At 55.7% G+C, this 140,615-nt stretch overlaps 2 protein-coding genes across 2 annotated transcripts in view; both read left to right on the plus strand.

Moving 5' to 3' along the window:
* Window positions 1–19,750: 19,750 nt before the first annotated feature.
* On the plus strand, window positions 19,751–116,702 carry SRRM3 (serine/arginine repetitive matrix 3). Its single transcript, XM_075013992.1, has 14 exons — window positions 19,751–19,974; window positions 53,101–53,202; window positions 67,675–67,809; window positions 73,447–73,527; window positions 80,010–80,039; window positions 81,228–81,296; window positions 82,886–82,921; window positions 86,865–86,915; window positions 87,228–87,332; window positions 89,869–90,046; window positions 107,471–107,814; window positions 109,324–109,536; window positions 110,662–110,799; window positions 116,495–116,702. The coding sequence occupies exons 1-14, from the start codon at window positions 19,751–19,753 to the stop codon at window positions 116,700–116,702; spliced, it is 1,914 nt and encodes a 637-aa protein (XP_074870093.1).
* A 21,081-nt stretch (window positions 116,703–137,783) lies between these two features.
* The window catches only part of HSPB1 (heat shock protein family B (small) member 1), a 6,539-nt gene continuing 3,707 nt past the window's right edge, over window positions 137,784–140,615 (plus strand). Inside the window, exon 1 of the mRNA XM_075013464.1 lies at window positions 137,784–138,261. Coding sequence (XP_074869565.1) covers window positions 137,868–138,261 — 394 coding nt within the window. The 5' untranslated portion in view covers window positions 137,784–137,867. The remainder of the gene's footprint in view (window positions 138,262–140,615) is intronic.

Here is a 140,615-nt window from a genome sequence, read left to right on the forward strand (position 1 = left end):
GAATTTTCAGACACACCCAAGGGTCACGGAGGAATCTTTGGCCATGTCCCACATAGAATCCATATCTCCTGACTCCCCGTCCAGTGCCCAGAATACAGGACTACCTCTCCTGCTTGCTGGGCAGACACCTTGCATCAGAAAATGCCAATTTCTTAATTGTATGGGTAAGCAATGATCTCAAATTTCACAGGAAACTGGTGGAGTGTTTGGAACAATAAGTGAGGAATAGGGATTCCCGTGGAGGCCTGGCCAGAGTCTTTTGAACAAGTCGCTTACAGTAAGGTATTCAAAAACTCCTACATGCCTTAGGAGCCTACATCCCATTTTCCAAAGATTTCACTGGCAGTTAGGTGCTACAAGGCTTTTGAAACTCCATTAGGCATATATCTGGCTCTTTATAATATACCTAAACCTCAGAATAAACCCTATTCCCTGCCTGTGGCACACAGCAGTTTCGCGTCTGGGGGGGCTCTAGTACTTAATCCAGTGTAGGGAGACTTGGCAGTTTGATTTTTATTTACCTTTTTGTTTAGACAGAGACTGTTAATGATTATTTTGAACACTTGTTTTTATTTTTATTCACTTTACATTTTCCCAGTTTTAGGAATTTGTGGGGAGCCGATAATGGGGAGCGTGGGGGCAGGAATGCATTGCCAGAAACAGATGCTGAGATTCAGAATGCTGAAGCTCTATATTCATCAAACAGAAACTGTTACCATCACTTGTCAAAAGAGGCAAACTAAATCTTTAACTCAGACTGGAATAAGTTTTCTAGCCGCATTTTTCTTTACTTTGTAAGTTCTGATGATTATCGATGGAAATATTTGGTCGTGGGTTTGTGCATATATGGCAAAATTGACATTTGCAGGCATTTGTTGATAACATTGAATCATTCCAAGCCTAAGTGCAGACTTTAGGGTTGAATTGGCTGGGTTTAGTGGGCTACAATACACAGGAGGTCAGGCCAGAGGATCTGATGGATCTTTCTGGCCTTAAACTCGAGGACTCGATGATAAGATGAAAACAAAATATTTGGGGAATGTTTCCTTTTGCAAAAAATTCTGGCATTTTGACATTGCCCTGCTCAGGGACACAAGGAAACTGAAATCTCAGAACGTTCTTCGCATGGAAATTCTGAATTTTGGCTGGCTCGGCTGCCTCCACCCGGCCAGTTGCATGGAGGGGCTGCCGCAGAGAGCCCCTTCTGCGCCTGGTGTGAAGAAATGCAGTAGTGAAGGAGGAGGGGTAGGCAATGCGTCAAATTCTGTGGGTGGGCTCGTGGTAGAACCAGGAGCGAAAGTCACTTAAAATTTCTTACGGGTATCGTCCTATTGCAATCAAGGTCCCTGCCGGCTCTTTAAATAGCTCCCTGCTGGCTTTGCCGCAACTCAGCCCGCTCTTGCTTGAGCTGCGCACCAGGGTGCACTCGCTTCCTTTCACCTGTGGGTATGACAGATCTTCAGGGCATTTCCGAGCTCATTTTGAGAGAGCTCTCAGATAACGGGTAATAAATAACTACAGCTGCCTCCCCTCCGTGGTCTCTGTGGCTGCAGAGGCTGCCAGCTGATAGCTGTGCAATAAAGAAACCCCTTGTAATTAAGCAATCAGACAGGGCCGGGAAGGCAGAGTTATCAGGAGACAAGCGCTTGCCTGGGGCAGCCCATGGCAGAGGGAGGGCAGTGTGGGTGTCTGCGAGGGGCCTGGCTGGGCTGCAGTAGACAGCCCTGTTTCCATGGTGCAGGAGGCCGGCAGCTGCAGAGCTAAGCTTCTCTGGGCTGTGACGGAAGAGGCTATCTGGGGATCGGGACTGTTGCCGGGTGGCTGCCTTTGAGCCCGGTGCAGCTGTGCATGGCCGCTTCCATCCACGTGGCACTGGCCTGCCCTGGGGGTGGTGCCGAGCTGCATTGCCCTGGGGCAGTTCTGGAAGGTGGTGTGCCCCTGGGCTGCCCGATGGGGCCGTGGAATGCCGCCTGCTCCCTTTGGGGTAGCTGGCATCGCCAGGAGCACTCACGCAAGCCCAGGGACTGCGATTACCTGTACCCTTCCTCAGACCTGCCTCTGCCTCTGAGCTGTCCCCCCATCCCACACCCCGTTTGGGGCCAGGTTCTGCTCTCCCTGGCGGGGAGTTTAAAGTTCAAGCCTGCCCTGCGGGTGCTCAGACCTCGGCAGATGTCCCAGCTTTGTTTGCAGTCCTGTCGCTGAGCTGGGCAAAGCCAGAAGCTGGGAGTTGTTGGGGTCCACATGAGGTTCCCTTTCAGTTTCCAGTCCAGGGGGTTGGTTCCCTCCATGCTGCTTTGCAGGTGCTGAACAGACTCCAAAACATGAAGGCAAAACCACCTCTTGCTGCGCCTGCAGGTCCATCGACGGGGGCGGGCGGGCTGCATAGGGCCCCTTTGAAACACCACAGGAGTGTCACTCCGCCACCACACCATGTGGCTTCTGAGGCACTGGGGACGGCCCAGCACGATCATCCAGGTGGTACTAAGGGCTGACTGCCCTTGGCCCTGCCCCTTCTGCCCCCGGCTCCACTCTTCTCGGGGGCATGGAGCTGCCCCCCACCCCACCACGCACACACACTGGCCTTGGACCAATGGTGGCTGTCAGCCAGACGTGGCAGGTACGATGAAATGGCCATTTGGATCTTCCCCATGCACACAAGGCAAGGACAAGTCAGTCTGTCCTGCCAGTTTCATGAGCCCTGTGAAGTTTGGGGTTCTCCAGTACCAGACTTGTCTTCCCGCCTTAGCAAAAGAAAAGCCCTGGCTGATTCGCAAGGCCCTTCAGCTCAGCATACAGAGCCGGGTTGGGGTGATCCCTGAAGCCGCCACAGCTTAGGAGGGGTTCACCCACTAAATGATGTTCTGAGCATATGGGCCAAATCCAGACCATCTACATTCCCTAGGGACACTACGGGGGTGCTCAGCACCTTCAGGATTTGGCCCAGCATTCTCTGTCATGGCCTGTCTGTCTTGGAGGTGAACCCTCAGGGTTTGCACTGCTGCAGATATGCCCACATGAGACAGGGCCGAGCATTCCTCCCTGGCTTACCTCCTGCACGCCTTCAGCACAAGGACACTGCTGCCTGAGCAAGCCAAATCTTTCATTTCAGCAGAACTCAGAGGTCCCAGCTGAGATCAGGGCCTGATTGCGGTAGGAGGTGCAGGACAGACATGGAGCCGGAGACAGTGTCCACCCTGAAGACAGATGAGATGGATGAAGAGGAAACTGTGGTCTGAGAGGGGGGGTGCCACGGCAAAGGACACCCAGCAGGCCTGTGACCGAGCTGGGAATAAAACCAGCATCTCCTGACTCCCATTCTACTGTCCTGGCCCTCTCACACGCTGGCGAGTGGAGCTCCCTCAATGGAGTGCCGCTCGGACATCTCAGCACCAGCTGCCCTGTCGAACACCTGTAGGTGTGGAATGGCTGGTTTGACGTGTGCAGGCTGTCTGGAGCTGGGCTAAGTCGAGGGAGTGCTTGGAGTGGAGGAAGGCAGAGATGATGAGCAGAGCTGGCTGTGGAGTTTCCCAGCATTCCCGTTGATTCCCAGAACTGGGGCACATGGACATCACGGCGGGTGCAGAGGATTTTGCCAGAAGTGTCAGTCCCTGGCTAGCGAGGGGTTTGGAGGTTCTGTACAGACGCTGTCTATGGAGCAGTGTCCCCTGTACAATGAGCACTCAGGCGGCCACCCAGGAGAGATTCAGATGCTGCCCATCTGACAAGCAGAGCGCCCACAGCCCTCCCCCGTGTTCTTAGGGTGGTGCACACCCACAATGCCATGGTGCATGGAACAAAATTTATTCCACCGTTCGATGACACGCATTAGCGGCACCTCTGCTGCGGAGTCCACCCCATACAGCTCTGTTCACCAACCCCAGCGGTCTCACCCCAGTGCTGAAGTGAGAGTGAGGGGAGATAGAGCACGTATATTCGTCAGGGGTCCATGCCTGATGCACCCAATCTCCAGGGACTAGCTAGGAGACAGGTGAAGCTCCCCTGTGTCCCCTGCCAGCGGAGTAATGGCTGTCTGTGGTGGTTTCCATGCTGGGAGGCGTTGGGGGAAGCATTTCTTTCAGAAAGATAACAAGACTCGGGAGCAGAGCGACACGATGGCAGGAAACCAAAAGGATCCGGGCTGTAGGTGGTGGCAGCATTGCCAGCCCTCTCCCCATCAGTGCTCACCCCGATTTCAGCCTCCTGCCCTGTCCCAGAAGGAGGGGGACCAAACAGCAAGTGTGAAACATCGGGGTGGGGGAGGGGAGTCACATGCACCGATATAAGATAAAGCCCTAAAATATCAGCCCTGTCCTTATAAAATCAGGACATCTGGTCCCCCTGTCCAGAGGTGAATTGGCCTAGCCCTCAGCCAGCCTGGGCGTCGGGGATATGAACACCAGAGGAGGAAGCACCAGTGCAATCTGAACCTCAGACCTGCCCTGGAGCAGTGGTGAACCTATACAGGTCTCAGGCTTCATACAGGGCAAAGTGGCTGAGCTTCTGGGCCTGTGTATGCAGGAGCTTGGACTGTGCGAGCATGTGATCCCTTCTGGCCTTACAGCCCACGCGTTCACCTGCCGGGTGGAGCGGCCTCGACAGTAACACCCAGGGCTGGTTTGTGCAGGTTTTGTCCAAGCTGGGACCTTTGCTGGAAAGCTCGGCTGGCTGGGACACGAGGCCCCAGGCACAAAGCAGCCATTACGCCCCTGGCGTCAAGGGGTGGTGCTAAATAAAGGGCAACCCAAAGAGTAGTAGGTCATTCTTGCTCAGCGTATGGCTGGAACGTTTGTCCCCGACTCACCTCCTCCCTCTCTTAAAGGAGGCGTCTGAGCTGAGGTGATAGTAGAAACATCTGCCCTTTCTGCAGGACCTCATGGGCCCGGGGAGGCTGGGTCTGTGCCTCAGAGCATCCCCCCGTAGTAATCTCATCCCTGTTCAGCAAAAAACACTTCAACAAGTGCAGGGCCCTTGTGTCTCCGGCTCCAGAATCTCATCAAAATTCAAGTCGAAGCTCTCCCGATTCTTGCTGTTTGAGGACAGATCATCTGGGGAAGCCACATAGCTGGGGCGGGTGATTTCATCCATCTGTGAAAGGGTTTGGTGATGCTTGTCCAAGTAACATTTTGCAGCCTTTCGGGAGGGCTGGCTGTACCAATGGCTGCTAGGAGAGGCATGAAAAAATCCAGATGGCTGCACTGCAGCTGTGCATGGGCGAGGTATTCCCACATCACAGGCGCAGAGCCAAACGTGGGGGGGACTTGGTGGTCGGGATCCCAGCGCCGGTTCCGCAATGAGAGGGATTTGGGCAGCCTGGGAAGTTTCAGAGCCTCAGGGAGGCAAACAGGAGCCGCCGGGGACTGCACTGGGGCCACGTACAGCTCTGGTCCGGTTGGTGCAGTGGGGAAAGTGGGCGGCTGCAGGGAATTAGAAACACGCACAGCAGGACATGGCGGCGAGTGACTGATCTGTGACTGGGCATCCTGTCCTTCTCAACACAGTCTGAATGCGTCTAAGTGTGGCCTCGGAATGGGGACTCCATGGGAGAGTGTGTGTTTGGGAGTAGGGGGCCCTTTCTCTCTTGGTCCCCCTTTCACCTTCCCTTGCTGTGTTCTCTCCATCATACGCCCTTGTCTCTGTTCCCATCGTGCGTCTGCTCCTTTTCCTTGTCTCACTTGCTCTCTTTCTGTCTCTGTTAATGCCTCCCCTCTCTCCCCAAATCCTGATCTCCTCACGAGTGCGCTGGTTCCCCCTCGCTCCCTAGCAGCTCTTCCCTGGCCATGCCCTGGCATCACTCCACCTACCCCATCCCACCAAGGCTTGACTCTTCCCTTGAATTCAAGGAAGCAAACTGAGGACAAGAGGTTCCCATTAATGTAGAAAGGGGCCTGGTGCTGCTGTCCCTGGCCCTGGTTTTACAGCTCCAGTGCAACTGCATTGGTTTGGTGGGCTCACTTCTGTGGAAAGAAATTTAACTGAGATCTGACCGAAGCTCCTGGAGAGCTGTCTTAAGAGGGAGGAAAAGCCTAGCAGTGTCTGGCAGCTCTACCAAAACTCTGCAGTGACAAAAGCCGTTGATTTCACTTGCACTGCTAATATTCTCTCTCTCTCTCCATATCTATCTATCCATCCCCATACTCCCTATCTATCTATCTATCTCTGAACAGGGGTGTGTGCCAAAATTGCAGGGGCGGGGCATGAGGTGACTCAGCCCCGCCCTCCCGTCATTCTCCCCACCCGAAGAAAGAGCCGGCCTTTGCTTCTGGCTCTCAGCCCCTGCCATTTCACATGGGTGACCCGGCACGGCCGCTATAAAAAGGAGGCAGCTGGCGAAGACCCACACGGAGCTAGCTGCCTCCTGCAAAGGGGAGTGAGTGTGGGTTGGGGAGGGGAAGACGGAGAAGGATGGGGTTAGATGGAGGCTGGGGGTGCCTTGCCTGGGGGGAGGGGGATGAAGTGAGAGGGGGACTGGGGGTACCTGGTTTTGAGGGAGGGGAGGGGAGAGGCTTGGGCAGTGGGGATCACAGGGCTCAGGCAGCCGGCTTGCAGGGCTCGTGGGGCTTGGGCAGCTTGGGCTGGCAGGTGAGCGGGCGACTGGCCCCAGCAGTGTGGGGCTTGGTCAGCTTGGATGGGCGGCTCTGGCAGCACAAGGCTCGGGTGAGGGGGTAGCTGGCGCAGGCAGCTCTGGCGGCTGGCACGGTGATCAGGCACTGGCCAACTGGGGCTGCCCCAGGCACCCTCCAGGGGCCAAGAAAAACAATTTGTGCTTATTTTTTATTTCAAATAACATTTTTATGTCAAGTTTTTGTGTTTATTTTAATTACAAATGAAATGTTTTGTTAAAGGGGGGTTGGATGATGATAAAGAAGAGGCGGGAAGGGCTTGAGGGTTTCTCAAAATTCAAAAGGGGGGCGTGATGCCAAAAAGTTTGGGACCTCGATCTACCTCCTCCATTCACCACGGTGGGTCAGCGAGCTGGCAGGCCAGGCTGCTGGGTCACCAATGTGCTCTGAGAAGAATTTTCTGTCACAAAATCCTGCAGAGGCAAAGTGCTGTTGGTTTTTGTGCAGCCTCAAGCACTGTGGAGCCCCACTCCTGAGTGCAGCCTCTGGATCCTATGGTCCTAATAATAAGTGACAGATCAGACGCCTGAGGGAGGGGATAATGACTCTAACCTCCTTTGTAAAAGACTGTGATCTCCTGGCAGAGGAGTGATGGTCCGCCGGGAGAGCGGATTGAGAAGAGAAGAGCAGGGCAGGGCGTTCTGATGATGGTTATTTCCTGTGTGGAGAACCACTATCCTGAAATCAGAGCTCAGGTCTGATTACGGCCAATCCAGGGAAAATTACCTTGCCACTAGCGCATGCCCTGACTGCCAGCCCCCTAATTTTCTAGGAGGAGCTCGTCTCCAACTGCCTCTGCTCTTGAGTATCGAGATCATAGACCTGGTGCTTGAACTGTACGTGGACTGAGTGGCTTGTACCAGATGGTGCTCAGGGAAGCAGAGCCAAGGAGCTCCTGTTAGAGGACGAATTATTTTTTCAAGTGCTCTCTTTTCTCTCCTCGCTTATCACTAGCTCTTTAAAAATATATATCTACAGAGACAGAGAGAGAGAGAGAGTGTGTGTGTGCGCGCGCGCGCACGCTTGGCTGCATACCCAGTCCATAAGCAATACCATTAAGATGACTTTAGTGTTGGAGGGAATGTTTTTGCTATTGTGGGCCACTGAGCCACAAAAAAAGAATGGTCGTGGGCTCCCCACAGCACCGTGGGGGAGCAGGGAGGCTCACGGCTTTCCCTAGGTTCTGGGTGAGGCCAGAAGTGGCGGGTCTGGGGACAGAGGGGGCTCCAGACTGGGAGCTGGGTGTTGGAGTGCGGGAGGGGGTTGTGACCTGGGGCTGGGGTGCAGTGCAGGTGTGCGGTCTGGGAGGGAGTCAGGGTGCGGGAGGGGGTCCTGACCTAGGACAGCATTTTAGGGTGGGGCTGAGGGCTCTGGGAGTGGACTGGGGTGCAGGAGGGGGCTCGGAGCTGGGGCCGGGGGTTGGGATGCAGGCTCTGGCAGGGCAGTGCTTATCTCAGGTGGTTCGCAGTTGGTGACAGGCGGGGGAGCTAAGGCAGGCTTCCTCTCTGCCCTGGCTCACACAGCTCCTGGATGCTGCCACGATGTGGCCAGGCCTCTGTGCAGGGCATACTGCCTGTGCCTGCAGGCACCACCCCCACAGCCCTCATTGGCTGTGGCTCCCAGCCAACGGGAGCTGCGGGGGCGGTCCTGTGAGGCAGCACTGAGGCTCAGGTCTTCCAGCCCATGGCCTGGAGACTTGGCGTGGACCAGATGAAATTAAGCCGTGGCTGGATCTGGCCTATGAGCTGGAGTTCCTCACCCCGGTTCAGCTGCATTGTGCTGGAATATTGAAGGACAGGCCAGTGCAATACAAAGGCTTTAGAATCGACCTTTTACCGGAAGGTTTAGTGCTGTGTAAGCGGCCAGCTGTGGTATGCTATTTTCACTTGAAGCATGTCTTTGATCTCTGTATTGCAGTGCAGGGATCAAGCCCCACTGTACTTGGCACGATAAAAAACCCCATAACAACGCGATGATCCCTCCACCGAAGAGTTTCATCTCCCGTGATGCACCACGCAGCTCAGTCAGTGGGGAGCCTGCATTGCATCTTGGGAGCTATAGTCCAGTCAGACAGCCTGTCCCACAGTGGAGAAGGGGGCGCCAGGCTCCTAAACTGCAATTCCCATGAGGCAATGCAGCATCACAGAGCAATGCAATGAAACACCTTGCGTCGGCTGAACAAACTTGAAGGGCTCCTCGTAATCCCCCTGCTCTGCAGGTGGAAGAACTATCACACCTAGAGGCACGTGCTTAATTTTCCTCATGTGAGTAAGTCCCATTGATTTCCATGGCAGTTCCCAGGTGAGGAAGTGGAACACGTGCCCAGTGGCAGCAGAATCAGGGGCTCAGGGGCTTCCTCTGTCCTGTTCTCCGCTTGGCACTTTCAGCACTGCAGCTCTGCAGCCAGCGCTCGCCACACAGCTCTGCTGCCTTCTCGGGCCACCCCAGCCCAACTGGAGGGAAGAGCAGTCCTAGCAGAGCACGTGGCAAGTCAGGCAAGGCCATCAAGCCACAAACTGGCCACTGAGCTACTTTTGCATGTGGGGAAAAAAGTCAGTATTTGTTCTCCTTTAAAATCCCCCAGAACGTTATAGCGTCAGATCCCCGGTGGCAGGCGGTGCCATGAGGGGTTGGAGCTGTGTCTCTCAACATTCCCACAGCTCTGCAGCCCACTCAGGAGCCCGATTTGTCTGGCCTATGCCTGCCCACTTACATCACCCGTTAAAACAACTTGCTTACAAAACTAGGCATAAGAATGCAGCTGTGTCCCAGCACACGAGTACTGAGAAACTGCTGACTCGCTCATTTGCATCATGTAATCCTAAAAAATGGCCCGGAATATAAATCTTGCGCTTACGTTTTAGTGTGCGGTATACAGGGCGGTATAAACCAATGAGTGTGTGAAAGTGCAGCTTGTGCCAATTGCACTAGTGCTTTTTATGTTGGTTGTAAAGTTAGGACAACCTTGAAATGAGTTGCTGCACCCCGAGAAGATCGCTGCATACCCCAGGGGTACATGTCCCCTTGGCTGAGAGCCACTGGAGATTAGATTTTATTGGGATGCCTGGATGGATGGATAGATTTGCAGGGGGACAGAGAGAGGAAATCCTGTATTTTTCCCCAGCACTCATCTCTTGCTGGTTTCTGTTGTGTGTTCTTTTCACGGACCTGACTGCCTAATTGAAATGTGCTCCGAGGTTCTGAGGGGACACCCGTGGGTGTATTTACACTGCAGCCTGGAAAGACAGACACGACTCAGCAGGACTCAAGCGAGTGCACTAGTGTGAATAGTGTTGCCGGCCAAAGACTCAGACTTCCTGTAAGGAGCTGTGCCTGCACAGCTGCCCTGTGGGGATCACCCAAAATGAGCTGGCAGCCCTCCCAAGGGATTACAGAGGCTTTCAGGCGAGATTGGTGAGAGTCATTGCTGAGGCCTGAAAGGGCCCTTGATGAGCGGGAAGCTCTGAGCACCTGGCCTCTGAGAATCATGGTGATTACCTGCTGTACCAGATCTTCTGTGCTTCGAGACCCTGGGGCAGCAGCAGGACTCGTGGAGCATCAAAGGCAAATACTCCCCGTTCCTGGATTGGATTTTATGCTTAGGAAGAACGATTCATCCCGTGAACATGAAGTGCTCAGATAGAGCTTTTCAGCCAGGAATCCCAGAGCGTGTTACAGAAGGTGGGTAAGTGTGATTATCCCCGTTGAACAGGGGGGAAACTGAGGCACGGAGCAGGGCAGTGGTTTGCTCAAGGTCGCTCCTAGAATACAGGGTAGGGATCTGCAGAACCAGACGTCCCAAGCTGACAGCCTGAAATCCATCGTCGGGCCCTCAGTGAACATTAGCAGTACCTACTGCCTACCCAGCTGTACCTGCCCCTCTGTGCAGCTCGCTCCAGTGACTAGGTCCAGGAGTTTTGCAGCCTGATTTTCAGAAGTGCATCACGCCCAGGCCCTCCCACGGGCACGGTGAGGCCCCTCAGCTCTGCTCCCCGGGACCGGCTGGGATTGCGGTAGAAAAACCCGGGCAGCGCTGCTCCCCAGAAGACAAGGGCCGAGGCAGCAGAATCCCACCGCCTGCCCAGGTGCAGAGGCTGAGCCTCTCCTCCTCCTCCCGGATCTGGGCCTGCTGGATCCAATCGCAGCAGCGTCTCTTCTCCTGCCAGGGCTGCGGGAACGTGAGCTGAGAGCCAGGAGTCTCCTGCTGGCTGAGGGCGCCGCTGGCTGGTTTTGGAGCATGGAAGAGAGAATGGGATGTGATTGCTGAGGAAGGAGGCAGGGACGTGGGAAGGTGAGAGCCAGGGGAAAAGCGATGCGGAGAAGGAGCCTGATGAACAAGAGGCGTCATTCTCCTCTCCGGGGAGAAGGGCGGGGCCACTGGGGACCCAGTGATCGGCAACGCGGACAGTTCGTGGATTAGATCCTAGCCAGCTGTGTGACCAGCTAGAATCGCTGCTGCCTGCACTTATGTGCATGGCTTTTTCAGCTCTGCTGGAGCGTTGGCCTTCTCTGCTCTCCTCTCCCTGGCATGGGCCAGCAGTCCATACCGGGCTCTTGCTGGGATGGCACCTTGCCGGTGTGCTGGGCAAGCTAGCACGGGGGCTGAGCGGGCACTGGGTGGTTGGCCAGGCCTTGGGCTGGGATTCGGGAGCTGTGGGGTCCAGACCCTGGATGTGGCTGTTGTGTGACGCAGGCAGGAGGCTGCTCCCGGTCCGTTTGCCAGCCCTCGTGCATGCTGACTGTAAGCTGTGCTGGGTGAGGGTGGTGCATATCCACTGAGCAGAGCAGTGCCCTCTGATCTCAGCTGAGGCTGCTAGGGGCTGCTGCCGTTCAGCCGACACCAATGGCCTGGTGCACTTCAGAGCGGTCGCCACAGCTGACGTTGGACAGCACATGGTGAGGCTGTAGCACAGGAAGCGAAGGGCAAACACGGGCAGGTGGAGAGACGCTGCCAGGGCTGGGATTTGGCAGGGTGCTGTCTGGGAGGCAGAGCAGAGAAGCGTGCGAGAGAGGCCAGCCCCGAAGGCGCTGTGGAAAGAGGGATTCCACTCCCCTCTCCCATCGGAGCAGCACTCCCCCAGCGGCAGGGAGGGAGAAGCAGGGGCGCGGGAAGGCAGGCTCAGGATTCCCTGGGGAAAGGAGAAATATCAGGGGTGGGGTGTTGCTGCGGGCACCTACAGCTGACCCCACTGGGCCTTTAACCCCCACCCCGCCACCCACACACAAGACTTGCCATTGCAATTCCGTGTCCTCAGGAGATCAGGGTCACTCCCCAGGAGACAGCCCTGCCCTCAGCACTGACCCCTAGTGCTGGCCAAGGCCCTGGGTGAGCGTTGGAGCTGAGGGAAGGGCACCTCCGGCTGTGTCTTCTGCTCTCCTGGGCTGTCCGTGGAGGAGGAGGACCTGAGTGAAAGCAGCTAGCAGGCCTGGCCCCACTGGGCCAAGCGGTAATGGGTGGAGCTGTGGTGCAGCCTTGCCAGTGCCTACACGTGAGAGCATCCCAGGGCGGGTGTGTCTCTGGGGTTGAAAATGAGCTGGTGGAGAAGGGATGGGCTGTCAGGCACTTGACATTACAACCTAAGGGGCAGAGGTTCCAGCTGCACCAGGCACTTTCCACAGGGTCCTGGAGGGTCAGATGCAGCTGAGCCATTAAACTTTGGGTCCCCAGGATCAGGGCCCCAGTGCTGGGAAGAAAGGCAACCTCCTCTAATGGTGCTCGCCCTGGGATGGGAAACGAGACCAGCCAACCGCCTGCAGAGTTCGCTAGGGATGTGGGATCAGCCAGGTGCTGTGTGGAGGATCAGGGCCTGCACAGCTTGCCCTCTGCTGGTGGTCCTGCCTGCTGCTGAAGGCCTGGTGTGAGGAGCTGTTCCTTCCTCTGGCCCTGAAGGTATGCAGTAAGCCATGGCTGTGTGCCTGAGAGCGCCCTGGAGGGGACAGGGAGTCAAGCCAGGCAGCGCCTGGAGCTGTCACTCAGTAGCAGGAAGCTGTTGACACTGGAAGAACATGGGCTCACACGTCCTAATCCCTTTCCCAGTACTAGCATGGGGCTGGAGGTGTCTCGCAGAGCTGCCTCTGCATGGGCTCACCAGCAGCTCGGAAATGTCTGTGAACCCAGATCAGGGACTGCAGGGTAAGTGAACTCGGAGTAGGCACTTTCCGGGTGCATGTCTAGTGGTTAGAGACAAGGAACCTTTATTCTAGTCTCGGCTTGGCCACTGCCTCTCTTTGTGACCTTGGGCGAATCAGTTAACCATTTTGTGCCTCGGTTTCCCCATGTGCAAAGTGAGGCCAGTGTCTCTAAGGGCAGCGTGAGACGGAATGACTGAAAGCTTGTGAAGCCAGTACATATTTCTGGGCATTAACTGGCAGGCCACACCAATGTGCTTTCCGCTTGGGCAGCCAGCAACTAGGGACCACGCTGCATTTGCACCGTACGGTGCCTGAGCCTTACAACTTGGGGTGGGGTCTGTAGGGTGTGAAAATATTTCTGAGGAGGTGGCTGGCTCCAAGCCCCAGAAAAGCACCACTGTCCTGCAGGCTAGTGTCTTCTCAGTCGTCCTGAGACTGCCATGGTTGGTGAGCTGTTCCCCTGTGAGCGATTAGCTCATTAATGTAACAGATTTCCCCTGCTGTCGGTGACAGTTTGGAAGCAGACCGGGAGCCGCCTTACAGCTGGGCCATTTTACCTGCCATTAATCTTCATCAGAGCAGCCTTGCCAAGAGTGCCCCAGTCTCCCATAGGGGGGTGACTCTTGCCCATCTTCTTGGCCCAGCCGAGGGCCGCGGCTTCAGGGCTGAGCCTGGGATGGGTGGGGTGAAGAGCAGAGGAGCTGGGGTTGTGCACAAGAGGAGGGTGTGAACCGGGGCCGGGCGTTCAGCCCGTCTGTTCCTCTGCAGTTCATTTCAGCCGTCTTGGAATCAAGGCGTGATCCACGAGTCAGTGCGTAGCTCAGCTGCTGCTCCAGAGGAGCTTGTGTCGTCCATCCAATGCTGTTGCCTGTGGATGTGGGTCTCTGGAGGGTGCTAGTGTGAGTGCCAAGAGGGGAGGAGATGAGCTGCACCCTGAGGTTTGGAGCTGAACGCACGGCTGCTTTGGAGGAGCAGAATCGTGGGGCTGGAAGGGACCTCAGGGTTCCGTGACACGTCACACGACTTCGGGTGTCGATGCCCGTCTCTGCTGGACACCAGCGGGGCAGATTTTTCAGAGCCATGCGGCCAACATGTGGAGCTGCTGGCAAAATCCAGCCATTAATTCTCACCGCGTGTCGCATAAGAACCAATGAATTTTCAGCTACCTGGTGGGCTTCTCCTCTCTGTTTTAACTCTCCAGAGCCAACATCGGCTGCACCACACAGGAGTTAAAGTTTGATGATAAAATGAATTGATAAAGCTTTTCTTGAGACAAGAATCTCGCGTCGGAGAGAAGCTGGAGCAGAAAACGGCTTGTTCCAGCTAGTTGAGTTAGAACAAGCCAGGGTGGTGCTTGCGCACCGAAGGGGATGTGTACTCGGGCCACGTTGCCTGAGCGCCAACCGAAAGAGGAAGGTGGCCTGCCCCGTGATGCCGGTGGAAAGTGGTGTGGGGAAACTGAATTGTCTGCCCCAGAGCTGGGATGTGATGCGTCAGCTTGGCCTTGCCGGGCTACTTTTTGCTGGTCAATGCAGGTCAAGCCCCAAAGGCAAATTGCCCCCACAGCAAAGGACTAACTGAAAAGGCTTCCTGAATATATGGAAGGGGAATAGTCCTGGGCCACATCCTCAGCTGGTGTGATCAGCCCAGCCCCATTGACTGCAGTGGAACTATGCTGCTTCACCTCAGCTGTGGGTCTGGCTCAGTCGTCCTTATGACTCCGCGTGTGCGACAGCCATAGTACAGGGCAGCCCAGCAGAGCAGCGATCAGAGACACCGGGCCCACCGGCAGGGGGAGGGAAGGAGCAGTGGCCCCTGGCAGCCAGGAGAGCCGTGCTCCAGCCTTGAGCCTGGCACTTACCTCCTGTGTGAACTTAGTCAAGTCACTTCTCCCATCTGGGTCTGTGCTTCCCCTCCAGCCCTGGCAGCCAGTGTCTGTGAGCCTGAGGCCCTGGTGCTGCCCCATGGGAAGGAGTGGGGGCAGCTGATTGGTCTCCAGGGCATTTTGTGCACAAAGTGAGAGCTGATTTCTCATGTCCCCCCACCCCCAACATCCCCTGTTCCACCTCCAACAACAACCACCTCCTTGAAAGCTTCGGCACAAGCGGCAACAGACGGCTGCGTTGCCTGGCAACCATCAGTACATGGGATCAAGCGAATGAAAATAGCTCTGGGTGTTGACCCTTTGCAAATAAAGTTGGAACAGTTAAGGAGCCCTGTGGCTGCCACTTACCCCCGTGCCCCTCAGTGGCTCAGAGCCTCACCGCCAGGTGGCAGCGTGCTGGGACCAGGGGGCCTAACCTGGTCTTTCCTCAGCCCAGACCCAGGGGTCTGACCCAGGACCTGCTCCTGGGCTGAGTTACACCCCCAGTCTCCGTTCTGTCAGCTGCCCCACCACTCCTCACCAACGCGCAAGAGCCTTGAAAAGGGGGGGGCAACTCCAGGGAATCCCTCCCCACCATGAAACACACCAGCTGTGCCTACACCCATCCTGCACCCAGGCGCTGATAACATCCATGGGAGCCATTGACTTTAGAGGGCTTCAGACCAGGCCCTGTCTAGATCCATCAGATACGGCCCCATTTCGCAGAGAGTGAAACTGAGGCACAGAAAACAGAGTGGCACCCTGAGCTCCCCCGCTCAGTCCTGCCCTGCAGGGCTACAGAAGTCCCTCTCCGTTAGCCTTCCCACCCGGATGGAGGTGGAGCCACAGGCTGGCTGCCACACCCCATTATCTGAGACACGACATGGCCCCCAGTGCCCCACCTGATGGCTCTCACATGTCAATTAGTGCCCTGATCGCCTTTCTGAGTGGGGTTTATTGTCCACCTTGTCCCCGCTTGTGATCTCCACCTAACTGCGTTTTTTTATTTATGCTCAGAACTGCCAGTTCCCTGCCCTGTCTGTCTGCTTCCTTTGCTGATCCCTTCTCCAGCAAAGATTCGGTGGGGAAGTAGCTTCTTTGCTGCTCAGGGCAGAATGCACCAAAAGCGATGCAGCTAATCTCCCGGGCTGCTGTAACTACAAAGGCCGGAGGACCGTTTGCGACCCAGTTGTCAACCGGTGACCACACAAGTTCCGAGCTTGGGGGCGAACAGACCAAGAGGATCAGCCCCAGTAAGCACAAGCTGTTCTTAACTGGCACACGTGTGGGGCTAACTTGGGTCTGAGCATGACTGCCGAGGAGGAGTGGTCAAGCAGCATGTTCCTTTGGTGGGGAAGGGAGCTGGAAATGAGCACTGGTGTGATGGGGTTCAGGGGTCCCCCTGCACTGCACCCCGTCCGCTGGCAGGAGTGACTCTCACTCAGCAGGTACAACAGAAGGTTTATTAGGCAACAGATGCCCAGTTTCTCACAGAAGCGACAGCATAGCAGCCAGAGACAGTCCTTCCAACCTGTCCTGGGGAGAAGACCCCGAGGGGTGCCCCTCTGGGGTGTAGCTTTCCCCCTCCTCAGGCTGGCTGCCTTCCAGCTCTCCCTTTTCCTAGCCTCTAACTGCTGCCCCCGATTCAAAACCCAGCTCAGCTCCTCCCTGCTCTTTGTTCAGGCAGAGGTGTTACCTGCCAGTTGTAGCCCCAGGGTCATCCTTAGCCACTGGGAGCTGCTGCTTGCCTCAGACATCCAGCCTGACTCACACATGCACTCCCCCCACTCCATCACAACTGGCATCTCGTGCACCTGTGGAGGGGCTCAGGGAATGGGACCAGGCCTGGCTTCCCCCGCTATGCCAGCTGTGAGACGCAGAGCCCCACAGCCTCACTAGGCAAGCCCCCATCACGCTCCGAGCTGGGTAGCTGGATGGTTTTGGCCATTTCCAGCCAGGAGCTGTTGATCATTGACCACACTCACAGTGAGGCAGTCCCAGTCTGCCCAAGGCACCCAAACCTGGAGGTACATTCATTCCCAGCGGAGGCAGTGGCTGGCCAAGGCTGTTTGGAGAAGTTGTGCTCTGGAGCCTTCATGGGGTGGTTTCCCTTGTGCCAGGGGGTGGAAGGAAATGAGGGAGCGCAGGTGCCTGGCCAGTGCCATGTGCTCCTAATTACACAAACGTAGGCCGGGAAGGGACCTCAGGAGGTCACTGAGTGCAGCCCTCTGTCCGAAACAGGACCAACCCCAGCTAAATCATCCCAGCCAGGACCTTGTCAAGCTGGGACTTAAAAACCTCTAGGGATGGAGACTCCACCACCTCTCTAGGTAACACATTCCAGTGCTTCACCTCCCTCCTGGGGAAATAGTTTTTCTTAATATCTGGTGTAGACTTCCCCCCTCCACTGTGACCTGAGACCATCCTGCCATTGTCACCACTGAGCAGCTTGTCTTCACCCTCTTTGGAATCTCCCTTCTGGTCGCTGATGTCTGCTCGCTATCAACACCCCCTGTCCCGCCACACACACACTCTTCTCTTCTGCAGACTAAATAGGCCCAACTCCCTCAGCCTCTCCTCATGAGCCATAATTCAGCCATAGGTCAGCGTGGTGGCTGGGGTCTGGAGAAGAGCCACTTGCCTTAAGGGTCGGAGATGCTCAGTCATGCATCTGATGAAGTGAGTCTGTGCTCACGAGAGCTCATGCTCAAAACTTTTCTGTTAGTCTATAAGGTGCCACAGGACCCTTCGTTCCTGTTGCCTTAAGGGGAGATTCTCCCTGGCCTGTGAAGACCTTGTGGGTTTCCAGGCTGGAGGGGAGTTTATCCCTGATGTCCATGGGGACAGGGTAGACAGCTGAGGGGGTGCTGATGAAACTCCACCTCCCCAACAGCTCCCTCCAGATGCGGCGAAGGGGAGTCAGGCTTGCAGAGCAACTCCCTGGCAGGCGGGCGCCAGTTGTGACTGCCCTCTCAGCGCTGGCCGTGTGTCTGCGCATTGGCAAAGGGGGCCACAAGCCTGGTCTTGTGCTGGACTCTTCTTGGCTTCTGGGTGCTCAGGGTGCAGGAACAAGAGGCACTGATGTCTCTGGCTGGGTGGGCCAGAGGCTCCTTGGAAGTCCGGATGAGCTCCGTCGATTTCCCCACAGCGCATTGTGGCAAAGCTGCAGCAACACACACTGGGCTGACGCACTCTAGGGCCATAGGGGAGCCTCTTTGTCCAGCTTTTTCACAAAGTGCTGGCTGTGGAATGCATGTGGTGAGATACCCAGGCAGGTTTCCTTGTCTTTGTGCTCTAAATGTGGGGCAGATGCAGGCATGAGGGGACACTGGGGGGGTTCTTGCCCTTGTTCTAACCTGTGCAAACTGCACCCCAAGACTTTTACAATGGGCCCCTGCTAATAACAATTAAATCTTGTGTTTAATTTCCTAACCTCCTTTCCAAGAGCCATGCAGTGGCCAGATTTCGCCTGCAGGCGGTTGGGCTGTGGGAGCCTGCCTTGTGTGCCTGCTGATTTGCAATCGGTTCGGAATCACTGTCTCAGCTTGCAGGTGACTGTGCCTTTCCTCCCAGCATGTCCAGCTCTCTCAGCCTTTTATCATTAGCTGAGGGACCCCGCTGGCATTTTCGTGCGGTGAGGATTCAAAGTAGCCACCACAGAACCTCTCAGAGTTGTGCAAAGTGCTCAGTTTGATCTTGTGTTTAATGAAATAATCCGGTTAAACAAGATTACCCAAGGACTGATGGTGCTTTGCTGCAGCCAGGAAATCAAAAGGAATGACTTGGTTAGCAACACCGTGAGAGCTCTTCTCAAGCTGAATGTCTCGGGCAGGGATGGGCTGGGGGATAGAATTGTTTTATGGAAGCTCTGGTAGAAGGCTGAGTCTGGCTTCCCTTGAAGCCCAAAACTCCTTTCACAAGAGGATGGATCAAACTGAGATGCGGGGAAGCGGTTTTGAAGGGGGTCGAATGCTGCCACTACCAGCAGGGATGACTTAGCGGTGTGTCACCGACTCTGAGCACTGAACCTGGAATTAATGGCTTTCAAAGCATAAGCCGCTCCTGGGAGATCTTAATAGCCAGCTCTATGCATGGTCCAGTCTCTGCAGGGAGACAAAGGAGCCAGGCTGTCAGCCTGGCTACAGAGGAGAGCACATGGGTTGCCTGAACCTTCCTCTCCTGTGCATACAGATTTGAACCCCAGTGGGGTCAGCTCAGCTCGCTTTCAGTTTTCCAGGTGCAGGCAACTGTGGTTTTGCGCTGTTTGAAATGCGGCTCTCGTCTGACACCTCCTATTCCACTGACCTGCTCCCTCCTGTGTGTCAGTCAGACCCGCTGGCTTTAGCACTAGCGTATCGTTTCTGATGGCCCCGGGAAGCCAGCCCTCCTGGCGTATCGGCAGCAGATTTGTGTGCGACGTCTGAGTCAGGGAAGGGGTCGGGGGGCTGCATAGTGGTCACCCAGGGCAAAGAGCCAGGATATGGCCTCGCAGGGATACCACTGAGTGCTGGTGATGATGTGTGAGAAGGAACAGAGCCCAGCGGGACTGTCCGAGCCCAGGCGTTTGCTAGCAAACTGATTCAGTTTGAGCTGGAAAACCTGTTGACACAACAAATCCAGAGGCTGTTTCTGGTCTCGTTGCTGAGTAGGGCCTCACTTGGCTTGACACAGTCCTGGCTGGGATGACTTAGTTGGGGTTGAAGCAGGGGGCTGGACTCGATGACCTTCTGAGATCCCTTCCAGCCCTGTGATTCTATGAGTAACACAGTGGACAAAGCCAAGCTGGATCTGGCTACAGCCGGTCCAGGGATGGGGGCACCTTCTCAGGGAGGGCCTTTCACGTGATGCTTTGTGTGCTGGATTGCATGGGGGCGCTTCCCATTGTTTACCGTCCTTTCCATTCCCTCCCCGGATCAGAATCATCTGCTCTCTCTGATGGGACGGCAGGGACCCCGTGTGCCAGGAAGCAGATTAGAACAGCTCAACCCCATTAAGATGTCAGTATCCATTTAGCAGAGTGGCTTAGAGCTCTGCAGGTTTCTCATCCCACCTGGTTGGGAAGAGGTGATGATGATTTACTGGGAATCTGTTTCTATCCCTCGCAGGGACTGTGGGGTCTGTGGCACACGCTGGGATGGCTGTCTACAACAACGGGGCCAAGATGTCTTCCCCCCAAGAGGCTGCCAATGGCTTTGCCCAACCTTGCGCCTCCAGCACCTGGCACAAGCCGGAGGATGAGGCGCGGCTGGTGGAGCCCAGCCTGGTGAAGAAGGCTCACCGGGAGATTTTGGATCACGAGCGAAAGCGGCGGGTGGAACTGAAGTGCATGGAGCTGCAGGAGATGATGGAGGAACAAGGGTAAGTGATGTTCCTGTGGAGGAGGCAGCACTCCTGGCTGTGGCATGGGGAACCCATTTCTCACCTAGCAAAGCCCATGCCATACAGTACCAGCTAGACACTGGGCATGGTCCTAAGAGGCCACCCGCCTCAGGCAACCACCAGCCTCGTACATCACCCTCTCCCCAAAGCAGGCCATTAGCCATCCTCATCTACAGCAGGGCAGTGTCTGGGAATCCTGGTCCCAGCCCCATATTCAAAGTACAGACCATGCTGTATCTCTCCACCGCTTGCCCCACTGCATTCTAGGCCAGGCCTGCTCATGGGAGCAGGTGGTCTTGGCAATAAAGACTTAGCATCAGTCTAGGGCTTTATACCTCCCTGGTGCTTGACAGACACTGGCTAGAAGGTTCAAACAGAGGAGCTTCACAGGAGGCCCTTGTGACTGAATTTAGCTGCCAACGGGTGAGTTTTACAAAAGTGCTGAGGTGAGTTAGAGTAAAGGTCCCATTGACTCCAGTGGGCCTGATGCACCTACATCCTAGAAGCATTTCTGAAATCGGTGGCGAGAAACAGACTTTGGAGACTAAGCTGAGGCCCTCCTGGTTGGAAACACTGAAGATCATTCCACCCATGTTATCTGCCCCAGGAAAAGGCTCAGAGGTACCCAACACCTGGTGTTTTCAGTGGACATTAGGAACCTCACTCCCTTTATATCTGGGCCAAAGTGACTGAGCCCGAGACCACAGGTGGTTGGTGTCAGAGCCCAGGTTAGCCCTCAGGCTCCCCGTGCCAATTCCTGCAGACCACACTGCCTTGCCAGTGGACTGTCTGCTGCTCATTCAGCGGAAGCACTGGGAGGCTGGAGTGGCAGAGAGGCTGGGGTGCAGGGTGCCTCATGGGGCCGCTTCTCTCCCTGATGTGGTGGTTTGCCATGTAAGGCTTGGAAAGCACCAAGGTCCGGCTGCTGCTGCCAAACCAGAGCTACTGACACATCCACGTTGCACCCTCCTGCTCCCGCATTCTGCTTGTGCCCACCTCAGAACACATCGCCTTCTCCTGGGGCCACTGGGATCAGGCCCATGGCCCAGAATCCTGCTGCCAATATGAGTAGCAAGTGGGTCTCTTCTCCATTCCCTTTTACTCCATCCAGGCTGCTGTGCAGGTTTACGCTTGCAGGGAACTGCCCCAAGGCATTCCAGGGCCAAATCCAACCCTGGCTGGGGAATGTGCTTCAGAGTCTGGTCAGAGAGAGGCAGGAAAAAGGAGGGGCGGTGGGAGTATCGTGAGCCCAAAGGTAACATGTCCGTGTTTTTCTGTCCTGCTCAGAAAGTACAAGATGGCTCAGCAGCTGCCTCAGGCTTTTAACGGCCTCTCTCTGATCACAGGGCAACCGTCTGCCTTTTCCACACATGACCCTTCTTCTCCATTGCTGTCATTTTCTTCTGGCCTTTCTTGACAGCTTCCCACCGTAGGCCTTTCTCCAGCTGGGTAGGCAGGCAGGTCGTCATCTGCACTGACAACACCCAGAGCTGTCTGGCACTGCCAGTCTGGGAGATTCACAGATGGAGAGAGACTGTCTCTGTCCTTCCATCTCTCAAGGCGGCCCAGAGAGCCCTGCGGCAAGCCCAGCCCCAGCCAGGTTCACTGGCTGGCAGCACGATGGAGCAGGGTGTATCTTTTAACGGGGTCTAGATGGGACTGGAGAAACCTGGCACAGCTCAGGAATGAATGCAGAGAAAATGCCCAGCAGATTGAGGGTAGGACAGTGTCCCAATTAAAGTAGAGCGTGTGGGGGTATCTAATTGTTAGAGCTCTGGGCAAGTCAGAGGGTTGGTTTGCCTTGGGAAAGGACTTGGATGATCCCATTTCAATCAGGGACATAGGAAACACCAGACTGGATCACACCCAGGGTCCATTTCACCCACAATCTTGTCTCAGACAGTGTCCAGCACCAGATGCCTCAGAGGAGGGTTCAAGAAACCCCACAGAAGTAGAGAATCTGCCTCCATGAAGGTCTCATCCCAGTTAGAGATTGGTCTAAAGCCTCATGCAGCCCCCTTTCAAAAACGTATTAAACACTGCTAAAACTTGGGTTATTCTTGTTATCCATACACGTATCCGAGCCATCTTCCTGTCTTCGTACCATCTTGGCCTTCACTACATCCAGTGACAGGGAATTCCACTGTCTAATTCTGCATGTTTCAGCCTCCATTGTTCCCTCTCTGGGTTATAGTCTCCATACGGGTGGGAGTCCTCGTCTTCCTGGAATGCTGGAAGGTATTTTTGAGCGAGAGGGCTGTAGAAATGCACGTTTGCTAAATTGTTTTTTGGGTGCAGAGGAGAGAGCACCTCTCCGAAAGGCATCGGCTTTCCTGAGAACAGAGGCCAAATGTCTCATGTGCGTAGTTTGCTGATTTTCAAGAGAGGGGCAAATGGCAGCAAGGGGGCTTGGAAAGTGTGACCATGTGGCCGCAGTCACTGCCAAAAGTTGGGCTTCAATCCTTGTGGGCGTGCAGAGCTCCCAGGGCCTTTGGCAAGAGTCAGGTTAGGATTTCAGCACTGCGGGAGCAATATGGGGTTTGCAGCGAAGGAGGATTGAGCGGGTGCTTTGCATGAGTCATTGGCAAGACTGTTAAGAACGGCCACACTGGGTCAGACCGAAGGTCTGTCGAGCCTAGTGTCCTGTCTTCCACCCGTGGCCAATGTCAGATGCTCCAGAGGTTATGAACAGAACAGGGACTCACCAAGGCATTCGTTTCCTGTTGCCCATACCCAGCTTCTGGCAAACACAGGCTTGGGACACCATTCCTGTGAATAGTCATTGAGAGGCCTATCCTCCATCAGTGGTTTGCCTTTGTGCTGGCAAGAAGTTAGACTTGAGTTCAGTTCTCTTCTCACGCACAGGCTGGGTAAGTCACGTTGTCGCCACATACCTCAGTTTCCCTATCTGTACAAAGAGTTTAATAGGCTAGTGGTGTTTTTCAGGGAGCTGTGAGGCTAAATGCAGCAAAGGTTGTGGCATGTGGCTATTGAGTGACTAGTGTATCAGTACCAGAGTTGTGTACACAACGGGGTGGTGTCTTGTATGGGTTTATATTGCAAAGCTTGTCTCTCCCTAGAAAAGTCCTTGAGCCGGCAGCTGGGGGCAACCTCTGCAGGGTTCTGATCTCTCAGCAAAATTCATTTCTAGTTTGGTTTAGGATTTGCACTAGAAACCCAGTTTGAAACCTGATCTGGCCACATCCACAGTGACTGACCACATGTGTTGGACCCTGCAACTGTGTTTAAAATGAGATGTCTGGCTCTTTGCAATGGTTGGCATAGAAGGGAGCTAAGTATAGATTCAATATAAGTGATCTGGCTGTGTCCAACTCCCGAACCCCTGAATCTCTCCATGAGGATTTTCCCCAGAACTCTGCTCCTGCTCAGTGCATCACCCCATCCCCCTGACGTGTCCAGCCTTCGACAGTCCCTAGAAAAATCATGGTGCAGGTCCTCAAGGAATCCACTTTGAAACACTTGGAAGAGAGGAAAGTGATCTGTATAGTCAACATGGATTCACCAAGGGCACGTCACACCTGAGCAACCTGACTGCCTTCTATGATGAGATCACAGGCTCTGTGGATATGGGGAAAGAGGTGTATGTTCTTCATCTTGACTTTAGGAAGACTTCTAATATGGTCTCCCATAGTATTCGTGCCAGCAAGTTAAAGAAGTATGGCCTGGAGGAATGGACTGGAAGGTAGATAGAAAGCTGGCTAGATAGTCAGGCTCAGCAAGCAGTGATCAGTGGCTCAGTGTCTAGTTGGCACCTGGTATCAAGTGGAGGATATCCACAGATGCCATTAAGCTGGAGGGATGGAGAGATATGCTGAAGGGGAGGGATGGAGTCCACAGTGACCTAGACAAATTGGAGAACTGGACCAAAAAAAATCTGATTGGGTTCAACAGGGACAAGTGCAAAGTCCTACACTTGGGATGGAAAAGTCCCAAGCACTTCTAGACGCTGGGGATTACAGTGGATGAGGAGCTGGATATGAGTCAGCACTGTGCCCTTGTAGCCAGGAAGGCTAATGGCATATTCGGGTGCCTTAGTAGGAGCATTGTCAGCAAATATAGGGAAGTGATTATTCCCCTTTATTCAGCACTGGTGAGGCCACATCTGGAGTAAGTGTCCAATTCAGGGCCCCCCAGTACAGAAAGGATTGAGCAGGTTCAGAGGAGGGCAACGAAATTGATGAGGGGGCTGGAGCACATGACCTATGAGGAGAGGCTGAGGGATTTGGGCTTATTTAGTCTGCAGAAGAGAAGAATGAGGGGTAATTTGATAGCAGCCTTCAGCGTCCTGAAGCAGGGTTACAAAGAAAGTGGAGCCAGGCTATTCTCAGTGGTGGCAGATGACAGAATAAGAAGCAATCCTCTCAAGTTGCAGTGCGGGAAATGGCATAATTTGGATATTAGGGAAAAGTATTTCACGTGGAGGGCGGTGGAATACTGGAATGGGTTGCTTGGGGAGGTGGAGGAATCACAGTCCTTATAGGTTTTTAAGGCCTGGCTTGACAAAGCCCTAACTGGAATGATTTAGTAGAGGTTAGTCCTACTTTGAGCAGCAGGTTGGACAACTAGATGATCTCCCAAGGTCTCTTCCAAGCCTAATCTATGATTCTCTGAAATAGCCTGGACCCCTGCACTGCTCCGCAGCCAAGTGTTGCTTTGAAGCCCAGATCCCTCCTGCAGAGCACAGGGCTGGAGAAAGAGGCCACAGAGAAAATAAAGCTGCTGGGAGACATCTGAATGCTCCATGGCTTGGTTTACCATGGAGGCAGGAGCAGGTGTTTCTTTGCTGGCTTTGTTTACCGCACCTCTTGGTGAAAGTTGCTGATAAATTATTGAGTTTTTCAATTATTCCCTGGCCTCCGGGGGGCGGAGGAGCCAGGCACCTGACATGCTCTGAGTGCTGGACAAGACTGGATTTCCTGCTCGGCCAAGGCAAACAAACAGTGGGTGAGATTCAGGCCTCTTGGCTCTACTGCCCTCCCCATGCCTTACTTGCATTGTCTTGGCTCTGCAGCATGCAGGCTGTAACAAGCAGAGTGTGAAAACCTATGGAGGGCAGGCTTGTGTCAGAGCCTGCGGCTGGGTTTCCAGTTGGTTTTCCATGGAATGATGTGGGGACAGCCTAGGAAAATGCAATGACTGGTCTGGTCTGGTCTGGTCTAGTGTGTGGAGAGGGGTCTACCATGGTCACCGTTAGAGTCCCTTCCTGTTGGGCAGCCAGCTAGTACCTGCCACATGTTTACTTACAGAATCATAGAATCATAGAATTCTAGGGCTGGAAGGGACCTCAGGAGGTCATCAACTCCAGCCCCCTGCCTAAAGCAGGATCAACCCCCACTAAATCATCCCAGCCAGGACTTTGTTAAGCTGGGACTTAAAAACCTCTAGGGATGGAGATTCCACCACCTTTCTTGGTAACACATTCCAGTGCTTCACCTCCCTCCTGGGGAAATAGTTTTTCCTAATATCCAACCTACACCTCTTGCTCTCTAACTTCAGACTATTGCTCCTTGTTCTGTCATTTGTCACCATTGAGAACAGTTTCTGTCCATCCTCTTTAGAGCCCCCTTCAGAAATTTGAAGACTATCAAATCACCCCTGAGTCATCTCTTGTCCAAACTAAATAAGCCCAAATCTCACAGCTTCTCCTCATAGGTCATGTGCTCCAGGCTCCTAATCATTTTCGTTACCCTCTGCTGGACCCTCTCCAATGCATCCACATCTTTTCTCTACTGGGGGCCCAGAACTGGACACAATACTCCAGATGAGGCCTCACCAGAGCCAAATGAAGGGGAATAATCACTTCTCTAGATCTGCTGGAAATGCTTCTCCTAATGCACCCCAATATGCCATTAGCCTTCTTGGCTACAAGGGCACACTGATGACTCATACCCAGCCTCTCATCCACTGTAATCCCCGGGTCCTTTTCTGCTGCAAGGTTGGTCCCCAGCCTCTAACAGCACTTGGGATTCTTCCATCCCAAGTGCAGGTCTCTGCACTTGTCCTTGTTGAACCTCATCAAATTTCTTTTGGCCCAATCCTCCAATTTGTCTAGGTCACTCTGGACCCTATCCCTACTCTCCATTGTATCTACCTGACCCCCTACCTTAGTGTCACCTGCAAATTTGCTGAGGGTGCAATCCATCCCCTCCTCTAGGTCATGAATAAGATGTTGGACAGTACTGGCCATAGAACCGATCCTTGGGGCACTCCACTTGAAACCAACTGCCAACCAGACACTGGGACATTGACCACTGCCTGTTGGTCCCATCTGTCAAGCCAGTTTCTTATCCATCTTACAGTACATGTATCCAATCCATACTTCCTTAACCTATGGGCAAGAATATTGTGGGAGATTATATCAAAAGCTTTGCTAAAGTCAAGGTATATCTCATGCGTTGACTTCCCTATGTCCACAGAGCCTGTTACTTCGTCATAGAATCTAATCAGATTGGTCAGGCAGGACTTGCCCTTGGTGAATCCATGTTGACTACTCTTGATCACTTCCCCGTCTTCCAAATGCTCCAAAATGGATTCCTTGAGGATTTTCTCCATCATTTTTCCAGGGACTGAAGTGAGGCTTTCCTTCTTTAAAGATGCGCAGCACATTTGTATTTTTCCAATCATATGGGACATCTCCCGATCTCCACGAGTTTTTTTCAAAGGTTATAGCCAAAGGCTCTGCAATGATATCTGCCAATTCTCTCAGTGCCCTTGGATGCATTAAATCTGGACCCATGGATTTGCGTGCGTCTAGCTTTTCTAAATAGCTCTTCACCCATTCTTTCCCCACCAAAGGCTGCCCACCTCCTTCCCATACTGCATTGCCTAGTGCCGTCGTTGGGTAGCTGACCTTATCTGTGAAGACTGAGGCAAAAAAAGCGTTGAGTACTTCAGCCTTTCCCACATCATCTGTCACCAGGTAACCTCCCTCATCCAGTAATGGCCCCACATCCTCCCTGATAACCCTCTTATTGTTAACATGCCTGTAGAAGCCCTTATTGTTGCCCTTCACTTTTCTCGCTAGCTGTAGTTCCGATTGTGCTTTTGCTTTCCTGATTACCCTCCGGCATTCTCCAGCCATGTATTCATACTCCTCCTTACTCATCCATCCAAGTTTCCACTTCTTATAGGCATCCTTTTTGAGTTTAAGCTCACCAAGGATTTCCCTTGTAAACCAAGCTGATTGCCTACTGTATTTGCTTTTTTTACTGCACATGGGGATGGTTTGTTCCTGTGCCTTCCATAAGACCTCTTTAAAATACTGCCAGTTCTCCTGAACTCCTTTCCCCTTCATATTAGCTTCCCAGGGGATCCTGCCCATCAGGTCTCCCAGGGAGTCGAAGTCTGCTCTTCTGAAATCAAGAGTCTGTATTTTACTGCTCACGTTTCTTCCTTTTGTCAGAATCCTGAAATCCACCATCTCATGATCATTCCAGCCCAGATTGCCACCACTTCTATTTCTCCTACTAGTTTTTCACTGTTTGTGAGCAGCAGGTCAAGCTGTGCATGGCCCCTGGCTGGTTCCTTCAGCACTTGTACCAGGAAGTTATCCCCAACATTCTCCAAAAACTTCTTGAATTATCTGTGTGCTGCTGTATTGGTCTCCTAACAAATGGGTGATTAAAGTTTCCCTGAGAACCAAAGCCTATGATTTGGAAACTTCTTTTAGTTGTCTGAAGAAATTCTCGTCTACCTCATTTACCTGATCTGGCGGGCTGTAGCAGACACCAAACACTACATCGCCTCTGTTGCTTCCGCTTCTAAGCTCAACCCAAAGACACTGAGCTGTCTCTTCTCCCTCCATAAACTGAAGCTCTGAGCAATCATACTGCTCTCTTACATACATCCCAACTCCCCCTCCTTTTCTCCCCACCTGTCCTTCCTGAACAGTTCATACCCTTCCATTACAGTGCTTCAGTTACGTGAGTCATCCCACCAAGTCTCCATTATTCCAATCACCTCATACTTCTTTGACTCATCGTGGAAGTCACTTGAGCCCAGGCTGGTGCTAGGGATGGGAAGAACCCAGCAACCCTTTGGGCCTTGAGTCCCATCCCTTTAGGTTAACAAAGGAGCTGGACTTCACTTAACTGCCCCTTGCACAGGGTGGGGCTTTGCTGGAGCCTTACAGCTGCTCCACATACAAAAGTCAGAGCCTGCTACTGCAACAAGCTCATGGGGCGTTAGCTCAGGGGAGGCGCTCTGGCTTTCTTAGCGTGGGCAGTGCATGGTTCAAACCCTGCAGCTGCCTCATTTAACGTCTTTCTGAAATGCAACTTGCTGGGTGGCTGTTTTTCAAAGTGGGTCAGTTAGAACTGTGCCCCTCTCACTAATGGATGAGTCTGCTCCTTGGGCCAGAGTGGGATCAATGGCTGGCAGTAGCAGCTCTCTGTGTGGGGTGTGGACGTCGTGGCTGCTGTAGTGACGGGGCTGAAAAGGACTCTCGGCCGAGTGTTGGAGAGCAGGGAGGGATGGTGTCTGGGATGCAGGCCCCATGCTCGGGGGTCTGGTCAGATCTGAAGGAGGGACACGTGTCCAGCCAGAGATGGCAGGAGTCTTGCCAGGTGAGTGGATTGTGTGAAATTTCTGCCCTCTGCAGCCAAAAGCAGGCAGCAGCCGTGCATGGGGGTTCGTGTGGTCAACCCAAGCACCATCTCAGACCTGAACTGTGGGCCAAATACAGAGCCCACTCCCCCCACCCCCGACTTCCCCCACGGAGGGTTTGTTCCCTCCCGCTCTCTCCCCTGGGACGGGATCTGTACCCTGGTCACAGACTCTGCATGCAGTCACCAGGCAGCACAAGCTGTAGCAGGCAGAGCTGCACGGTCCAGCTGTCCACTAGAGACTTCCAGTCAGCTCCCCATGCTTCTCTACTGGGACAGCTCCTGCATATGCCTAGTGATCCAGTGAGACCCTCCACCCACCATGGTCAGAATGACACAAACTGGCTCCCCAGCCCACTCATCTCCCCAGAGAGATCCTTGCTAATTGCCTCCACTGTGGCCTCCGAGCCTGCCAGCCCGGCACACCCAGCGCACGTCCATTGTTGCATGGCATTGACCTGCTTGGTGTGTGCACCATGGTCCCTGCTCCCTGTGGAGCATTGCTGCCCTGGGTTGGTGGGGGCTGGGGATGGGCCAGCAAAGAGGTGGACATGGGAGAGGCGGGTTGGCTACGTCTCAATGCACTGACCTAGACCTGGGCTGGACAATGTCACAGGATATGCTCACAGCTGCTCAGCACCTGTGGAGGGAAATTTCCCAGCCCAAATCCACTGTGTGGGCACCTGGATCTCACGGCAGATGTGTTCATTTTCATTTAAATAGGTTTGTCTTGATCTTTAATTTTGCTCTGCATAGAAACAGATTTCAGAAGACAAGATCTGTGACCTGTAGCCTGAGTTGAGCCCAGAAAGGCCACTGTGATCAGCTTACTTCCAGAAAGTCTAAGAACATGTGTCTCTGGCTGGATTAGCAGAGCAGAAAGTGGAGGTGGGAATGCCAGTGGTGAAACTTTGACTTTGTTTTCACGGTGCTGATCAGTAAGTGTTTCGTCAGCTGGCTGTTGCAGGAGGTCGTATGTGGTTTTCCCTTTAGAAGAACTGGCTTCTACTTCTGGGTCTGCCACTAGCCCATTGGGTAACTTTGGGCAGTTCATACCCCCATCCCATGCCTCAGTTTCCTCTTCTGTGAAGCAGGGATAATGCCACCACGGTCCTTTGTGAAGCACTGTGAAATCTCATAATGGAAAGTGTCATGAGTAACAAGCTGTGCCAGGGATTTTCATTCCTTATTTTAGCGGGGTTATATTTGGGGGTTGTTATTAAGTCTTCGGATCTAAAACTGAACAGAGAGCCACCTCTTTAGCACTTTTATGCGGATTGATCATTTTGGTACTAATTGGATGATTCAATTCCAGTCCAATACTGAGACTAATTTGTTTGGTTTTGCTTTGATTGTTGGCGTTCGGCATTGTTCATAGAAGCTCAGCCTGGAATGATGTTTTCTAGATATTTTTAAGTTGTCTAAGAGTTTTAACAACGTTTACAATAAACAACGATCCCTGGATCACCTTTTCCCCAGTAAATAACCGGGTCCAAAGCCTTTGATGTCTTGGGGATAGTTACCAGTCGGTCAACCTAAAACCTTGACCAGCTTCCTCTTAAAGAATCTGCGGGTTTGTCTACAATGCAGTCTGAGGTGTGAATGGTGCTTATGGAGACAGACCCAAACTAGTCTGGGTCCAGCTAGCACCAGTAACAAGAGCAGTGAAGTCACAGCTATACTAGCTTTGCAAGTCACACCTTTGCTGCAGCTGTTGCTGCTGTTGGAGATTATACTATATTATGGCCCCTTTCCGTCTGGCGAGACAGTGCCAGATCAAAACTAGACTGTCTCCACACACCACATCATCTCTCTGATTGCAGTGCAGAAAGCTGAAACCCACTACAGGGACCCTGCTGGATTTTGAATGAAAAGTCACGCTATGATTGGCACAGCTGTATCATCAACTGCGCCTGGGTGGCATAAGGATAGACAGCAATATCAAACCCTGAGACAGAACCTCCATGTCTGCTGGGGCCTGGGCTTTGAATCGGGGAACTGTCACAGCACAAGCAGGCCTGAAGAAAGTAGGGCCCTTGTTAGCTTGCAGTGAGCACCCTGGTGATTTTCTGCATGACAGAGACCGGCTGAGAACCAGCTTTGGAGTTTTTTTTCAATTGCATTATTGATCATCTGAATTTTCACTTTGAATTACAAGGGAGGGCGAGTTCTGCAGTGTGTCTGGCAGAGGCACCCGGATCTAAATGGCAGCACGTTGCCACCTCTCTGTGCAAGAGGCTTCTAGGCTCAAAACTGACAAGCGTGTCCTGAGGTTTAAAGGTATTTCACGCACTTTGTACATCAGCCTCTGCCAGCGAGTGCATTTCAGAAAGCTTCGGGTTACAGTGGAAGTCAGGGGTAGGAAGCCTTTGGTTCTTCTGGGCCTTGGAAATCCTGCCTCTGTGCCTCTTCTGGCCACGTAATTTAAGAGGACCCATGCAAACCGAGAATTAGGACCCCACTGTGCAGTCTGGAATTTGCAGCCTTGCCTATTTGTGCATTAGCACTGCAGGCTTTGGCTTGCCTTCCTTAGCCTGCAGTGTGCTGGAATGCCTATCCTGGCCTGGCTGTGCCGCTCCATTTAGTGCATGCACCAGCAGCCAGGAGAAACCAGGTCAGACGATTTGCAGAAGTCACTTTAAATAAGGGAGGAGGGAAGTGGAGCGAGAGAGGAGATTATCTGCACCGCTGGCTGCGGGCTGCTCTTGCACCACACCGATACGGCTGCCGGCACAGGCGTCCTGAGAGCTGACCTGAAGCAGTCCAGCCTGGGCTGCAGGGCTGGGGGGGTTCTAACAAGCTGGGCCTGTCTGCCCTGATGAAGTTCCAGGAGCTGTCAGCTCTTCAGCCCTCTCCTGCCTCTCCCAGATGGGCACTTCTGAAAGTTGGGTCCTGCTGTTCTACGGCACAGTGGCACAGACTGTAGCGAGGGGGAGACCTGCTGAGTAAGCGGCTGTCTTCCCCTGTGAAGTGCTTGAACTTGTAGGCGAGTGCTCTGTGAAAGGGAAGTGTATTCTGTTAAACCAGTTCTACTCTCCAAAAAGTCTCTAAGGCAGGGAGAGTATTTTATGTTCCTTTGCTGTGCAGTGCCTAGGGGGCCCTGCTCCCTGAGCTGGGTTCCTAGGGGCAGCGTTCTCTAGTGGATAGAGCGTCAGAGTGGAACTTGAGAAACACGGGTTCTAGTCTCAGCTCTGCCAACTGGCCTGCTCACTGACCTTAAACAGAGCATGTCTGACCTCTCGTGCCTCAGTTTCCCCCCATGGTTTGAAAGCCACAGATGAAAACTGCTATATGAGAGGTAGGCATTATTATTATTGGGCATGCACACAAAGGAATACGAAACATAATCTCTCTCTGCCAATCTTAGGTGTTTCACTAGTACTCATAGGTACAGGACTAGATTCACATATCTCAGCATCTACACAGCCAGGTTTCTAGCACAGCTCAGCTCCCATTTAGGCATCAGAATAAGGGCCAGATTTTAAACAATGCTCAGCAGAGGAGAAGCGAGCCCACAGAAAGCACAGTAAGGACCTGCCAGACACCCATTACACATGCAACAGATGCAGCAAGGACTGTCACTCTCGTGTGGGCCTTCACAGTCACAGTTGACGCTGCAAATGATGATTCCAAATGGAACTACAAAGGGCGCGATCCATAGTCTACGTAGACTGAAGGATGCCTACTACAGCACACGGGATACACCCAAGGCCTGGGGATCCAGATCCTCGATCAGTGGAAGTTAGGCATCTAAGTACCTTTGATCTGGGCTTGAGAACTTTGGAAACTCAGGTCTAAAGCATGTGTAAATAAGGCACGTTCCCCTCTACAGCTCTTTTCTGCATTTTCTGGCTTTGTTTTTACCCCGCGGCCTTCCTGTGGCAGGGATGGTTTGTATTGTTGGAAGGGAAACAAGGAATTTGCCGCCTCGGTGGAAAGGATCCACTTGAGAAGCACAAAGCATGCTGTGAAAAGTGATGTCGCTGGCCATTAAATGGCCAGCAAAGCAGACTGTACATGTTAGCAGGAGGCACAGACTGCATTCAAGGGGCCAATTGAGCATCTGAGTTCTCGCTTCACTTTTTATGTTACCAGGCAATTTGGTCACAGAAGACCCGTTGCCAAGCGGGCGCAATTTGCTCTTAGGATGCAGTTGTGACCTGCTCACTCCAGCTCTGTGCGCAGGTAGGTGTAAGGTCCTGCATTATTTGTGCTGCATGGAACCTATACACACTGCGGCCCCTCTGTGCTGGCTGCCGCACAGGCGGAGGGAGACGGGGCTTAGAACAGGAGTCCACGAGAAGGTGGGAGGAAAGGCATTTACCGCATCACCCCCGGTTTCCAAACTGGAGATTGAGGCAAGGAGCAAACGGGTCCAGGAGCGAGAACAAGGACCCAGTCCTGCTGAGTGTTAGGCTCCTGCCTTCTCCATAAGGCTCCAGCCAAAGGCCTGCAGACCCAGCTCCTAAAATTCCATGCCAGCTGCCCTGCAAGAAGACGCGCAGGGTGGAAGCCTTGAGGTAGCTGTGTCCATCCCCCACCCAGCAGCGTGCTCCCGCTGCGCCACCGCCTGCTTAGAGCTTCCTGAGCAACGCCGGAGTTGCCACATTTGCGTTCCCTGTTGGCTACCGCTGGATTATTTCTGACACCAGCTGCACACGGGGCAGGTGCCTGGCCCAGGGGGTCTCACTGTCTGTAATATACAGAGCCTTACAGCGCCCTGGGAGGCAGAGCAGGCCCTTATGCCCCCTTGGGAGATGGGGAGCCGAGGCTGAGTGACTTGGCCAAGCTCTCGAGGGACTTGACCCCAGGCCTGTGAGCTAGCCACTGGGCCAGCCTTTCTCCTTACTGTGCTACGACTTTCCTCGCACCTCTCCCAGCCTCTGGATGTGAGGCCAGGCCATGCCCCCGGTGGGCAGCAGTGCAGCCCCACTCTCCAGCTAGCACCTGGTGCGCTTCGTTGACCCCTGACCCCAGCGGGGTGCGGGGGAGTCCCCTTGTCTTGGGGAAGGCAGGTAGGAATCCAGGAGTGACAGGGTGGGGCGCACACAGGACTTTCTGCGCTGGCTCAGCTCGTGGCTCCAGGCTGCCTGGGGCTGATGCTGCCGACTGTGTGGGCGCTGCCAGTGCTCAGCAGCATGGGAGCTGGAGAGTGGGAGATGTGGTATTCGTTTCCTGCCCCGAGGCCTGGCCAGCACAGGCCCCTCTTTTGCCTTGCCCAGCCCCAAATGCTGCCAGTGACCATTCAATTAGCAGGCCCCTGTAAACCCTTCTTGCAAAACAAGCTCCCCTTTGAGGCTGCCCAGGGCAGCCGGTTCTCGAGAGCAGCCCAGGAGGGAGGCAGGCTGGGAGGGCCTTTCAGAGGGAGCTGGGACCTGCAGGGTGCACCAGTGTCAGAGCTGAATCCCAAACACTCTCAAAGGGGCTGGCCTGCGCCAGGGCAGCCTGCTAACCCCGGCACTGGCCTGTCTGGCTCTGCCGCTGCAAGCTGACAGCTTGTCTTTTACAGCCCTGCCGCTTCCCTGCCCATCTACCCCTTGTTCCTGTATCCCAGGTCAAAGCCGAGAGGAGGGACTGGTCAGCTTGCAGGAGGCCCTCCATTGTTTTCCCTGCCCACATCAAAGCCCCTCCAGCTCTTCTCCGACGCGAGGCAAATTGCCCAAGTCCCAGCAACTTCTCCTCATCCCAGGCTCCTCCAAGCTGCTCTTCCATGGGCTCTGCTGGGAGTCAGAGACCAGCTCTGCTGCTGTGCTGGGCCGCGCTCCCCTCCTCCCCCGCCCGCAGGACCTGCAGAGGGGAGGAGCGAGCTGGGAGCAGAGGCTACCTCTGTAGGGTGCACTGGGTGACTGATCCAATCCTGGGGCCCCATTTTTCTAAGGACACTGAAAAACTGGATGGGGGCTGGACCCAATGCAGAGCCAAAGCCAGAGCTCCACAAATATTCCCGGGCCGGGACAAACAGCCTCGCAGCTAGTGAAGTAAAGCACTGGAAAGGGAGCTCAGGAGCTGACTTGTCCCAGGGCCTCAGTACCTCTGTGGGGAGAAATGGTGGCTGCAGGGGGGAAAGGCAGAGCCAGTGTGAACAGAGAGCAGCTGAATCATCTCGTGGCCTCCTGCAGGGACTCCTGTGTGACTCCCGAGTGGGGCTGCTGGTGCGCGGGGACCGGGGTGCCAGCATTGCTGTGGTCCCGGCTCAGACTCAGGCCCCCTCTTCCCGCTGTTTCCTTGGGGATACCACCCACTTGGCTGGCCCGAGGCTGCAGCCGGGACTGACCGTAATGCAGGCTAGTTCTCAGAGGTGCTGAGCACCCACAGCTCCCCCAGCACCTGCTGGTGTCATGAGGTGCTCCAGGCCCCTCTCCAGCAGGCCTGCAAATAGGAACTGGTTCTCTGTGGGGCTTGGTGTGCTTAGGGCTGTGCTGCATGCAGTGCTGGGGTGGCGGAGGGGAGTGTAGGCTGGAGGTAACAGGCAGCTCAGGCCGGGCTGAACCATTGGGCCATTTCCTATTTGTGGGCCCTGAGTCTTTCCTGGGAGGCTGAGGTGGAACTAGAACTCCCAGAACAAGGCACTGGAGATCACCCAGCTTGGGGTCAGAGCTAGGTGGAGCTGCTGAGTTTCATGGAGTTTCTACCGGTACTCTTAAATCAGCAATCTGGATGGCTGGGAGGGTGCTGAGTGTGTTGGGGATGAAAACTGAGCTAGATTGGATGTCAGGAGGGGGATGGATGGATAGAGGGGATATGGGGGATGGACGGATGATGGGTTTATATGGGGATGGATGGATGGATGATGGGTGTAGATGGGGATGGATGGATGGATGGATGGAAGATCAGATGGATGGTTGGATGGATGGATGATGGGTGTGTATAGAGATGGATGGAAGAACAGATAGGTGGATGGGTAGAAGAATGGATGGATGGCTGATGGGTGTGTATGGGGATGGATGGATGGAAGCACAGATGGAAGGATGGATGGTTGGATGATGGGTGAGTATCGAGATGGATGGATGGTTGGATGATGGGTGGGTATGGGTGTGGATGGATGATGGGTGTGTATGGGTATGGAAGGATGGATGGATGATGGGTGGGTATGGGGATGGATGGATGGATGATGTGTATGGGGATGGATGGATGGAAGAACAGATGGATGGATGGATGGTTGGATGATGGGTGAGTATTGAGATGGATGGATGATGTGTATGGGGATGGATGGATGATGGGTGTGTATGGGGATGGATGGATGATTGGATGATGGCTGGGTATGGGGATGGATAGATGATGGGTGTGTAGGGGTATGGATGGATGATTGGATGATGGGTGGGTATGGGGATGGATGGATGATGGGTGGGTATGGGGTTGGATGGATGATGGGTGTGTATGGGGATGGATGGATGGTTGGATGATGGGTGAGTATGGGTATGGATGGATGATGGGTGTGTATGGGTATGGATGGATGATGGGTGTGTATGGGTATGGATGGATGGTTGGATGATGGGTGAGTATGGGTATGGATGGATGATGGGTGGGTATGGGGATGGATGGATGGTTGGATGATGGGTGAGTATGGGTATGGATGGATGATGGGTGGGTATGGGGTTGGATGGATGATGGGTGAGTATGGGTATGGATGGATGATGGGTGGGTATGGGTATGGATGGATGGTTGGATGATGGGTGCGTATGGGTATGGATGGATGGTTGGATGATGGGTGAGTATGGGTATGGATGGATGATGGGTGGGTATGGGGATGGATGGATGGAAGAACAGATGGATGGATGGATGGTTGGATGATGGGTGAGTATCGAGATGGATGGATGATGGATATGGGGATGGATGGATGGATGGATGGATGATGGGTGGGTATGGGGATGGATGGATGATGTGTATGGGGATGGATGGATGGTGGGTGGGTATGGGGATGGATGGATGGATGGATGATGTGTATGGGGATGGATGGATGGAAGAACAGATGGATGGTTGGATGATGGGTGAGTATCGAGATGGATGGATGATGTGTATGGGTATGGACGATGGGTGTGTATGGGGTTGGATGGATGATGGGTGGGTATGGGGATGGATGGATGATGTGTATGGGGATGGATGGATGGATGGTTGGATGGATGATGGGTGGGTATGGGGATGGATGGATGGATGGATGATATGTATGGGGATGGATGGATGGTTGGATGCTGGGTGTGCACGGGGATGAGAGAGAACTGCAGGACAGCACATTAGATGGACCAACTGGATAGACAATACACAGGTCCAGGGATGCAGCTTCCTCACAGGCCCCTTAGGGATGCTACTCTCTGTCCTCCTTCCCCTGACTGCCCCAGCCCACAGAGCAGCACCCCTTTGTGCCCCCCCCGACGCACTCACTCTTGTTCACACCTTACCTTCTCAGCTCCCTGCCCCCAGCAATGGCAAACTCACCAGCTTCCAACAACCAAATCCCCCACTTCATGGCACTGCACTGCCCACTGGGGGGGTGGGGGTCAGAACTGCCAGGGACCCAGCTGACTTCGTACAGATCTTGGCAAAACCTGGAGCCCGTCCCAGTGGCTGTTAAGCATTGTCCTGTGCAAGGACAGGGCTGTCCCCAGCAGAGGTGGGGCATGCTGTCTTTAGGACCTGGGGGGCCTACACAATGAGGCAGGTTGCAGGAACTGTCACCAGCTGGTGCGCTAATGAGGCTGTTTCGGTGCAAATGAGTTCATTCATATTAATTCCTTCTGCGCCCTGCCCCTCTTTCTCCTTCCTGCAAATTTCACACTTTCCAAGAGAGTTTCAGGAGATTAAATATCAGGATAAAATCTGGGACAGGAAGGGATGCAGCCATTCTGTCTGGATCCTGCTCAATATCCCTCCACCCTGCCCCCCTCCCTGCACACCGTTGCACTACCTCACACACAGCACCATCACCCCACAGGCCTGTTTCCCCCCAGACAGCCCCGGTACACTGCTCCGGCCCCCCCCAAGCCAGGTGCACGTGGCCCCAGGTCTCCTGAGGAACATGGCAGCAGGTGGGGTATCCCTGCCGGCCCGCCAGTTCTTCACAGGCTGTCACATTGTGCTCTTTGCTCTCCAGCCCAGCTCCGATCCCCCTGGGGCGTGGGCATGGACAGTAGCTGCTGGCTGAGACGGTTCCCTTTTGAGTTTGCCAGTGGGTCTGAGATGTGGGGCGGCAGTGTCGCACAGCAGCCTTCACGGCCCGTGCAGCCAGCGGGCTGAGGGCTTGTACGCCAGCTCTGGGAGCAGGACAACGGGGGGGACCCCCGGAGCCCAGGAGGGCTGGGAGCAGAGAGGCGGAGTGCAGCCAAGGGAAGGGCAGTGCGTGGAGATGGCAGGTAGGATCCGTGCCACTGATGGGCCAGTGAAAACGGACAGGGTTTGGCTAGACATCCAGCTGCAGCCCAGCCCTGACGCCTTGCTCCCTGGGAGAGCATGTACCTGGTGCTCAGCCCAGGGAGCCCAGCCTGAGTCAGGGAGACCTTGCATTGCATCACACCCCTGTGCCAATGGCCCCTGGCCAACATGGCTCCAGTTACACCACCGAGCTCTGCGAATTTCACTCCTGCCTACCCCACTTCCCTCCCTGCCTGGCTAGTGCACGCCCTGGTCATGCTGCGGAGCAGCCGGCACTCCTGATTCATAACAGCCGCGTGTTGGATCTGCCCCCCGGTGCTCTGCAGCCGGCCTGCTGAGCAAGAGCCCTCGTGCTGGCCCCGGGAGCAGGCAGAGGGGCAGCCTGCAGAGCCCGTGGCATTTCAGAGCAGAGCTACAGTGCTGCAAATGGGTGGATGGGGCTGGGAATGGTTCATTGTACCAATCACACCCAACACCCTCCTCCAGTCACCGCCTTGACCGCAGCATAATTGGTACACGGCCCAATCACAGCCCGGGCTGCTTTCCCTCGGCTCCCCTGGTTGGCCTATGCCCCCGGGCCGGCCTTTTAATCCCCTCTCTGTGCAGGCGGATGACAGCGCTGTGCTTTACACCTCCTGACCGAGGACCTGGGCTGCTGCTCTTGATGAGGTGCAGGCAGATTTACACCCCCCAGTGGTCCCATCTATTCCCACTCCTGCAGGATTCCCGCGTTGATTTACTCCCCAGCATACTCCCAGGGTCAGCCAGGGATTTAACACTGACGCAGACCTTCCCCTCGCCTGCTGCCTCCAGCCCCTTCACCTCTCTGTAGCTCTGGTTAGAGGCAGCACTGCCATGCCAAGTCCTCTGGGCCAAAGTTTCTACGTCTTCCCCAGCGTCAGCCCTGCTCCGCCAGTGCCGCCCACCGAGACTGGGGAGAATTCCTTCCCGGGGCCTCACCACTGGGCTGCAGCAGGGCCATTCAGGGCACTCGTGTGCAGATCGGCTGCGTGGCAGAGGCAGGTGGTGCAGCTCCATGGGTGTGAGACCAGAAGACCTTTCACTCCCATCCCCACCGGCTGTGGGCCTGCTTCTCTGCTGCCACGTCTTCCTCCTTGGCCGAACGGGTACCACGGAGCGAGAGAATGGGGACTCCTGGCTGGTAGCACAGTTCCCCCCTCCTCCAGCCCCTGGCCCAAACAGAGATGACCTGCTAAAGGAAAGAGGAGTGGAGACTCAGACCCTGAGATGAATGGTGCCCCGCCCTAGGTGCAGGGAAGCATTCAAGGAACAGATGTTATAGGAATGGGAGCAACAGAAGGAGACAGAAACGGGGAAGAGAAATTGTGCAGTGAGTCACTGAGATACCCCCCGCATGCTGTTTCCAGCAGCTGCTTCCAGCCTCCGTACCCCACTCTGGGTGGCTCTCCATGGATGGTCGTTCTCTGCCTCACATTGAGGAGCCCCGCAGTGCAGGGCTGGCTATACACATGACTGATGCAGTGCGGAGTTAGTGCAGTCCAGGGGCTGGTGCTCTGGACATGGGTGTAGGAGACATGAGTTCTGTTCTCTGCTGGGGAGCCCTGCGATAAGGTGCTTCACCCTTGTGTGCCTCAGTTTCCCCATCTGTAATGAGGGTGAAGTGCTTTGTAAAACGCTTTGAGATGGATGTAAAGAACAAATCACGTCAAACAAATCTGATAGCTTTCTTTGATAGGATAACGAGCCTTGTGGGTAGGGGAGAAGTGGTAGATGTGGTATACCTAGACTTTAGTAAGCATTTGATACGGTCTCACATGGTATTCTTATAAAAAAACTAGGCAAATACAATTTAGATGAGGCTGCTATAAGGGGGGTGCATAACTGGCTGGATAATCATACTCAGAGAGTAGTTCTTAATGGTTCTCAATCCTGCTGGAAAAGTATAACAAGTGGGGTTCCACAGGGGTCTGTGTTAGGACCCGTTCTATTCAATATCTTCATCAACAATTTAGATACTGGCATAGAAAGTACGCTTATTATGTTTGCAGATGATACCAAACTGGGAGGGGTTGCAACTGCTTTGGAGGATAAGGTAATAATTCAAAATGATCTGGATAAATTGGAGAAATGGTCTAAAGTAAACAGGATGAAGTTTAATAGGGACAAATGCAAAGTGCTCCACTTGGGAAGGAACAACCAGTTTCACACATACAGAAGGGGGAGAGACTGTCTAGGAATGACTACAGCAGAAAGGGATCTAGGGGTTATAGTGGACCACAAGCTAAATATGAGTCAACAGTGTGATGCTGTTGCAAAAAAAGCAAACATGATTCTAGGATGCATTAACAGGTGTGTTGTGAACAAGACACGAGAAGTCATTCTCCCACTCTACTCTGCCTGGTTAGGCCTCAGCTGGAGTATTGTATCCAGTTCTGGGCACCGCAGTTCAAGAAAGATGTGGAGAAATTAGAGAGGGTCCAGAAAAGAGCGACAAGAATGATTAAAGGGCTAGAGAACGTGACCTATGAAGAAAGGCTGAAAGAACTGGGCTTGTTTAGTTTGGAAAAGAGAAGATTAAGGGGCGACATGATAGCGGTTTTCAGGTATCTAAAAGTGTGTCATAAGGAGGAAGGAGAAAACTTGTTCTTCTTGGCCTCTGAGGATAGAACGAGAAGCAACGGGCTTAAACTGCAGCAAGGGAGGTTTAGGTTGGACATTAGGAAAAAGTTTCTAACTGTCAGGGTGGTCAAACGCTGGAATAAAATTGCCAAGGGAGGTTGTGGAATCTCCATCGCTGGAGATATTTAAGAACAGGTTACATAGATGTCTATGAGGGATGGTCTAGACAGTACCTGGTCCTGCCATGAGGTGTTCTATGATTGATTGATCTGCTGGGAATAAGCATTGTTAACTTCAAAGACCTGCTTCATGCTGGGGACTCCTAGGTTCCATTTCCAGCTCAGCCACTGGGATCAGTCGCCTTCCTTCCCTGGGCCTGTGTCCCCATCTGTACATTGGCGTTAGTGATCCCTGGCTTGCCAAGCAGGTGATTTGTCAGTGGTCCTGAAGCATTTGGAGGCCTTAGCTGGGCAGGGCACTGAAGGAGTTGCAGCCTAGTCCAGATGATCGGTAGTGAGATCTGGCCCCGTGGAGAGCTATCCACCGAGTGGAGCAGGGCTGCTAGGCCCACAGTGACCCATATCATCCTGCTCTGCAGAGCGTTCGTAAGGCCGTGGGCCTGATGCACTGGGAGACCCAAGCTGCTCCTGCCAAGATCTTCACAGGCTTCTCTTTCTCATAGTGATGGACCCTCTAGTCCAGCCGCAGAGCTCTGGAATGGGCAAGAAGGGCTTAGCAGAGAGGAAACCGTTCCTGCAAACTTCCCTGGGGGCCCATTATCTGCTAGTAACTCCCAGCGGCAGTCGGGGCCCCATTGCACCCGGTGCTGCATGTACACGTGGGGAGAGGGACTGCATGTGCCTGTGAGTTTACAGTAGAAACGGAGAAGGCAGAGTAAGGGTGGGAGGGGAAACTGAGGCCCGGAGGGAGCAAGCGCCTTGATGAAGGTTGTGCAGCACGTCAGCATCGGCGCTGGGAGCAGCACTCCCCCCCATCTCCCACCTCATCCTCACTAGACCAAGCGGCATCGACACAGAGCCCATGGGGGGCAGCTCCCTGCAGAGACTGTCAGCGGCTGTTCCACTTCACAGCACAGGGACACGTCAGGGTGTCTGCTGTGTTCCACGCTTTTCTGACACAGCCCGGCTCTGGGGTCGGCGGAGGGGAAGCAGACGGGCTGTGATGCCTTGTGGGCTACAGTCCGCATCAAAGCATGGGGCTGCTGGGAGCGGGAACGTGAAACCTTTCTCCTCCTTGACAATGGCGTTCTGCTTTCTCTGCCTCTTTGTCCTGCCAGCCAGCTTGGGGGTCGGACCCTCTGCTGGGGCAGATCGGCACCACTGGAGTCAATGGGGCTGCACCCTTCCCTGGTGTAAATAGGTGCAGCTCCCTGGGGGTCAGTGGGCCAGAGCCCTGGCTTGTGTGAAGGGGTGCAGATTCATTCACTGCAGACAAAGGTGAGGTCAGACGGGAGGTTGGTGCTGGCTGCTTGTGGTCGCCAGGCTGGGTGTGGGAGTGGAGAAGGCTAGCACCAAGCCTAAGCGTGGCTCAGTCCCACCAGAGCCCTGTGTCTATGGATCAACGCACAGACATCAGGTCTCGTCGGGCCTGCTATGGGTCTGGCTCCCTCTCCTGCAGTGATGTGGGCCTAGCTCCTGGCGGGGCCTGAGCTGACCCCAGTGTAAGATTTTTCAAAGATCCCGACTTTCCTTCCCAGGATTCGGGAGGGGAAGTTTTTCTAATCGAAACGTTCTGCAGGCGCCGGAGGGTGTTAGGGGAAAGAGACCATTTCCATTTGGAAGGAATGGAACTGCTGGCTCAGTGCCTTCGTCCTTCCCCGCTGCCCCAGCCCCACTGGCCACTTCAGAGTGATGCAGCCCTACGGGGTGGGGCGGCGCTGGTGTCCAGGAACCCTGCTGCTCTCTGGGTTTGATGCTTGCTGCTCCTCTTACCCCAGTTTCTCTCTTCCCGCTGAGCCTCTGGATGTCTATTTTAAAGAGCAACCAGTAAGTCTGTGACATTCCTCTGCCTCTTTCCTCTCTCGCTGTCCTCCTTCCTCGCTCAGTCCAGCCCCATTGTCTGACAGCCTGAAATGTGGCCAAGCTGGAGAACGTTTCTCCGTGGCTCCGTCTCTCTCCAGATGCAGAGCCCCAGAAAGCCAGCGAGGCGAGTTGGAGCACAACACCTTTCCTGTCTGGGTTGTGCCTAACTTAACTTTCTCTCCCCCACCTGTCCTGTCAGTTACACAGCCCTTGCAGCAAAGCCAGTTGCAGGTACAGGGAGAGGGCAGCGCCGCCTCTCTTCCAGGCATTGCATTAAAAATACACGAGCCTTTCAGAGCAGGAGCTGCCCATGCAAAGGGAGGAACTGATCACTAGGCGAGGAACAAGGAGTGCCCCTCTGGGTTGTGCCAGTGGCTTGGCAGAGCCCAGGAGATGGGGAGGTCTGAGACAGGCTGCCTTTGCAGCGTGATAAATTCAGCCGGACAAGGGCATCAGCACACGCCGGTGCTGAGCTGCTCACATCTGGTAGCACCAGCTGTGCCCCAACCAGGCTGTCCGGCAGGGAGAGTGTTATGGGTTCAGCCTCGTGCCACTTGCACTGGGACAGCGTGGGGTACGTCGGGGAGAGACAGGCCTGGATCTTGATCCAAAGGCCTTCGAACATCAGGAAGGTGCAGAGTTTGAACCGAATTTCTCAGCCGGTCTTGGGGCTAGAGGCTCAGTGCTGTGGCTGGGTTGATTCCCCCAGGCAGCTGCTGTTCTGCTCCCATCTGTCAGGCTGAACCAAAACCCCAGTGGGTCCGAATGCCCCCAGTTTCGGGCAGCACGTGCCTAGCCCTGTGTCCGTTCCTGGCAGTGTCTGCAGAGCTGGGCTTGGGCCAGACTGGCAGTGCTCCATTGGACGGGGCTTCCTCCGGGGGAAGGAACAAGTCAGTTTATCGATGCGAACCAAAGCAAGGGAGCAGCAAAGCACCGTTCGCTCCTTCCCAGCCCCTGGATGGGGAACTGGGGCACTGCGGGTTCTCAGAGGTATGGCCCTCAGTCGGTGCAGGTCAGCGTTGCCCGAGGTCTGCAGTGTAGTAGCACCAGTGCAGACACACCCGGGGGCCAGCTGAGGACCAGACCACCCTGTCAGCCCCCTCTCTCAGTTCCTGAGAGCCAGGACAGCGGTGCCCTTTGGTCCCTGCTTGTTGTCAGGCAGGGGCTGGCGTGCCCCACTTGGTGCTTGCCAAGCCACGGTCCCCTCTTGGCTCAGCCCCCGGTGGGGTTGCTTCACCCACCGGTCAGTCAGGGCTGCTGCTGGGGCTTGGTGACAATGCACAGCGCTGTACAAATCCCTAACATGGGGCTGTTAGCTCCCAGCCCCCTGTCCTGCTGGAGCCACGAGCAAGCCCACATCAGAGCCCGGCACCGGCTTCCCCTGGGAGCTGCAGCATGAGGCTGCACTGGGAAGGGACTGGCCCTTGGGCGCCCAGGGGGTCCATGGGAGGGCTCATGTGCACCAGGAGAAGGGGGAGTGAAGGGCACAGCCTCAGCACGCTCAGAGACTCAGGTCCTCTCTGCGCCCGGCCTTTGTTCCTGGGACTGCAGGGCTGCTCGCCCCATGCTGCAGCCTGCAGAGCCAGGCAGGCGCCGGCATGAGAGAGACCAGCCAGCAAGAGCCTTGTAACCATTGATGAGCTACTTCCTTGCTGGTCCCGGGGGGCTGAAGCCTGTCTAAGCCGAAGCTTCGGGGGCCGGCGGGCTCCTGCTAAGGAGAGAGGGGGTCTTGCCCAGGGCAAAACAAAGCTGCCAGCAGCAGCCAAAGGAGCACTGGCTCCCGGGCTAAGCAGGCCCTAGATCACAGCCGTCCCATAGCAAGAGACATCACGATCCCCGGGCAGCCAGGAGAAGGGCCCGAAGGGGCAGAGGTTGGGGGAGAGCTCCGAAGAGGCCGGAAGCTGGCGAGAGCCTGATGTAGGAGGCTGTCCCAGCTGCAGGAGATGCAGAGGGGAAGGTTCTTGCTTCATGAGACCAGAAGTCCCCCGGGGCAGGGACTGTCCTTTGCCCGTCCTCCGCCCCCACGGAGGTTGCTTGACACTTGCCAGGGTTCAGAGCTGTGGCCTGGTGTATTCTTACCACAGCAGCTCCTAGGGGCTCAGCATCCACCCGAGGGGGGTCCATCCCCACACAGACCTGGAAGGGGCCAATCACCTCTCACAGGTGCCACACCGTCAGGGAGGGGCTGCAAAAGGGGGAGTGTGCTCGGTGGGGAGGAGGACAGGGCAGCAGCCCTGGCGTGGTGAAGCCAGGCTAGGAGCCACGGCTGACTAAGCCTCCTGAGCGTTTAGTGAGAGCCGCAGCGTGTGGTTGTTGTGTAGTCCTAGATGCACAGGGGAGGGGCATAAATTACTACAGACCCCAAGAAGTGGGCTGTGATCCAATGAGTGGAGACCCACAGGCCTAGAGGTAATGAACCCAGGTGAGCAGACCCCAGGAACCCTCAGTGGCCAACCGGTAGCCACCCCCGGCATCGCCCCTGTCTTCCGTTCTCCAACTGGGCAAAGCAGGGCTGCCCTCCTGCAGAATGGTAGGTCATCTATAGCCAGTTGCTAGGTATCACAGTCCCATTGGGTTTGAAGGGTCTTCTCGGAGCCTGGCCCAAGCCCCATTCACACAGTGCTGTAGCCTCTGCAAGGAACCCTTTCTACGCCCGAGGTAACCCTGCTGCATGTGAGGGAAACTGAGGCACACAACGGCCTCACGGGAATATTACAGGAGATGCCCACTTCCTCATAGGGTCCAATCAAAATCGCTTACATTTCAAAGAGAAATCTCCCAGCTGAAGTGCACACTGTGCGTTATCCCTGAGCAAGATTTAGCAAATTATTTCCAATAAGAAATACCAGTGAAGGTGGGAGGGTATTCCCCACTCAATTGATGAACACTTCCCAAACAGGAAAGGAGGGGAGATTTCTCCCCGGAAAGAACTCTTGGCCTCTCTTTGCATGATCCTGAGAACTTGACTGTGGAGAAACAGACTAGCTGGGATGTGGCAGATGTGAGCACTTGTGCATTTCTTCTTCAAAGCACCTTTCAAACATTCGCTGCTCCTTTCCACCGTCTTGTGGAGTAGGGCTCATCTGCATGGGGACATCACTCTGAAACAAAACCAAAGTGAATTTAATTGTGCTCAGTTTCCCTCAATAGAGGAGCTCTTGAATGAGGATCTCTGGCCACATCGACACTCGCCCCTTCTTTTCGGAAGGCATGGTAATGAGCGAGATGGGAGTCTGGGATCTCCTTTCAAAAGGCCCCGTCCACACAGGCGGCGCATGATTCAAAAGCAGCGCTTTCCAATCGCGCATGTCTGTCATTATGCTAATGAGGCGTTGCATATTCATGACAATGCCTCATTAGCATCTTCCCAACTCGCTCATTACCATGCCTTCCAAAAGGAAGGCGCTAGCGTAGACGTAGCCTGTAAGTCTGAGTTACAGACTGCAGAAGGGAGGCAGAGATGATCAAATACAGACTGACACGGCTCGCTCTCTGTCACTGTTCCTGAGCTGGGGCTCTGCCCACATGCAGAGCTACCGTAGTTTCTTGAAGGGGGATTTAAAAAACAAAAGCAAACTGTTTTGTCTGATTAGTGCAAAAGCCCAGGTAGACTGACTCACATTGGTTTAAACCAGCCCTCGTCAAGTCAGGTAGGCCTTGTGCCTATAGGAAAGTTATGCCAGGTGTGAATTTTAGCTCATGCTGTTGAACTCATGCTGGCCTCTCTTTGCATGATCTGAGCTCAGTAGCAGAGGGAATTTTTCTGTTTTGCTCACATCCTGGGAACAGCTTTAAGCTGAAGCTCAGTGAGCCACTGTTAAGATGGAGTACGAGCAGCCACAAAACTAGCCCTGTGTAAACACAGCCCCTGCGGCCCAGGAGTAGAACCCCAATCATCCAGTCCTGTGCTTCGGCCAGGAGGCCTCAAATGAGCCCCTGGAGCCAGCTGGATTCAGAATTTGCCTCTCCTCTGCTCAATGCTAAGACTTCCCTGGTTCTCTCCCTGTCCCAGGCGTGCCTTCCATGTCTCCAAACCTCAGCCCCTCTTCAAAGCCCTGCCAACTGACTTGTTCTCCTGTGAGGTTCAGCGCGCTGGCTTTCCACGTCAATGCGGCTTTTGAAGTTAGATGAATCAGAATAATTCATTCCTAGTTGCCAGAACTTCCACGTTTAGGGCCAAATCCTGGGAGGGCACTGAGCTGCTGAAAGACATGGCAAGCACTCAGCAGTGCTCAGGAGCCATCCCTGGCCCCAGGAACGTGAAGAATACATGGGTGCAATCACACGCTGCCCAGGACAGCCTGACAGGGCGAAAAAGAGAAGTTCGCAAAAATCAGTCTCTGAACGAGTCTATGAGGGGTTTCCTCCGCCGGCCTTTTCCGGACACGTGGGCCACTGCCTAATCTCACGACAGCTTCCTCGTATGCCCTGCCAAAGAGTGCCTTGTTTGATGGCTGCAGCCTGTGCGGGCTCCTATATGTTCATTCAGCCTCGGTCAGCCGTGTTCTGGCGCAGTGGCTGAAATCCACCCCAGCGCAGAGGAGGAGTGAATTAACCCCTTTAAAGCTTTTAACTCCCAGTTACACCAAACAACAGGCTCATCCCTGAAACCAGCCCACGCATCTGCCACCAATTTGATCCCTCTGTGGTGTCATTAGAAAGGCCCAGGAGAGCTGTAATCAGCCACTCTTGTTCAGGCACGTGGCACGTTGGCAGGGGTATGGGAGTGACTTCCAGGGCAGTTGGTCTTAGTCCAGGGACAGTGAAAACTCCAGCATCCAGGGCAGCTGATTCAGTGCCATTCAGTCCCTCTGGCAGAGAAAATCCCTTCCAAGCGGGTAGAACGTGCCAGCCCTGCCCCAGAATGATGCGAGGCTGGTCTGGGCGGATGTGGATAGTCTTCCACTTTTCTAATGCCACCTGTGTAGCAGGAGCGTCACAGGACCCAGCAGCATCCCGAGGGGGGAGGCCATGTGGAATGTTAAGCACAGCTGAGAGGAAATCACCTGATGGCAAAGTGCCTAGTCGGAAACCAGCCGTTTGTCAAAAGTGAACCGTTTCCCAGAGCTGTTTGGGTCTGGTGCGTGGAGGGGCAGGACGGGGAGGCAGGGAGTTTGCAATAAGCTGAAACATCTTAGGACCCAGATGTTTTGATTTTTTTCCTGTGGTGTTTGTTCCGAAATGATCTTGTATTCAAATTTCTCTGATCTGGTGTTCGTGTGTTTTTAAAGTCAAAAGCAGTGCAAAGAGTTTCCTTTGTCTCAGAATGAAACAGTTCACCTGGCATATTTTTCACAATTTTGTTTCATGAGAAAAATTTGGAAGGGGAGCGGGGGCAGGGTTCCCTCTAAATATGCCCATCCCGAGGTGGAATAAATTTTGTTATGTTCACTGAGGCATGTGCAGATGTGAACCACCAGTTGAAACACGGATGGCACCTGAATCTCTCCTGGGCAGCTGCCCAAGCACGCCGTGTCCAGGGAAGATGGGTGGGGGGACACGTGTGTTCATTCCGTTGTGTTTTCTACATCACCGAATTTCCTGCAAGACAGAAACGGGTTTTCATTCATTCCCTCAGTGAAGGAACTGAAAGGCCCTCAGGGATTTACTGGTTCTTCGCGCCAGGCTGGCTGGAAAGCTGGAGACACGGGCGGCGGGGGCTTTCGCGTCTCCTCCTGGGCTCTGGATCAAGTCCGCTGAAGCCCCCTGAGGTGCCCGATGGGAGGCTCTGAGTGACGCGCCCGAGCCGAGTCTGTCTGGGACAGCTGTGCGGCAGGAGGAGCTGGGAGCAGGACGGAGCCGAGCCAGCTGCCCACGGCAAATGGCTCAGGTGGCAGTCTGCTGCCTGCCCCCACGCAGGCAGTTCTGTTTGTGCTGCCTCTGCCTGGGGGAGGGTTGCCACCCTGGAGAACCGCCCCCCCATCAGGCAGCGAGTGGGGCCCTGGTGATATGAGGACATCCGGCAGCACATCGTGCAGTCGCCTCAAGCTAGGGGCTGCCACAGCCTGCCCCTCCCATGGGGGCCTCCTGCCGTGGGCCTGAGCTGGGGGAGCCAGGGACTGGCAGGCGGTCAGCAAGGGGGCCAGGTGGTTGCAGTGCCCAGCAGGGCAGGATGGGCTCCCGGTGACGACCTCTTCCAGGGGCCATCTGTGCTCTGTCCCCCATGTAAAGGGGGGGGTTTACCCCCCTTCAGGACAGCACAGGAGGCTGAGATCCGACAGGGCCCATACGCCACTAGGCCTAATGCAGCCAGCTGCCGGCGCTGGGGCTTGCAGTCCTGTCACCGGCGAAGGCGGAAGAGCCTGGTTCTCAGAAGCCTCACGCCTCTTGCCGAAACTGGCTCTGGATGGTCCCGAGATGGGCCCCTTGGGGTGGGTTGCAGTGTGGGCATCTGGGGGCCATGCTGCTTGTATGGCACCTGCTCTTTATCTTCCTACTGCCCGGGGGAGGCAGGGCCATTGCACAGAGGGGACCTGAGGCACAGAGAGACCAAGTGACCTACCCCAGGTCACTCAGGGAGCCTGTGGCAGAGCTGGGACTCCCGCAAGTCCCAGCTGAACACAGAACAATGGGGCTGTCCATCCCCCACTAGGGCCTGCACGGCCCTTCCGCCTCCGTGGTGGGGTGCTCTGGAGGCTGACATGAGCATGCTTCCTGCGCCCCGATGCTGCTCTGTCTCTCAGGAGCGATACGGGCCTTGCGGGCTGCCAGGGGCGATGGATGAGGGCGGAGGGAGGAAAGGCTCCCCCGAATTGGGCCTGTTTGTCCCTGTCATTGGCCGGGGCAATGAAGCCCGGCCTTGTTTTCCTTGGCTGCGGGTGGAGAGGCTGCTCCAGGCTGCCGGCTCTGGTATTTATGGGGTGATTCTTTCTCGTCTTCTAGCCCACATGAGTTGTTTACCCTGAGTTATGGCCTCTCCGCAGGCACAGGCCATTTCTCCAGCCGCTGCTCCAGCGGGTCCCTGCTTCCCTGCTGTTCTTGCCAGCTGGTCGATATCGCTCGGCCTGCAGCGCACGTGTGAGGGAGGAGACGGGGCTGTTATTCTTTGTTCCTTTGTTTTGCTTCTCTCTGAGCAGGCAGAGCCCTTGGGGAGGAAGCTGTCCATCCTCTCCTCCTTTGGTCTGACACCTCCTGCCTGCTGTGCGTCACGGGGTACTGCCCAGCCGGGCCCCAGTCCCCAGGCTCGTGGGCAGCGCATGGCATTACTGTCTTGAGACCAGCATCCTTGTTCTCCATATGACAATGGCTGTGGCTGAAATCAGGGCCCCGGTGTGCTCGGTGCTACGTGTGCCTTGGGTGTTAGATAGTTCCTACCCCGGTGAGTTCAGGCTGCCTAGACAGACAAACGAGGTAAGAGAGAAAACGGGGCCCAGAGGGGTGACTTGCTCAGGGCTACACATGCAGCAGGCTAGTGGGGGTAAAAACCCAGGTCGCGATCTCTGGCTCTGCCACTGACGCCTCGTGCAGCCTTGGGCAAGTCACTTCTGCCGTGCCTCAGTGTGGAATCGGGAGAGCAATGTTGTGCAGTGCATTGAGATATCGGGTTTGGGTCTGCACCCCGAGAGCGGGTGATGCAAACCGGGAGGTCTTGCTGCTTGTACAGCCCAGCCCATCACGGCTGGTTATATGGAAATCAGGGCAGTCAGTGGTATAAATCGCTCCAGCGCTGACCCCCAAAGGGGCCAGTCAAGCCGAGCTGCAGAAAGCAAAGCAGGGGAATGGCGCCCCCATCTTCAGTGTACCTCAGTCCGTGTGGAAAGAGGAGTCCAGGCCTGTGGAGAGGCCTCCCGAATCTCTGCGTGAAGGTGCGGCCCTGGCGTAGCACGAGTATGTGAGAGCCTCTTTAAACGTGCACTGAGTGCTGGGACTGTGCTTGCAAGATCAGCCGGATTGTCCTCCAGAGCATCCAGGTGCGCAGGGCCCTGACTTCGTTCCCCCACCTCCTTGTCCCTCTGCATCCCCTCCCGCCCAGGGCGGTTTGGGTGTCTGCCCTGCATCACCTTTCAATGCCGCACCCGGGTTCTGGTCTCTCGCAGCTGCTGTGGGTGTCGCTAGGTGCCTGGGCAGGGCCCATCGCATGGCTGTTAGCACCGCCCTGAGCAGAGCCACTTTCTAGCGCTCTCCCAGTGACAGGGAGAACATTTCTGGGCCGTGCAGGAGGGCACTGGAGGACTGTCAGCCATGCTGGGTGCAGCCTGCAGTATGGGCAGTTACCGGTGAATGGGCCATCACTTGGGCTTCAGCTGGTAGCCCCGGGCGGGAAGCTAGCCCAGGCTGAGAGGGTCTGCGTGCGGATGGGTGGGGAACAACACCAGCCTAAGAGCCTGAATCGGCTGCAGTGGAGGCACACCCTAGGATGCAGGCTGTTTGGGGCAGGGACTCTCTCCCAAGGTGGGTGCAGCCCTGCGTTAGGGGCCCTGTCTGTGCTACCGTAGCTCTCCTTGGGCTGATTCCACCCCTAGCTCTCCGAGCAGAGCTTGGCGGGTGTCTTGCAGTGGGTGGGATCACGATAGGCCAGCCCAGCCCTCTGTGTAACACGGGCCCCATTCTCCGGCCAGGGAGCTGTCCGGAACCCACCCGGCCTTAACGGAAAGGCTCCAAGTGAGAATCCACCCAGCCCTGGCTAGGCTGTTGCGGTTAATTCCCCTCCCTGCGAAAGGTGACCCCTTATTTCTAGGCTGAATTCGTCTGGCTCCAGCTTCCAGCCAGGAGATCTCGTTATGCCCTTTGCTACTAGATTAAAGAGCCATCTGCTCTCAGCCTTCTCTCCCAACAGAGGTACCTGGAGCCAGTGTTCAGGCATCTCTCATTCTCCCCTTGGACAAATGCCGTGATTGATGTTATGCGTATGCCGGGACCGGTCTGCTCGCCCTCCGCCAGCGCGGCCGGTTCATGGCACGGCCTGGCCCCCGGGCAATGGAACTGTCTCCTGCAGGGGGCCCTGGCGACGTGCAGATGCTGGACGCTGGGTGCTGGTCATGGATTCACCACAAGGGTGGGGCTCTGCAGCCTGTCAAGGGTTAGCCAGTGTGGGAGAGGGCCAGGGTGGTGAGCCCAGATCTGGAGGCAGGGGAGCCAGTTTCCTAAAGCGGAGATTATTTACAGTGCCGCTGGGATTCAGAGGCCTCATTTCCTTCCATGATGGGAAGTGAGTTCCCAAATCCCTTGGGACATATATAAGAACAGTCGCACTGTGTTAGACCAAAGGTCCATTTACCCAGTGTCCTGTCCCCCGACAGTGGCTATTGCCAGGTGCCCCAGCAGGCGCGAACAGAACAGGTATCATCAAGGGAGCCCTCTCCGGTTGCCCATTTCCAGTGCCTGACAACAGAGGCTTGGGGCACCGTTCTGCCCACCCTGGCTAAAAGCCATTGCTGGACCTACCTCCATGAATTTATCTAGGTCCTTTTCTGATCAGGGTGGCTGCTCTTGAAGGGCCTGGGGGCCAGGCGGCCCCCTTTGGTTATCGGAGCCAGCTGGAAAGGGGTGGGGGGGCCCTATGAAGGACATGGGGAGCAGCAGGATGGAGACGGGCTCACGCAGCAGGCCCGGCAAACTGTGAGAGGCAGGGGGGCATCTCTGGGAGCCGTCCCTGGGCAAGGCGGGTGCGCACAGGACCTGGGGGTTGTGTTTGGGGTCTCTATTTTTGAAGAATAACCTTTTGGGAAAGAGACTTGGCCAGGCAGTGACGCCTTCCTGGAAGGGCCACAGGGCCAGCCTGAGGAGAAACTGAGGCACTGGCTGATGAGAGGCAGCAAGGAAAAGCTGCCCTGGGTGTCTCTCTTCCAAGCGAGCTTGCACAGTGCTGTGAGTCTAGTCTGAGTGAAGCAGCCCAGGTGTGGCCCACTGGTTTCAGACTTTCTCCCTATAGGGCTGGGTGCTCGGCTTCCCTTGGGAGAGGACCAGGAGTGGCTGAGGGCATCACTCTGCCTTCTCTGCCCCTGCCTCTGTCCTGGAGCCAGCCAAGGGCCCTGGGAGTGAGCTGGGGCAGCCACAGGGATGCTCTGTCTTCCCTTAGGGAGTCGCCACACCTATCCGCCCAGGGTCCCCTGGGCAAGCCTGCTCCAGCCACACCCCATCACATGCCCTGCCTGCTCCCGAGCGCCCCAGAGTGGGGAGTTTATGCTCAGGATTTGGCCCCTTTACTTTAACATGGACCTAGCCATGAAGTCCCTGTTTTGGCCGCTACCTGCCTGGACGTCCCTGGGAGCGGGGACAGCTGAGGAAGACCTCGTCCTACAGAGCCATTACTGGGAGCCAGCCGTGGTGGGGTATGGAGCTGTCCCTTGCCCTGTCTGGCACCGGCCCTGCACAGGGAGGTGGCTGCAGACACAGGGCGCACGGAGCAGAGGCCCGGAGAGGAGCGTGGGGGAGAGGGAAGTGGGGAGTCAGGCATCGCCAGTGGAGTGAGAGGGGCCCAGCACGACGTGGGGCTGATGGTGTCCCTGATTCCCCTGCGCTCTCTGCCCCAGGTATGCCGAGGAGGAGATCCGGCAGAAAGTGGGGACCTTCCGGCAGATGCTCATGGAGAAGGAGGGAGTGCTCACCCGCGAGGACCAGCACGGGCGCCAGATGTGAGTATGGAAGGGTCACTCGGCTGGGCCGGATGGGGGCGCCTGAGGGTGGGGGCAGTGAATTCCCGCCTCTGCCTTGTCCTGGTCTTTGTGATCACTAGTCTTGCTATTTCCCCACTCCTGGGAGTGGGTCTGGAGCCACAGACCCAGGGCAGTTCTCCCCACCCAGGGACTATGATGAGCGTTGTCTAGGGTCCCCATTAAGTTGCACTGGCTGAGGAGGCAATGGCCTGTCTGGCCTGCAGACCACATGGGGCCCAGCTTTCTAAATTCAGCCTAACTCCTGTGGGTTACCCAGCTCAATAACGGTGCACGGGGCTGGTGAGCAGGAGTAACCCTCTTTCTGTGGCAGGGCAGAGGAGGTAAGAAATGTATAAACCAGGGCCTTCTGGGCCCTTGAACCTAGGGAGAACACCTGGCTTTTACATCACACTGTTCATCTGATCTCGAAGCACAGTGGTCAGAGTCAGTCCACCCATTTCACAGATGGGGAAACTGAGGGGCAGGGAGGGAAGTGACTTGCCCCAGTGGCACAACTGGGAAGAGAATGGAAGTCGCTTGAGTCTCAGCTCCTGGAAGAGCCATGGGATTGCCCAGCTCAGGCAGTTCCAAGCTTCTGAACTTCTGCTCGTCCAGAAGCATTCTCCTCAGTTCCTCTACAGTCCGACACAGTCATTCTGCACCTTGAGAGCCCGGATTGGTCGAGTGGGGCTGTCTGTCAGCACTGCTGCCAGCCCTGGGGCCCACTTCCAGGCTGTGGGTCACTGACCTGATCAGAGATAGGTGGTAAACCTGCCCCAGGTCTGTCCTAGGCGAGCACGACACAGCAGCTTTGGGTCTCCCTCGCTTCTCTCATCCGCCCGTTCCCTGCCAGCCTGGGGCATTGTTCCCAGCCCACATGGCACCCCTGGGGCCCTCGGAGCCTGGCCCGGGACACCACTGGGGGAGTGGGTCAGATCTGGGGAACTCTGGAGTAACTCCCTTGACTTAGCAGAGCTGCCGTCAGTTACTGTTGGGTATATCCAGTACCCTCGGTCTCTTGGCTCGTTTGGCTGGCACTGCACTGAAGCTCATATCATTAGGGTTAGGGCAGTAGAAATTCAGAGCTGGCCCTACCCACTGTCCCGTTGCCTCTGGTGTCCACGCAACATAACACCACTGGCGGTGACATCGTGCCTCACGGGGCGGGAGCCATCCCATCGTGTGCAGTGTGGGTTATGTGTGTAATGGGAGGAGAAGGGCTGGTTTACACGCTCCGATCACTCAAGCAAGTGGCACAGCTTCTGCTGCAAACACCCCGATTCTTAGCTTCTGATGTCGTCCCTCTCTCCCCACGCCCCCGCGCAGCTCCAGGAATAGCCCTGTCAGCTCTCAGACCTGCCCCCGTTTGGTTATGATTTATCTGCGGGATGCTGAATGGCACAGCAAGCCCAGGTGTCAAGCAGCAACTCGTCTATCAGCCCAGAAAGCAGGTCACTCCGGGACAGGAATAGATCCTGTAGGTTCGCTGAATATTAATGCTTCATTAGGCTCAGAAATCAGGGCAGTGAGAAAGAACTGCAGCACTGGGGGGAGGAAGGGGGAAAAACTTCTGCGACCTCATGCCAGCCGAGCTCAAAGGGCACCCGGCTTTGGCATGGGAGAGCGGCACAGAAACCTGCTGAGCTCTGTTCCCTGGCTTGGTTGCTTGCTCTGGGGCTTCTCCACTGAGCAGAGCATTAGCGGGTGGAAGGACGCAGCCATCAGTCAGCAAGGGAAGGCATCCTGCATGAGGAAGCCGAATAAGGCTCCAGAAGCAGAAGGTGGATAGAAAAAGAGGTCCCAGCTTGGAAATCCTCCTGCCCTCTGATCCCTGGGCCTCCATCTCCACCTGCGAAGCAGCCCGCGTGAGCTAAGGTTCAGCCCTTGCTTACAGGGACCTTGGCTGCATTCATGCTTTGCAGGGGCCCCTGCACTGCAGAAATGGGGTGAGGAAGGGGCCAGATCTGCAGCTGGCTGCAACGGCGTTGCTGTGTTGATGCCAGAGTGCACCTGCCAAGGAGCAGGGCTCCTCCTCCTCCTCCTCCTCGTGATGTCTCTGCAGTGCGTGTGTGCAGCAGGGAGACCCGCCGGTAGCCGTGGAACTAGCTGCAGACTTTGCAGTGTCACAGGGAGCGACAACGAGAGAGAGACTGAGAGACCCAGGCGGCACATCTGATTGGAGATGGAGCTGCCTGGCACCCGGGCAGCGTGCTGGAAATTCTCAGCAACCGCTCTGCTTTCTCAGGGCTGCCCCGCGCTGGCAGGGAGCTCGGGGAGCGCTGCAAAGCAGGAGTGGTAGCAGCGAGGTAACGAAAAAGCAACCTGGTATCTCACACTCCAGCTGCTGGGCCAGGACCTAGAGCAGGGCGAGGAAGTGTTTTCGGGGAGGAATGCGTGTTGTGGTTGCTCACCACTTGTACTGAGAGGAGGGGGCAGGAGGCTCAGAGAAGACAGCCCAGCTGCTGACTGCAGGGGTGTCCCCAAGGCCCTGGTGGGGTCCAGGAGCCCATCATGCAAGGAGCAGTACAGACACAGCAGGGACGGTCCCAGGCGTACAGTGGGTTGTCATTGGTAGTGTTCTGTTGATGTATACTTCACTAGTACCTCGGGGACGCAGTCCTAGACCCCGCTGTGCTCAGGGCCATGCAGACATATCTGCTCCAAGGTGCTCCCGGGCTAAGAATAAGAACATAAGAGCAGCCATACTGGACCAGACCGAAAGTCCATCTAGCCCAGTATCCTGGCTTCTGACAGCGGCCGGTGCCAGGTGCCCCAGAGGGGATGAACAGAACAGGCAATCACCAAGTGATCTACCCCTTCCCAGCTTCTGATGGCGCTCAGGGCACTGTCCCGCTCCATCCAAGCTAATAGGCATCGATGGACCTATCCTCCAGAAGCGTATCTAGCTCTTCTTTGAGCTCTGTTATAGTCTTGGCCTTCACAACATCCTCTGCCAAGGAGGTCCACAGGTTGACTGTGGGTTGCGTGAAGAAATACTTCCTTTTATTTCATAGGATCATAGAGTCCTAGGGCTGGAAGGGACCTCAGGAGGTCGTCGAGTCCAGCCCCCTGCCCAAAGCAGGATCAACCCCAATTAAATCATCCCAGCCAGGACTATGTCAAGCCAGGACTTGAAAACCTCTAGGGATGGAGATTCCACCACCTCTTCGGGTAACACATTCCAGTGCTTCACCTCCCTCCTGGGAAAATAGTTTTCAAGCTACACCTTCCCCACTGCAACCTCAGACCATTGTTCCTTCTTCTGCCATCTCTCACCACTGAGAACAGCCGCTCTCCATCCTCCGTAGAGCCCTTTCAGAAGATGAAGGCTGCTACCAACTCACCCCTCACTCTTCTCCTCTTGCAAACTAAATAAGCCCAAATCCCTCAGCCTCTCCTCAGCAAGGGCAGGAGAGAGAGGGCAGAGTGTGGGCACCCGGCTTCAGTAATGAAAAGCTCGTCAAGCCCCCCATGTGTCACCTATGGGAGCAGCTGAGGTTCTGCAGCCTCCACCATGCAGGAGGTCAGTCTAGATCAGGGTGGCCAACCTTTTTGCATTGGGGCCACATGGCAACATGGCAATTTTTACGTGTTCCGGGGGGCCAAACCCATTCCCCTCTGCCCCAAGCTTAATCCATCTCAGTCCCAAAGCCATGATTAACCTACCTCAGACGACACCTGCTCCCCCCCACTGCTCCTTCGCAGCGGCCACCACCTCCTCCTCAGCATGGCTGCACCGCTCCCCGCAGCCCTCCTGCTCCTTCCCCCTACCTGCAGTGCAGGTGGCTTCCTGCCCTGCTGTGCTGAAATAATGGAACTACATTTAATTGGTTTAATGTCTGGATCCCCACCACCCCTGCCACCCTGCTGGCCTTTAAGCCAATTACATGGAGTTCCATTATTTCAGCACAGCAGGGCAGGGAACCAGAGGAGGAGTCAGCGGCAGCAGCATCCAGAGCCACAAATGGCTCCTTAAAGAGCCACGTGTGGCTCCAGAGCCGCAAGTTTCGACCCCATGCCCCACACTCACTTGGATAAAATAGCTCTGCTGCCAGCTTTGCGGGCTGGATGAAAAGGCTTTCGCGGGCCATGTGTTGGCCACACCTGGTCTAGATGGCCCCAATGGCCCCCGCCGACCTTAAAGTCTGAGTCTATGCTGGAGTGGTTAGTGCAGAGTAAAGGGAACAAAACTCCTGGGTCCTAACCCAGATTCTCCACCTCCTGGTTCTAATCCCAATTCTCCCCCTCAGTTACTCCTGGCAGATCCACACAGCAAGTTATTTCAGAATAACTTTGCCAGCATCCATGCAACACAACCACCATTTGGAAGTAGCGGTTGGCTTATTTTGAAATAGTTAAACTCGATTGTATGAGGCATAGCAGCTGTTTCAAAAGAGGCCTGTGGAGCCAGGGAACAGAGCCTGTTTCGAAATAAGCCATACTGTGTCCACTGCCTCGATTTTGAAATCAGCTCCATGCGTGTAGACGCTCTATTTCGAAGTAGCCAAGTGCTATTCTGAAATGCGTTTTGTGTGTGGCAGCGTTGCTTTGAAATAGGCTAGTCTGGAAAATCTCTTCTGGAATAGCGTATTTCAAAATAGCACTGCTGTGCAGACGCGGCCGGAGTGACCGGCAGCCAGGCCCTCAGACCACCTTTCCCATCCAGGTGCCTGGGGTTAGGCTCCTGCGTCCACATTTAGGCACACAGGCCTAAAACGGTCAGTGCCCTGGGGCAAGCAGGCCCCATATCCTGCCAGCTCCTGAGGCCGAAAGTGGAGCCGTGTTGTCTCTGCGCTGGGCTCTCCGGCTCGGTGACCTGGCCCTGCCCTCCAGGGGTACTGCCGCCTCTGCATGGGCGTCTGCGAAGAGCTTTGAGATCCTGGAACAAAAGATTGCTGCCAGCACACGTCACCGGGACCCACCCTGTTGCCCTTGGTTGCAGCCTCTGACAAATCCCCCTGCTTCCCACAAGACACATGGTTGCAGCCACTGATACTAAGCAGATAACCCGCTTGGTGGGAGGAGGGAACCAAGGGTTTTGTTCCTCTCATCCCCTTTCTTCTCCCTGTTTCTGTGCATCTGGCAAGCCAGCTCTTGCCCCCTTGCAAGTGGCATGAGCCAGAAGCTCGCCAGCGGGTCCCAAAAAGACTAACCTCAGTCTACACCGAAACCAGCACCCCGGCAAGTGGCCATATGTGACCGTCAGGTAACTTTGTCCTGTCCCTCTTGGTGACCCTTAGCATTCTGCGTAACTCACATGGCCGCTGTGAACCCTCTGCGCTCGTCAGTGGAGATCTGACACCCTGGCAGAGAACTTCCACATGGCCTCAGACCCCAAGTGGACTGAAGGTGACCCTCAAGTAGCCCCAATTAACGTTCCTTCTAGTTTTTTCCATCCGCGTGCAGAAGAAATGTTGTTACGTATGCTAAGGCATGTACAGATGGGCACCGCCAGTAGGAACCCAGGCTGCTTGCTGTAGGCACTCTGCTACTCATCTGGATGGCATTTGAATCTCTCCTGGATGGATGCCCAAGCGCTCAGTTTACAGGGAGTCTTAGCCCCAGATGTCCCTGATGGTCACTGTGGTGACTCAGGGGCGTAGCTCAAAACCATAGGTCCTCTTGGCCAGGCCCTGCCAATGACTAGATAATCCTGCTGAATCCCCTGTTCAGCCCTATGTCTGCTTGGATAATCCACAGAACATTGGCTAAGCCCCTTCGGTGATAACCCAGCGTTGCCCTCTCCCAGTGATCTTCGTTGACTTCTCCCTCCTTCTAATCCTGGATAATCCTTCTCTGATCTACAGAGGAACCTCACGAGCCCCAGGGAACTGCGAACATCCAGGCTTGCAGCTCCAGCAGCTCCAGCTACCTTCTGGGCCCTGCTCAACCTCAGCTCAATCCCTTTCGCCTCAGCCAGGGAGGTCTGACCCCTCTCCCCAGTGAATATTTGGCAACTGCTCTAGTGTTCTAACTGATTGCTGGCTAGCATCCTTGATCATCTTGGCCAGTGGGGGGAACCAACATCCATGAATGCATTTAATTCTTCTTTGTTCCTGGCAGTGCTTGGGGTCTTCACAACATCCCCTGGCAGTGAGTTCCACAGGTTGACTGTGCATCGTGTGAAGAAATTCTTCCTGTTGCTTGTTTTAAATGTACTGCCTACTGGTTTCATCACATACTCCCTGGTTCTTAGGGGGTAAATAGCACCTCTTTATTCACTTTCTCCACACCGTTCGTGATTTATAAACCACTGTCGTACCCACTTTGAGTCATCTTTGTCTAGACTGGGTGGTCCCTATCTTTTTAATCTCTCCTCATAAGGAAACTGCTCCATACCCTTAATCACTGTTGGACTTCTCTTCTCCTGTTCTAATACATCTTTTTTTCAAATGGGGCAACAGACCTACACTCAGGCTACGTCTACACTATGATATAAAGTCGGTTTTCTTACATTCGATTTCATAACGCTGGGTTTTAGAAATTCGATATTGATTGTCGTCACCTTCCCATAAAGTCGAGGTTGAGCTGCCACACTGAATCACCAAACATCGACTGCTGCAACAGTGCATTGTGGGAACCTGTCCCACAGTTCCCTCAGCCCCGAAGCATTCTGGGTTTTTTTGCTGGTGCGGTGTGGGAAAAAGATGCCCCTCAAGTGGTAGTGAGTGTGCAATGTCATCTTCTCACATTGCACTGCCCACGTTCCCCTCCCGTGGAAAGCAAAGGGCCATTTTTTCAGACAGAAAGAGGCAAAGTAGGTAATCCCAGGTGAAAGGACACCAAATAGGCTGGCTTCAGAAGGTGACTGAACCACGTAAACTGGTTGCTCAGCGGCTTTCCCCCTGTAGAAAGAACACCTTTAGGTACGGCTTTCACCAGATCAGCCAACTGGTGCGCCAGGCAGGGGCCTGTCATGCTGTCCTGGGATCACCCAGGTGACTGCCCTCTCAACTGGCCTCGAGCCACCCCCCACCTGCCCTTGATAGCACCCCTGCCTGGGCAGAATGGTAGGATTCTGCCAGGAACATCCTCTCTGAACATATTACAGGAACAGATTGCAGCCGGCCCTGCTACATTCAGCGAGGGACGCCATTCCTGGGGGAAATTCATTGAAGGGCCAGTTGAGACATTCCCCTGGCAATAGGCAGTCCCCCCAGGGATGTTTGCTTTGGAGGGGAGACTTCCCCCAGGTGACACCAACCCCGAAAGTCTTCCCGTCTTTGGAGCTTTCGCCTCATGTGGGCCAGGACATGGTGCTGCCTGGCAGCATGGTCTGCACTGTACCACAGGCACGTCCTTTTGTTGGGTCAGGGGCTAGCCACGTGATGTGGTTGGGCAGTGGGCAGACCCCAACTGCATGGTGCCTAGGAAGGGGGGGCTGCCCCCGTACAAATGTGAACTACAGCAGAGAAGTTTCCTGGCTTCTCATACAAGCCTGACCCCCCACAGCCTAGCCGCCACCTGGTGCGGTGGGGTCGGGGCTGGCAACAGTGCAGAGAAAAATCTCGGATTCTCCTGTTATATCCTGTGCAGGGAAGAAGCCACCACCCCTTGCTAGGGCTGTTTTTTCCTGGGTAGATGTGATCACCACACTGATAATAATGAAATGAATTCAAAATGGACCCAGGTGCCCACTTCAAGTTCCCGGGTTTCCTGCACTGAATTCAAATTCATGGGCTTCCCATCACCTGCTTCCCATGCACCTAGAAATCAGCGGAGATGGAAGCGGCCAGAGCAGACTACCGTGGGGCATTGTGGGATACATATGAGATACCTCTGGAGGCCAGTAAAGTCAATTTAAAGAAATGGCATTTCCACACATATTAATTCAACCTTTTAAATTCAAACTTGGTGCTCCACCAAATCACTTTGTGGGTGTAATACTATCAACCTTAGTGCTCCCTAAAATCGAACTCCTGGCATTCGCAGTGAAGACAGTGACTTTGTAAAATCAAGCTAGCGGTCTTAAAATTGACTTTATGATGTAGTATAGACATAGCCAAAGTACACAAGCTGTGGGTGCACCATGGATTTGTACAGCAGCATTATATTTCCTCTCTTATTATCTATCCCTTTTCCAATGATTTCCGACATTCTGTTTGCATTTTCGACTGCCTCTGCACATTGAACGTGTGCCCTCAGAGAACTATCTGCAATGGCTCCAAGGTCTCTTTCCTGCCCAGTGGCAGCTAATTTAGACCCCATCAGTTTGTCCGCACGCCTGGAATTATGCGTTCCTATGTGCATTACTTTGCATTGATCAACACTGACTGTCATTTGCCAGTTTGTCGCCCAGGCACCCAGCTTTGTGAGAGCCCTGTGCAGCTCTTCATAATTTGCTTTGAACTTAAAGATCTTGGTTTGTGTCATTTGCAAATTTTGCCACGTGTAGCCAGTTCCGATTCCCAGAGGGGTTCCTCCTACCTCCGGGACAGTGGGCTGCCACTCTGCCCCACTACCACTGGTACAACTCCTCCCCACCCCACCCCACACAAGTCAACTGTTCAATAAACCAGGCCCTGATTCTGGGCGAAGTGAGAGGCAACAGCCCAGCCTTGCTTGAGACGGGTGACAAGTAAATGGTTCAGAGGCCCAGCCTTGCTTCAGGCGGGCCGTTAAACAAACCCACATCAAGAGCCCTAGCCCTAGGTCAGAACAGACAGCAATCAAACACAGTTATAGCAGTTCAGAGAGCCTGGGCCCTGGTTCTGGATGGGATAGCAAAGGAACACAGTAACGGCCCTGGCCCTAGGTCAGGGCGGGGCAGGGCGACAAACACTCCCAGGTGTAGCCAGGTAACCCGTAGCAGAGTTTGTCTCCTTGTTCAGGAGGGTGCAGGCGATTCCCCAGTGTTGGTGCAGAGGGGGAGACTGCTGCCTAAAAGGTGGGTATTGGGGGGAGGGGGACACTAAAGGAGCTTCCATCTGACCACGTGAGTGTGGGTTACTTGGAAGCCCCACCTGAGACTGAATCTTTCTTGGGCAAGGAGCTATGCACACAGAGCCAGAGAGAGTCCCTGCCCCAGAAAGGCCGAATTAGTATTACCAGTTTTAGGTGGGAAGCTGAGGCACCGAGAGGTTAAGTGACTTGCCCAAAGGGACACAGGGAATCTGTGGCAGAGCTAAGCATTGATCCTCCAATCTGCTGTCTGCTAAGGCCTGGCACTGTGAGAAGACCAGCTCTCAGACCCGCAGGGATTTGAAGGGGACAGTAACATGCATTTATCAAGTGCTTTCTTCTTGAAGGATCCCAGAGCACTTGTAAGCCATGCACCGGTGCGTGAGCCCAGCACTGACGAGCAGCCAGGCAGTGTGTGCTGCAGAAGAGCCAGCAGGGCTGCACTGTGGCCAGAGGAACACAGGCAAATCCACACCCAGCGTGAGAGATTTGCCTCCTTAGCTCTGTCAGGTGGCTTTTCCGCTTCCCAGCTCCGAACAGCTCTGCACCAGGCCCCTGCAGCTTCCACAGGGGAAGTCTAGTCCATTCTCAGACACCTTATCTGACGGCATTCGCGCCCATGGCGAGGTACCGCTGGCGTGGGTGGGAGCAGAGCTTCCTACTCCATGTGCCACCACCCATGCCGAGCAAATGCTGCAGCCCCCAGCCTTGCTGGCTGGCGACGAGAGGCAGGCGTTAAGCGGCCGATGGTGTGTTCTAGCACTGGCCGGGCTCCCGAAAGGATGGGGGGATGTGGGCCTGGCTTGAAAAGCCAGGAAGCCAGGAGAGTAAATGGGTGGGGGTCGTTGGTATGGAGGGAAAACGGCCTGGGACAGAACAGAGGCAGGAGCTCGACTGGGCCAAGCCACCGCTCCCCAGCCAGCCGTTCTGTGTGACGACAGCTGCCTGGGCTCACACGCCAGGGCCTGAAACCCCAGCCCAGCTGCATGGCTCTGGAGAGCAGCAGGACAGAGATGGGAGGGCCGTTTCCTAGCAGACATCAGTCTGCCCCAAAGGCACCAGGCCTCTTCCAAGTGTGACTTGCCCCCGGGGTTAGCCTGGGGCTCGCCCTTCGCTTCTGTCAGCCGCTCCCTGAGCTGCAATGTCGCTCCCTCGGCCGCCCCCGCCTGTCACGGAATCAGTGTGAATTGACAGGTCCCTCCCCGGCCCACGCATGGCTCAGGCAGTGGTGCCCCCTCCATCCCTTCTTGTGCAGGGGCTCTGCAGGGGAAGCCAAGTGTCAAACGGGGACACACCGAGAGCTGCTGCAATGCACAGGGAGGGGAAGCACCGAGGCCAGCCCAGGAGGTGAGAAGTGACGTTTGGACCCCGGCAGAGCATCAGATCCAGCAGGCTGGGGAGTCGGCTGCACCCCTGCAGAGCATGGCAGGGCCGTGTGCTCAGAGCTGGAGGGTGCTCTGAGTTGCACTGCCCACTGCTGCTTTCCCCTGGGTGTAGAGACAGCCGCCACTGAAACAAGCCTGGCAGTGCTGGGAGGACAAGCCCTGCCTGTTGCATGAGGCTGAGGCAGCCGTGAAGGCATTTTGGGGAGATGCTGCCTGATTTCAGCAGGCAAAGCCGGGGGTGCCTGGGGGCCGGGCACTGCCTCCTGCTCAGGGCTCCCCACTTCTAGACACGGGCGGTGCCGGCACTGGGGCAAGTCGTGGCACTCTGTGTAGATCCAGGGCAGAGACACACTGCACATTCAGCCCTTGGGATCAACCTCTGGTCGCGGCTGAGGTGGCAGCGTTCATCCTGGTGCCTTCCATGCCATCCTCAGGAACTCCCCTTGCCCCCCAGCTCCTGGGACTAGCATGCTCCAGAGGCCAGCTGGCTCCATGCTGCTGAGTGCAGCTCAGTGGCTAAAGCCGGCCCAGGGCAGCAGGACTCCTGGGTTCTGTTCCCCTCTCTGCTGCTGCCTCGCAGTGAGTCCTTGGGCTGCCAGGCTGGGGTGGGTGAACCCTGGCATGTCTGGATGCCCGTTGACTTCAGCAGGCCCAGATGCTCACTCAGGGCTGGTGCTGCTGTCTGGGCTGTTTGGATGGGATTCAGGGTTCGATAGCGATTGGAGGGGGTATCTCTGTGGGAGAACGGCATGTGGGAAAGTGACAGGGCCCTGGAGCTCAGGTGCCAGCCGCAGCCAGGAAATCAGAAACAGGCCGGAGCCCCTGCTGAGTCCTCCTGGGCCAGGAGCTGCCATACCTCTGACTGGTCCCCAGGCCCAGGGCTGGTGAAGTTCACGCTCGGTGATTTAGGCAGTCTGGCCGTTGTCGTAACACCCACAGGAGCCAGACCGTGAAGTCCATCACAGCACCCCAAGGCGGGAAGAGACCTCAGGAGGCCATCGAGTCCAGCCCCTGCCTAAACCAGGACTGACCCCAAATAAAGCATCCCGGCCAGGTGGGCAGCTGGGTCTGCAGCATCTTACTGTTAGTTGTGAGTTTTGTGGGAGTGCCTGAGAGCCCAGTCTCAGACCAAGACCCCCTTGTGCTGGATAAGAACGTAAGAGCAGCCACACTGGGTCAGACCAATGGGCCACCTCGCCCAGTGTCTTGTCTCCTGACAGTGGCCAGTGCCTGGTGCTCCGGGGGCGGGGTGACGAGAACAGATATCATCAAGTGATCCCTCCCCTGTCATCCACTTCCAGTGTCTGACGAACAGAGGCCCAGGACAGCATCCCTGCCCAGCCAGGCTAATTGCCATCACTGGACCTACCTCCATGGGTTCATTGAGCTCTCTGTGAAACCCTGCTACAGTTCTGCCCCCCCTCCCGACAGCCTGCAGCAGAGCTCCCCTGGCTGACTGTGTTGGGCGAAAACATAGTTCCTTCTGTTTGTTTTTAAACCGGCAGCCTGTCAGTTTCCCTTGTGACCCCTCGCACTTGTAAAACCACTTCCTTCTATTTCTTCCTCCCGCCCCGTCATGACTTTATAGGCTTCTACCATAATCCCCCCTCAGTCATCTCTTTCCCAAGACCAACAGTCCCAGTCCCAGGAACCTCTGCTCAGACGGAAGCTGTTCCAGGCCCCTGATCATTTGTGTGGCTTTCTTCTAAACCTTTTCCAATTCCAAGGTGACTTCTCTGCGATGGGGTGAGCACAGAAGCTAACAGCTTTCAGGGTGTGGCTGTATCACAGGTTTATAGAATGGCAATGTGATATTTTCTGTCTTATTGTCCAGCCCTTTCTTAATGATTCCCACCATTCTGTTTGCTTTTTGGGTTGCTGCTCCACGCTGAGTGGCAACAGCTAATGTCGACCCCATTGGTTTATACGCATGGTTGGGACTGTGTTTTCTAGTGGGCATTCCTTTGCGTTTTGTCAGGTTTGAGCAATCCTTGTGTAGCTTTTCCTATGTTATTTATCGGGTGTATTACGGTAGTACTGAGGAACCCCCCGTCACTGACCTCATTGTGCGGGGTATTGTGTGTTATTTATTAGGTGTATTACGGTAGCACCGAGGCGCTCCCGCCACTGACCTCATTGTGCGGGGTATTGTGTGTTATTTATTAGGTGTATTACGGTAGCACCGAGGCGCTCCCGTCACTGACCTCGTCGTGCGGGGTATTGTGTGTTATTTATTAGGTGTATTACGGTAGCACCGAGGCGCTCCCGTCACTGACCTCGTCGTGCGGGGTATTGTGTGTTATTTATTAGGTGTATTACGGTAGCACCGAGGCGCTCCCGTCACTGACCTCGTTGTGCGGGGTATTGTGTGTTATTTATTAGGTGTATTACGGTAGCACCGAGGCGCTCCCGTCACTGACCTCGTTGTGCGGGGTATTGTGTGTTATTTATTAGGTGTATTACGGTAGCACCGAGGCGCTCCCATCACTGACCTCGTTGTGTGGGGTATTGTGTGTTATTTATTAGGTGTATTACGGTAGCACCGAGGCACTCCCGTCACTGACCTCATTGTGCGGGGTATTGTGTGTTATTATTAGGTGTATTACGGTAGCACCGAGGCGCTCCCGTCACTGACCTCATTGTGCGGGGTATTGTGTGTTATTATTAGGTGTATTTCTGAAGCAGGTAGGAGCTCCGGGAACAGGGGGGGACACCCATGTGCTAAGTGCTGCACGTTATTTACTGAGTAGACGACAGTGATGCTGAGCAGCCCCACCCACAGGCCAGGAGCTCCTGGTGCTGGGTGCTGGATGTCAGTTATTAGGGGTAGTACAGTCGCACCCAGGACCCTCATCACAGCCGGGACCCCCATGTGCTGGGTGCTGTGTTGCACTGATCAGACCGAGTGGAAGTCCCTGCAATAGCAAGAGAGGCACCTGCTCCCCTTGGGAAGTTTGGGCTCCGTGGCCATCACAGGTCCCTGTCTTGCACACGGGTGGCCTAGCCCTCCATCTGGATGGGTCCCCCACATTAGGGCGACCGTCCGTCCCGTTCTCGGCGAGACAGCCGTGTATTTCAGGCGCCGTTCTGGCATCCCGATTTATTTTGCAGTAGGGGCAAATTGCCCCATATTGCACAGGGTGCACCAGCTTTCCCCAGCTGAGGGAGCTGGGAGCCAGACCACGTGGTGGCTCAGCTGCCACCCGGCTTCCCCCAGTGGGGGCTGGAGCTGGGCTGGGGCCTTGGGGGTTGGAGCAGGAGCCACGGGAGGGCAGGGAGTGAACCAGGCCTTCAGTGGGGTTGGATCTGGGGCCTGGGTGGTGGGGGTTGGAGCCGGAGCCGTGGGGGGCTGAGTGGGGCTGCTGGAGCCGGAGCTGCGGGATATTGAGCTGGGCTGTGGAGGTCGGAACAGGAGCCCGGGCTGGAGGCGGGTTGGAGCAGGTCTGGGGCCAGAGGCATTGAGCCAGGCTGCAGAGGTTGGCGTGGGAGCCGGGACCAGGGGAGGGGGTTGGAGCAGAGCCAGGAGGTGGTTGGAGCCAGAGTTAGAGCCGCGGGGGGAGCCTTGCTCGCAGCGTTGCTGGAGCTGGACCTGTGCCGCGGCGTGGGCCACCAACCACAGCTCAAGGAAGCCAGGAGCTTCATGGGCACAGTGGCAGCCCTGTTCCCAGCGCCCCAGACAGGGCGACCCTTCCCTGTGTCCCATATTTGGCTGGGGGAGATACGGTCACCCCACCCCACCTGCGTGGCACAGGGGTGCTGCCCGCACAGCTCTGTCGCTCTCAGCAGACCCTGCCATCTTTGGGCTTGGTTGGCTGCTGCTGCCAGAGGAGCCTATGAGTAATTCCAGGGGTCACGCCTGTGCCTGGGCTGTGGGAACCAGCCGGCTGGGTGCAGTGGAGTCACCCACAGGACGTTTGTGTGGCTGATGCGCTTCTCGGGTGCCTTGTTGCAAGTGGTCTGCTCTGGGCCAGAGCCCCACAGAGCCAGAGGGAAGACGGCTCAGTGACAAGGGCAGTAGTATGGGGAAGTATTGAGCCAAGCCGTTGGAGAGACGCCCTCTCCCCGAGAATGAGCTCAGCCTAGGCCCAGGCTCAGGGTGTGGTCTGTGCTCTGAGAAAAGCAAATAGCCCCGGTCTGACCAACCTGCATCTTCTCCTTTGGGCAGAGTGATAGAAAACCAGCCCATGGAGGATGGGGAGGAGTATGCCATGGAGTACCCAGCATACGAAGAGGGCTGCCTGCTGCCGTGCGACTGCCCAGCCGACTGCTACCGAGACCACTGCAGCCACAGAGAGTACAGGTACGGGGTGGGAGCTGGCAGGGGGCTCCAGAAAACAGGCTTACATTGCAGCACACACTGAGTCCAGGGCAGTCACTGGGGATGCTGCGTCGGCACCAGCTCCACTCCAGGGCTCTTTGGGAAGAGGCTCACATTCCCGCACACCCAGCCTTAAAGATGGTCCAGCATTCACCTGAGAACCAAGTGCTGCTCCCAGCTCTGCCTGCCCAGCGACCAGGGCCAGGAGGTGGCTCTCAGCCGGGTGTTGGACAGATGTTCCACACGGCAAAGGTTCGGGAGGCCTGGCTTGGAAAAATCCGCCTGGCCCTGTGCAGCCGACGATGCAGCAAACAGGTGCCTGAGGCACATGCCCAGTTGCAGCAGTGGCCTTTGCCCAGCGGGAAGCTGAGTGTGCCCAGAATAGTGCCCAGCCTGTGCCGCACAGGGCGGGAATTGCAGGTACCAAGCAGGTGTGCAGCTGCTTGCGGAAGTGCCTTTCAGCAGCCAGTGTTGGCAGTTACCCAGGATGCTCGGACCATGGGAGCATGCTCAGAGGGCGGAGAAGGAAATTAGAGGGCAGGTGACCCCACAGGCCCTGCCCCCTCACATCCATTCAGGGTCTGCAGCAACAGCTTCCCAAAGGAGGCACATGGGCTTGCCCAGTGCGCCCCACACAAGAACCCAGCTCGTTGCCAGCGGCCAAGCTGTAGAGCTTCCCTGCCTTCCCTTGGGACCTGCCAGTGCAGCTTCCTACCATCCAGCACTGGGGTGTGTTCTCTGACACGTGACCTCGATCTTCCTTTCCTGCCAGTGATCCAATCACTTCCAGCACTGCATGCACACACATCCACATCCACACGTACCCACACATGCGCTCACACAGAGGCACACGCTTTCACACATGCACACACCCCCACACACATGCTCACATGCGCGTGCTCACACCTTGAGCAAATTTCTCTCCTGTCTCGCTGCTTCCAGCCTTCAGACTTTTGCTGACAGTCCTGGGCCAACTTAGTTGTCCCTTAACCCAGCTGCGCCTCTTCAACTCTTTTCATCTTCCCTCGGCAGCTAGCCCTTCGATCTCTTCTGTCCCTGGTGCTTCCCATGGTCTCCCTCCTTCTGGTGGCTGGTGGCGGGGCCAAATGGAGGGTGGGGTTTAGATGAAAAAGAAATGCTAATTTCAGTGCTGCCAGCCCAGTCCCAATGCCAGATCTCTTGCTTCCGGCCGAATCCTTCTGCCAGGGAAGGTTCTACCATGCCAAGGCACACGTCCACCACCACACAGCCCCGCAAAGGACACACAGACAGATAGTAACAGAGCGAGGTGGCTGTGTTAGTCTGTACTCCAACAAAACAAAGCAGCAGCAATGTAGCACTTTCAAGGCTAATAAATTGATTTATTCGGTGATGAGCTGTCATGGAACAGACCCGCTTCGTCAGATCAATCTCATTTCCAGCACAGACTGACACTTATCAGTACAGGGGACCAAAAAAAAAAGCAATAAAAACTGACAAATCAAATACATAGGAGGGGAATGAGGGGTGGGAGGATGTTAATTGTCCTGCCTGAGGTAATTATGAGCATCAAAGGAAGGGAAACAGTCCCTGTAATGCGTGAGGTAATTGATGTCTCTGTTCATGCCTGTAACACGTCCCGTGACGCCCAGCCCCTTGGTCTAGGGCGGGCGGCAGTTCACCCGAGTTATATAGTTCTGGGCCCAGCCCTCAGTCCAGGGCGGGGCAGCAGTTCACAAGAGTTATGCACCAGCCCAGCCCTCAGTTTGGGGCGGGGCAGCAACACAAGGATAAGCACCGGCCCAACCCTCAGTTTGGGGCGGGGCAGCAACACAAGGGACTATAGACAGGCTCAGCGGGGGCTGGCCCTGTCAGGGAGAGGGGTAGGGGGTCGCAGGCCCTCCCACTCCACTGCGACCCGGCCCGGGGCCCTGGGGGTCGCTCACATGCAACCCCGGCAGTGGGGATCCAGGCCGCAACACACTGCCATTGGTTCGTGAGTGACGTTCCCCGGGCCACTTCCTACCTCACCCTCTGTTGGCGGCAGGTCCCAGTCCATCTGGTCGAGGGGTCCTCCTAGGTCGGTCTCCTCTGGGTCATCCACCTGTGGGGGCCCTGGCCAATCGTCCATGACCACGTCGTTAGGGTAGTCAGGCGGTGGCAATACAGGAGATGCAGGGCGGTCCTGGGTCCGAATGTTATAGGGATCCGCCGGGGCTCTGAGGCAGCCTGCTCCCGGGGCCTCTTCCACGGCAGGGGGTCTCCACCGGCGGGAAGGTCCTGGTAGGTCCGGGAAGTCCGGGTAGTCTCCTTGGGGCATACGGATGCGGAGTTGTGTGGAGCCTCTGGGGGCCTGCTCCTCCCGCCTGGCTGGGCGGCTGCAGGCCCTCTCCCTTTGGCCCCGGGGAGCTCGTGCAGGCACGTCCTCCTTGACCGGAGGCCCAGCACTGAATGGTGCCCGAGTCCCGCCTTTGGCTCTTCTAGCCCTTGGCCCCGCCCTCTGAGGGGCGGGCCTCTGGTCTCCTGACTCCGGCCCCGCCCACCAGGGCCTTGGCATAGCTTCCCCGGCCTCTGGGTCCGCAGGAGGCCATACTGACCCACTACAATGCCACATGTTAATGTGTCGAAGTTGAATATAAATTCCAACTCGCAAATCTCTCGCTTCAGTCTGGTTTTAAATTCTTCTTGCTCCAGGACACAAATTCTCAGGTCTTTAACAGAATGGTTAGGAGGTTGTCTATAGGGAAGGACAGGCCTAAGAAAGAGACTCACCAGCTATCACAGGCTACACCACAGTAATAGTAATCCTGGAACTTTTCCTTGCAACAAATACCGCTGCCAGCTTTGTCCACATATTTATTCTGGGGACGCCATCGCTGGACTTAACCATATTAGTTACGAGATCAAAGGCACATTCTCATGCACTTCCAGCAACATTATATATGCTGTTATGTGCCAACAATGCCCTGACAGAATGTACGTTGGACAGACTGGGCAAAACCTTTGCCAAAGAATAAATGGCCGTGGAACAGACATCAAGAAACTCATTACACATCAGCCGGTCAGTGAACACTCCCACAGCGTGGGCCGTTCTGTTAAAAACCTGAGAATTTTTGTCCTGGAGCAAAAAAAAATGTAAGACCAGATCAGAGCGAGAGATCTGTGAGTTGTAATTCATATTCAAATTCGACACATTAAAACCTGGTTTGAACAGAGACATTGATTACCTCACGCATTATGTTTCCCTTCCTTGGATGCTCATAATTACCTCAGGCAGGACAATTAACACCCTCCCCCACCCCTCACCCCCTTCCTATGTATTTGATTTGTCAGTTTTTATTGCAATTTTTTTTTGGTCCTCTGTACTTATAAGTGTCAGTCTGTATTGGAAATGAGATTGATCTGATGAAGTGGGTCTGTCCCATGAAAGCTCATCACCATATAAGTCATTTTGTTAGTCTTTAAAGTGCTGCACAGACAGCTGTCAGCCTTATCACTGGGGATGGAGACCCGGGTCCAAGGGACCAAAAGCACCAGCCCTGAGGTAAAGGAGCAAGCGGCAGGCCTGGGACCTGACCTGAGCAGCAAGGGCCAGATCCTAAGCCCATGGAGGTCAATGGGCCCTGACCAGTAGTTTCAAAGAGCTATGGATGAAACCCTGCACAAGTGCCTCACATAGACAAGCTGCTCTGTCAGTGAGTGGGAGCTGGATGGGCCCAGGTCTTCTCAGGCAGCATTGGTGAGCCATGGCATCAAATTGCTTCAGAACCTGAGTTTGCATCTTCCTCTGTAATCTTGTCTACTGCTGGGAGCATCCATCAACTGCTGGGGAAAAGCACGGCAAATGCCCATGGTGCAGTGTATTGTGTGCCAACAGTTACTCCTCTCCTACACAGTGAGCTACAGGCACAACCCTGCTAGTGGGGAGCAGCAGTAGGTTATTTTCCTTGGAGGTAGGAGCAAGAGGTTGTTTCCCTAGCAGGTCGCAGAAGTAGGCTGTTATCCTAGCGGATCGTGGCATAGATTGTTATCTTAGCAGGTAGCAGTGTTGGTTGTTAGTCTAAGGGGTAGCTTTGTAGATTTTTTTTAGCAGGTAGCAGAAGTAGGTTGCTATCCTAGCAGGTATCGATTGTTATCCTAGTGGCTAGTAGAAGTAGGTTGTTATCCTAGTGGGAAGCTGCATAGGTTGTTATTCTAGCAGGTAGTAGACTAGGATGTTATCATAGTTTGTTATCTGAAGGGGTAGCAGTGAGATTGTTTTCTTAGCAAGTAACACAGTTAGGTTGTTATCCTAGCAGATAGCATCATAGGTTGTTATCCTACCATGTAGCAGCAATAGACATAGCCTAGCAGGTAGCAGAAGTAGGTTGTTATCCTAGTGGAAAGCAGCACAGGATGTTATTCTAGCAGGAAGTAACATAGGTCATTATCGTAGAGGTAGCAGTGTTTCTTGTTATCCTAAGGAGCAGTGTAACCCACACACGTTGGTGTGGGTCACTGTCCCATGTGGTGGCACCTAGACCACTTACAGAGGAAAAGAGTGAGTCACCTCTATGGCCTTAGCAGCGAGCCAGCTGGCTTTTAGCTCCAGCTGTAGAGGCTCCTGCACTAAGCTGCAGAGGTCCCAGGTTCAAGTGTGCCAAGTGGTGATTACAGTAACAATATAGACTGTTATCTAGCAGGTAGCAGAAGAAGGTTGTTATCCTAACAGGTAGCAGTGTAGATGGCTATCTTAGGCTATGTCTACACGGCAGTGTTATTTCAAAATAATCCATTCTGGAATAGCTATTCTGAAATAACTTATTTTGAAATCACACAGCTACACACAAGACTGTATTTCAAAATAGCACCCAGCTATTTTGAAATAGCATGTCTGGACACACAGTGCCTATTTTGAAATAGTGTCCTTGGACGCCATTATGGCTTATTTGGAAGTAGCGCTATTCCGTGTCTTAACAATAGAGCTAGTCCGCCTGTGAACAGCGCCTATTTTGAAATAGCGATTTCGAAATAGGCATTATCCCTCCAGCGATGAGGTTTACGAAATTCAAAATAAGGCGCCCGCTATTTCCAATCTATTTCAAAATAGCGTGTGCAGAGTGCAGCTGCTAGCAAAGTTATTTCGAAATAACTCTGTGAGTTCAGAGTGACTTTGCTGTGTAGACGTAGCCTTAGTGAATAGCAGCAGCCGGCTGACTTTTTAACATTTTTAGCTGGTGACAACAAACGGCTGACACCCTTCCACACATGCGCTGAGATACACACTGGGGTGTCTACACTGGGAGTTTAATAAATATTAATTAATACGCCACATATAACAAGTTTGAAAACACCTGTATTCCAGACAAAGACATGGCCAGATATACGCACAGCCCACACTGATACACACACAGAGACCTATGTGTACACACCGCACTCATCCACAGAGGTACAAGGGCATACGCACGCACACAGTCCTTTCCCCTCTGTGCCAAGGGCACCACCCTGCAGCCACCAGTGCATGCATTCGGCACACGGACTCATAGTCCTAACCACACTCTGGCTGGGCGCGGGGCCCTCTGCCCAGGCTCTGTGCAGGGGCTGTGCCGTGGGGTGCTGCCGGTTACGGCTCCCGGCCCTGAGCCTCTCGCTGCCCTGCAGGCTGAAGAGGAGGTCCAGCAGCTCCACCTCGCCGCCGCCCAAGAAGAAGAAGAAGAAGAAATCGGGTCATCGCCGGAGCCGGTGAGTTGCCTCCCCATCACTCCCCGTCCTCTGTGCTCGGGAGGGGGAAATGTGCCTGACTCCCAGCCCAGCCGGACACGCAACCCCTGCCTGCTAGTTCCCTAGGGACCGCTTGCTCCCCTTCCCCAGCCACCCCCTCTGCTCTTCCGACTCCCTCCCCTCCTCCTGGCTAGGGCGGGGCAGCCAGCACCATGGGGCTGGGCTCTGGGGGCACAGGGCTCTTCCATAGCGGTCCAGGCCAACAGCTGGCCCTGCAGTGGCAGAGCCAGGAAAGCAGGTGCCTCCCATAGTGCCCCCGGCAACCCTGCCTTGGCCTAAGGTCCCCTTGTGCCCAGGGCTGGTGCTCAGCATGACAGCGGTGCACAGCCCGAGGCAGCCTCCAGCACTGCCCCAGCTCCCTGCCCTTGCCCGAGCAGCTGGCTCAGGCCGGCCCTGCCCTGCCGTGGGTCAGCGCTGGCAGATGCGTGGAGCAGCTGAGCGGCTCGTGCTGCAGCCTCTGCCCGGTCAGACTGTGTGGGGGAGAAGACCAGGAGAGATGCGCCTCCCCCCGCCCCCCGGGGCTGGTCTTTAGTGGCCTTGTGTTGGGTGACCACAGTGCCCTATGGCAGATACGGGACACCGGCCTCCGGGGGTGGGGGCAGGGCGGCTGTCCCATGTCAGGGCTCCTTGGCCATGGGGGGCAGCTGGTCCAGGGGGAGGCACCAGAGGTGGGGGTCTGCAGCCTCCAAAGGGGAGGCACCAGGGATGAAGGGGAGTGGAGGACGGGGGCTCCAGAACCCCCTGGTTGGGGGATGTTCCAAGCCTCCTGGCGGGGAGTGGGGAGCCAGGGAATGAAGGCGCGGGAGGCCGGGGCTGAGGCAGCCGACCCGTGGAGGGGCTGCCTGGCAGCGGGAGCTGCCTCCCCTAAGCATAAGGCACCAGGGAACGAGGCAGTTGTGCAGTTTGCCAGCGGTGGGGTGCCAGGGAATGGGACAGCTGCCCCACAGAGGAGCTCCCCTGCAGCAGGAGCTGCTGCCACAAGGTGCAGAGCTCTGGGGAACAGGGCAGCCACCCAGCGGAGGGGATCCAGCTCAAACACAGGACAGTCCTGGGAAAAACGGGACGGACGGGCACGTTGCCTTGCGTGCGTGTACCCCGAGGAATCAGCCTGGCACCAGGAGCGGGGGAAGGGGTGCAAGGGTGTGGCCCAAAGGAATATTCCAGGCTCAGCAGCCCTGTGGGCCCTCCGGTAGCACAACCACCCTGACCTCATTCGGGGGGCAGTGCCAGACTCAGCCCGGGGATCTCAGCTGGCCGGGCCGCTCCCAGCACTTCAAGGCTTTGCTTGTCGTCCTGCTACTAGCCACCACCCTCCCTCACTCCCGGCCTCTCCTGCTTTGCTGGGTTCCCCATAGGCCAGCAGGGAGGGGCCATTTTGCAGCCTGTGTGCGTGAAGAATTGGCCCCCTGAGCCAAATACGAGGTGGGGAAAGAACATGCCTAGACCCGATCCAGCACCTCAACCCCCCTCTCTCCAAGCACTCACAAAGAGGCGTGAAACACTCCTCAGACTGGGTCCAGAGGCCTTACCACTGGCTCCCAGGCCCCTGGCCCCTGCTTTGCAGATGGGGAAACCGAAGCGCGAATCCTTCTCTAAGGTAGGGTATGTCTGCTCTGAAGTGAGAGGTGCCTGTTGCACCTAGTGACCTGCCCGGGCTCACATGCAGCCAGCCGGCTCCAGTAATGGCAGCAGTGCAGGCCAGCCCCGCAAGTGCGTACCGAGGTCCCAGCCCAGGCCAGCTGGTAGCTCTAACGAGAGGAAAGTGAGCTCAGGAGACCTCCAGGGCAGAGCTTGGACGCCCACTTCAGTGTAGCCCTTCCCACAGTGAGGCAGTGGCAAAGCTGCGTAGAACACCCAGGAGCCCAGCCCCACGCGCCACCTCCCCAGGAACTGACCAGCAGCCGGCCCGGGCTGCACTGCGTTTCTGGGCAGTGTTCCCCACCGGACAGGAAGCGGGTGGTGCAGAATACTCGCTTGCTGTCCGTCCATCCGTATGAATTGCTGGAGACACCAATGTCTGGCCTGTTCCCAGCTCCTGGCGCAAACCCCAGACCATCTTCCCAGGGCACATGGCAGCCTTATGTTGGTCCCACTAGAGCTTCTGGGCTGGATTCCCCCCTGCTTTGACCCTAGGGCCAAATCAGCTCCGTGAGTAACGTAGAGGGACCACCAGGCTTGCTGAACCGGCCTGCTAGGGCCTGCCCCCTGGCCCCACCACCATGTCACACCCCTGAGCTGCCCCGTTTGAGGAGCCGAGGGCTGGGGGTGGCATAGAGCAGCTTGGGGGGGGGGTCCTCGGCAGCTGCAGGTCCCCTTCTGCACTGCAGTAGCCAAGGGTGAGGCCCCAAAGAGCGAGCGTGTTAGAGGGGAGAGGGCATGGGGAACTTGGTGTGTTGCTTAGCAAGCACAGGCTGAACCCCAGCCACAGCAGGTGCTGTCCCCTTTCCTTCTGCCCATGCAGCCTGGTGGGCGGCTCAGGCAGGTGATAGCTTGGGGCTCACTCCCTGAAGAAAAGGTCTGGCGGCTGCATGGGACCGCCCCCAGGTGAGACACAGCCGGGGGCAGAGAGCGTCCATCCCCATGGCTTGTGCAGCCAGGCCAGGAGCGGCCCTGCTCCTGGCTGGTGAGTGCAGACCCGTCTGCTCAGCCCCAGCCTAGCCCTGCTGGGACACATGCTGAGTGCAATTTGCAGGCCACTCTGCTGTTGCTTGAGTCCCATGCAGAGAGCCCAGGCCGGGCCACGCCACAGCCCCGTTACCTGGAGGTGCCCTGGTGAGCCTCAGCCAGGTGAGCGGGGGAGTCTCTGAGCCGGGGATGTGCCACCCCAGGTCCCAGCCCTGCTGTTCCTCCCAGTCACTGCCTGCACAGCCGCCTCCCCTGGCCTTGGCACTAATGACTGTCCGCACGTTGGGCTGGCAGCCCGAGTGAGCCAGCCTGGCTGGTGATTAGTCGGGGACCGCCTGGCAGCCTGGAAAGAGACACGCTAATGAGGACAAAGAGTCAGACGCAGGACCCCCCTCCCAGGAGTGGGCATCCATCGGGCCCCCTCCCGCTGGGTCCCGCTTCCTTCCCATGCCTCTGGCTTTGGGCTCCCCGGCCAGCCTCACCCCTGCCTTCTCCTCCTCTCTGTCTGCCTGCAGCCTGCTCTGCTCGGCTCCGCCCTCCCCTTCCTGGGACGCCTGCTCCCGGGCACGACCCCAGGTCTTGCCTCCCTCCAGAGAGAGGCCGGTCGCTGTGTGTGTTTGTGGGGGCGGCAGGACCCTGAAAGGGGAGGGCCCCAGAAACGGCCCCGTCGTCCCGTCTCCACGTTACCTGGCCAAGCAACTCACCGAATATGCCGCCCGCTGAAATAGGCGGTGCTGTTGGGTCAGGAGGAGTTAGTCATGCAGCTCCCAGGCACATAGCAGGGTGGGTGTGCGCACGTGCGCGTGCACGCACACACACACACAGGGTGGAGGCACACACACAGGGTGGACACGCACACACACACACGGTCACGAGGAGTTAGTCACTCAGCTCTCAGGCACATAGCAGGGTGGGTGTGCGCACCCGCACACACACACACAGGGTGGGCACGCGCACCCGCACACACACACACAGGGTGGGGGTGTGCACACACACACACACACACAGGGTGGGCACGCGCACCCGCACACACACACACAGGGTAGGGGCGCACGCACACACACACAGGGTCAGGAGGAGTTAGGCACTCAGCTCTCAGGCACATAGCAGGGTGGGTGTACGTGCACACACACACGGTGGGCACGTGCACACATACACACACAGGGTGGGCACGCGCACACACACAGGGTGGGGGCACACACACACACACAGGGTCAGGAGGAGTTAGTCACTCAGCTCTCAGGCACATAGCAGGGTGGGCGTGCACACACACACACACACGGTGGGGCGCGCACACAGAGGGTGGGGGCACACACACAGGGTGGGGCGCACACACACGGTGGGGGCGCGCACACACACAGGGTGGGGGCACACACACAGGGTGGGCACGTGCACACACACACACACACAGGGTCAGGAGGAGTTAGTCACTCAGCTCTCAGGCACATAGCAGGGTGGGCGTGCGTGCACACACACACACGGTGGGGCGCACACACACACGATGGGGGCGCGCGCACACAGAGGGTGGGGGCACACACACAGGGTGGGGGCACACACACACAGGGTGGGCACGTGCACACACACACACACACACAGGGTCAGGAGGAGTTAGTCACTCAGCTCTCAGGCACATAGCAGGGTGGGTGTGCACGCGCACCCGCGCGCACACACACACACACACACACACACAGGGTGGGCACGCGCACCCGCACACACACACACAGGGTGGGCACGCGCACCCGCACACACACACACAGGGTAGGGGCGCGCGCACACACACACACACAGGGTCAGGAGGAGTTAGTCACTCAGCTCTCAGGCACATAGCAGGGTGGGCGCGCGCGCACACACACACACACACACACACACACACACAGCTAGTTACAGGACCCCCCAGCGTGAGGCCCTGTTAGGTCCATGCCTGGTCCGAGTGGGGCGCGTGCCCTGGCTCCCAGCTGCCGCGGGTGGCCGTGTTTCTGAGCTGGCTGTTCTCCCATGCTTGGCCACGACCCGGCACTCGATTGCTAGGGTCAGCCAGGGTGAGGGGAGGCTGCTGTAGTGCCCAGCAGGGGCCGAGCTGCTGTCGAGCCAGCCAGAGGCAGAGAGGTGCAGGGGTGTAGCTAGTGCAATGCTGTGGCAGAGACCTGAGTGTGCGCACACGCTCACAAGGGTACACACAGACAGAGAGATGAGAGCTGCACAGAGCCGCGGAGCGAGAGAGACAGCGCAGAGACGCAGGCCCGTGCGGAGAAGAAGCGCCGTTGTTACACGGCCCTGCGCAGACACGCACCCACAGATCCAAAACCGCAGGGCACCTAGAGATACCCACCGAGAGGGAGGAGGCTGACTAACACAGTTAGAGCCATGCGCTGCACACACACACACACAGACGCAGATCACAAAGCGCTAGAGCCATAGACAGCTTCAGGCGCGCAGGTGCACGCACTTGACTGACACACACACACACATCCAGATTTGCACACGCACACACTTTGTAGGAAGGCCAGTGCTGCTGAGAGCTGCCATGAGCCCTGGGGCAAGGTGGGAGGGGGGCCGGCTCCACACCCCAGAAAGGGCAATTGGTCCCCCCTCCGCCTAGCTGTGCGCAGCCAGCGCTGACCTGCTGCAGCAATTCAGAGGGGTGCAGAGCTCCAGCCACTGCTGCTGCTGCTTCGGCAGAGCTCCAGGCTCCCTTGGAAGGCCGGGCCGGGGCGATGATCCCCTGAGCACCCTGGATAAGACTCACAGTGGGGTGACCACGTGTCCCATTTTGGCTGGGGCAGGCCCCTTTCTAAGCACTGGGATTTGTCTGCTCCCCTCTTGCCCACTGAAGGCTGCTCTGCTCTGCTCTGCTCTGCTCTGCTCAGCTGACGGGAGCAGAGGGAAGGAATGCCCAGCTTTGCCGAGCAGCGGGGTTCACCCCTTCGGAGGGGTGGGGGGCAGAGGGTCATTTGGGAAGGCCAGTGGCAATGCTGGGTGGTGGGGCTCGTTCAGTCAGCCCCCACCCCCACCCCACTCACAGGCAGCACAGGTCTTGGAGAGTCGGGGTCGTGGGGCTCGGCTGCTCAGCCCCAGCCCTGGGCAGCACGGGGCTCATGCAGTCAGCTGAGGGTGGTGTGGAGCTCAGGTGCTCAGCATGGATTGTGGGGGAGCAGCAGGGCAGTTCAGGCCAGCCCCACCTTTGGAGGCTGGGCGTGTCCTCGGGCAAGTGGCCGTGTCAGGCAGCAGGACAGCCCTGTGCATTCTCCCGATTTTCCATTGGTAGCCAGGGTCATCCCAGCTTGAATGCAAGCCAAGAGCAGGAGACCGCAGCGGGGGGTAACTCCCTCCAGCCCCTAGCAGCCAAGCATGGCAAGGGACCCTCTGTCGCTGTGACCGCTCGCATCCCCTCCTTGCTGGGCTCCCTGGCTCTCTCTGCTGCTGGGAGCCCTGGCTCCTCTGAAGGGTTTGCAGATGGTTTCTTCTTTTGCCAAGGCGCACAGAGGGCTCCCAGCCCTGTAATGTCCCTCCCCTGCAATGACATGTCCTCGGTGAGTGCGGGTGATCGTCACCACATGGAATTAGCTCATGATTTGACATGTGATCACCCAACCCAGGCAGACGGAACGTGCTGGGAGATCTGGCCCGGCCCATGTTGGGGGACTGGATGCTCAGAAGTGGGGTGGTGGTAACAGAGCAGGATGTGGGACCAAGCCCTACAGAAGGGCTAAGTGGAACAGCCTGGTCCCCATCCCAGCCCCAGCTGGCGCCCGAGCTCTGCCCACTGGAAAGACACTGCCACTAACATGTGGTTTATCTGTTTCCTCCCCCAATACCAGCAAAAAGAGGAAAGCTGGATCAGAGCGCAGGTGAGTGGTGCGGGACCCTCCTCCCATTGTCCGTGTCAGCCCCCCGCTGAAGTCAGCCTGTGGCCCAGTGGGCTTGGGAACAGCTGAGAAGTCTTGCCGAGCCAACGCTCTGCACAGCTGTTTGCTGCTACCTCCCGAGCCAGCTGGGCCGGTGTTCCCCAGGGCGTTGTCAGCTGTGTCTGCACCGCAGTCCGAGTTGTGACTGGAGCACAGGGAGACGTGCCTGAACTGGGAGGAACAGCAGTGGTGAATCTGCAGTGAGCCCGGCCCGCCCTGAGCCCAGCTACCCAGCAGCGTCAAAGCCAGCTAGGGACGGTCCACATGTGCTATGCCAGAGGCCTGTAGGGCAGATGCCCAAGGGGCCAGTGGAATGCTTTCATTTCACACTATGCTGGGCCTGGCGCTGTGGGAGCTGCCGGGTGGCACTGAATGGCCGGGGGCTGACTGCTGAGCCTCCAAGCTCAAGCTGGCCCTGGATGTGCGGAAGCGTGACTGCCCCGGGGCTGCAGTGGAAGGGGAATTGGGCCAGCGCTGAGGGCTTTGAAGAAGCTGATTCCAGCTGGGCGGTTGCTGGGCTGGAAGCTCTTTGGGGCCGGGGTTCTGACTGTGGTCTGGGTTTGTTCAGTGCCCAAATCGTAACACTAATTTGGAAGCTTTGGCCCGTGATCCTTGTGGCCTGTGTTCTGGTAGATCCTGCAGGGGCCAAGACACACGGGGAGAAGTGTTTTTAGAGCTGGCCAATATACGTCCCAGACCAACATTTCAATCTCACGTTTAAACAAAGTTTCCACCAAAGTGCCCCCAGGAAAACCCTTTCCCCGTTGTCAGTGCTCTTGACTCCGCTTCGAATAAACACTTTGGTCGAGACTGTCCAAGCCACCCAGAAGATTTGAACAATGGTCCCATGTAATCCAGCGCTCAAATCCCTTGGGCCACTTGGTGGCATCTCAGCTTCTCTCCCTTATGCCTGCCTGTGTCAGGCTGGCTGTGCACTGGCTCCTAGGCCGCCGTGCCAGCTGTTTGGGCACGTGCCAGGTATCCACTTCAGGGGGTGCAGCGGGAGGAGGCTGTATTCTCAGAGGCTGCTCCCAGCAACTCTCCAGCCCCAGAGGCCCCATCCCAGGGCAGAAGAGTCTCCCCACCCCACACACCACCTGCCACTCAAAGGCAGCCTTGTTTGCTTTCCAGTGGTGACAGCTCCTCGCCCTTCCGGAAGGAGAAGAAAAAGAAGAATGGGAAGAAACACAGACGAGACAGGTACTGGGACGGGGCAGTGGTGTCCCAGCTCTGTGTGTGACCCTTCTCTCACTGCTCCATCCTTCCACCCCCCCAGCTTTCCCACCTCCCAGCTCCCCTTCCCCCGGCTTTCCTCCTCTGTGGCTGGGCCTTGGTTCCTTCGCTCCCCCCCAGGTTTGTGGGGGATGAGAGAGAGGCTGCCAGAGCTTGCAGCAGCCCCAGCGGGGAAGCAAGCTGGGTAGGTCGGTCTGTGGCTGGGCGAGCTACAGCTCCCCTTGGTGCAATTCCATTGACTCATGGCAGGGTCAGCTCTGGCCTAGGCCCCATAGCTCTCTGGGGCCATGAATAATGCAGGGAAGCAGCTGGTTCTGCTCACAAAGGAGCCATCTGGGCAAAGCCCTCACCTGGATGCTGCACAAACCTGAACTCAGTGCGCTGCCTTCCCTTCCCTCACCTCCCAGCAAGGAACCATTGACCCATAGACTCCCAGGGCAGGAAGGGGCCTCAGGAGGTCGTCTAGTCCAGCCTCCTGCCCCAAGCAGGATCAACCCCACCTAAGTCATCCCAGCCAGGACTGTGTCAAGCCAGGATTCAAAAACCTCTAGGAATGGAGAATCCACCACCTCTCTAGGTAACACATTCCAGAGCTTCACCTCCCTCCTGGGGAAATGTTTTTCCTAATATCCAACCTACACCTCCTGCTCTGTAACTTCAGACCATTGCTCCTTGTTCTGCCGTCTGTCACCACTGAGAGCAGTTTCTCCATCCTCCTTAGGGCTCCCTTTCAGGAAGTTGAAGGCTGCTATCAAATCACCCCTCACTCTTCTCTTCTGCAAACTAAACAAGCCCAAATCCCTCAGCCTCTGCTCATAGGTCATGTGCTCCAGCCCCCGAATCATTTTCGTTGCCCTCTGCTGGACCCGCTCCAGCGCATCCACATCCTTTTTGTACTGGGTGGGGGGGGCCCAGAAGTAGATGCAAAACTCCAGATGTGGCCTTACCAGAGCAGAATAGAAGGGAACAGTAACTTCCCTAGATCTGTGGAAATGCTGCTCCTAATGCACCCCAGTAAGCCGTTAGCCTTCTTGGCTACCAGGGCACACTGTTGGCTCACATCCAGCTTCTCACCCACTGACATCCCTGGGATGGGCAGGCAGCGGGATGTTACGAATGAGCAGTGTCGGCACCCCACACTTCACAGAGCCATTAGGAGCAGGCAAGACCCCCTCACCCCACATTTCCAATGGGTCCAGGGTTCTCCTGCTCCAGTTCCCCACTGCTGTGTCACGGCACCGGGGGCTGTTTGAATGGCTGCTGCCTCCCACCCAGACTCAGCTGCAGGTCGTTTGCAGGTGAAACTGGGGGAGCTGGTGGAAGAAGGCAGAGACAGATGTGTCTGCAGCTGTAGGCCTATCTGGGGCTTGGGGGTCTGGCTTGGCAGGGTCTGTAAGGGGCAGACGGATGCACACTGAAACATGAGGGCGTTGCCCCCCCACGCCCTTCCCAGGTTTCCCTTCCCTCGGGGCGTAGCACTGTCCCCACAGCCGCAGGGCTGTCCCCGTGGGGCGCATCTCAACCCGTCTCCTTTTCTCTCACCCCGTCCTCCACAGGTCTGAGTCCGGATCCCGGAAGAAGAGAAGACATAGGTGAGAGTGAACAATGCAAGAGCCTCATCCCCTAGCGCGCCTCCGTCCACCACCCCCTGCTTTCCTCCCTGCTCACCTCTGCCCCAGGGAAATTCTCTCTTCCCGGGAGGGGCGGGCATTGCCTGGCTCAGGAGGGGAGGAAGCAGGCAGGGCCGTGTGCCCCTGGGCTGCTGGAGCGCGTACACGCCCAGAGGTGGGAGAGCAGCCAGGCTCATTTGCGCACCAGAGGCACTGCCAGCCAGGAGGGTTCCCACTGGCTAGACTGCACCCCTGCACCCCGTCTTCCTTTCACTGCCAGCCCTCATCTCTCCTGCTCCAGCAGAGGCCACCGGTGAGACCTGCAGAGGTACTTCAACTTGGTAAGGGCCCTCCCGGCTTGGCCTTAGGGAACCTGGGTTCCAGCCCAGCAGCTCCCAACAAGTCCCAGCTTGCTGTGCGTTGCAGGTCCAGGCCTCGGCTAACGGGCTGCACTGGCTCCTCCGCGGGCCAAACCCACAGACTCTCCCCCTTGCCCAGGCCCCTGGAACAGGATCGTGACCGTTACACCTGCTGAGCCACCAGCTGGTTCTCTGGCCAGCTGGGCCCCACAGAGAGCAGGTGGATGCTTCTGGGGGAGGCAGCCACTGTCACCCTGCTGTGCCCCAGACCCCTGCACTAATTGGAGACAACGGGTGGGGGTGGGGGTTATATCATTCATTCGAGCAGCTTCCACAGAGGAGAGAGACAAGTTTACACATACGCCCCAGCAATATCCCCCACCCCCGCCCCCGCATGCACCCAGCAGCACTCCAAGATCCAGGGATCCCTGCCCCCAGCAGCACTCCAAGATCCAGGGATCCCTGCCCCCAGCAACACCCCGAGATCCAGGGATCCCTGCCCCCAGCAGCACTCAGAGATCCAGGGATCACTGTCCCCAGCAGCACCTGGAGATCCAGGGATCCCTGCCCCCAGCAACACACAGAGATCCAGGGATCCCTGCCCCAGCAGCACTCAGAGATCCAGGGATCCCTGCCCCCAGCAGCACTCAGAGATCCAGGGATCCCTGCCCCCAGCAGCATGAGGGGCCCTGCCTTATCTCAGGGCACAACGCCAGGCACCTTGCTCGGCTCTGGCAAGGAGGACGAGGCTTTTCCCTCTGCCTTGTGTTTGGGGCACAGCTCGAAGGGAGAGAAAAGGCAGCCCCCTCTTGGCCCTGGCACTGGCGTTCAGTGGGTCCAGGCCTGGGGTATGGCTGTTCTGGAGCTGGGGTGTGATTTCCAGCCCATGGAGATCCACCTTTGAACAGTGGCTTGCACCTGGCGGTGCCCAGGGCTAGCTTGGGAGCCTGAGCCCATCTGCTCAGGGATCCTAGCCCCTCTGCTGCCTGCGCCGCACAGCCGCCCGGCTCGTTTTAGCCCGAGGTGTCCATCCCAGCTGGCGCGGGTTCGGCCATCTGAGCTGGGAACAACCCCTCCTGCTCCAAGGTAGACGTGTCAGTCCTCAGGCCTAGCTCCCGCCTGAGCTTTACTCCCATTTGTTCCAGGGTGCAGGGTTCTCGCTCAGCTCAGCCCTGCTGCAGTGCCACTGCCTACCAAGCCCCACTCCTGTTTCTCCCGGGGTTGGGGCACGTTGCCGCATCAGAGCCGTGGGCTGGCTTTGTCTCAGTGTGCTGCTGCCCTCTGGCGGTGCAAATATACCACAGGCGAGAACAGGGCACAGCCCGTAGGAACACCAGAGAGGTGGATGGGGTAGAACCACAGGCGGCTCCTGCCATGTGACCCAAGCCCCTGCAAAAGGCCCCTCCCTGCCTTTGGGGCATATTGCAGATTTAGAGTCACAGATGCTTGGGCCAGCCAGGGTCCTTGCGACTGGCTGCTCTGACCTGCTGCGATGCACTGTCCGGGGAGCTCACCAGAGATTCTGCATCCAGCCAATGGCTTCCGGTCCCGCTGGAGCATCTCTTTGAGCAAGAGAGCCTGTCTGGAGGTGCCGACTGCAGGTGATGGAGAACACCCGTGAAAGGCAGCTGGGGTCCCTAGCAGATCCCAGTGTTCAGCAAACCTGGGCTGCTCCCTGGTCCCACTGAGACTGATGCCAAACTCCCCCGGTTTTGCTGGAGGTTTGCGCACATGATGGCATCTATAACAATGGTTGAAGTACAGGAGAATGAGCCCCTGATCTTGTAATTAACATAGACATCATGTGCCAGCAATGCCCCTCTGCTGTGTACATCGGATGAACTGGACAAACACTTTGCCACAGAATAAGAAAGCAGTCAAGTAGCACTTTGAAGACTAACAAAATAATTTATTAGGTGATGAGCTTTCATGGGACAGACCCACTTCTTCAGATCACAGCCAGACCAGAACAAACTCGATATGTAAAGCACAGAGGTCCAAAAATTCTTATGAGGGTTGACAAATCAGAAGAGCAGAGGGGCGGCAGGAGAGGGGTGGGGGTGAGGAAGTTACAAGTTAGATAGAACAAAGTATGTAAAAGCGTCCTTATAATGGGCCAGGTAATTGCTGTCCCAGTTCAAATCATGTGTTGATGTGTCAAATTTGCATATAAATGACAGTTCTGAGCACTCACCACAGAACGAACGGGCACAGAATGGAGATTAGGAATCTGAATACACATAAACCTGTCAGTGAGGATTTCAGTGGGGTGGGCCATTCTGTTAAAGGCCTGAGAATATTTTGACAGCAGATTACAAAGGGAGATGTGTGTACTGGGGTTCACACTCAAATTCAGTACATTAACACTTGGCCTCAATAGAGAGAGAAGTTACCGCACACATTCCTATATGCCGTCATGTGCCAACAATGCCCAGATGCTTTGTATATTGGACAGACTTCTAACTCCCTTAGACAAAGGGTCAAGGGACACAAAACAGACATCAGAACACTCCAGATCCACAAACCAGTTAGTCAACATTTTAATGAAATGGGGCCTTCTGTCAATGACCTGAAGGTATGTGTTAGGTCACTGACTGCTTTTTGTTTTGATAGTGTATAGACTAGCACGGCTTCCTCTCTGTTACTAAAGGTATGTGTGTTACTGAAGAAGAATTATCACACCGTTCTGGAAAGGGAAACAGCCGAGCTGGCTTTTATATTCAAATTCGGCACATTAACACATGGTTTAAATCGTGATGGGAACTTTCTGAGTCACTATAGGGGCTCGTCTGCATACTTGGCTCAATCTAATTCTTGACCTTCCCCCCCACCCCTCCGCTCTCTGATTTGCTCACCTTGATTATCTTTTTCTGATTTGTCCTCCTTGCTTACTGTTTTTGGTTCTCTGTGCCTTAAATATCGAGTCTGTTCTGGTCTGGCTATGGTCTGAAGAAGTGGGTCTGTCCCAGGAAAGCTCACCTAATAAACTATTTTGCTAGTCTTTAAAGTGCTACTTGACTGCTTTTTGTTTTGATTCCAAGGACTGTTTCCCTTCCTTTGGTGTTTGTAATGACCTCAGGCAGGACGCTTATTAGTTAGTATCTTGTCTCCCTCATTCCCCTCCCTTCAGTTCTATGTGTCTGATTTGTCAGTTTTTATTTCAATCATTTTTGGACCTCTGCCGGTCTGTGCTGAAATGCTTTCTCTCCAGGTCTGAAGAAGTGGCTCAGCCCAACGAAAGCTCATCACCCAATACGTTATTTTGTCAGTCTTTAAAGTGCTGCTGGGCTGCTTTGTAGAGGGGCAGGGCACATAACACCAAGCCCAGCCTGGCACCTGCAGCCCACATTCTCAGGCGGGAAGCAGCGTGCCAGAGTTCCCGAGAGCTCCTCTTCAGTTCAGTTCCCCCCACGCGCTCCTGGTGCACCCCCATGTGCAACCGGGCTGAGCCCCAGACTTGGGGCTGGCCAGAGGGCTGGCCACTTTGAAGCCCACCCCCCTGCATCCACTCGTGGGGAAGGGCCATGCACTGAGGCTTGTGTTTTCAGTTCTCTGCTGTTCCCTAGGTCCAGGAGCCCCAAGAACAAAAGGAAAGAGAAGAACAAAGAGCGCAAGAGGTGAGGTGTCAGAGGCAAGCCAGAGGGAGGAAGGCAGGTGGGCTCACCCGTCCGCAGCCTGCTGGTGGCCCCCAAGACACTGCCAGTGCGGGCAAGCAGGCCCTCAGCCATTGCAGGGGTTGTTCCCATGGGGCTGGCATGGCACAGCAGTAAGGGGGATCCCCTTCTCCCCTCCCCGACGCCTTCTCCTGCTGGGCCGGATCCCAAGCACCTCTCCCCTGCCCTGGGGGCGTCATGGAGCCAGGCCTGTGGCAGTGGGGCGTTGAGCTCTGGCCATGTCTTTCACACACCCCCTCCTCCTCTCCCTGGCAGGTCCCCCAGCAACTCCCCTGCCCGCAGAGGCCATAGGCACAGCAGCTGCAGCTCTGCCAGCGCTTCCCTCTCCTCCGATTACAGCCACTCCAAGTCACCCGGCAGGTGAGCCTGGGGCTGGGGGTGGGGGAGCTGCACCGGTGTGGGGTCAGTTTAAGGCAGTTGTGGGGCTGGGGCTGGGTGGGTCCCCACGGGGCCAGTGCAGTGAGGCTGTCATGGGCGTGTCCAGTGCCACAGGGGAGGTCAGAATCAGGTCTGCCATTAGGTCTGGGTGTGTGCGTCACTGTGCAGCTGGCTGCTTGAAGGGCCAGGTGGCTCTGGGCCAGCCAGCCCTGCTGGGGCCATAGTTCCCTACCTCCCAAAGGGGCCAGCTGGCAGCCTGGGCACCACCTGGGCTTATGGAGCAGGGAGCTCGAACTGGGAAAGCACCACAGGACGAGCATGGGCTGCTGTGGCAGGTGCCCGACAGCGGGTGTGGGGGTCTGGAGGGAATCCACGAGAGCAGCCAGGAGTCAGGACCCTGCTCCAGAGCAGAGGGGCTGGAAGGGAGTCACAGGGCGGGCGGGATGAAGGGAGGCCTGGTGGGGCGAAGAACCTTTTGTTACCCAGGGAGAGGTTCAGGTCTGGTGAGTGACTTGGCCAGAGGGTTCAGCCGCGGCACCGCCTCCAGTCTGTGTGGGACGGTAGCAGGGGTGGGAGCCCTCCTTGCAGGGGGAAACTGAGGCAGGAAGCACCTGCAGCACCACGCATGGCCAGCAGGGGGCACTGTGAGGCAGTCCTGCCAGTGAGCCTGTGGGGGTGTATAAAGCCACTCGGTGAGAGTCTTCTTCAGGACGCACCCTGTGCGAGCCGCCTGCCTGCGCTCAGGGGTGTGACTGGAGGTGAGGGGAACGTACCCTGTGCGAGCCGCCTGCCTGCGCTCGGGTGTGACTGGAGGTGAGGGGGATGTACCCTGTGCCAGCCGCCTGCCTGCGCTCAGGGGTGTGACTGGAGGTGAGGGGCACACACCCTGTGCGAGCCGCCTGCCTGCGCTCAGGAATGTGACTGGAGGTGAGGGGGACGCCCCCTGTGCCAGCCGCCTGCCTGCGCTCAGGGGTGTGACTGGAGGTGAGGGGGATGTACCCTGTGCCAGCCGCCTGCCTGCGCTCAGGGGTGTGACTGGAGGTGAGGGGGACGCCCCCTGTGCCAGCCGCCTGCCTGCGCTCAGGGGTGTGACTGGAGGTGAGGGGGACGCCCCCTGTGCCAGCCGCCTGCCTGCGCTCAGGGGTGTGACTGGAGGTGAGGGGGACGTACCCTGTGCCAGCCGCCTGCCTGCGCTCAGGGGTGTGACTGGAGGTGAGGGGCACACACCCTGTGCCAGCCGCCTGCCTGCGCTCAGGGGTGTGACTGGAGGTGAGGGGGACGTACCCTGTGCCAGCCGCCTGCCTGCGCTCAGGGGTGTGACTGGAGGTGAGGGGCACACACCCTGTGCCAGCCGCCTGCCTGCGCTCAGGGGTGTGACTGGAGGTGAGGGGGACGTACCCTGTGCCAGCCGCCTGCCTGCGCTCAGGGGTGTGACTGGAGGTGAGGGGCACACACCCTGTGCCAGCCACCTGCCTGCGCTCAGGGGTGTGACTGGAGGTGAGGGGGACGTACCCTGTGCCAGCCGCCTGCCTGCGCTCAGGGGTGTGACTGGAGGTGAGGGGAACGTACCCTGTGCCAGCCGCCTGCCTGCGCTCAGGGGTGTGACTGGAGGTGAGGGGCACACACCCTGTGCCAGCCACCTGCCTGCGCTCAGGGGTGTGACTGGAGGTGAGGGGGACGTACCCTGTGCCAGCCGCCTGCCTGCGCTCAGGGGTGTGACTGGAGGTGAGGGGGACGTACCCTGTGCCAGCCGCCTGCCTGCGCTCAGGGGTGTGACTGGAGGTGAGGGGCACACACCCTGTGCCAGCCGCCTGCCTGCGCTCAGGGGTGTGACTGGAGGTGAGGGGCACACACCCTGTGCCAGCCGCCTGCCTGCGCTCAGGGGTGTGACTGGAGGTGAGGGGCACACACCCTGTGCCAGCCGCCTGCCTGCGCTCAGGGGTGTGACTGGAGGTGAGGGGCACACACCCTGTGCCAGCCGCCTGCCTGCGCTCAGGGGTGTGACTGGAGGTGAGGGGCACGTACCCTGTGCCAGCCGCCTGCCTGCGCTCAGGGGTGTGACTGGAGGTGAGGGGGACGTACCCTGTGCCAGCCGCCTGCCTGCGCTCAGGGGTGTGACTGGAGGTGAGGGGCACACACCCTGTGCCAGCCGCCTGCCTGCGCTCAGGGGTGTGACTGGAGGTGAGGGGCACACACCCTGTGCCAGCCGCCTGCCTGCGCTCAGGGGTGTGACTGGAGGTGAGGGGCACACACCCTGTGCCAGCCGCCTGCCTGCGCTCAGGGGTGTGACTGGAGGTGAGGGGCACACACCCTGTGCCAGCCGCCTGCCTGCGCTCAGGGGTGTGACTGGAGGTGAGGGGCACACACCCTGTGCCAGCCGCCTGCCTGCGCTCAGGGGTGTGACTGGAGGTGAGGGGCACACACCCTGTGCCAGCCGCCTTGCCCTTAGCCTGGAGCTGCCCCCTCGCCTCTCCCTGGAGCCCACCCACAGTCACCTGTCCTCCCCTTTCTCCCACAGATTAACCCCTAAGCACAGAGAGGATGGACACAAGCCCAGCAGCCTCCGCTCCAGCCGCAGCCCGTCCTCCTCTCGCACCTGGCACAGCCGCTCAGCCACGCCGCACCAGAACGGGCACAAGGGCAGCACCCAGAACGGCCGGCACAGCCACGGCACCCCGGGCGAAAAGCAGCAGGATGTACGTATGCTTTTCTGTTACCCCGGTTCCCCGCCGCGCCTCCCTCCTTCCCTCTCCTCATCCGCCCTCCTCCATTGGTCACGTCACTCAGCGCTTGCACCGCCAGGGCCAGCGAACACGCCCAGCGGAGCCCGGCTCACGGCGCAGCGCCCTTGACAGAGGCTTCTCTCCCCCGTCACCATCGAAGTGAGCCTGGGCACTGCCTCAGGGCTGGATGCCCTGTGCAGAGGTTCATTTCCGAGGGGAGCTCTTCCAGCAGCCTCCCCCAGCCCACGTTCTGAGGAGCATTCCCAGCCATCCTCCACTCTGCGGGCCCCATTCAGTAACTGTGGGGTTGGAGCGTTTCTGACACAAGTGGTGAAAGCTGGTTATTCTCCCCCCAGTGCCTGTGGGCAGCTGGTGTGGGCAGAGCAGCAGGCGCCCTCTTAGGTAGGAGCAGGGGAACACCCTACAGCAGGAGCCCTCATCTCACCCCCACCAGGGTCCTCCACCACCTTCATGGCAGGGGAAGTCACTGGAATGAGCAACAGGCCTGCAGCATGGTGTGGCCATGACCCACCTATCTCATAGAGCTGGAAGAGACCTTCAGAGGTCATCAACTCCAGTCCCCTGCCCTCACAACAGGGCTTATCACCATCCCTGGCAGATTTTTTATCTAGTTGCCCCAGATCCCTAAGTGGCCCCTTCAAAGGCTGAACTCACATCCCTGGGTTTAGAAGGCCCACACTCAAACCACTGAGCTATCCCCACAGGTCTTCTGCATGAGCTGGGGCTGGAGGGAGATGTTGGCTGTTCCCTTTGCGCTGGAGGCGTCGTGCCCTCTTTGGTTACAGCCTCCTTCCTCATACAATGCTTGAGGCCTTTCCCAAGAGCCGTGGAGTCCTGGCCTTTGGCAGGGAGCTGGGGAGGGAGCTGTGGGTTCTCCCTGTGTGGGGCTCACCTGGGGAGCTTCCAGCGAGCCTCAAAATATCCAGGGGGGAAATCTGGTAGGAGTTGCAGAGCTTCCTGCAATATCACACTGAGGCCATGCGAGATGGGGAGCCCCCCCAGGAGCCTAAGCCAGGCCCTGCTTGCTCAGAACCGGGCCTGGCTTCAGGTGCAGAACCTTGGTCTGTCCCCAGACCAACCCAGTTTCATGCAATTTGCGGGGGTCATGACAAAAGTTGGCCACAGCTCTGTGAGAGCTCAGCCCTGCCCTGCGTTCAGCGGCACTGTGCTCGTGCTCTGACAGAGCCGAGACAAAGGGCTCAGCACCATGCAGGATGGAGTCCTAAGCCTTCTCCTGAGCAGACTTCTCTTACTGAGGCTGCACCCAGTGTGTAATGGTGGTGGCCCAAGCCCCTGCCGAGCTTGGTGCTATCGCTGTAAAATATTGGACTGCACCTTCCTAAGGGCCGCTAGCCCACTCCTGTCCTACATCAGGGAGAACCAGCCCAACCACGAGTTCCCTCTTTGTCTCGGGTCCTTCTTTGGCCCATCTCCATGGTGTCTGGGTGCCTCATGAGCTTTGAGCACAGCCCCAAGAGCGGGTTGCGAGGCCGAGTTTCCTTCCCATGGCAAACACAGTTTTTCACTCTTTCTCTGATTCAGACTGGAGAGAAAAATCAATTTCTCACAGGAAAGAAATTCTGGAGACTGTCAAGTTGGAAACATTGGCATTTTCTGTGCTCATAATGTGGAAAAATGTGGTAGTTAATGATATACAATAGGAAGGACTTGAGCGTGTGCATATATAAAGTGTTTATATATAACCAATGTCTTTTTTGTAAAAAGGGAGCCGGTCCTCAGCGGCTCCCCCCCGCCAGCCAGTCCCACAGCTGGGGCTGCCGAGGTGCTGGTACTCAGTACCAGCAAGTACTGGCACAAAGAAAGCACTGCATATAACTCCTATTAATGTTAAGCATATACACTAATAACAAAACGACAGAGTCAAAATGGAACATTGTGTGCCCTCTCAAAAGGCAGTGAGAAAACCCAGGTAATTGACGTAGATGTCGTTGTGGCATCCAGCTGAAAGGGACACGTTCCTGCCAAGCGCTGTGCGTTCAGCAGCTCTGCAGATTCTCCCCAAGAACTGTCCTGTTGTACGTCTGCAACCAGCCTCAGTGTTTCCACTAAGTGACTTGACCAGGGATACAAAGAGAACTTGTGCCCTAACCCTTGGACCATCCTCCAGTCCCTGTGCTCCCCCAGGACGAGTCCGCCACCCTAGTGTTAGGCCACCCCAGTGACTGACTTGCTGTACATGGCAGCCGGACTCCACTGAGCTAAAGGTCTTGAAGCCAGGGCTAGGGTCAGAAGGGAATGCTTGTTGAAGACTCCCAGTTGCTGGAAGGAAGGAGAAATGTTGGGGTTTTAAAATCTGCTACTGGAGCGTTAGGCAGTGGGCGTAATGATGTGAGGACACCTTGGATCTGGCCCCAGCTCTGCTACTGATTCACTGCATGTCCTTGGGTGAGACACTTCAAGTTTATGTGCCTCAGTTTTCCCTTCTGTAAAATGGGGATGATGACCAACATCAGCCTGGAGGTGACCTCTATTTAGCACCAGACCCATCTCTCTCCTCCATGCTTTAAAGCCAGAGGAAGATTCTTTCAGTCAGCCTGGCCAGTGTGCAGCTTGCACAGAGCCAGGAGGCACCTGTATGGTAGAGGTACCCGGCACCATGTCCCTAGTGCCTCCAGGCATGCATAGCCTAAACAGGGCTCTGGAGGCGCTGGGGCTCCGGGCCGTGTCCCCCGCACCTCCAGACACACTCACTGAGCACAAGCAGTTTCCATGTCCTGTGTTCTGCCGCACTGGTTGTCAAAGAAAGGCTCTCTCAGGTGGGAACTAGGTGGGGGAAGCTGTAGTGCCCAGCACACCCTGCCTGGACAGCCAAGGCCCAGCTTGGAGCTCGAGATGCCTCCCAGCAGCAGATGGGGAGAAAACCAACAAAGAGGGATTTTGCTGCAGGCCAGAAATCCCCTTTCCACAAACCCAGACTCTGCCTGTGGGCAACTCCCCAGCCTGCCCTTTGGCCAGCATCCACCAGGACAGCAGTGGGGTCCGAGGAGGCTCCATGCGTGGTCGAGCGGCATTCCCACTGCCCAGCATTCAGGTGCTGGTGGGTACCTGGCTCATTGTGGGCCCCCTGGGAAGGGCTGTTCCATGTAGCTGAATCTTATGGCCTCTGGATCCAGTTTTAAAATGAGCTGACTTTGGGTTTTGTTTTAAAGCTAAACCTGGAATCCAACTTGCTTCACCCCTTTAACCCCAGCCAGGGGTCTGGGAAACACACACAGAACAAAGGGCCATCTGCCCTGGTAACCCAGGGCCCCCTCCCATCGCACCCAGCACACAGAACTCCCATTGAAGCTGCCGGGCGGGGGGAGACCTGCTCCATCCTCACATTGGAGAGAGCAGCCGTGATTACTGACAGGCACACAGAAGCCCCAGCAACTCGTCTGGGGCTTGTCTCCACTCTGGTTTTAGCAAAAAGCCCTCATCCATTTCTTGTCAGATCCAAGCAGCTGGGTAGTGGCCAGAGGGGCCTGAGTGTGGCTCTGGTGCAGAGTTTGAACCCAGCTATGAAGTCTGGACCTGGACGCCCACTTTGGGGGATGCTCGGCATCATGGAAGCACCACCACGGGGTTAAACAGCTGTGTCTGTCTCCATAGACCAGCTTCAGCTCGAGGGGTGAATGAATCAGCTGGGATGCTGGCCATCTCTCATGAGCTGCTGTTTTCAGTGGATCCCGTTCTCCTGTCACTGACAACCGTGTTATGCTTCAAAGCTTACCCCGGCCTGACAGAAGACTCAGTGCCAGCGTAATCCGCACACATCGGGAGCCAGGAATCGTTTCAGATAACTGCTTGTACTGCGCATCTTGGAGGTTTGGGTAATCAGAGCCAAACGGATTCCTCTAGTATTGGTGTGAAGTCCTGGTAGCCCCCTGGAAGGCAGGGCAGCTCCGTGGGGGAGGAACCAGCGTACGCAACCAGAATTTGTCTTCCTCCAACTGGCCAGGAGTGAACTGGGGACCATGTTTTCCACCCAGTGAGCTGATCAGCCTCTGGCAAAGGAGTGGTGAGAAGGCTGGATGCTGGACAGGGATATCCAGACCAATCAGCCACTCAAGGCAGCAGCCGTCAGATAACCGGGAGATGAACACATTGAGCTAACTAGCAGATTATGGTGAGGCTAGCCAGGAGGCGACACGACCGCTGAAACACGTCTCCCTGTCTATGCCTGCAAACTGCCTCTCTCTTGCCCCCAGCAAGTACAGGCCAAGTGCGAGCAAGTTACAGGCCTGATCCTGCCTGGCACTGAGCGTTCTTACCCCTACAGAGGGGATCCCCTTCACTGTCATGCAGCCATAGCAGTAAACCAGGCTCCCTTTGCAGGCGAACAGTGAGCTGCACACATCAGGGACTCTGCTGTAGAGTACATATGACTGATTTGCTTTGTACCTTGCACTAGTGCCCAGGTCATAGGCTCATAGAATGCGAGGGCTGGAAGGAAACTCAGGAAGTCATCGAGTCCAGCCCTCTGCCCAAAGCAGGATCAACCCCAACTAAGTCATCCCAGCCGGGGCTTTGTCAAGCCAGGACTTAAAAACCTCTAGGGATGGAGATTCCACCACCTCTCCAGGTAACACATTCCAGTGCTTCACCTCCCTCCTGGGGAAAGAGTTTTTCCAAATATCCAACTTAGACCTGTAACTTCAGACCATTCTCCTTGTTCTGCCATCTGTCACCACTGAGAACAGCCCCTCTCCAGCCTCTTTAGAACCCCTTCAGGAAGTTGAGGGCTGCTATCAAGTCACCCCTCAGTCTTCTCTTCTGCAAACTAAATAACCCCAAATCCCTCAGCCTCTCCTCATCGGTCATGTGCTCCAGCCCCCGAATCATTTTCATTACCCTCCACTGGACCTGCTCCAATGCGTCCACATCCTTTCTGTACTGGAGGTCCAGAACTGGATGCAATACTCCAGATGTGGCCTCACCGGTGCTGAATAAAGGGAAATAACTTCTCTAGATCTGCTGGAAATGCTCCTCCTAATGCACCCCAATATGCCATTAGCCTTCTTGACTACAAGGGCACACTGGTGACTCACATCCAGCTTCTCACCCACTGTAATCACTGAGTCCTTTTCTGCTGCACTGCTACTTAGCCAGTCAGTCCCCAGCCTGTAACCGTGCTTGGGATTCTTGTGTCCCAAATGAAGGACTCTGCACTTGTAATTGTTGGCCCTCATCAGATTTCTTTTGGCCCAATTCTCCAATCTGTCCATGGCACACTGGACCCCATTCCTACCCTCCAATGTATCTACCTCTCCACCTAGCTTAGTGTCAGTTAGCAGCAAGTTTGCTGAGGGTGCAATCCATCCCCTCATCTAGGTCATTAACAAAGACGTTGAACAATACCACCCCTAGATCTGATCCTTGGGGAACTCCACGTGAAACCAACCGCCAACCAGACATTGAGTCACTGATCACCACCCATTGGGCCCGACAATCTAGTTGGCTTTCTACCCACCTGTACTAGCAAAGCTGTAGCTCATTGCTGTGGATTCAGAACAGATGCTGGGTCACATCTTACTTAGCCCTCGCTCTCTCATGCTTCCTTCTGGGCTTCATGATCTGCCTCATGCCAGAGGAGCGCCACTGTCACTGAAGAAGTGGGTCTTACCCACCAAAGCACATGACCTTACATTGTTCAGTCTGTAAGGTGCTCCAGGACTGCTTGTTACTGCCACAGGGCGTCAAAGGCCAGAACTTGGTCTTTGACGCAGCTGGGGCTTGAGCCATTTGCTGCTTTGATAATTAGGATCAAGGCTCAATCCGAAGCTTAGCGGGACTGAACAACAGGCCTCTGCAGGAGCCTCCGGGGCCCAGCCCGGATGGAGTTGGACGTCCCCAGCAGGTGCTACACCCGGACAGCAGGGGTTGCTGTGGCATCAGCAGAGTTTCATCTGTCTGTGCTCAGCCTGCAGAGAGAGAACAACCTGACCTGCCAACCGCAGGGGGGAGCGGGAGCGGGAGCAGCAGCAGAGGAAGGACCCAGGAAGGAGGCCGGGGGAGAGGGGAAGAAGGGCTCAGGATGAGACAATAGGGTGGGGAATGTGAAGCAGGGACAGAATGAGGGGTCCTGCTGCCGCCCTGCCCCAACCGTCCCCCAAGACTCCAGGATCTCCCCCCCCCCCCCCCCGACAAGCTCTCCTGCCTCTCTTTGCTTCTGAAAGCAAAGTCCCTCCCCCATGGCCAGCCCAGACTTCTTACACTCCCACACATGCACCCTGCTCTCAGTTGGCCTCTCCGGACTGCCTAGGGCTGTGTGGTCATCTACCCTGCCAGCCGGCCGGCTACGCAGGTGTCCCAAGGGGAAAATCTGAGCCTCGCTGGCCGGTCATGTCCCAGAGGGGGTTGAACAAATCATGCAGCTCGGCACAGAGAGAGGCAAGTGCAGGACCTGCTGCCATTCAGGGGGCAGGAATTTGTACACCCAAATCCCTTTGAAGCCTGGGCCTTTCACACCTTGGCTGGTCAGCAATTGTCTCTCACTGCTCCTGTTTTCCATACATTCATTGGCCTTGCCAAACAGCCTCCATCCCAAGGCATGTTCCCCTGCTGGTGGCTCTGCTAGCTGTGTTCTGCTCGCGTGTTCATGCCCACCTGAGTCGCGTGGCGTGGGGTTTGATTCTGGACTCGAAACTGGAAGCTGACGGACAGCCAGGCACAGCAAGCGAGCAAAGCCCTTCTCAGAGCAAAGTGCTGGACAAATCGTTTGTGAGGATTTTGGGAGCCCCACACCAGCCAGCTGAAGACTCAAGAGCAACGAATGAGCAGATGTAAATCCCGGCAAACAGGACCCAGCACTTTTATTGGCCAAAGTATTTGCCCACGAAGAGGGATTTTGTTCTTCTGCCAGTGCTGCCCACCAGGCGTTTGTCCTGTGTTGCCAGTTTTCGCTGTTTTATTGCAGGCCTCCTGCTATTGGGAGTTTTTTCTTAAAACTCCACCTCTGAGAACCTCCTTTGTTTGTTTGTTTTGTTTGTTTGGTAAGTTTCTAGTCCTCGCAGTTGTGGGAAAATGCTTGAAAATGTAAAATCTAAAGGCGAGGTAAGAGGTAAATAAAAATAATACAAATACCTATCTCTTGAATAGCACTTTCCCTCTTTAGATCTCAAAGCACTTCACAAGTGTGGCAAGGGTCATTATCCCCACTTAACAGATGGAGAAACTGAGGCACCGGGAGGGGAGGTGACTTGGTCATAGTTACCCAACAGCAGAGTTAGGACTTGAGCCCAGTTCTCCAGATTCCCAGTCCACCAAGCAGCCCTGACTCCCATAAGAAACAGCACCACGTTTAGGATTTGTTTTAAATCTCTTTTTAAGCCGGTCTCATGATTTGGGTGCAGATCTGACTTTGGTTTTGGAGTGTTTTAGTTGGCAGTATGGCCTGGCATTGAGGAAAGCTCACCCTTACAAAAAGCTGGCCCTGCACCCCCCAGGAAAACCCTGTAATGGAGGGAGCTGATGAGAGATTTTCTATTGAAACAATTTTTGACGGAAAAGTTAGTTTGTGCAAAATCAAAATTTTCTGGAAGGAAATTTCCATTTTTCCACCAGGAAAACAGAAACAAAATGTGTCATTTGGGTCCGTTTGCTTGAAGATTTTGGTTTGTTGACAGGATCCAAAATGTTAAGTCAGTTCAGCATTAATCTAGAGCACTGTCTCATGGGACTTGTAGTTCAGGATATCTGAGGAGCCCATTTTTATCTCTGGCTGGGCACCGCCTATGGTGTGACACAAGTTTCTGCCCTTACTGAGTGGTGTGTTGCATCATGGGAAATGTAGTCTGCCATAGAGCCTGGCCCATAAAGGAAAATGGGCAGGCTTGCTCACATTCAAGGGGGGCAGTTGCCCCAGGGCCCAGCAATTCATGGGGCTGTGAGCTCCCATATGCCACTCCCACTGCTGGGGTGCAGCTCAAGCCCTTTAAATTGCCTCCAGAGGCCCACACATTGCGCTGCAGAGGCGCAGGCAGCCAGCTCCGGATGGCGCTAGCCAGGGCGAGGTGGAGGACAGTCCGGGCAGTGCTGAGGACTGGCTGCCCGGCCCTGCCCCTTCCACTGAGACCACGCCCCTTTCGGGAGAGTGGCACTAGGCTCCCCCCACCTTGCCGAGGGCCTCAGTGAGGCTTACCTGAGAATGGGCACACCAGACCCGAACTCTAGCTCCCCGGATGCAATGCTGCACACTTGGGACTGAATCAAAAGCCAGAGCTCTGGGTCATTTCAACCAGCTGACAGGAAACAGCTCAGTTAGGGAACGTCCCAACCTTGTAGCTCAGGCAGAACTGCTGCACGGACATTGTTTCCAAATGGGAACTTTCTAGAACATTTCAGTCTGTGAAAAACTTGCGTATTTTTCAACGTTTCATCCCAATTTGGGACACAACCAAAGGGTGAAGTATCAGAATTTCCACGGGTCGCTGCTCAAGTCACAGAGAGCTTCGCTTTGGGACAGGTTTCCCCAGGGATTTCTACCCCAGGGGGCGTCTCCCAAGGGCCTCCCTGAGCCAGGGAGGAGCCTTCACACTCTGAACTGTGCCTTCAAGCTGGGAATCAGAGACTTCCTGTGTTGCCTCCTGTGTCAGGGTACTGCTGCCTGACCCAGAGTCAGTCAAAGAGAGTGGGTGTCTCTGCCTGGCCCTGGTTGGGCTTTGGGTCCCAGTGGGGGTTGATTTCCCATTCATTCTGTGTTGATCAGGGTGTGACAAGGAGGACTTTGGAGATGTCTTGTGCAGGGGGGCGGGGAGGGAAGCAGCAGGGATCTAGTAGCCTTGTGCAATCAACTTTGTACAGCATTTTCATTTTCATACTTCCCACCCTTTCCTTTCCTCTCCCCCCGGTCCCCACTGCCTTTGAAGCTAATTCCCACCCAGAGTTCATACTGCCCAATGCAGAGATCTCAGTCCAATCCTTGAAGCTGCTTTTGCATTTCCTCTGTATTGTGGTTTTTAAAAATGCGCTGTTTGTATTATGCTTCTACTTCCCACCGCACAAGAATCCCCCTTCACAAGCCCTTGATGATCCTCTCCCTGAAATCCCAACCCTGGGTCAGAGGTCACGTGTGGATGTAGCAAATGGTTAAGCATGTCATTTGGCTAATGAGGAGATTACCAAACATAGCCCAGCGTCTCTGCGTCCGGTCGTCGCTGCCCCATCCTCTCAGAGTCACGGCTGAGTAAAGCCGAGTTCCTTTTGGTAACTAGCGCCGGCGGGGCTTTTCTCCAACCAACTCTCTCTCTCTCTTTCTCTCTCTTTTTGGTTTGTTTTCTTTTTAATCCCATCTGTGTTTTTCTTTAGCCTTCCATTCGAAAACGGTAATATACAATTCCATTTCTTGCTCAGCAAAAGCAGGGCTCTGGGGGAGGGCAGGGCGACTCGACATGCTTTTTCCTTGTTTAGTTTCCTTTTTAAAAAAGTCATTTCTTTATTTTCCCTTCGTGACGTACAGAAATGCAAACTCTCTATTTCTCTATTTCTTTTCCTGTTCTCGTCGTGTTATTCTAGATTTTTTTTTCTTTTTTTGCTTTGCTGTGTGTTAATGTGGAGGAGAATAAAAGCAGCTGTGTTATCTTAATATTGACAACTGTTGAACATTGCATTTCCATCTCTATATTTTGAACGAGAATTTAAAAGGGAAGATAACTGTACAGATAAGAAAAATCGCTGGGCTTATTTGTGAAATTCAAAATTTAACCTCCTTCCCCAAAAAACCCTGATGTATCCTCGTCTTTCTGCTCTCAAGTCACATAAGTCAGTAACTAGATTTTAGTCTTATGCATTTATTTCTTTGTAGTGCGGTAGCACCCTGGAACCTCAGTCATGCTAGGCACTGTGCAAACCCAAACGCAAACCCAAAGACTTGCCCTGCCCCAGTGGCACTGGGGTGCTGAGTGTCATTGAACCAAACTGTGAACCCTGTCCATAAAGGAAAGCACTAAAAAAGACAGGGGTGTAGCAGCACCCCTAGTTCCAGCACTTACTGTGCCCCAAAGAGCTTACGTATCTCCTGTCTGCCGGGAGCTTTCATGTACATTAGCAACCCACTGTGTCCCATTGAATGAAATCACACAGGTGAGATTGTGCAGTATGTAAGAGCCTAAGTTCACTGTGGCCTTAATGATGATTTCACATCAGTTTTGAGCTTTGGCCCACAACTACAGGATTAGAACCTGGCTTTTAGTTTGAAGTGACAGCTGAGGAGTGCATGTCTTGAGCTGTGTTCATTAAACCCTACCCCTGCAATTAGACTGGGAGGCATATTGGCCTGTCGGGGACAAACAATATTGTCAGTCCTGTGGCTCCTTACAGACTAACAGTTATTTTGGAGCATAAGCTTTCATGGGCAAAGACCCACTTCATCAGATGCATGAGTGGGGGCATTTCAGAGGAGGGTTTAAAGAGGGAGTATCAATCAATGGGAGGGCCGGAGCTGACAAGGTCTGGTGAGTCACAGAGAATGTGGCCCATTATCAGCAGTTAATGTGGAGCTGTGAACATCAAGAGAGGAGGATGTGGCCCATAAACCTTGTCAGCTCTGGCCCTCCGCTTTAAACCCTCCTCTGACCCCCCCACCCCAAGCATCTGATGAAGTGAATCTTTGCCCACGAAAGTTTATGCCCCAAAATGTCTGTTAGTCTATAAGGTGCCACAGGACTTCTTGTTGTTTTTGAAGATACAGACTAACACAGCTACCCCTCTGAATATTGTCAGTGTTCAGCTGGAGTTGACTTCCCTTTTAAATGGACCATTCACATTTTCATCCCCCCCTTTCACTCCGGTTGGCTTCCCCTCTTTCTATCTCTCCCCCTACACTCACTCTCTGGTATTTCTCTCTTTTTCTCTATGGGCCACTCCTAGCCTTCCCCAGTGCCACAGTAACCCAGTAAACCTTGACGTGTTCTGCCTTCATCCATTGCTTTCCTTGCATGCTCTTTGGGCCTTTGTGATGTTACATAGAGACTTTAAAACAGAACAGAAGTGCTGCTATTTAGACGGCTGGTTAAACAACTAACTGAACTCCCAATATGCCTGCCTTGTTTGTCCCCCAAACGAAACCAGTGAAAACCAGACCAGTGCCAACAAGCCAAACCAGTTCTGAACAAAGCAAACTTGATCATAAAGGGGTCTAAATCACATTACTAAAGAGTCATTGTCTTTTTCCCGTTCTGCACTCCAAATGTGGAGTTTATTGTTTTCTTTTTTATTATTGCATTCCTGTCACTGACAAAGCAGAAGGTAGGTATTTTGTCCGCCTCTGCACGTTCACTTCTGCAGATGAGCCTGTTGAAAAGCACCGTAGCTTGATTTCATGTTTTCTCTTTCTCTCTCTCTTCTCTCTTTCTCTTTCATTTTGTCTCTTTTTGGTGGCTCTCTATCATTTTTTAACTTGTATTATTTTTCCCAGTTAGCTACAAAGCCATGCTCTTCTCTCACTTTTTTTTTCTGTCCACGTAATTTTTTTCTTTCTTTTCCTCCCCTCTCCTTTTCTTGTTCTGTTGTTAGAATGCATTTCTGTGTGTTTTAGCCCTCCAACTTTGTGTTTGTTTCCATAAATGGTACAATTATGTCTAGTCAATTTTATTTCCTCTGTGGTTCTTTTAGGGGCTGGGGAACAAGACAAACAAACGTAATGGCAAATATAGGCAAAACAAAAAAGCACCGCTGATTCTAATGATTATTCCAGCCTACTTATGTCTTGAGTTATGGGAAGTTTTAGGAAGTTTAGCCCCTTAAGGCTGTGGTGGGGGAGAGACAATGTTGAGATGTTCTTTTTAGCATCTTATAATCAGCCTCTTGGTACACTTGTGATGTCTGACTCAGGCTAAGAAGCAATTTTGGTTGGACTTAGCCTTGCGTCAGCAAATCATCCCTATTTGGAAAAGCACTTAAGCCCATACTTAACTTTAGGCACCTGCTTATGTCCTTGGACTTTAATACATGTGCTTTGCTGCCTTGGGACCAGAGAGCAGCTGTAAATTACAGCCCCAACCATGCAAACCCTGGGGGGTGGAGGGAACATATCCCTTTCAAAGACACACGCCTCGTTTCCCAGGCCATGACCAAGGCACCTGGCTGACTGCCAGATGTGGCCTGTCTCCCAGAGCTCCAATTCACTGCTGTGGGCATGAGTCAGGCAGCTAAGTAGGGCTTCAGTGGCCCTGCATTAGGGGCTCAGTTTTGAAAAGCTTGTCTGTGCGAACTTAGCACACGTATGAAAGTCGTAGGACCAATAGCAGGCCTTAAAATTTGAGATTAAGGGTAATGCAATGCATGCCTGGGCCTTGCGATGCATCTCTGCGCACAGGTGAATTTCACCCACCGTGCTTAGCATTATGTGACCCCACTGAAATCAACTGGCTAGGAACCACTCCTACTGGGAGTAAGCGCCTGCAGGACTTCAGTTCTAAGCCTGGAGAGAGAAATTCCTAACCCTGCTCAGCCCCTGAGGCACTGTCAATTTAAAACAATAATCACCCTGACAATTGGCAAAGCCTGCTCCTCGCTGTTGACCTTGAGCTTCATTGGCTGAATGTTACAGTGTTGGTGGATTTTGCTTTCCGGATGGATCTTTCCATCTCTCGAGGTGCTAGCGAGATAGCGAAGAAGCAGACACCGCAGTGGGCTTGGGGGGCAGATTCAGCTAAGCAAACCAACGCTGCAGTTTTGCTCCCTGTGTTGGTAAAGGCTTAAAAGAACTGCATTTAGCATGCTGTCATTTGCAGTGTTAGAAGAGCTCAGCTGGCCAGAGCCTGACAGCTGTGCAGTCTCACCAAGGGGGAGCCGTGAGGAAGGGAAATGAAGGAGGCTGTCTCTTCCCTCCCAGCACATGGCTGTTCCTGGGCACTGTTGCCACTGGATGTTATTGTGGTGTATGTCCTGGGGGAGTTAGTCCATGTGGCAATGTGTTAAAGAAGCCCGGTCATGTATTTTTTTAAAGCTCAGGGTGACTTTCAGTCCCATCCCGGGTGTCTTTCCCAGACCCTCACTAACTCTCATGAGTTTTCCCCAGATTCTGCTTCCCAGCCATGCTAATTACTGGCTTGCCAGGGAAGTTCAGCATGTCCCTTTTCAAATGCAGCTTTTTTCTCCTTCCTGGGTAACTTCTCTCCTCCCAAGCAGCACCACGATGAGCTGTGATGTCCTAGGAGAGATTCAGCCTCACACCTTGACTCAGTGCCCCCAGTCACAGCAATCTCTCCTGCTTTTGCCGATGGCCTGGGGCGCATCTAACCCTATCCATGCGAATCACTGAAAACTGGGCAGCACAGTTAGAAACTGCTCGGAGTCCAACCCACACAAGCAAAGATCAATGATGGTACGGGGGCGTCGTCCTCAGTCGCCCAGCTGGGCAGCTCATTGAAATCAATAGACACTTTAGCCTTGCCGTGAATAGGGAGAGGGTGGAACTAGAGTTAGAGCACATTGCTAAGGCCCAGACCCTCAACTTCTGCTTTTCAGAGTGGCCCACCACCTAACTAACTCAGGACTCTAAGCTCCATTGTCAAAAGTGACATACGTGCTTAAGTCTCATGTCAGTGGGAGATAGGCACCTAAATACCTTTACGTGGCTAGGCCTTGGGCTCCCAAATCACTTAGGTACAGCAGCGCTGAGAAGAGCAGCTGCTAAACACCTTGCGAAATCTCGGCCGATGTGCCAAGTTGGAGACCTAATTCCTGGGCGAACGGAATGCATTGTTCTCCCCTGTAGCGAGGTGCCTCTGCCGTCATGGGAGTGACTTCTTGCTGCGACTGGGGTACAGGCCAGAGGAGACCACTGGGGTCACCCAGTCGGACCCCTGGCATAGCACAGGCCAGAGAACGTCCCTAGATAGTTCCTAGAGCAGAGCTTTCAGAAAACCAGCCTGCCTGGATTGAGCAGTTGTCAGTGATAGAGAATCCACCAAGGACCTTGGAAAACGTATCAGCACCATCAAAGCCCCGTGCCTTAGCTCCAGTCTGGATAATTCTGAAACAGGGCTCAGGCCTGGCTGCAGGGCGTGCATTTTCCACCTGTGCGCAGCAGGGTAGCACAAATGTCTGCGCAACACAGCCCTGGTGGTGGGGTGTCTTCCCCGGAGCGGCCGAGAGGTCACAGCACTAGTTGCGTGTGTGTCAGTCACTTAGCTCTGGGCTGTGGCTTGCAGCTGTCATTTGCTCTGACGACTGCTCATGTTGTCTGCTGGTGCTGAGATGCCAGGGAAATGCCTCGGACAGGGGGCTCCCAAGCACAAAATCAAATCAGGGACCTTGTGATGTGGGGCACAGGGCTCAGCACAAGGTGGGAATCTCTGGGTGGTATTGTGCAGGAACAAGACTCTGACGGGAGGAGGAGGAGAAAAGACCTTGGGGAGGGGTTCCTGGGCTGTCACCTGGGCAGTAGAGTCTGAGGTGGGAGGGGAATGGGTGTCCGTGGGTCAGAAGATGTGTGTGGAAATGCTCATGCCGTAAGTCTGGGCATATCTCAGAGTGCTTGTGCTTCCTGGGCCCAGTCTGCAGTTGTCCTGAGTTTGAAATGTCTGCCCGCATGGTGGTCCTTCCCCTGGAGGGGTTAGTGCTACCAATCAGTTGTCCGGCCAAACTGGGCAGCATTTGAATCTCTCCTGGGCGGCTGCCCAAGCACTCAGCTTTGAGGGAGCAGTGTAGCGGGGGTCCCAGCCCCAGAGTGGCAGGTCGTGCTACAGATCAGAATGCAGGTGTTGTACAAGGACAGGTCTGAAGCAGTCTGGGAACAGATCCCTTTAGTTTCATTGGTCCTCTCTCTCCCCGACACGCAGACACGAAGCTTAAGCTTAAGCTAACCGGCAGCTTGAGCTGCGAGGACATGTGGCACTGGTGAGAATGAAAGTAAGACCTGTGACTAACGCAGTTTCGTTAGCAGGTGGAGAGGGAGAGGGAGGTGAAGAGCCAGTGAAAGTGAAAAGCAATTGAGAGTGGGGCAGAGTTAAGGGCAGATTTAAGACCCCTTTTTGTGCCCCATCTTGTGAGTTTAAACTCTTTCCATTGGCCTCTGGCTGCTCGTTGGATCCAGGCTACAACTGCTTGCAGGGATTCTGGAGCTATTCAGCCTCTCACAGCCAGACCCCAAACTCCCTGAAATCAATGGGAGCCTTTCCACTGACTTTAATGGCCATTGGATCAGACTATCATTTGCTCTTACCCACCCTTGAAGCAGTATCAGCCCTAAATCCTATCATGTGTATTTGGGGTAGGGCCAAGATACAGCCTAGTAAAACAAAGTAACATTTCTGTGAGTTAAAACAGAGCTGTGTAATTCCCAGGGCGGTTTGCTATTGTCGTTCAGCACCGGCAGTACTGACGAGGTTTCTGTTGTCAGCATATCACACTCTCCCATGGGTTGTCCAGGTGCAGGGAGGATCAGATGGAAGGCCAAGAGCCAGCTGCTCCAGGAGCGTATGTAGAGGAGTGAGCATAACTGCCCAGTGCCTCAGTTTCCTCCTCTGTGGAATGAGGCCAGTCATACTCAAAGGGGTATGACTTAGCTAATGTTTATACAGAGTCACTAGATTGCTATAGGCAAGCAAGCCCACTGGGCAATGTCACGAACAACATAGCCGTGAAACAAGGACGCTATTTCTTTATGTAGCAGGGTGCACTAGGCTGATTGCAGTGTCCTGTGTAGTCATTGGCTAGCTGAGCTGTCAGTCATCTCCAGGCAGCACAGCTGAATTATCATGGGTATCTTCTCCCCGTTGGATGAAATGGAAAGGCTGCGATGCTCGAGCTTCCAGACAGCAGCTGTGGTGTTTTCTCTCACTTACCTTGATTTAAAATCAAGGGAGAAATGGCCCCGTTCCCCCCGTTAGTTTTGCTGATGTGCTGAGAGGCCTCAGAAGTTAGCTCTTGGTGTGCCAATCTGTGTGTATATTTCATATCAAGCGACAGGAATTCCATGCAATATGGGATTCAAGCCAACCTGCAGGCTCATACCATATCATAGTTGAGTCAATGTACAATTGTGCTGCTTTCTCATAGGCCTCTCTTATGCTACATGGGCCAGTGGTTAGACTCTGGAATATCGCTGGAAAAATAATAAAAAAACAAAACTTGCTGGTACCACTTTCCTACTGCCCTGATCCCATCCACACCATGGGATGTCACTGCCTTACCTCTAAAGAGTGTCCCAAAAAGCCTTTGCTAGCCCTGCCAGGCTGGCGCTATGCTATTGAATGCCCAAGTAGCAGGACACTGGGTGAAATGCGCAGACATTAAGGCTTTGACCTTGATTTTGTAAGTAAAAGCCTTCAAACAACCTGATACAAAAAAAGGAGCTGCTACGTTGAACTTGCTTACCAAAGCAGAGCTGATGCCAATCCAGCTAGAGTTGGTTTCTCACATGGTTGGTGTTTCCGAGGCCTAGGAGAAGTGAGTTGTTTCGTTTTATTTCTCTTCTTTCTCTCTTTCTCTCTCTCTCTCTGGTTCTCTCTTGCATTTTTGTGAATCTAATGATGCACTTATATTGCCCCGCTTTTCCCTTCTCTTCATACCTTACCTACTAAAGGAGGAAATGCCACTTTTTTGGTAAGTGGATGTTAACCAAGAGGGACTTAAAAAATCAGAATTTAACAAAAAGGAAAAAAAAAAGGAAGCAGAAAGCAGGAGTCAATGTAGAGCGCTGATGAGAACTCAGCAGGGCTCTGCAGCACAGCTAAAAACAGTTCCCAGGAAGAGTTCAGAAACATTTGTTTATTTCAGTAATGATGACATTGTGGAATTTTCTTTTTTTTTTCTTTAATGTTTCTCTCCCTTCTTTTTGTTTTTTATACTTTGTTTTCCTCCCTCCCCCCCCCCCCCACTCCCCATTCCCACCATCTTTCTGTGCTGTTTTCCTGACATCTTGATTCGTTTCCCCCCAAACAACCTATATGAGACCCACTGCATTCCTGCCCCTCAGGTCCATTTCCTTCAACATCCTGCTTTGGTTGTTTTTTCCTTGTTAAGTCCAATTTATTCCTCTCTCCCTCTCACCCCCCGGCCCCGCCACCCTTTCCCCCAAACTTTTTTTCTTTTTCTTTTTGTTAATTTGGTGTTTACACACAGTTTGTGTTGGGGTTTAAACTCCGTGTCAGATGAGTTTTCATTTGAACTCTCCCTCCCTTCTTCCAGGTTTTGATTTATGGATTTCTTTTGTGTTTTGCATGCGGAGACTTGCATGAGCTGCATTGTTGAGGTCGAAAGGCTGAGCAGGAGGGCAGATTCAGAGTAGAGTTCTGTGTAGCCTGCCTTATGCAATGTGCGTTGACGTTGTGACTTGCACTTCTGGCTTGGGGTTTCCCTTTAAAGACCTCTCTCCCCTTCTTTCTTCTTTTCTGTCCCCCCCACCCCTGTTTTCTTTCTTCCTGTCAGAGGCTGGGCTCTGCATCCCCTCCTCCCAGGGGGCATGTCAAGACGGAGGCGCCGTCCCTGCACTCCAAGAGCAGCAGGCATGGCCCCAGAAGCTCCCGGTCGGTGTCGCCGGAGAAGGGAGGCCGATGCTCCGGCGGGAACAAGCACCTCCACCGATGCCGCTCCCGGTCTGCATCGCTATACAAGCACAAGGGAAGGAGCAAGGCAAAGAGCTCGGCCCAGAAGGAGTCGCCCCGCTCGCTCAGCCACACTGACTACAGCAGCGATTCGGAGGGGTCCTCCTGCTCGCACCCATACCCGGCGACACTGGGGGCAGAGAAGAACCCTGGGGCACACTTGAAAAAGTAAGACTGGGCTGCATGAAGGGAGGGCCCCGGGGACCTCCCAGTCTGGCTGCTGCCTGCAGGCTCAATCCTCCACCGGTGTGGTGAACAGGCACCTCACCTAGGAAAGCTGAGCTCAGTTCCTACCCTCCTGGGAGTGTTGCACTGCCTCACCAGGCCCAGTTCTCCACCTGTTCAGTGGAGCTCACAGCCCTGCCCTGCCTCGCAGGAGTCGGGGAGCGGCCTGAAAGTGTGCAAGAGGTGGAGATGCCATGGGACGGGGCCATGATGGAAGGAGGTGAAGGCCTGGGAAGTAGCAGGGCCACTTCCGATGGCAGTGGCGGTGAACACCTGGCCCACGGGGTTCATTGCTGGGCAGAGTTTGACTGGTGGCTGGGAACAGTGCAGAAATGAGAGACAGGAATGATGCTGGTCCCAGAGAGACTAGCTTGGAGGGATCCACCAGCTCTGTCTGTGCGTCTTGGCCGAGAAGCTCCTACTGGGGAGATGGGAGCGCAGGTTTTATGGCTGCGAAGGGCGGTCGCTCCCCACATTGCTCCAGGGCGGGAGCATTACGGACAGGGATGTGTAGGCTGGATAGTGGCTTTCACTGCACAGGATTCTTTGGCCCAGTGAGAGGGATCCCAATGTCCTGTCCGAGCAGGGCCAGGCGTGCAGGGCAACGCGCCCAGAGGAGACAAGCTGCTTCCAGTTTGTTCTCTTCTGATCTTCCTGTGGTGCACATGGCTGTCCTCCAAGATGTGGGCTGAGACACTCTAAATGGCAACCCAAAGGCAGAGCAGCCTCCGTTTCCCAATACCAGGAAGACAGGCATTGTCAGGCTGCATCAGACCATCAGGCCAGACTGTCCTGTGTCCTGACAGTGGCTGGTGCCAGATGCTTCAGCAGGTGCTAGAAACTCCTTAATGGACAATCGTAGAATACCCTACTCCTTGGAGCAACTTCTTCCTGACCCCCAAAAGTGGGTGGTTGGCTTATGCCCTGAAGCATGAGGATATATATTCCTTTCACAATATTAGTCCCATCTAATGGAACTGTTGAGGCTCCTATTAGTCTTATGACAGGCTCAGACTTTTTGTCAGCCTGCTAAAACTTGGCCTAAGTATTATCTTGTGGCAGTGAGTTCCACAGGCTGATGACGCATGGTAAGTGGAAATATCCATTCTACTGAAGAGTAACGATTAGGCCTACGTTAGTCACTGACAGCCAGGTTAGCAGCACCCTGCTAATTGACACTGTCATGTGGGGTCACTGAGTGTTCATGGCCTGATTTTTCAGAGCACCCAAGGGTCCTGCTGCCCTCATGTGGTCTTCTGAGTGCCTGGCTCTTCTGGCAATCAGGCCCTCACCATTGTTGCTTCTGGAAGCTCTGCCTCATTGTTCTCAGGAGGTGGGGTGGGGTGTGCCTGTCCCCTTGGAAACGTGGTCAAGGCCAGCGGGTGACAGGGAATGTGGCTTTTGTGGTCAAGCTGAGATAGTGACTGGCTGTCTGATCCAATGGCCTTCCAGGGTGAAGGACAGACACCACCGGGGCAGGCCGAACAGCTGCTCCCAGTCCCCAGTGAAGCACTCGAGACACGACTCTGAGAGAAGGAGCCCGTGTCAGAGGAGCAGCTCCTGGAGCTCCAGCGACTCGCCGTCCAAATCCCGGTCACGATCCCGGGAGAAGAGAACAGCACGGAGCCGGAGCCATTCTCCATCGCAGAAAAAAACCGCAAGCCGGTAAGACCCCCGCCCCACCCCAGCCAATGGGATCGCGGAGCGGGGCGGGATGTGGGAACAGAGATACACTGGCACAGGCACGCGTCAGAATACCAGCAGGCGCCTGCACACGGATAGGCACCAGGGGTTCACTCGCACACACAAGGACACCAGCATACACGTGGGGACAGTGGTAACCATGGAGACACGTGCCAAACACACCAACCCATCCAGTCAGGCCAGGCTTGAGTCAATAAATGTACCTGGTGAGACGGCCGGAAGAGAAGAGGCTCTGTCAGAGGGAAACCACTTCCTTCACTGAGAACATCTTCTTCCATCTCTGTGCCTGCCCTTTTCCGGGTAATCGGGCCCAGCACCCCAGCTGAGCTCAGCGGCTGGGGTGAGAAGGGAGGGAGAGCTGGATCGAGAAAGGGATGGTGAATTGCAACCAGAGAGGGGATGGCAACCAGGGCAGCCTGGGACACGCAAGCGTGACCAGCTCCATGCAAAGCTGCCACGTCCTGCACTAGTTGAGGCTGCTGGGTGGTTGCCAGGGCTAAGCCATTGCAGCCAGCCTGCCCACCTGTCTGGGTGCAGGTACACACGGACAAGCTAGGGAAGCTGTAGCACAGTCAAAGCAAAGTATTCAGACGACACACTATAGTCCCTGCACTGGCCCCCGTGAGATGGACTCGAGGGAAGTCATGTGTTGCCACAGCTGTAACCTAGGCTAACGTGGCGTGGCTGTCAGTCTCACTTTGTCAGCTAGACAAGGTAAGACCATGGTGTCCAACGCACTAGCCACATCTGGCTGTTTGGCCGGGTGAGCGTGGCTCGTTGCTTGAACAATAAATATGTTTTTAGAATAATGTGGCTAGCTCGCTACAGCTTCAGAACTGGTTGGACACCATGGTGTAAGGGATTTATGAGTCTGCTACTGCCTTTGAACTAATAGAGCTGAACCGGTACAGGTTTGTGTTCATAACACCACAGGTTTTGGGTTCCAGTCCTGCACATGAGGTCAGTATATATCTGCAAGTAAATACGGACTCCCAAGTGCATGCAGGGCATACAGATGGTCCCGGGGCAGAGATGGGTGCATACCTTGATGCATGCCATTCCACCTAACATGTGGTTTTGATGCAGAGAGAAAGACAATGAGCCCCGAACACGACACAGTGACACGGATCCTGCCCGGGCCAGGCGCCGCTCCAGGAGCTATTCCCCTATTAGGAAGAGGAGGCGTGACTCTCCCAGTTTCATGGAGCCCAGAAGAATTACAAGGTACTTGTCATGGTGCAGGGGTTCAGCCCAGGGGTCCAGCTCTGGCTTAGCTCACCGATAGCCTCAAATCCCCAGTGTCTGTCCCAAGAAATCCCTTTGCTCCACTGCAAAGGCAGAGACCAGGTTGCTGCAGCTGGTCAGTGGAGAAAGAGTTAATTCAGTCAGTTTCCCCATGTGTTAAAGGTGCTCTGTCTTGTCTACAGTAGGCTAACACGTGAGCTAGCACCAGCCAAATCCTAGGACTACGTCTACAGTAACCATAGATGTTGAGCGCAGACACGCAATTTTAGCTATGCCAATTGTGTAGCTAAAATCAATTTATCTGCAGTCAGCTTCCATGTGTGTCTACACATTGGAAGGTCAACAGGAGCACTTCTCCCTTCGCCCTTCCTTATTCCTCCTCTCTCATAAGGAGCACGAAGGTTGACTTTGACCCCTGAGAGCATCATTTCGCATGTGTGCAAAATCAAACCCTAGCAGACTGACCCTGAGCGGATCAATCTTCTGTGGTAGTGTGGGTTATAGCCCTAGGCTAACCAAGGCCCCTGTGGCAAACTGTGGGATCCGTGATGGAGCAGGAGGGAGAAAGGTGTGTATGCGACGAGAGAGATAGATGCCAACATTACAAGCTTCTAAGCTCCATCAAAATAATAAAAGAAAATATTAATTTACTGAATGTTTTATTTATATTGTAAAGCAAAAGATACTGCCGCTGATGTGTTTCTCACTTGCACCGAAAATGTAGTATTTCCTCCTCTTCGGAATTAAACAGATCCAAGGCCTAGATCAAAGATAGGCCATATTTAGTCCTCGTCCCTATTTCAGACCTGGTTTGAAAGTCTCAAATATTGTTCGAGCTCAGAGTATGTGCTGTCTAACCTGTTTGTTTCTAGCTACTGTCAATTGTGAGATACTGGACCTTAATAACTGGACAGCTGGATTTATGGAAAAGCACCCACAGGGCATGTGGTGAGGATTTTAGCACTCATTTCTCCATGCCATTTAGATTCCAGGCTTGAGAGGCAGAGAGGAGAGGAAAATTTGTACCAAAGCAATGAGCTAAAGCTTGCTGGGGGTTTCTTCTGTGTAGCTTCCCTGTATATATCCCCAACAAAATATCTGCTGGTGTGAAATGCCACTGTTACTGATCCCTGTGAGTTTGCAACTCCAGAGAAGCGCACTCCTGCCTTGTTATGGGCCCAATTCGCTGCTGATGTAACTGAGCAAAACATCACTGAAGTCAAAGGCGCTTTCACCCATTTGCACCAGCAGGAAGCTTGGACCCCTATCCTTACTTGCTGTCGCAGGCATCCAGGCTCAGACACGCAAAGAGCTACACACTCTCGAAGTTGCACAGGTGAGTATTTGCGGGCTCAGGCTGCGGAAGCAAGTCAAGCAGTTACAGCAAAAGAGAAGCCTTGTTGCAAGGTGGCACCCCTGGTACCGGAGCAGTAACTTGCTTTATTGCGCCCGCAGTGACTGTGAATATAATCTGTGCTACTGCCATGCAGTCAATGCCATGGCTTACTGACACAGTACTGGGTGCGGGGGAGAGCTCGGTCATTAGGGCATGGGCCTTGTGAACCTGGCTTTGTGAACTCACTCATTGAGGGGACTTTCAAGGTTCTGGGGCAGGCTACATTTGAGACAAAAAAATCTGTACAGCATGGCAATAGGTCCTGCTTCGTACGCAGGAGGCTGGATTCGATGACCTCTCCAGGACCCTTCCAGCTCTCAGATAGGTATATCCCCATATAACACCTTTCAAAAAAAACCCTTACTGTACGGAGCTCCCTTTCCCCACACAGCGTAATTAAGCCATCCAGCTCTAATGCTTTTTCTTTCCTCCACAAAGGGGCAATCCTGGAAGGTTGCCAGATGGGTTGGTGGCTCAGTCAGGAGAGCTGTGCAACTGCAGGGCCCAGCTATGAGATGCTACAGCCCAGAGTAGCCGTAGCAGCTCGCCATGAAAAGGGCTGTTTTCAGTTCCTTGGAATTTCTCAAGTCAGAGGGAGGAGCATGGGCCGTGTGCACCAGCACCACCCTTCCCTGCCACCTGTCAGCTGGAAGAGAGTGGGGGGTCTTGCTGCTGGCTTGCTCTTCATGTATCCCCTGGAAAGGCCACACGCAGGGTCATAGGGCATACAAAATTGGGCCCGCTTCCTTGTTTTGGTGCTTAGCCCTGCTCCTGCCTCTCCCCCTAGTCACGTGCACTACTGTGTCTCACTGAATAGCCCCTGACGTTTACTGTAATTACAGTCTTTTATTTTTCCAAGGGGAATCTGAGCCCTGCTGCATACCTGCCCACAGGCGGGTGCAAACCTGGGACTGCTGGAGCTTAGTGCAGGGGCATGCAACCAAGCCAGCCAGAAGAGCCGTTTTTTTCTAATTCACTTACAAAATCAATACTTCAGGAGCGCGATGCACGTGACTACGAGCCAGTCCTTCATCCATAACGTCAACCATCCTTCTTGTCAGCCCTGTTTTAAGAGCAGCCCACACAATGATTTGCACCAGTCAGAAGTGTTAAGTTTCTGTCACCCCGGGATTGGAGAGCAAAGGAGGACAAGGAAAACGCTGTGCCTGGGGACAGGCTCTTCAGCGGGAAGGAGCAATGTTCCCATCGACCCTCCAGCAAAGTGTTTCTCCAGCTTTTTTGTTAAAAAGTGCCCTTTTAAAAAAAAATTACAATTACCCCCAGCCCCTACTACTTTAACCCAGTCCCCCTTCCCCTCCTCCAGAGCCAGCCTGCCCCCCAGCTCACTGCAATCCAATGCCTTCACCACTAGAGCCGCTGCTGTCCCCACGGCCACGTGCTTCTCCCTCAAAGTGGTGGGGTGGGTCGTGTGCGCAGAGTGGCACACAGTACTCCCACAGCTCTGAGCATTTTTATTGCTCAAAGAGCTGCAAGCAGCTCGGGCATGTGTCTACCCATACTTTGCTCATGTCCCGGGGTTGGCAACCTGCCAGCGGACTGGGGAGGCTGCCTGAGGTAAGCTCTGTGGCCAGGTCTTGCCCGGGGGGGCTCTTGTCAGGGGGGTGCAGTAGAAAGACACAGAGGAGTCAGTGGTGCCAGTGTCCGGAGCTGCAAATGACTCCATAAAGAGCCACATGCGGCTCTGGAGCTGCAGGTTGCTGACCCCTGGCTTAGTACAGGAGCCTCTACAGCTTGCGCTACAAGCTGGCTGGCTCTCAGCTGGCGTGCAGAAGAGACTCGTTCTTGCTCTGTGTAAGTGGTTTAGGTGCCCTTCCATGAGGCAGTGAACCATGCTCAGGTGTGTGGGTTACGCTTGCTGATTGCGTGGAGCTGGCCAGGCTGTACGGAAGTGAACAGAGGTAGAAACGGGGCATTAGGCTCAAATAAGCAACAGAAGGATGATCCCAGGATGAGCGCCTGGGCCTGGGCTTTTGGCACCCCGCATTCAGTTCCCTGCCCTACCCCAGGTTTGCTGTGTGCCCAGGTCACGTGACTGCACTGTGCCCCACTTTCCCTTCTGTAAAAATGGGAAGTTACAGCCTGGCCCTGCCTCCCAGCTCTGCTGTGAGGAGAAACACCTCAGAGCTGGGCAGATGCCCACAGGTACGTTCATGGGCCTGTATTATTACACTAAGGCTATGTCTACACTAGATGCATCTGTCGACAGAGAAATCTTGTTGCTGATACTCACAACCTTCTCTGTCGACAGGGATTTTGCCAGACTGCACTGCCCTCTGGTGACAGAAAGGCAAATAGCCCCCTCTGTCGACAGAAGCGGCTAGATGGTTCCTCCTGTCGACAGTGTGGTGCCTCGGATTTTCCAGGAATAACACCGGCAAGGGCAAATGCAGAGTTTTGCTGAGACTCTGTCACCAGCTTGCTTTATGTGTGTGCCGCCGCTCCCTGAGTTCTGCCGACAGAAGGCCCCCTGTTGACAAAACTCTCTAGTGTAGACACAGCCTGAGAGAAACTCAGGCTGATGCCGCAGGGCCTCTTGCTTGCAAAGGAGCCTCTGCCAGGACACAGTCAGCAAGCACCTGGTGCGCGCTTGTTTCCAGCTGAGCCATATGTTTGTCTGGCCTGTTCATCCCCCTCCATTATTGACGCCAACCTCTCCTTTTCCAGCCCGGCTCAAGGTTCCTCTCGGAGAGCGTCGTCGCGGGCCTGGTTACCCTGGTGTCCAGGACCCCCGTGTCTCCCTGAATTCACTGTGTGAGGCCCTCAGCGCTAAGCCGCGTCTGCCGTTTTGTCTCCTCTGTTGCTCCCACTAACACCACTCACCATGGCGCGCGGTGGGCCTGCCCCCAGCAGGAGCTGGGGCTGCTCGGTGGCTCCCGCTCCTTCCCCAGCCATTCCCTGCCCGCCAGCTGCCTCTGCTAGCCTCAGGCCGCTGGGCTGAGCCTGCCAGTGCAGGGATGGGAGAACATCCTGGCCCACTGCCAGTGCCAGCTGCAGAGAGCCTGGGAGCCAGGCAAACGGAGGAGCTAATTCCCTGAACCCGTCTCGTGGGAGCTGCCTGCTGCATCCAGGGCAGGGTGAGGTGTTTGTGAGTGGGGCTGAGCCGAGGCAGAGGGGCCCAGCGCTAGGCAGGCTGAATGGGGACCATGCTGCGGGCAGCCAGCTGAGGATGGGCTCAAGGCTCACAGCAGAGTGAAGAGGATGTTGGGTCAGGGGAAAGGCCAGCAGGCAGGTTTGGGGCCCTGCAGAGAAAGGCACCTGGCAGCCCAGGGGGAGGACCTGGTGAACAGCCATGAGAGAGCCTGCTAGGGTTATCTGGCAGTCGAGGGCCCCACAGGGAGGGTTTGGAAGCCGCAGGGCTCATGGGGGAGAGCGTGGGGGCCGCGGGGCCCATGGTGGAAGGCTTACAGGCCACGGATCCCATGGGGCCCCTGGAGGGTGCCAGGCACCTGGGAGGGGGTCAAGAAGGCCTGCGTTCATTCCCCACTTCTCTTTCCCTGAGGTCTTTGGCTTCCCCTTCCTTCCTTCCCCTGCTGGGTGCCTCCTGATGCTGGGGGCTGGCCCTGCCCTCATAGCATAAGGCCCCTTGAATGGGGACAGGGAGAGAATTTACCAGCTTCCCCTCCCCTCAGGGCTCGGGGATGGGGAGAACCCAAGGGCATTTTTGGTCTGTGCTCACTCCAGCCACAGCTCAGCCCTCCTGGGGCCGAGGCCCTGGCCTGACCTGGCGCCCACCCCTACCCCCATCTCACACACGCACCCACTAATCCCGAACGTCTCTTTTCCAGCAGCTTTAACTCTTTGGTGTCGGGGAAAAGCACAAGCTACAATTAACCTTTTCCATGCTCTGTCGTAGCTGCCTAATCCAGGACTAACACCAGGGTGATGGCTTGGGCATGGGAGGTGGGGGGTAGCTGGGGAGCTGGGAGTCGGGTCTGGTGAGCCAATGCCTTGGGGACTGACACAGGCTGAGGAGAAGATTAAGTCAGGCAGCACCTGACACCTCTGCTGTGCCCCACGATGAACAGGTGCATTGTCCTGAGGTGCCCTGGAACGTGGCCGAGCTGAGTGAGCCACTTGGAGCCCGGCCGGACCCTACGTGTGCCGGTTTTGGGGGTGGGGAGGTGAACATGGGGCTCAGTTGGCACCAGGCTAGAGCCCCATCTCCACTCCCTCCTGTGCTCAAGCCAAAGCCCAGAACCAAATCCAGCTCCCTCCTTGTCTTGTCCATTCCTGACTCCGTCTCCCTTCCGTTTGCAGTGCCCGCAAGCGTCCGATCCCCTACTACAGACCCAGTCCATCCTCTTCCAGCTCCCTGAGCAGCTACTCGTACAGCCGGAGCCGCAGCCGGAGCTACGACAGCTACAGTACCAGCCGCAGCCGGAGCCACAGCCGCAGCCGGAGCCGGACTCGCAGCCCCAGCGCCAGCTACAACAGCCGCAGCAGCTCGGAGAGCGCCGGGTTCTGAGCCAGCGGCAGAGGGAGCTGCCGAACCGAGGCACCACTGCCCCTAGCGACAGGCACGCCCCCTCTCTCTTCTGGCTCTGGGGCGCCAAGCCCCACCCATCACCAGCCTCCATACCCAGCCCTCGCACACAAGCTGTCCTGCTCCTTCCAGCACATCCTTGCCTTCTCCTAGAGGAGCGAGGAGCTTGGGCGTCAGGCGCCAGGTGAGAACTTCCACCCCAGGGGGTGAGGGACCCAGGGCAGCTGCTAAAAGATGGAGCTGGAAGATGGCATGTGGGACGCAGACTGTGCCCAGCCCCTATGGTCGTCCTGGATGAAGGCGCATATAGGACAGAGGAGGAGGAGGCCAGGCTGATCTTTCTCCCAGCAGAGGCCAGTGACTGGGCAAATATGGCCCCATCTGGTGCCCATGACCCAGGCAGGGCAGACTACACAATACCAGGTGTGGTTTGGTGTCTTCTCATTTCTACAGACAAACCCTGGGGAGCAGGAGTGGAGCATGGAGCAAGGGAACAAAACACTTAACAGAGACCTCAGACTTGGACCCTCCCTGGGGAGTGGGGGGTCTCTTCCTGATCAAATAGCTCCTGGACGGGAGGAAGGTTCGGTGGGGGTGTTTCTATTTATGTTGCTCGAGTCTGTTGTGCTTTATTTAATTGGATTTATTTTTTAGCACAACTGTATCAATGGGGAGAGGGTTAGCGGGTGGAGTAGGGGAAAAGGGGAGGGCAGGGAAGGGGACACTAGATAGCGGGATTGATGCAATCTGAAGAAGCGAACCAGATCTTACCAGCCCTTGGCAAAGGAGAGGATCCCCTGCTCCCCTGCAGAATCACTGGCTGAGCTAGTCCATCCCCGTAGCGTGGGGCTTTCAGCCTGCAAGAGGCATCATGTGGGGCATCCCCCACCTCTGGGAGCTACCCAAGGCCCAGCACACACGGCGCCTCCAAGGAACAAGGGTTCAGCTGGGGAATCCCCTAGCTGGAGGGTGCTGATGTCATCAGGAGACATCTCTGAATGCAGTCAACAGGACAGCACTCGGATGCCTGGATGCAGTGCAGCCACCTCGGAGAAGTTATGGATGGCGAGTTGATTTTGGGGGGCAGTTCCAAGGTCCATGAGCACCTCGACTGCAGGTAACTGCTGCTGTCTCACAGGCCTAGGGCCTGATTTGGCCCACCCACAGGTCCAGCGCAGGAGCTGGCCACGTGCTTTTAGAACCGGCCCATTCTGAGCTGCCCCCAGTGGGGCAACCTGGTGATAGCGACGACTGGCCATGGCGGCTCGGTGGCAGCTTGTCCCTGTAGAGCAGCAGCACTCTCCGGCATGGTGGAGAATTCCTTGGCACGTCCCAGCTCCACGCACCGCCCACCAGTACTCACAGGAATCACAGTAACATGACCTCCGTGGCACGCTGCTGGTGGGGGGTGACGAGTGCTCATGCCGAGACCTAGTCTCCCGGCGACGTGTTCCCCACTGTGGCAGGATGAGCCACAGCACTCCACTTCCATCACCGGCATAGCCTGCTTCCTGGGATTGCATCTGATTGTCTGCCTGCGGGGGCTGCGTGCACACAGCTCCTGCTCCCTTCCTGCCCGGAGGAGTAGCCACACCTTTCCCAACCCAGAGACTTGAGCTGTGCATAGGCCTCTCCGGAGGCCCAGGCTGTGAACCCCACGCACTCTCGGGAGCACTTGTTTGCCTGTCTGTTCCCAGTGATTTCAGCGGGTGGCGGTGTGCTCTCCCAAGTAAGGTTAAGGGTTCACCCTCTGTGCTCTTGTGAGGGATTGTGGAACCATTTGGCAGGGAGTGAAGTAGGGGAAAAGTTTTAGAATTGTTTCAGGACGTTGAGCCTCCAGCCCTGACAATCCAGGGTTAAATACAAGCTGGTGAGATACATTATATTCCATATCGCACCATGTTGCAGGCTGATGTGTGTGAGCAAGGAGCCCGACCCACTGGAGACCCAGGGAGCCAGCAAGGTTTAGTACATCAAGAGCTGGACTAGATGCAAGTTCTGCTCCTGACTCTACTACTGCCCTGCTGTGTATTGGGTGAGTTAAGTCCCTCTCTGTGCCTCAGTTCCCCCTTTGTTAGTCTTGTTTATCAATTCTGTAAGTTCTTGGGGGCAGGGAATGTCATTCAATGTGTGTGAACTCAGTTCCTCTAGGTCCTATCAGTTCCTCTGGCTCCTATCATAGCATGTAAACACCCTCCCTTACGGCAAGGGAGGTGGAACTCCCAACCTGAATTCCAAGGCATGGCCTCGTTTGGAGATTCCCCTTCCTACGCTTCCACCACAGCCTCCTGCTAGAGTGCCAGGAGTTCTGGTCAAGAATTTTTTCCCCCCAAAATGCCATTTTGTTGAAACTGAAACAGTTCATGAAACAGGGTCAGTTTAAATCTCTCGCTCAGAAAAAATTTTGCAAAAAAGCTCTAGTGACATTTTTAACCAAGAAAGTTTCTGTATTTTTCATCAAAATGACTTTTTGGTGCAAAAAGGTTAGCAAGTGTGGACTACAAAAAGGTTAGAAGAAAGAAAAGCGGTTGAAAATCTAAATGAAAAACATTTTGATTGGTCCAGAATGGATACAGTTTGGTTTGTTCGTATATGAGCATATTGACTTTTTATCACAGTCCAGGATAGGAACATTTTCAAAATCTCAGAATTCTTGTGTGATGGAAAAGCCATGGCCCTGTCAGTGCCATGTGCCTGTCTGTTCCCTTTACTGCTGAGGTCTGCCCATTCATCCTTAGCTTCCTCTCCAGGGTCCTTCTTCCCAATGTCCTTCAATAAACACGTTCAAATGCCTTGGCCATGCCATTTCCCATGGTCACTTCTAAGCACCTGACTCTCAGATCTGTTTTCCTCACAAGTCAAAAAAAGCAGTCCCATAACATTTTGAAGGCTAACAAAATAGTGTATTAGGTGATGAACTTTGGTGGGACAGACCCACTTCTTCAGATCTGGAAAATTCGAATAAATGAAAACTGAGATGAAGAGAATTTAACAGAAAGGTAGAAAAAATGAAATAAAAACTGACAAATCAGCTATAGAGGACAGAAGAGGGCAGGGGAGAGAATACTTAACTGCAAGTGTCTATTAAATGGACTGCCTGCTACATTCTCACAGGCCCTGGGTAAGAGGCCTGTCCTTTCCTACAGACAACCACCTAACCTCAGGAAAGTTCTCACTAGCAACTACAGCCACATCACAGAAATACTAATCCTGGAACTTTTCCCTGCAAACAAACCCCATTGCCGACTCTGTCCACATATTTACACTGGAGACACCATCACTGGGCCTAACCACATCAGTTACATGATCAGGGACTCGTAGTCCTGTAACTCCACCAGTGTGCTATATGCCATTACGAGCCAGCAGTGCCCCTCTGCTATGTACATTGGACAAACTGGACAATCACTCTGCCAAAGAATGAATGGACACAAGTCAGACATTAGGAATCTGAATACACATAGACCTGTCAGTGAGGATTTCAAGGGAGCAGGCCATAGCAGGCCAGACTTGAAAGCCTGCGCTCTAAAACAAAGAGACTTTAACACCAGATTACAAAGGGAGACATCTGAATGGGGTTTCATTCTCACCTTCGATAGTTCACACCTTGGTGTCAACAAAGAGAGCAATTACCTTATGCATTACAAGGACATTTTCCCCATCTTTGATATTCGTAGTGATCTCAGGCAGCCTCTTAACTTAGTAGACATTGGCAGTAAGTAATTTTCTTCCCCCTCTTTCCCTCCCCACATCCTATGTAGCTGATTCATCACTTTTTATTCCATTTTCCTATCTTTCTGTTACAGTCTCTTCGTCTCAGTTTCCATTAATTGGAATTTTTCAGATCTGAAGAAGTGGGTCTGTCCCACAAAAGCTCATCACCTAATAAATTATTTTGTTAGTCTTTAAAGTGCTACAAGACTGCTTTGTTGTTTTGTGAAGATACAGACTAACAGGGCTACCTCTCTGTGACTATTCCTGAAAGGTGCTGGTGCAATCCTGCAAGGGGAAAACTCCTCTCACATCGGATGAAATTCATCAAGGGTTGGTGCAGGACCTTTAGCTCCAGAAGTGAACTCCCCCCACTGTGCATGCACCAAACTTCTACTCTTTTTAGACGCCTTATAACCATCTTTCTTGCATTTGTGACTGAATGTCAAGAAGTAGGGCACTCAGCTTCTCGGTCACAACAACGAAATGAGGGCCCCCGCTTCAGCTTCCTCTCCACACTGTTGAGGTCTGGGTAAGGCATATTATGGGATAGAGCCATGCCCCACCCCTCCTTGCAATGATACTTTCCTCTCCAAGCAGCAAGTTCCCGCCTATGTTCTCATAAATTGGGGTATTCTTGTGGCACTGAGTGGTCCCTTCATGTACCCTGTGTTTCTGGTTCCAGGTTAGATATGGATGTGAGAGGGGCTTGCTTTCTGCTTCTGGTTTTGATGGCCCTGAAAACCCTGTGGGGTCAGCTGATCTCGTGAGCTTTCGGCCACTTGAAGACAAAATTTCACAAGAGATTTCAGAGCCATCAAATCGCAATCCTTCCGAGCCTGATCCAGATCCTTGGCTTGACCATTCTCCCCTCCTCTGGCACTCAGCCCTAACTGCCCGAGACGTCTTGGCCTTTGCACACTGAGCACACAGGGGTCATCTGTCAGTAAGGGGAATGCTGCTCCTGAATGTAATTGTGCCAGCTCAGACCAGAAAGGAACAACAGAGTAGCAGCAGGACAATGCACTGCCCGAGTGACGGCTTGAACTGTAAGAGGGTTGGGGCACCCTGTGTGCTGTCAATGGTCTGTTGGTGCGCAGAAGAGGGGCTGGGATCGGGGCAGACTATGGGCTTATTTATGCAAAGCTTTATCTCCATCATCTTTAATAATTGTTCTGACATTAAGCAGGCGGCAGGCAGGGCACCGAGGCTGCTTCCAAAAGCGCCTCGTTCCTCCGGCAGGACAAAGCAATGTTGTTCCCACTTAATCTCTGAGAGCCACATGTTTTCTGTCTGGCGGGGCTGAGCAGCTTCCGAGGATTAGTCCATGGCCTGCAGCGGAAAAGCTGGGCTTTGTTGTTCTTTTGCAGTGTTTGTTTGCAGGGGGGTCCAATGGCTCAGGGCGTTGGGAGGTGCTGACTGCCTCTTTGAATCGCGCTTGGTTAGCAGCTCCGGGGCCTCACTCATTTAATGCTTGCTTGCTTTCTGTGTGATGAGTTGGAGGTCTCAGCCCAGTTCCATGGTGTGTTTGGCAGAGCAGCAGTCCTGGCCAAACAGCAGGAACACCGTTAATTCATTGCTTTCATAGCCCCTGCCTTGGCCCGGCTGGAGGAGAGTGGGGACAGCAGAGGGAGCTGCAGCTTCATGGTCTCACGCAGAAGGGAGTCGGAGGCTTACGCATTTTGAAATCGCCTGACTCAGAAACATGCTCTTGGCCCGACTTGCTGGAGTTGCTCCCAGCTGACAGCGGCCCTGAGGAGCAGAATTCAGGCCCTGCTGCGTCCCTGGGGGTTGATGGATTCAGGTTGCTCCTTTGCTTCACTCCAGCTGCCCCGTCAGCTCAGTGGCTAGGGGCTTGTACTTTTTGCAGCTCGGGCTTGTGAGATCCGCACCAAGCCAGTGCTGTTTGCTCGCAGCCCTTCTTTGTTAGACCAGCACAGGGAGGACAGCACGTGCCTGGAGGGTGCCTTGTAATGCTGTGGTCCTGGCAGTTGGTTGGATTCGGTCTCTAGGGGTCCTTGAGCTCACACGATACCCATCCCTAACTCCATTCATTCCTCCCCACCCCATTCCCAGCAGTCATGGGGCAACCCCTCCTCATCACAGGCCATGAAGGGTTAAAGCCCGACCCAGCGTGTTGACTGCACCTGGACAGCAGTTAGACAGGTACTTCTCAGCCGGCCAAGGTGGGACAAAACAAGGCTTGGGGGATAACATGGCAGACCTCTGGGCCCTACAAGCAGTCTGAGGGCACTGGCCACCGGCCACCGGGTTCCTTTGTAGGGCGAAAACACCAGAGCCTGGTGGAACGAGAGGCCCCAGGAAGACTGGGGCTGGGCAGGACAATGCTATATACCTGAGCCAGGGCAGGGCAGAGCACAGGGAGCCTGAGAAGAGGTCAATTCTTTGGGACTTCAGCCCACACCTGGACACTGTTCTGTCCCGACGGGCTTCGGACTAGCTGCTTCTCAGCCACAGGTGTGCAAAACAGAGCCTGCAGGGAGCTGAAACCCCTGCAACACCGCAGCCTGCCGTGGGGCGCCCGGGTCCTCCGTGTGCCTCAGCGCACCACACCAGCCTGCACAGCACTTCACCTCAGAGGGACTCGGCCCCTCTTACCCGCTGCCTCCCAACCACCTGGGTATATAACACGCCCGTCCCACAGGGCTTAGCCATCTCTCCATCCTGGTATGCTAGACACTGTCTCTGGCTCTCCAGTCATTATCAGGAGTCAAACCCTGGACTCCCAGGCCCAATGCACACGTGAGCTGAAAGGAGTCACTGCTGGCTGTGAGCTGGTGTGATGCTTCTCCTCACTGGACAGTGTTTCCTATACGTAGCAGTCAGGCACAGTGGGGGCCCCGGCGGTGGCAAAAGCGAGGGTAGAGATTTAAGGGCATCCAGCGCCCGCGAGCTACTCCCTGGGCTTTGCTTGTTCCTTCGGAGCACTGACTTGCCAAAGCCGTGGTTCTCGCTCGGTGCCCGCGCGCACCTCTCGCTAGAGAGCGAGGCTGCCTCTGACCACTTTGAGAGCTGAGGGGGAACCTATATAGTCTGTCCAGCAAGCCCCAAGGACTAGCCACCCCCCAGCATGGCAGCCTGAGGGGGATATTTGATCTCAGGCCTGTGACTCTTCCCTGCATCCAGGCAGCATGCCAGGCAAGGACAAAGGTCCAAACTCTCAGGGGAGTTAGGCGTCTCTTCCCCATTGGAGTCAGCCTGAATCTGGAGCGGAGTGATTCCACCGGCCTCTACGCCTCTAGGTACGGCAGTCGAGCCTTTCAGCAGCACTGACATGATGGCCCATCTCCCATCCATCAGCAGAGGGACCCAAGCCCCGCTTCTAAGGCTGGGCTGGCTGAGCAAAGGCCCCCCCATGCCCATCCCCTCATGCGAGCCTGCCGCTAATACTTGCAAATCCCTCTGCTTCCTCCAGCTGCTGCTTTGTGCAGGATAAAGGGAGGGGAGAGAAGGAGTTCATCATTATTCCAGCCGGTTCTCCTCAGCTGGAGAGAGGCTGGGCCAATCGCCCTGGCAGAAGGGCAATTACCTGTCTCTGGCAGGTGAGGAGGAGAAGCCACTGTCATTCCCAAGAGCTTGGCTGGTCCCCCTGGATTAGCTTGAAATGCCCAGGGCTCAGCTTGAGCTCCTGGCGTGCTGCAGCCTCACTGCTGTCCCAGCTGCATCCCCATCCCCTCAGAGGCGACGTTTGGGCACCAGGGCCTTGCTCTGCAGCCAGGGCCTAGGCACAGGCCAGGAGAGACAGAGCAGCTTGGGCTGTGGTTCCATGCGCAAGGAGCGAAGGGCCCTCGCGCCCCGGCAGGATTTCCATAGCTCTTCAGGCGCCAATTGAGTTCAGCAGGAGTTAGGCACCTGACCGCCTTTGCGGGTGACTCAGGCGAGGCCTGGCTGGCCGCCGTGGTACTCTCTAGGGGCGCTTTCCTCTTCCCTCTCGCTGAAAAGCCGCGTGCTTCGAAACAGGGATTTGTGTTGCTATGGCAGCCATTCCCCGGGCAACGGAAAGTGGTGGGGCGGGGACTGGGAGCAACACACAGGCTGTTCCCGTTTACGAGTGATGGCAGAAAATAGGGTGTTGGGAACACATGGAGCCGCCAGCTTGAGATCTGCAGCTCCGGCCAGGGGATTTAAGCACCTGGTGTGGAAGCCGCGCCCCGGGGATGTCTGTAGGCATTCTGCCCCTGACTCCAAGAAGCCGGGACAGCGCCATTTTATTTTAGGGGAGTTGGATGCTTAAATCCCTGCCCACCTCTGCAGAGCTCAGCTTGTCATGTTCCTCCCTGGACCCTAGCACCCATGGCAGGTGAGAAGGAGTAAGACATTGCACTGGGCACAACGCTGCCTGGCTGTGTCTCGGGCCCATGTGCACAACAGCTGTTTGCCGTTAGAGCTGGGTCTAAGCCATGGGACACAGAGCCTGGGCTAAACCGAGCACCCTGCAGGCTGCCTGGCCCGGGACACTGTAAAACAGGGTGTGGTTCCTATTTCTAACCACTCCGAGTTCTCGGGCTGCTCCGAGCCAGGGTTAGAGCTCAAGCCGGTTGCTCCGATTGCTAAAGGCCGTGCTTTTGGAGGCAAGGAACCAATTACAGAGTGGGAGGGCAGGCTCAGTGGTTTGAGTATTGGCCTGCTAAACCCAGGGTTGGGAGCTCAATCCTTGAGGGGGCTGTTTGGGGATCTGGGGCAAATAGATCAAAACAGGGACAATGCTTGGTCCTGCCCAGAGAGCAGGGGACTGGACTTGATGACCTGCCAAGGTCCCTTCCAGCTCTATGAGATGTGCGATATGTAAAAGCCAAGTGTGGGCTGACAACCTCTCAAAACACCATAACTGCTCTTCTGGCTCATGTTGCATTTATCTCCTGGCCCTCAGGCAGCTGCAGCAGGAAAGGAGAGATAAGGACCAGGCAATAAATTGGCTGCTGAGGCTTCTCCACCGTATCCACTCCTACAGCACAAACCCTCATCCTGCAGCAGCAAGCTGTCCAATGCCTTTGTCCTCTGGCGTGGTCCTTATCTGCACCACTAATTGACCAAGCTGTTGTCTTGCAGCTTTGCGTGCACTGTCCTGTCCAAGAGGCGGTAACTGTGACTTGCTTGGGTTCTAAGTAGAGATGTTCAGAGGAATGTCTCTGGTGTGGTGTAAGCAGGAAAGGTGCCATTGCAGTCAAGGGCTGCATCCATGTACACCAGGAGAGCCTCCACTTGTTGTCTAAGGGGGCCCTGGCATAGGGCTGGTCCTTCCTTTACAGGTGCATTGCCCCAAGGTTGGCTGTGTTTGCAACGAACCTTGCTGCAGACACATTTAGCATCTGCCGGATCAGCAAGGGTACGGAGACACAGGGAGAGCCGGGTGCTCCCCAGCCAGGCTCTGAGAAATTACACAACTCATAGAACTGGAAAGGACCTCGGGAGGTCATTGAGTAACGACCAGTGCTGTGGGATAGGTGGCCGCAGGCTGCATCTCTAGCCCATCAGCAGCTGGCCTAAGGAACAGGATGACTTTCAGAAGACTTGGGGCACTTTCTGTGTTCAAAGGAGAAACTTGTGTTTTAAGGGGCCGCTTTCTCCTTCCGTACGAGAGAGCAACGGCAGTAAGTTAAGACATGGACTGACTCGGGGTCACAGACTGAAGTGGCTTCTGTGACCACCACTCTTTAAAGTGCCAGGGGATTGGGCCTGCAGGCCAGAGGAGGAGGATGGAGTCCACCCGGCTCTTGTCAGTGCTGGGGTTTAGGGAAAATGTAAGGCAGGTCCTGGACGGCACGTGGCTTGCTGCCCGTAAAGAGAAGTGAGAAGGGACAGGGCCATAAGCAAGGCAGCTCCTTGGAGCAATAAAGGGGACACGGCCACTTCAAACCCCCTCCCCTCCTGCACTCCAGTCTCCTTAGCCTTTGTCCCTGTGAGTGGGCTGGAGAACCCCAGCTTTCACTTGTGCAAATCAAGCGCCTCCTTCCCAAGCCCTGAGGATACTCACCAGGGACAAGGCCGAGAACATCTTGGCTTCAAATTCTGGTGAGCCCTCAGGGCTGGGTGTCCCACAGGCCACTGGCCTGTCTGCCCAGCCCATGAGGACCCATGAGGTCCAGGCCCTTCATCCAGGGCACCACTTCCAGGGCACCCTTCATCCAGGGCACCAATCACTGAGTGATTGGGCAGCAAAATGGCAAATGAAATTTAATGTGGGTAAGTGTAAGGTAATGCATGTTGGAAAAAATAACCCAAATTACACGTACTACATGATGGGGTCAAATTTAGCTACAACAGATCAGGAAAGGGATCTTGGAGTTATAGTGGATAGTTCTCTGAAGACATCCACGCAGTGTGCAGCGGCAGTTAGTAAGGCAAATAGGATGTTAGGAATTATTAAAAAAGGGATCGATAATAAGACAAAAGATATCATACTTCCCCTATATAAAACTATGGTACGCCCACATCTTGAGTACTGCGTGCAGATGTGGTCTCCTCACCTCAAAAAAGATATATTGGCATTAGAAAAGGTTCAGAAAAGGGCGACTAAGATGATTAGGGGCTTGGAACAGGTCCCATATGGGGAGAGGCTAGAGAGACTGGGACTTTTCAGTTTGGAAAAGAGGCGATTGAGGGGTGATATGATAGAGGTATATAAAATCATGAATGGTGTGGAGAAGGTGAATATAGAAAAATTATTTACCTTTTCCCATAATACAAGAACTAGGGGACACCAAATGAAATTGATGGGTAGTAGGTTCAAAACTAATAAAAGGAAATTTTTCTTCACACAGCGCACAGTCAACCTGTGGAACTCCTTGCCCGAGGAGGCTGTGAAGGCCAGGACTCTATTAGGGTTTAAAAAAGAGCTTGATAAATTTTTGCAGGTTAGGTCCATAAATGGCTATTAGCCAGGGATAAAGTATGGTGCCCCTAGCCTTCAGAACAAAGGCAGGAGATGGATGGCAGGAGATAAATCACTTGATCATTGTCTTCTGTTCTCCTTCTCTGGGGCACCTGGCATTGGCCACCGTCGGCAGATGGGATGCTGGGCTGGATGGACCTTTGGTCTGACCCAGTATGGCCATTCTTATGTTCTTATGTACTTTATCAGTTCTAGCAAAAACACAAACCAAATTAGGCTGCTTGGACCCAGACGCTGTTCACACGACACACTCCCTAAAGGCCAGTCAACGCCCCCCCATGCACTTTCAGCTGAGCCCTCCCAGCCCTTTATAGGGAATGCCTGACTCCTCCCTAGTTGGGTCTGGTAATCAAACGGAGAGGGCCAGCCCCAGAGCAATTGGGCTTTAAATAGGCAGAGCATCCTGTTGTATTGCCACGTGTCACACCCATGTTTGTTTATGGACATGAGACTGCAGGCACCCTTCCCTTGCTCATTCCCAAAACCTGACCCACCCTTAAAAGGTCAGGCTGGAACAAATGATCCCCACCAGTGCAGGGGGGGGCTCTCCCCAGATCATTGGCTGGTGTGTAACCAAGCCTAGTATTGACTCCTCCAGATTGTTCCACAATCCAGCACAAGATGCATTCCCTCCTGCTGAGAAGCGGCTGTCCTGAGTCAAGCAGCTGTGGCCTCTGGGTCATCTCACGCCCACTGCAATGGAGAGCAAAGCCGATCACAGACCCAGCATAGTCTGCAAGTCTGACCCTGCAGCACCTCGAGAGCCCACCAATGATCCTGCTCGTCACTTCACCCTTCCAGCCTCGTCGCACGCATCACAAGCTGTCGGCCTTCTCACCAACACAGCTAGCAAGATTAAGCAGCCAGGGCAGTGAGTGCAACAGTTTGAATTGTCTCTTCTGGTTCCCGGTGAAGGAGAGCCAGGCTTTGCCACAGTCAATGCCCTCGTTCCCAGCCGGCCGTGCCCACACCTCCGGCCGCGCGAAGGACGGACCGTGCTTTTAAAAACAACGTTATGTAGCGTGTTTGTTTGAACCACCCCCATTAAGCTTTATTTGCACTTGTGGTCCCTATAGCATGGAAAGGACAACGTACCAATAATGAACTCACCACCACCACCACCACGCACACAAATGCACAGCTCCTCGTCTGGCACCTGTTGGCCAACCCTGCCCAGACGCGCACCGGTGACTGCTGTCTGCGACCCATCGGCAAAGTGAGACACCATGTACAGCCGCGCCCTCCTGCCCACATGCTGCCCTCTGAAGCCTGGTGCTCTGCTCCGGCATGCTCGGCGGCAGAGCCAGCCCAGACAAAGACAGCGCATCAGGGAAAATGTCCAGTCTTCCTCGAGTCCTTCTCCAGCGGGGGGAGCTGACCGGAACAAACCCTCGGTAGAAATGTTTCAGTGTTCGCCTCTCTTCTTCCTTTCAGTTTGTTTTTTCCTCCTTTCCCGGGTGTGAGTGCAGCGGTAGCCGCAGCGAGCTGGTGGGAGTCTAATAAAACCTGCAGTATACGTTGTGGTGGCCTTGCAGGGAGCGTTGTGGTCTGTGGCCGGAGAGGGCAGCGGATGGGTGTTGCACTGGTTAAGCCCTCTCAGTCCCAGCACGCACCAGGGATCGACTCGGCCAGCACCTCTGGTGCTGGGCTCTGTCTTTCTCCAGGTCAGTCATTCCCTCTCCACCCGTCCTTTTTGCTTTCGGCCATGCTCCATCCGCCCTCCTGCCCCATTGACCCCTGTGCTCTCAGCACCCGGCAGGATCAGACCCTTTATAGTCATGGGATTTTCCTCATATCTGCCTGCGGCGTTCTCCTCCACCCCTGCTGTTTCCATGGCAACCCTCACTACTCCCAGCGCAGATGTCCTGACGCCCATAAACCTACAGCGGCGATCAGCTGTTGTGAGGGGGCTAAAACTACCTAGATCTGTCAGTCTGCGGAGAGCTGGCAGGTGCTAGGGTGTGTCATGGGGGCTTTTGTACTAGGCTGGAGCAACAGACAGACACCGCTTGCACAGGTGACTTCAAAACCACTGCAACCTGCAGCTCACCCAGGGCTTTGCCAGCAGGGCTGTGTACTGACCTCAGCCCAGCCCTCCACCTTAAGTCAGTCCTCCTCCTTCCCTGACATCAGGCCAGTGCCACAGGGGAAAGGAGAAGGATGGTGCAAATCAACTCAGCGCTGCAGGTTGCATGAAATCCGCCGGGGCCTTTGGGAGCTGGCCCCCCACGTTGCTGGTTTTTCATGTAAGCTGGGCAAAGGAAGCAGGGGCACACAGATGAAAGCGGGGGAGGAGACCTAAGCAGGGGGCTACAGAAGGATTCAAACTAGAGCAGGCAGTGGAGGAAAGGGAACAGCATGAGAGGAAAAGAAAAATTAGGCTGTGTCTACACTTTCATTCCTCTTTGGAAAGAGGTATATAAATGAGGGAAATCAAGAATGCAAATGATGTGCAGATTTGCATATTGGGTGCCTCATTTGCATATTCTTATTTCGAAATAGCTTCTTTCGAAAGAAGGAAGCCACTGTAGACACTGCTCTTTCGAAAGTAAACCCCATCTTTGAAAGAATCCTTCTTCCCATAAAAAATTAGCTGCCCGCTATGCAAATCCGCACGCCATTTCCATTTTTGATTTCCTTCATTTGCATACCGCTTTCGAAAGAGGAATGCAAGTGTAGACACAGCCTTAGAAAAACAAATCCAGAAGCATATCTTCCGAGAAGGAAGGCATCCAAGTCAGAGGGAGAAATGGCTTGTGGGATCAGAGCCATCAAACCCTAAGGCTGGGTGTATGCTAGAGAGTTTTGTCGCCAGAAGGCCCTTCCGTCGACATACCTCAGGGAGCTGAAAGCATCCTGTCGACAGAGTCTCAACAGGGCTCGGCATTTGCCTCGACAGTGTTATCCCTCAAAAATTTGAGGCATGACAATCTGTTGGCAGAACAAGAGGTGCATATGTCTGTCGACAGAGAGGGCTGCTGGTTGCCAAGCAGCGCTGCCGTTCCACTTTCTGGCACCAGAGGGCAGTGCAGTCTGGCAGCTCTCTGTCGACAGAGCAAGCTGTGTGTAGATGCAATCGGTTGGCAGAGGGTCAGTTGAGATTTGCCTGGCGACAGTAACTTCTGGCGACAGATGCTTCGAGTGTAGACATAGCCTGGTACTCAAAGAGTACTGAAGAGAGCTGGGACTGCCGGACCTGGAAGTGCTGCAGCAAAAGCCATTACAAGTCAGGGCCGGTGCACGACCCGGCTCAGGGAGTGATGGCTCAGCCAACACTTAGCGTGGAGGCCGTTTCACCGTGAGCAGCCGAGATGCTGCCTTGGTAACGTCCCCACCGCAGAAAGCCACAAAGGCTGAGCCTGGTTAGCCAGTCTGGTCACGTGTTTTTCCCCGGGGGCGCAGCCCACTCCCACTTTAAAGGGACGCTGCAAAGCGCGTGCAGCTCAGCCATGCTGCTTGTTGAGTCCCAGGGCACCAGGGCGCCTGGTCCCTCCAGCGGAGTTGTAGTTTGGTGGCTCTTCAGGCTGGAAGGGAACCGTGGCTGATCCAGGCTGACCTGTGTAGCACAGGCAGGCGAATTTCACTCAGCCTGTCTTCCCAAAAGGCCTCCCCGTCCAGCTTTGGAGCCCCCCAGCGACGGCGAATCCCTGCTTTCCTCAGGGTTTGTTCCCAGGGCCGGGCCACCCGCCCGCTGGTAGAACTGGGCTCCTCGTTTCTAGGCTTGTCTGGCTCTTCAGCGCTGGTAGCCAATCACCTGGGTGTGAACCTACACCGAACCCAGCAGTGCCCCACAGCAGCAAAACCTGGGGCCCGGCCATTGCTCAAAAGCAGCCCTGTGCTAATGGAGCAGCACTGGGTGAGGTGGGTGGAGGGCTCACACAGGGCGGAGGAAAGGGAGCCACTCCCAGAATCTCTGCAGATTCATAGGGGATCAAAGCTGTTGTGGCTCCCCAGGGAGCTGGGCTCATCGGCTGAGTCACCTGACAAGTTCTCCAGCACTTGGAGGCTCTTCTGCTCTGGTGCTGCCGCAGGGGTCGAGGGAGGGGACCAAAGTGATCCCAGCTGGCCCTGAACCCAGGAGTCAATTGCCCTGGTTCCCACTGGCCTAGTGACAGTGTTACTGTCCCTGCAGCATGCCTGGGCCTTGGCTGGTGGGGTGGCCAACAGCCTGGACACTTGGTGGGGGTGGAGGGTGAGGGAGAGGGGTCCAGGAAGCGCCTGCTCGGCATAGGGACTGGGGCAGGCTCACAGAGCGGGAGCAGGGACAGGTTTAAAGCCTTGAGGGATGGCAGCACGCGCTGCCCGGCTCTCACCAGCAGCCCCTGGGGTGCCACAGCAGGAACAGGGCACTAGCGTAGGTGTCAAGACATGGGTCCTAGACCCAGCTCAGCCACTGACCCACTGAGTGACCCTGGGCACGTCACACCCCTCCGTGCCTCAGTTTCCCTTTTCCACCCCATCTAGTTTGCATGTAATACCCTCCTGGGGCTCCCCCTGTCGGCACGCAGGCTCTAGCACTCCCGATCCCTGAGCTCAGGTGGAGCCGCGGGGCACTCCAACAAGAAAGCAGCTGGCTTGGGCAGGGACTCAGAGTGAGCCTGACGCAGACCCCCCTCCCCACCCAAACACCCCCTCAGCGCCAGCACCCAGCGCACAGGCTCGATCCCAGAGCCTGCAGCCTAGGCCAGTGGGTCCTGTCAGCTGAGCAATTGGATGGTCGCCCAGGAGCGTATTAGCTACTCATTAGCAGAGCGCCTGCAGCCACCCACATAGGCAGAGAGAGAGAGAGAGAGTGTGTGTGTGTGTTCCTCCCCCTGAACTGGAAAACAATATGGGGACCCCAACCCCCAGCCAACTCCCCACCCCTGCCGCTCTCCCCCAGAGCCTGCACCCAAACTCCTGGCCAGAGCCTGAGGCAGCTGCAGGGGAGGGTGTTTGAGGTGGGGGGGGGCGGGGTGCCAGGCCTGGGTGTCCGAGGTACCACCAAAATTTCTACCCATCCTGAGCCCCTTCCGGCCGCCACTGAGGCTTCCCAATAGCTCCTCACTGGCTGATTGCACCACTCGCTGCTGCAGCCCGTGGGCCCTGGAACCATGGTCAGAGGAGGGGGAACCTGGGGTACTGGGCCAGGCGGAGGTTGTGGGGAGCACAGGAAGGACAAGGCAGGCTCCCTGCCTGCCCCAGCCCTGTGCTGCTCCTGGGAGGGGCCAGTGTGGCCCTGGGATGGGTGGAAAGGGCATGAGGCTCCCACCTGCTCCTTTCTGCCAGCACCACCCCAGGAGCAGGTGCTGTGGGCAATGGGAGATGCCCTGTGGGTGCTTGGCAGGAGCCCTTGCAGAGCTCTCTGCAGCTGCAGGTCACCAACCTTGGTCCAGATTCACCTGCCAGCCACTGGCCCCAGCTGAGCTTCTGTCTCCAGGGAGGTTCTTACGCCTGTGATCAAAGCACCCTGTCCCCTCTCCTCGCTGAGCGCTGAGCGGGAGCTCCCAGAGGGCCTCGCTGCCCGGCAGGTTTCTGCCTCTCGGCTCTTCTCCGACCCGCTCTCTGCCGTTGAGTGGTGGGCCCCAGAGCCGACCCCCAAACTGCAGCAGTACCAGCGCCGCCCCCAGGTAAAACAACCTCTGCCCTACTCTGGAACGTTCTGGTGCTGCCTCTCGGCTTCTGGCCTCCCCGCTGCAGAGGGGCAGGGCGGTGGCTTTCCAGGGCCTCCTACCCTCAGCATGGCCACCAGCTCCCACACCGGTAATCCCCAGGAAAGGCCCTGATCCCTGGTCCGCCTTTGCCCTCTGGACTGGGAGTTCCGCCCGCCTGGCTGGCTGACTACCCCTGCCCAGCTGAGTCTGCCTGCGTGCCAGAGCCCTGAACCCGGGGGGAGCAGGCTGGCATCCCCGGGACACCTTGGAAGGCTGCAGGTTGCCGCTCGGGCACCCTCCTCCCCTGGCAATATCTGGTGGCCCCCCAGCAAACCTGCTCCTATGAAAAGCCCCAGAGAGCCGCAGATCGGCTCCTCCACCAGGACGGCCCCGCGCCCCCCCCATCTGCCTCAGGCCTGGCCCACCCTCCATGGGCACTGGGGAGAAAGAAACTGCGGCTGGGTGAGAGCCTCGCCTCCTGCCCAGCCCCAGGGCCAGCAGCTGGGGGTCTCTGCTGCGCTACCAGTGGGGAGCCTCCTCACCAGGCGGATTGCAAAGGGGGTGGGAGCAGGCCAGGGGCTTGTCCCTCCACCCGCCACTGCCCGCCTGAGGCTGCGGCTGCAGGGGAAGCTGGGGCGAAGGGTGTGAAGGCCCCGCTGGGAATGTCTGGCTCTGCCTGTGCAGCGGGAATAACGGCCCCATCGATCGGGGGTGCGGGCTGAGTCCCAGAGTCCCTCCTTGCAGCCGGCTCAGCACACGCTATTCCCATTGCAGCAGGAGGAGCAGGTGCCGGGCGCCAGATGGGCCCTGTCCATCTCCGGTAACTGAGGCAACAAGCCATGTCGGTTCCCGCCGGGCCCAGCAATGAGCGGCTGCAGGGGCAGCCGGAAACGACTAGACCGGCCCTTGCTGCCTGCTCCGGCTCCTCCCGACAGCCCTGCTCCCTGGGCCTGGCTGGGAGCCCAGCTGCTTGGCGCCCACTAGCAGAGGTCTGTAACCGCAGGCCCGCACTGCAGCCTCGCCCGCACGAGCTGGCACAGGAGCCCCAGCGCCTGCAGCTGCAGTGGAGTGACCGGCAGGCTGCGAAGCTGGCAAACCACTGCTTCCGTCCCTCTCCGACCAGCCCTCACCCCCGGGACCTCAAAGGCCCCCTCCTGCTGCCGTGAAGCGCGGGCTTGGTAGCACCCAGGCCCACTCGCCTCGGCTTCTATTCGCCATCGCCTGCCCCCGTGCAGCCGCTTGCACCAGTGCGACACGCTGCCCCCCTCACTGCTTTGCACTGACGTGAAAGGCTGCACGCACGCCCGTCCCTGTGCACCACCACCACAGGGCCTCGGTGCCCATGGCGGAGGGGAGGCCGGGCGCGCTGGCACGCAGTGAGGTGCGGCAGTACGAGGCGGGCTGATGCGTCCCCCTGAAAGAGAGGCGAGCCTGCAGGCTGGTGCATGGAGCCGGCTCCACAGGCGCTGCCCTGGGCTCAGGCGCTCATGCTGGCTGGGCTGCCCCAAGCTGCGTGGCCACCGCACAGCAGACAGGCTGGGCTGCCTGCCCGCGTACGAGCCCCGCTGAACCCCTCGGCTTGGAGGCGCGCAGCCAGCCAGGTACGGCCGCCGGCGCAGCCTCGGCTCATCCCGCTGCAGCCGAGATGGACCCGGCCTAGGCAGAGTGTGGGGAGAAATGGGAAGCCCCTGGAAGTGGGGCTGGAATCAGGGTCCCCGATGCCTTGTCGTTGGTGGCGTGGGTGCCAGCCACCCCCCCCTCCCCAACCCGCAGCGGCACGGCTGGGCTCACCCAGCTGGGGCGCCAGGGGGTTGCACCTGGCTCGTGCCGGAACTGTGGGGGCAGCGGGTCTGGGATGAGCCTGGGTCAGAGGGCTGGTGTGCCCCAGCCCCCTCAGTGGCAGACAGGGGGCAGGGTGGGGCAGGACGGGCCCAGGCTGGGGACACCAAAAAGGCGTCCTGGCTTAGTTTTTCAAAGGGACGGATTTTCCCGTGTTTAGGCCCCTGGGGGCTGGGGTGGGGACGCCTGCGGCTGCCACTTGCCCTGGGCTCCAGGTGGGGAATGCCTGCGGCTGCCACTTCCCTGGGGCTGGGTGGGGGCGGGGGGCGCCAGCTCCCCAGGGCTTGGTGCAGCCAGGAGGAGCCGCCCCTCCCCCATATCTCCTTGACCCGTATTTGGGACAGGGAGAGAGGGTCGGCCTAGCGCAGGCTGGAGCAGAGGGTTCAGGGGGACTGGAGCTGCCCCAGGGTATCTGAGCTGGAGGCAGGCGGGCCACTGCCCTACGATTCCCCTCCATCTGCAGAGGGGCCAGTAATTCCCATCTTGGGCCACTGTCTGCCTGGACCCGGGCTGGTTTGTCTCACAGCTCCCCAGCCACCCACATACTGAACTCCCAGCCCTCACCTGCCCAGTTCCCCCCGCCACGCATTCACCCCCTAACCCGCTCTCTTCCTGCCCCTCCTTCCACACCTCCCCCCACCCTTCCCTCTCCTCCCAGCCAGCTGACCAGCCCCGCCACCCAGCCCTGCACTGCCCTATCACATCACACAGCCCTCTTCCCAGCCTCGAGCTTCACACAGCTCCAAAGCCTCTGCCCCACCAGTGCAGACAGCACACAAATGATTTTCAGGGCGAGTTAAAGAAACCAACCGTCACGCCAGGGATTCGAGCCAGCCAGTTGTAGGTAGGGTCTGAGTGAGACAGGGATGGTCACAGAAGAGCCCCTGGGGTGTTCAGCCCTTGGAGTGTGCTATCAGGCCACTGACACCTACCTGCCTTCTCTCTGGGGCTCCCCAGCACCCTGTCCTGCTGAGTCAGATCCTCTGGGTTCCCCCAGCCAAGGCACAGAGTTGGGGTTACCGCCCCCCCTGCAGAGCAATGCAGACACTCTTTAGCTGCAGCACTGGGGGAATGCAGTTCTAGGGCCCAGCACCCAGGAAACCAACCCCCAAAAAGGAGCAGAGCCCCAAATACAGCTCTCTCTGTGCAAAAGTTTGCACAAGGAGGGCTCATCAGATAAGCCCCCTTTAGCAATGAAAGAGAGAGATGCACAGCTGTGGTGGCCCCCAGGAAATAACTGCTTACACTGGGCTTGATTGTAAACAAGAGTTTTTATTAAGCAAAACAGTAGGGTTAAGTAGTTATAAGTGAAACCAGCCACATCAAAGTTGTTACTGAAATGAAATGCAACTAAAAGAGAAGAAAACACATTGCTAGGTGTAACTTCCCTAAGAGCCTTATGGCATATAGATTCATACCCTAAACAGCTGCTCTAATGCCAGGTAAAAATCTTCAAGCCAGAGCTGTTCTTTGCTCTGATTTGGGTCAATGGCCTTTCACAGGTCTTTCTATTTTCTTCAGGTGTGTCTGGTGGATTCCCAAGTAGGCCGAGGACAAAAAAACTGGTAGCTTTCCATTACTGAAACAGCCTTCCCCATAGGGCTGGAAACATTTGTTCTATAATTCCCCCTCCCCCCATTGGAAAAACCCTGGATCAAAATGTCTTTCTGTACCAGATGTGATAGTCACATAGCTTTCCAGCCCCTTCTGGAGTTACAGGACACACGAAGCTGTTGACAAGTTGTGAAGCCGCTCACCCAGGCATTCGGGATGGGGCCGGACTACTGGCTTTCATTAGCACATTTAAAATTATAACCAGATTTACATTTCTTATTTCTAACTTCGCACAGACGAATGCTACAGGCACCAAAAGAGCAGCTACCGATCCGGCAGGTCGTAACATTATAACTGGTAGGTCATAAGCGGTATTTTGTCCAATGCCCCCCAGAGTTACGGATATCTATACTCATAAGCCAGTTTTCATAAAGCACGGTGGGGGAGGGGGTGGATCCCTCACACTGGGCCGTTGCATTTTTACCTACAAAGCCATTTGCAAGTGGGGGGGCCCTGGTGGCCCATTGCAGCCCCCAAGCCCTCTCCAGACTGGATACGTTTAAAAAGCATGATGTCACCTGCCCCCCAGAGCCAGGGCGAGTCCCCGCTGTGGGGGAGCAGTCCCTCCACGCGCAGCACTGGATGACAAGGGCACTTACATTGCTGGCGTCTTGGGGACAGTCTCCCTGGACACAAACCCAGCCCGTCACTCGGGTTTGAATCCAGGCTCCTTTATTTCTGGGCACACTGAAATCGGGCTGCGTGTGGCCACCAACCCCTCAGGAGGCAGGTCCTCTGCCCCGCTAGTGGACGGGTCAGCACCTGCTGTAACTCACGGCCGAGCCCTGTCGTGTTGCCCTGTGGACACGCCTCAAGCCGCAGAGATGAGTCAGAAGGTCTGCGGAGCGCAGTCGGGGGGGCACATTAGTACTACGAGATCTGGGGCCAGCAATCAGACAAACAGGTTCACCACACAGCTGGCTGCTCAACTGCAGGCCAGACACACCCAGGCCTCCCAGACAGGGTCCCAGAGCAGTGTGGGTGTGCCCTTTGAGATGCCACCCAAGTGAAGAGCCCCGTGGGATAGGCGCTGTACAACCACACATCAAGCACCCCTGCAGGGCTCAGAATGCAAATAGCTGAGCTGAGCAGCATTATCCCCATTTTACAGGGGGTGGAAACTGAGGCCCAGAGCGACTTAGTGGCTTGCTCAAGGTCACGCAGGCAGGCTCCGGCAGGGCCCGCAGCTTACAAAGCGCAGCTGTGGGATGACAAAGGGCCTGGGAGCAGCAGGCAGAGGCTGACAGCTGACTTGCTGTTCACCAGCAGTTACTCAGCCCTCCTGTAATCTCCATTAATAGCCAGCTGAAATGCTTGGCTAAAAATAACCGGCTGCCTTTTCATAAGGGGCCGGCCAGCGGGAGAGACACACATTTGCTCCCCCTCTGGCCCCAGCCGCAGCAGGGAAGCCACACTTCGGGGAAGGACAGGACGTACGAGATGGCGGAGCGTCGGGTGCCCTTCATGTTTCTGCGCAGCCCTAGCTGGGACCCCTGGCGGGACTGGCACCTGGACAGCCGGCTCTTCGACCAGGCCTTCGGGATGCCCCACATCCCCGAGGACTGGTGCAAGTGGCCGAGCAGCACCAACTGGCCAGGCTACTTCCGCCTCCTGCCCAGCCAGGCCACTGAGCCATTAGCTGTCACCAGCCCCATCGTCACCTCGCCGACCTCCCCCAATCCTGCCTACAGCCGGGCCCTGAGCCGCCAGCTCAGCAGTGGCATCTCGGAGATCCGGCAGACCTCGGACGGCTGGAAGGTGGCCCTAGAGGTCAACCACTTTGCCCCAGAGGAGCTGGTGGTGAAGACCAAGGATGGCGTGGTGGAGATCACCGGTGAGTGCCTCCTCCGGCTCCTCCTCTCTCAGGCCAGGGGCAGAGCCGGTCTCCTTCCAGCTGGAGCCAGTCTCCCTGGGATTAGCCCTAGACCTGCTGCATTGGGGGCCCCCCTACTGGGCAAGGTGCATCCCAGGCCCCCGCCGGACCGGTTATAAAGCCGCTGCATCCCCTCAAGCAGGCTCGGCTGCTACCTGTGGCCCTGGAGGCCCAGAGTCAATGGCCAGTGATGCTTCTGGCTGCGTTGCTGTGGGTCCCTGCGGGACGAGTGCTGGCTCAGGTCAGGCTGCAGGGATCCTCCGTGGTCTCGCACCTCTGCTTGGCCACTCTGGCTTGACTGCTCCGGCTTCTCCTGTCCTGGCAGCCCTTGGGCTGGGGCAGCCTGCAGGGTGTGGCTCCCTCTGCCTTCTGTGGGAAGCCACCTTCCCCCCTGCTGCCAGCCAGCCGGGCGCTAGCTCTGGCAGGCGAAAAAGGCAGAGGACGGAGCCCCCCGGCGCACATGCAATCCAGGGGGCCCTGGGGCGGGGTAAGGATCTGGCCCAGGGACTCAACGCCATGGAACTGCTACTGGACAATTGTGTTCCCCGCCCACCCAGCGAGCTCAGCCTGCAGCTGGTGCCCTGGGCCCATAATGAGCTGCCCCCGCAGCGCAGACTGAACAGAGAACGGTAGGAAGGGAAACTGAGGCCAGGAGCGGGAAGGGGATTGCCCAGGTCACCCCGCAGGGCAGTGACCGAGCCAGGACAGAGCCCAGGTTTCCACAAGGGCCCCGCTCACAGCCTAGCCCCCCGCCTGCACTGCGTCCGCGGGCTGGCCCGTTATTACCAGGCTCCTCCACAGGAAGCCAGGAGCCCGTCCGCCGTCGGGGAGCTGGGCCCACGGGCTGCCTCAGCCCCGCCAGCCTGGCAGGGAACGCTCTGGCACAGTATCATGGCGGCTTTATTCCCGGGGCGCTGCTGTGCCAGCTGCCGTTGGCTCTGACTCATGATCCTTCCAGCTTTTTCTCTCCCCCAGCCCCCCAGCGGCTCAGCTGCCAAACTGGAGCCGGGCAAAACCCTTCACATCCCAACAGTGCCTGGCCCCGTTGCACGGCGAGGGGCCGAGGGCCGTCTGCGCCGCTGCCCTGTGCCAAATGTTTCCTCCTGCCACCCAGCGCCCCGGGCTCGGACCCCACCAGGCACCACCCAGGCACTTTGGACACAGGGATCAGGCCGAGGCCTTCCGGATCCAGCCCCTGCAGCCCCCCGGGATTTTGCATCTCACAGGGCCAGGCAGTACAAACTGGGGTGGTGCTGGTGACTTCCTTGGCGTGATGCCCGTTGGCAGCGGCTGAGGCCGTGAGCCTGAGAGCAGCGTTCGCGAGGCAGCCGAAGGCAGGAGAGCACCTGCTTTGCCAGTCCCTCCCCGCTCGGCGGTGATCAACCAGCTCCTGCTAGCGAGGGAGGCGCTGGAAACCACAGCTACCCCCGCAGCCGCTGAGCCAGGAGCTCAGCTTCCTCTAGCGCCCGGTGGCTGCATGCCCCGTACCAGCTGCCCGAGCCCCTGCCAGGAGACACTGGGCCTTGGGAAAGCCCAGCCGCCAAGAGACCTGCAGAGCCCCGGCACAGAGACGCCAACGTGTCAGACTGGGGGAACGCCTGGGCGGGGGGGGTAAAATTAGGGATTGCAGGACAGGAGCTAGGTCCCGGCCAGACTCCGGTACAGCCACCCCATCCATAGGACACCCCAGGCCCCGTGCATTTGGGGCTGCACCGCAGCTGGCCCAGACTTCCTATGGATGGGCGTGGGGAGACCTGCCTGGGGCTGGGCAGGGGGCTTCCCAGGGACCAAGGTGGTGTGCAGCGGCTCCGGCAGCAGCCCCCGCCCCCCCAGCACTCACCACGAGGGGTGCAGCCTGCTCCAGTCCCCAGCCCCACTGTGCCGTGCGTTCCAAAGCAGGCTGCTGTTCCCAGCACCTGTAAGGGGAGTGGGGAGGGGGATGCACCCCCCCCTGCTGCAGCCCTCGTGGTGAGTGCCAGGGGGGAAGGCGACACCCAGCAGCTGCTGCCGTGGGCCAGTCCCAGCCCCAGGTTATCCCCTGGGGCCTGGGGCTCTCGTGGGGGGAGCTGCCCCAGGCCCTGCCTCAGGACGGTCCTGGCTGGATACAAACAGCTGACCTCAGCAGCTCCTGGCGAAGCCTTGGGGCTCACCCTGGCCAGGCTAGGGCACCTGAGCGCATGCCGGTTACACCCGGTACGGCAACGCTCAGGGCCTATTTGCAGCAGCAGCAAACTCAAGTGTCACTGACTCGCCCCAAGCGCACCAGTGCTCACTCGGGGTGCCCCAGGGGCCAAGCAGCCGGCAGCCAGGGCCCA

The sequence above is a fragment of the Carettochelys insculpta genome, chromosome 19, assembly GCF_033958435.1.
Source record: "Carettochelys insculpta isolate YL-2023 chromosome 19, ASM3395843v1, whole genome shotgun sequence".
NCBI lineage: Eukaryota > Metazoa > Chordata > Testudines > Carettochelyidae > Carettochelys > Carettochelys insculpta.

Bases quoted from the DNA above. Each gene is read 5' to 3' on its own strand.
- SRRM3 (XM_075013992.1), top strand. From the start codon at position 19,751: ATGGCTGTCTACAACAACGGGGCCAAGATGTCTTCCCCCCAAGAGGCT. The intron at 73,528-80,009 runs GTGAGTTGCCTC...CCCCAATACCAG, and splicing joins TCGGGTCATCGCCGGAGCCG to CAAAAAGAGGAAAGCTGGAT. The intron at 90,047-107,470 runs GTACGTATGCTT...TCTTCCTGTCAG, and splicing joins CGGGCGAAAAGCAGCAGGAT to AGGCTGGGCTCTGCATCCCC.